The sequence below is a fragment of the Anabrus simplex genome, chromosome 14 (genome assembly GCF_040414725.1).
Source record: "Anabrus simplex isolate iqAnaSimp1 chromosome 14, ASM4041472v1, whole genome shotgun sequence".
Lineage (NCBI taxonomy): Eukaryota > Metazoa > Arthropoda > Insecta > Orthoptera > Tettigoniidae > Anabrus > Anabrus simplex.
In genome coordinates this window covers 21,272,564-21,416,742 of record NC_090278.1, presented here as the reverse complement: position 1 = coordinate 21,416,742, position 144,179 = coordinate 21,272,564, and the positions used below count along the sequence as shown (strand labels likewise).

The 144,179-nt window shown below is 38.1% G+C and overlaps 1 protein-coding gene across 1 annotated transcript; it reads left to right on the top strand.

Annotated features, from left to right (window-relative positions):
* The first annotated feature begins 25,115 nt into the window (after positions 1-25,115).
* LOC136885792 (zinc finger protein 567) lies at positions 25,116-129,104 on the top strand. Its single transcript, XM_067158525.2, has 8 exons — positions 25,116-25,363; positions 25,530-25,659; positions 33,107-33,202; positions 45,881-45,963; positions 92,308-92,437; positions 100,128-100,223; positions 114,400-114,482; positions 126,630-129,104. Exons 2-8 carry the CDS (start codon positions 25,594-25,596, stop codon positions 127,306-127,308), a joined length of 1,233 nt encoding a protein of 410 aa, XP_067014626.2. The 5' UTR covers positions 25,116-25,363; positions 25,530-25,593; the 3' UTR covers positions 127,309-129,104.
* The last annotated feature ends 15,075 nt before the right edge of the window (positions 129,105-144,179 follow it).

Below are 144,179 nucleotides of genomic sequence, written 5' to 3'. Positions count from 1 at the left end.
CTTCTAGAGGACACTACTGAAGATCAACAATAGTGCAACCTAGTGCGGAGTCAAAGAACTATTTGTTGGAGAAATTTTTATTTCAAATGTTTGTTCTTTGCTAAATTTCTTTCAGTCTTTGGTTAAGTTGGCTGTATACCCCTCTTTTTCCCCTTGTTTTAGATTTATCCAATCCCGAATTTCTTTGAGTAATTTCCGACCAATCCGATGTATCTTCCCCAACTTGGATATGTTTCTGTACCCTAGCCAATAAAGTGATTGTGGGCGGGTGTTCTCTTCCCTAAAACGCCTAGAACCTTCCGCGAGAGTATTTAAACAGCTGATTTTAGGGTCTCCGGGCCACTTCTGTTCCATCTTTCAGTGTATTAAGTACATAGCCGGAGGCGGGAAGCGCCTCTTTCTTCGGCTGCGGTCAACAACAAGGTAATGGCCGATTAATAACTTCTTTCTTTGCTTGCTCAGCAGTTTAACTCTCGGGGCGGGTGCGAAGCGTTCCACCATGTAACCTTTTCCTAAATGTAACTACTCTTTTCATATATTCTCTTTTAAAGCTACATACTGGGATAGAGAGTGCTAACCCTCTCGAGCTCCCACTCTTATTGTTTTGAAGTGAACTTATTTTTCTCAACCTATTCTTCGTTAACGTAAAACAAATTGTTTCTTTCTAAAGTCACCTCTGTAGTATGGGATTAGCCCTGGCATTAGCGGCCTAGAGCCAGATTAGGTTTTAAAAAACAAGTGTATTAGGAGTGCAAGATCGCCTCCTCCCAAATTGTTATTTTAGAGGTCATGTAATTGCCCCTTTTCATTTAATAGACCTCAGTAGGTTGGGTATTTTACCCCTGTGTCTATGTCCAGTGAGGACAACTTGAAGGTGGAGTTTGGTGTGGCCTGGGAGAGGCTTAAATTTTGAGAGCGAGTGGCTCTTTTGAAAATTGAGTGTTGTATGCCTCGTGGAGGCTTTTCTGTGTAATTTGGAGCAAGGGCTCCTAGGTATGAATGGGGTTTTCTGCCCCTCTGTTAAAACTCGTGTTTGGGGTAAAACTGAGCTGATTGCCCAAGCAGTGTAAAATCAGGGCGCGAAGCCCAATTCCTGTAAGTATTGTAACTACCCTTTTTGATTTGCTACTTTGTACCTGCCATGCTTGTTATTTCTTTGTTTTTGAAAAGAAAATATAACCTTGTTAAATTTTAAATTAATTTTGCTTTCGTAGCTGGAGACCTATTCACACCCGCACCTTCTTTCACCTCTACCTACCACGGAAAACTCCGTAACAATTATTATTATTATTATTATTATTATTATTATTATTATTATTATTATTATTATTATTATGATTATTATCATTAAAATGTGAATTATTTACAATCCTACCTAATAGTCTAAGCTACATTTGATCATCGATTAGTCACGGTCCTACGAATTTATTTACATTATTTTATTGATGCTCATACCTGGGTGATGGAGGCATGTTGGATCACCCTCCGGGCTCCGTCATGGTGAATTAGAATTCCATCTTCAAGCTGATGTGGTATTCCGAATTTTCACACACGCAAACTTGATACATTTTAATCATGGCGTTACACACGCTTACATTAACATAACACACGCATTTTCTCGCACTCCAGTGAAGATTAGACGATAGCACTGCATAGACTCCTGACGTGAAGTCGAAAGTTTCCTCTCCGCTACCTGCCTGAAGACACCTACTGTTCTCCACACCCTTCTCTCAGTTTGTTTACCTAGTGGCTTGCCGGTTGTTCACCTCTTCGGAACATAACAGTTTGCTCAAGGTCTTTAACACTGCGGCCTTTCATTAATGAAAAGACATTCTGCTCCCTGTCTGCTTTAACTAGTTTCTCCCCGAATACATCTCGCTTGCCAAAACAGTTTATTGTAAGTGGTAAAAGCAAGCTAAAGTACAGTTTCCAATGATGTGGAGAAATTTATGCTGATCGTCCTCCCAAAATGAAGAATAAAATATATTTCCAACAAAAGTCAAACTACGCGTGGATTAGAAAGGTTTTATGCAGCTACGATGAAACATGGACTTGTCCCTCTCGATTAGCAATGTGAGTTCATTTAACCAAGTGTTGAAAGTGTAGCTATTGTCTGTTATCTCTGCATGAATTCAAAGTAAAGTAAAAGTTTGTTAAAGTGTTCAATTCTGAAATGTTACTCTCCCAAGTAAAATACATGGCTCACTCGGATGCCATCAAGTGCCTCTGATCGCTTTCTTACCAGACAAAAGTAAAGTTCAAAGTTGACTAACTGAATTAGCTGACACATTCTAAACACACTGAAGATTCAACTAACCCATGAACACAGGATACACAGTGAAACACACAGTCACACCGTCACTGAAGATTCACCACCCCGCTCGCTGGTTTTGTAAAGAGTTCTCCCTCCACCTTGAAAATAGTTCTGTGGAAGGGATGTGGCGTAGTGATCCAGCACTTGGGAGCGCTTTATCATACATCCGTAGGTTAAAGTTTCAAAATTTATGTACAAAATCTTCCTAAATTCGGTCTGACTTACTTGTTATATTGCGCCGTGGGAAACGATCACAGGATAATCCACACGACGGCGCGCGTCACCGGCGTTATTTTCTTCCAGCGAATGGCTCCTTCCCGCCATGACAGTTCATTTCCTGGGCGATACTACTCTTCCGTGTGAAGTTAAAATTTTATTAATTAGCCAATTATTAACCACACCTTCGCACTGATAAATTTTCAAATATTATTAGGAAGTCAGGACACAGTTTTTCACCACTACTCCGGGCTTCAAATAGCGAAATACTGACTGTAGATTCCCGCTATGACAGGACGTTCAAATTTAGAATTTTGTGATTGGCTGAGACTTTCGCGCTCTTCGTAGCATGGATGCTTCCATTTTCTCCCAAGGGTTGGTGGGTGCTATCGTTGTCTCCCTTGTCCTGCTAAGTAGGTCAAGCCTCAACGCGTGATTTTCTCGTGAGAACCAAGAAGAAAGTTGCCACTCCTAGGCGGTACCATAAGATTTATTGGATGCAGTACCGAGGGCGGTTTACAAGTTGCTCGTGCTCTAAGAAGAGTTTCGAGGATTTTCCTTGCCGACTGACTGGCGCCAGAAAGTTCCTTTGTGACTGCTAGCTCTCACAGCCTACTGTAGTATTCGATATGCGAAATATTCAACTTTTAATTTGTAAATTAATTACGTAAATTCGCTTATGGGTGCAATATATAATAACGTCTGGGAGAAGCGAGAGGAGTCGACCACGGCATAACAGCCCGGAAGAATTTTATTATATTGACACCGGCCGTGAAAGCCTTCATACTTTAATAGTAATATATATATTAAACGAAACAAGAGGTAACGGTTAGTTTATGATTTGCTCTTGACTAGTAAAGTCGTGTCCAGCATGGTGAAACAACGATATCCAAACGACATGAAGAAGAAGAAGAAAGTAAAAACTGTTGGATGGAAAGGTGTTATAAAGGCTGCGCAAAAAGCTATTCGAGGGGAATACAATCCTCGTGTATCTATTACTAAGGCGTTACGCGCAGCAAGAGCGAGAATTTCTCCAAAGTGCAGAGCAATATTTAGTAAACGTGCACGAATTATTCCTGTACCAAAACGAGGAGGATTTCTTCCTGCGCTGTTTGCTGGCTTAGCAGCTTTAGGGTCATTGCTAGGTGGTGCTAGTGCTGTAGCGAGAACTGTCAAAGCTGTAGAAGAAGCGAAACAACAGTTGAAAGAGAGTGAACGTCATAACAAGACGATGGAGGCAATTGCGTTACGAGGCAAAGGTGTGAACATGAAGCTAGCGCCATACAAGAAAGGGCTTGGTATCTACATTTCTCCAAAAAACGTCTACTGAATGCACTGCCATATCGAGCTCTAACGCATAACGAAGTTTTTACGTTTGCTAAACAACTAGGAATTCATTATTTTCGAGGAGTGTATATGCGCGATCAACTACCAGCGCACCCACGTGAACGTGAAAGTGCCGTAATTAACTTGGACGACAGTCGTGGACCTGGAACTCAATACGTTGCTTATGTAAAACGTAAATCTAAAGTATGGTATTTTGATAGCTATGGAGACTTACCTCCTCCTTTTGAGCTCATACGTTATTTCGGAAGCAGTGCAGACATTGTTTACAATAAAAACCGTGTGCAAAACTTTAATACACGCATGTGCGGACGATTATGTCTTATGTTCTTATATCAAACCCAGACAGTAGAGAAAGTGCATTAGTGTCTACGTGATGATTAACAGTGAAAGAACGTTTGCTGTACGTTGAGAAGGACCTGAAACAACCGTCTATTTTAATCCACCAATCGAACTTAGTTATCAGCCGCATAGTCTTGGACTAGTATCGTTTGAAAGCTACAATAAAATCTATAATGTGCGTGATGGTGTAAACAAGTTCTATTACGATGAGTATGTGCTAACACTACCCTCAGGTAGTTATACAGTAGACGATATTCACGACTATATTGAAAGTACGTTAATTGATCAGTTTGGGGAAGATAGTTTTAGTAATCATAATTACAAGTTCTCAATCACTATAAGCAACATTACACATAAATGTGTTATTGAATCATCATTTAAGATTGACTTCAAATCACAACCTGATTCGATTGGACCACTGCTTGGATTTTCATCGAGGGAGCTCCTACCGAACGTACGTTACGAGTCTGATCAACCTATAAAACTCTTCGATGATTATAATGTGAACATTACTTGTAATATTATTACAGACTTGAATAGTAATCTACAACCTTCGCACGTCCTGCACGGCTTTATTATTACAGAGGAACGTGGATATACTATTTGTGAGAAACCAGCAGTAGTTCTTTATCATCCTGTGTCTGTAAAACACATTAGCAACATTACTCTTAGACTTGTAAATAAACATAATCAGCTTATTCATTTAGATCAGCACGCGTACGTAGCTTACAAACTACATCTTAAACCAGTATGAAAACCATCTATAAAACACGGTGTACATTCCGAAGACATACTACTTGTGTGCAGAGACTCATCGAGTTAACAGATACCCATAAGCAGATACTCCAAGATTTAGGATATACACTACTACAACAGAATGGAAGAAATGCTAGACATTACGAATACAGTAGAAAGTCGTGAAGGTGTAGTACGAAGTGAGCTTCATTCCTATCAAACTTTTACGTTTGGATTAAATAACAATGATGAAATTCATTTTATTATTAATCAGCAAGGTGTTTACACCTTACCACACGAAAGCTACCTCTATATTGAAGGACGACTAGAAAATTCTGATGGAAGTGGACCAAGCACTTCACAACTAAACAACCATGCTCTAGCTTTTCTCTTTTCAGAAGCGCGATATGAAGTAAATAATGTTGAAATAGATCGAACGAAGAATGTTGGTATTACAAGTGCAATGAAACTCTACCCTTCTTTCTGTGATGAAGAAAGTAATCTTTTGCGGATGGCTGGATGGTGTCCAAAAGCTACTAACAACTGGATGATTAATGAGGATGGAACTTTTACGGGTATGTTATCACTAAAACATATTTTTGGATTCGCAGAAGACTTTACACGTATTATAATCAACGCAAAACAAGAGCTTATTCTAATCCGTGATCGAAGTGATTACAATTCTCTTAAAGCAGTAGAAACACCAGTAGAATCGAAAATAACACTGTATCGTATACTGTAGCTGATTCCACATGTAACCTTATCTGATCGTGAAAAACTTCGATTGCTCAAGATTGTAGAAAATGATACACCATTACCTATACGTTTTAGAAGTTGGGAGCTGCATGAATATCCTGTGTTACCACCTACAAACAAGCATAGCTGGGCTGTTAAAACATCACGTTTTACTGAGAAGCCCTTGTACATTATTTTTGGATTTCAAACTAATCGTAAATTCAATCACGAAAAAGATAGCTCACAGTTTGATCACTGTAAATTAAGACACGTTAGACTGTATCTCAACGGAATTACCTATCCCTACGAAAACATAGACATTAACTTTGAGAAAAATAAGTTTGGGATGCTCTATGACATGTTTTGTAAATTTCAATCATCGTATTATCAGAAAGAAGATCGTCCGCCATTTACACCTCAAGAATTTAAAAATAAAGCACCGATTATAGTTATAGACTGCTCTTATCATGAAGAATCTATAAAAGAATCTCCAGTTGATATTCGTTTAGAATTTGAAACATCTGAAAACATTCCTGCAAACACAGCAGCCTATTGCCTTATTATTCATATGAGTGATGTTACTTATCATCCGCTAACGAATATTGTTACGAGACTATAAATAAGAATAGATCTTTATCATTTTCATTAGTGTGTGCTTCGACATCGTACGCTATGGAACAAAACTGTAAATGTGCATGCTGTTTGCATGCCCATACGCAACATCTTATTTATCTTACACGAGTGAGTAAGGCTATTAAGATGTTCTATAAACATAGATCGTCGATGCCGAAACATCTTATTCAATACTTACCACCAGGATTTTTATATACGTACGCTGCCTCTTACGTACATAATTTTTGGGACATCCTTCCTCTACACAGTAAGATGTCGATCGAAGTAGCTTTATGCAGAACTTGTGAACGACATTACAAGCATCGAGGAGAAAATGGTGATGATGATGGGGATGGACCAAATCCGAGGATTGAACACTGTACACAGTGTATGAATGAACTTTCTCTAGTACCTCATGATGATGATGATGATGATTCCGAAAAGGAATAACAACAAGGTAAGAAGTATATGATCTTCTCTGTAAAGCATAACATACTTAGTACAATATATTTCTAAATGTTTTGTTTAATTTGAATGTTGCAGGAGGCATTTCAGAAGCATACGTTGTTAAGAAGCACACCAACCTTGTTAGCAGCAAAAACGAACACTGTTGTAGTATATTTGTAAATAAATATTTGATCGTATTCAAAAATGTTGTACTTATTGCGTTGCTTTAAACCAACTTACTCTTAAGAAAACGGACAAGTCTAAATATGCATGATGACGTCATCACTGCAGCACGTGCTTACTCTAGCTCCCCCGATGTATGATTAAACTTGTTCGAATTTACCGCCACCACATTCCCTTACACCGATTTAATCTTAAGAAAACGGACAAGTCTAAACATGCATGATGACGTCATCACTGCAGCACGTCCTCACTCTACCTCCCCCCCGATGTATGATTAAACTTGTTCGAATTTACCGCCACCACATTTCAACTAAAGAGTGTAGCACCGAGGTAAGCGATGTAAGATGGCAGTAGCTAAAGATGGCAGCACTGTTCTCTCTGGATTAAAGATTTCTGCTTGTCAAAAAGATTTTTTCAAATTATCCGCCACCACATTTCAACTAAAGTGTGCAGCACTGAGGTTTGCGATGCAAGATGGCGGATGACAGCTGTTAGAAAAGCATCTAGATATTAAATTGCTCGCTACTACGATAAAGATAGCAGCACGGTGCTCAAAGATGGCTGCTTGTCAAAAAAGAATTTTTTCAAATTATCCGCTTCCACATTTCAACTAAAGAGTGCAGCACTGAGGTTTGCGATGCAAGATGGCGGGTGACAGCTTGTCAAATATATTTTTTCAAAGGTAAGTAGCTAAAGAGGGCAGCACTAAGGTTAGCAATGCAAGATGGTGGATGACAGCTGTGACGTAAAAGTTACCCGCAAGATAGCAGCACGATGCTCTTTTCATTAAAGATGGCAGCTTGTCAAATAGAATTTTTCAAATTAACCGCCTCAAAGGTAAGTAGCTAAAGAGGGCAGCACTGTTCTCTCTGGATTAAAGATGGCTGCTTGTCAAAAAAGAATTTTTCAAATTATCCGCCACCACAAAGAGGGCAGCACGGTGCTCTCTTGATTAACGATGGTGGCTGACAGCTGAAGAGCACGTAGAATTTGTTTCCAAACAAGAGCACGTGGAATTTGCCGCCACCACATAGAGTGCAGCACTGTTCTCTCTGGATTAAAGATGGCGGATGACAGCTGTCAGAAAAGCACATGAGTTTGTAGAGCCCGTAGAATTTGCCATCTCCACATTTCAACTAAAGAGTGCAGCACTGTTCTCTCTGGATTAAAGATGGCGGATGATAGCTGTCAAGAAAGCGCATAGGTTTGTTTCCCAACAAGAGAATGTAGAATTTGCCGCCACCACATTTCAACTAGAGAGTGCAGCACGGTGCTCTCTGGATTAAAGATGGCGGATTGTTGCTGCAGCACGGTGCTCTCTGGATTAAAGATGGCGGATGATAGCTGTCAAGGAAGCGCATAGGTTTGTTTCCAAACAAGAGAATATAGAATTTGCCGCCACCACATTTCAACTAGAGAGTGCAGCACGGTGCTCTCTGGATTAAAGATGGCGGATGGTAGCTGCAGCACGGTGCTCTCTGGATTAAAGATGGCGGATGATAGCTGTCAAAAAAGTGCATAGGTTTGTTTCCAAACAAGAGAATGTAGAATTTGCCGCCACCACATTTCAACTAGAGAGTGCAGCACGATGCTCTCTTGATTAAAGATGGCGGATGGTAGCTGTCAAAAAAGCACGTGGCTTTGTTTCCAAACAAGAGCATGTGAAATTTGCCGCCACCACATAGAGTGCAGCCCTGTGCTCTCTTGATTAAAGATGGCTGCTTTCATGTGGAATTGTCTGTCACCAGAGTGCAGCACGGTGCTCTGTCGATTGAAGATGGCTGCTATCAAAAAGCATTTTTCAAATTATCCGCCACCACATTTCAAAGGTAAGTAGCTAAAGAGGGCAGCACTGTGCTCTATAGATTAAGGATGGCGGATGACAGCTGTCAAAAAAGCACGTGGATTTGTTTATCTCACGCTAGTGAGGTTAAATTGGTAGCACTAAGGTTTAGGCCCGCCAAGATGGCAGCACTGCCGAAGACAGGTGACGAATTTGCAGCTACTGCGATAAAGAGGGCAGCACGGTGCTCTGAAGTTTAAAGATGGCGGATGACAGCTGTCAAAAAAGCACGTGGATTTGTTTATCTCACGCTAGTTAGGTTAAGTTGGTACTACTGAGGTTTAGGCCTGTCAAGATGGCAGTACTGAGGTTAGCGATGCGTTGTTGTCTGTCAAAAAGCACGTGGCTTTCAAAATAACGTGGATTTGTTTACCTCGCGCTAGTTAGGTTTAAGTTGGTACTACTGAGGTTTAGGCCCGTCAAGATGGCAGCAGTGAGGTTAGCGATGCGTTGTTGTCGAAGATAGCTGTCAAAAAGCACGTGGCTTTGTTTACAAATTCAAATTTCCCGCGGGTGATGGAGGTGATCTCTGGGAGGCCTCTGGCTGTGGTGGTGGTGGAGGAGGCCTCAGGGAGGCCTCTGACTGTGGTGGTGGTGGTGGTGGAGGAGGCCTCTGGGAGCCGGAGGAGGTGGTGGCGGCCGAACCATCCAATTATACTACTAACGACAAAGCAGATCTTGCTGCTAAAGAAGCTAGTAACTCAACCCTGTGAGCCGCTTACGGTAGCTACCCGTCTTCCAGATTATTATCCCATTATAAAGGAAGCCGCTTTACAATCTTGGCAAGAAATATGGCAACGTTCTGCACGTGCCAAGGGTCAATTCTATTACCAGCTACAACCATTTCTTCCGCAGAAACCTTGGTATATTAACGGCTCACATACACGGCGGCATATTATAAACATTATACGTTTACGGTTCAATCATGCCCTTACTCCTCAATATGCGGTAAATTTCGTTTTAATATGACTAACCTTCCTCACTGTATATGTGGAAATCTATAAGGCGATAGTGATCATCTGCTTTTTCAGTGTCCCGAGTATTCTTCCTCGCAACGTATATTATTCAAGCAATTGGTACAGTTGCACATCCCTTTACCAACAAGTGTTTCTTGTTTATTTTTCGAACCTTCTCCCAACATCCTTAAACTTATAAACCAGTTTCTCGATAACTCTAAATTACTTTTGTAAACAAATGATCTTCTATTGCTTCATAAAATTATCGCACTCCTACGTTCACTTGTCATACGAACTCAACATCTGTTCGATTCAGTACATAGCTTTCGGTCAATAACGTTTGTATAGCATAGTGTTTAATGTGAATAAGTGCTGTATTATTATTGTGTGGGTTTACCGTGGAGTCTTCTTATAAAAAAAAACAGTAAACTTGTACTCCTGATTTGTGACTGGGTGACATTAAAAATTCCACCCCCCCCCCCATCAACAGTAGCGTATACGAGTCCAACACTCGGCCACCTGGATTCCTCGCTGCACACTCTCTTTTCTGTACAACTTGTAAGCAAAGAGAATGCTTGTAAGGAGCGGTAAGGAGTCTCGATTTCAGTAATAGCCGTGTGAGCGCTAAAGGTGAGGTTTGTAGGTGCCATCTGTCGGCTCAGCATTCGACTAAAGTATTGAAATGGCTACAATAGCCGGTAAACGAATACCATATAGGTATTATGTTATCCAGTCCAACTGTAAGAATACGATTAATATAATGACCCTATTTATGTTATTTTCTCCTCTGCATTATTATTACCATATATATTTTACTGAACTCGTACGCTCATGTTCATCGATAGTATTAATTATATAGGCTACTTGCTGAACGTATTTCTATTTATTACGAAAGGTGTTGTCAATACAATGTGAGGTTAGGTATATACATAATTCCTAATGATGTTGACAGGAGGGAAATATCCATGTAAGATCCATCTGCGGTGTAAAAAGAATCTGTTGAATAAATTTAAAAAATAGTGTAAGCTACATATAGCATACGTGAATAATATTTAATATCGATTTAAAGGTGACGTCCGCGGTATGTTCGACCTCTAACCTAAGTTTCGCCTAGTGGGTACCGAAAGTTTTACCGATTGATATATAGATGAATTCACTTTGGAAGCTCTTAGTGTGTTCTGGCAGGTTATTGCGCAACGCTACGAAGTACGTGCCTCTAAAAATTCAAATCATCGACCCTTGCCGCCAAACGCTAGGAAGTAGAACGCAGTAAAAATCCAAATTCGATAGGAAGTAGTACGCGACACAAAATTCAAATCGCTGGCTATTACCGCCATTCTAATACCTTAGTTGAATGCTGACAGATGGCACATACAAAACACATCTTTAACGCTCACACGGCTATTACTGAAATCGGGTGCCCTTAACGCTGCTTACAAGCATTACCTTTGCTTACATTTTGTGCAGGAAAGAGGGCGAGCAGCGAGGAATCCAGGTGACCGACTGTTGGACTCGTACAAATACAGTAGAGACAATACACGACACTTACGGATTTAGCCTTGCTAAAATGGGAGACAATTCGACGGTGGCGCTCCTAGTGACTTGACCTGAAAAATCGCGCTAAATTCAAATATCAATGGAAATGTATATACGGAAATGGATAAATAAATTACGTCTGGAAAGAAAGTGTTATTGAGATATTAACTTCGAAGTTGCTAAAGCAACTCTGGATAAATGAATGAAGAATTATTTAAAAGGTTATTATTCAAAGACTGAAATTAGACATATAAAAACAAGATGTGGAATGGACTGCTGTGAATTGGCTGGATCTTTCGTTTATGCAGTACTTTTTTAGCTTTAACATTCCTGCCTGAACTCTTATGGTTGGATTTGTCTTTTTTCTCATTTAAAAACATTGTTTCATCACATTAAGACACTTGTCAATAAAAATATCGGCACATTCCTTACACATATGATGCAATGAATTAACACTTAATAGCTGGACAATTTTCCTCCTAACATGAAGCCTACTAACAGAAAGAAAATCTATAAAATCCCGGCTATAATCTGAGAAGAGGGGTAAAAGTAAGAAAAGTATGAAAATGTTGTCGATAGTGATGCTTTGAGGAATATTTACATACAATTAGAGTAAAAAGTGTAACCTACCGTTGGCTGTATAGTCGAGGATTTTTAAAGTCGCTGGCCTGGAAATGATTTGAACAGATCTTATAATTCGTACATAAGCGTAACGTTCCTTCTTTCTTGTACACCAGGGGCGATTTCTCCGAACATGCTACGCTTGCTGCGCAAGCGCAATATTTTTCTAAAGCAGGCGAGTTAAAAATATTACAATATGTACCGTATCTGTAATAGATCTGCATTATACAAATCGCATGTTGTATGTATCTTGGCGAGTCCAGCGAGGCTTGCTCGTGTCTTAAGAGCTTCAGCGGAGCTGTCGACACAGCGTGAAATGTATGCGCGCGCAGGTTTCTTCTCTCCAAGGCCGGTTGCTAGCTGTTACGTTTGTAATGTGTAGTTGGAAGCTCTGGTCTGAGAGCTACAGAGCTAGTGGGTTGTGTCAGTGAGTAGTGTACTGTAAGTTCCTGATCATCTATTCTGAATTATTTGACGTGCTGCAATGGGTTCCGAACCGTGCATTATTGACAGCTTGTTATCAAATCCATTTTCTCGGAGGACTAAAAATGAAAACCTACAACCTGTTTTCCAGTCATTGACCGGGTCAGGGATGGAATGAATGAAGCAGATATAGGCTGTTAGTACGATGGGGTCGCCACTCCCAAAGTGATTTATTAATGACTGATAGATGCTATGAAATGAGAATGGAGAGTGTTGCTGGAATGAAAGATGACAGGGAAAACCGGAGTACCCGGAGAAAAACCTGTCCCGCTTCCGCTTTGTCCAGCACAAATCTCACATGGAGTGACTGGGATTTGAACCACGGTATCCAGCGGTGAGAGGCCGACGCGCTGCCGCCTGAGCCATGGAGGCTTTTCTCGGAGGACTATCCAAGAGAAAACAGACATTATTAAGAATGGCAGGCCCTGTCCGGCGCTGCCAGATTTAAAGACACAGCACAGGGAGAAAAATAGAGAATATGTACGTTCGTTCTCTGTATCTTAATATAATAATACGCACTGGTTGACAGGGTCCAAGAAACTGAATAGACTGTTTTGCTGGCCGTGTTTACTATTTTCTGCTGATAACGGTGTATGGTGTAAAAGTGGCTTTGACAATTTGAACACACTGACACTGTCCATTACAAGACATGAGAAATCTGCAAACCATATGAAGTGTTTCTTGCAGTTAAATAGCTTTGGGCGTACAAGGATCGACCACCAGCTGGATGAACAGAAACGCATCAGTGATCAACTTCATAATGAAAAGGTAAAGAAAAATCGTGACATACTTAAACGACTGATCGATACAGTGTGTTTTTTAGCAAAACAGGAACTACCATTTCGCGGACATGACGAGTCTGCAACTTCCATAAACAGAGGGAATTACATCGAACTTCTACAAATTATAAGTGAATATGATCCTCTTCTGGCAGCTCATCTGAAAGACTCCACCATTTTTAGAGGGACGTCGTATTCAATCCAAAATGATTTAATAGCAGAAATAAGTTCAGTAATTGTGAGAAGAATAAAGGAGGAGCTCAAACAAGCAACTTTTGTGGCAATAATGTTGGACGAAACGTCCGATATCATTAATAAGTCACAACTCTCTACTTTACTCCGTTTTGTAGATGAATGTGGTAAAATTCAAGAGAGGTTTCTTGTTTTTGCTGACGTTAGTAAAGATCGCACTGCTGGAGCCCTCTTAAATCATGTTCGTGCTGTTTTAAAAGAGTTCAGTTGTGAGGAAAAGATTGTGGCTCAAACGTATGACGGTGCTGCTGTCTTAGCCGGTCATGTGAATGGGCTTAACAAACTGCTTCAAGACCAGTATCCATATGCGACATTTGTGCATTGTTATAGCCACCTATTGAATTTAACACTACAGAAGTCTGCTTCAAAAATCAAAGAATGTACAACTTTCTTCCAAACAATGTCAGGACTTGCTTTTTTTCTTCAAAGTCTACAAAGAGAACAGCTGCTCTTCGAGATTTTGTTCAGAAGAAGTTGCCAACAGTAGCACCAACGAGATGGAATTTTGCTTCACGTCTTATTAATACTGTGAAGGAATATTATGATACGCTGGTGAAATTCTTTCAACATGTACAGGATACTTCAGACGACTGGTATGAAGACACTACATTGAAAGCACAAGGATTTTTGTTCTTCTTACTTAAGTTCAACACTAGATTTCTGCTGGCAGTGTTCTCTAAGATTTTTTCATTCTCCGATACTGTGTTCAGTATTTTACAAACAAAAAGTCTGGATATTCAGTACTGTGGCAAGAAGGTTGAGGAGCTCTTTTTAAATATCCAGTCTATGAGAGATGAATATTTTGATAGTTTGTATGGACATGTTGATACTGAAATTGATGTTTATGGAGGGCAGCCGTGCTCTAAAATTCGAAGAATTAGTGATGAACCAGAAAAATCAAAATACAAACGTCTATTCAATGAAATTATTGACAATGTACTTGTCCAAATAGGAGAGCGTTTTAAATGCATAAAGAAATTTGTGTTCTTCTCGCTGTTGGATTGTGATTTGTTTGAGAAGCACAGAATTAGGTTTCCAGACAATGACGTTACTGCCCTAGAAAAGACCTATGGGTCATTTTTCGACATTGTTCGCTTAAATACCGAATTAAGTGTGATGTATTCATCTTCTGATTTTAAAGAGAAAAGTGTTTCAGACTTAATGCAGTTTATGCATACTAATAAATTGTACATGGGTATGCCAGAAATATTCAAGCTCATCAAACTTGTAGCAACAATTCCTGCTACTACATCCTCTGCAGAACGTTCTTTTTCAACATTGAGACGCATTAATACATATTGCAGATCGACTCAAGGTCAGGAGAGGCTATCATCATTAGCTACGTTGTCGATTGAAAAAGGATTGCTTGCAAAAATTAGATTACAGTCCTCTTTCTATGATGAAGTTATTGATGGGTTTGTAAGGAGAAGCCGCAGAGTAGAGTTTGTTTTCAAGTAGGAAGATCTAATAAATAGTTGCGATTTTTCTGTTTACATAGTCTGACGTTTACTTGTTTAAATGATATAATCACTGGCTTGTCATGATTTGTTAACAATTATAAAATGTGTCTGATTTTTAGTTTTTTGGCCATTCTTGAAGGTGTGACGTAACCAGTTTGAATGCATGTTCATATAACCGATGATTAAAATGTTCATGTGATTTAGCGATTATTGGGTTTATAAATTTTATTCTTTCAGAACTATGCATGTCCCACCCCACCAACTTTCACGAATAGAAGAGCAAGCCTGACTTTTATGACCAGCATTCGCCCCTGTTGTACACCTTATCCAAATCACTTCTGTGACATTTCAAAACCCACAGATCACATCTACAAAAGCACATCGGTATTGAAGGTTAACTGCTGCACTATACAATAAAATATGCGTATTACATTTTAAACCAGTTAAAATATGGATCGAGCAGGTCAGAAGATTATGAAGTACTATAAAAATCTCTGCCACTGGAAGAATATATATGCAAACAAAATATTACTTACATTTTCTTGTCACAAGGGAACCTGAGAAACGACCGCGCATTCTTCTCTACTTCATAGTTACTGCAGCCAAACACAGCACTTACCTTTCCCCTCATGTCGAGAGGAGATATCAAGGAATGACACACGCTACTATTTAATTATGTCAACTCACTGAAAACGCATAAATAACACCAAACACTTCACACAAAAATACACGTGCTCTTATGAGAGAATCAGTAGTTTTCAGGTCTACTCGCTAGAGAGAGCTGCAATAGCTGTCCCTCGATATCTCGCTCAGTGTCGCCTATTGTCTCTACTGTATTTGGCTCGTATACGCTACTCTTAGCCTACCAGGAATACAAAGCCTGCTCACTCGCACTGCCCTCTTCAGAAACAGTGTCCGCCTGGCAGTGCGCGTCTTGACCGCTGCAGCGCTAGTATACCACTTCACATCAGCTCTCGGTAGCATTGGTAACGGGAGTTAAAACCAGCACAAACTTATCTCTACACTATACTTCCTGTATATTATATACTTTACTGAGCAGAATGAAGTAGAAAATAATAAATGTTCACCTCTTATCCCTAGGAGTTCAATTCAGCTGTGGATTTTCATTTCATATAACACATATAACTGTCGAAATTTATGTCTGGCATTTAAAAGGATATAAGGTCTGCACTAGATATTTTTACTACTGCACAGTAGATTTTCAGTGAAAAGTAACGACTTTAAATAATTTCCTTGATATTTTCTTTTCATAAATTGTTTTTCTTCTCGAGAGGTATTCTCGGCGATACTCATCTGTCATGCCATTAGCGTAGTTAGTGACAGAGGGGTGCAGAAAATTCTGCAGTATTATTCTGCTTTGTTCCTGAGGATGACCACTTTCCTCACACTGTAGAATAGGATTTTTAGCAACACGTGGCAACAGTATTTCGATAAATGTTTGTGCTATTTTTGGACTGCCCAGTGTTACCGATAGCATTTTGTCCCTTATTTGCCCCAGTTTCATCAGCAGTGAAACAAAACTTGGCATTGGATACCTGAGTTGTGAGACCACCACCGTCTTTGATTTTTATTAATGACGTTAGTGGAGATGGACTCTGGACACTACTCATTTCATCAACACACTCTCCACATGGCATGCGATCTTCGACAACTTTTACCCAATGCCCTCCAATACATGCCATTGCAGCACTCGACGGAGCGTTCACTAGGGTTCCATAATTTATCCGTGGTACCACTTACACAACGGAATAAGGAAATTATTATCATCAGAACAGGAACAATAATAATAATTAACCTATTTTTTGCCGTCACATGGTCTGCGTATTTACTGCACCATACCTTGTCTGCTTATTGCTTTAATCCATAATTCCCTAGTTGGCTCTTAGCAAGGGAATTCATGGAAACTAGTTCCAGGAACTTTATTTCTAGAGCCTTGTTTACTAAAGTCAACGCAGCAGTACACCAGTGTAATATGATTGACGTATTTTAATAATACCCTTTTCCCATTTGGTCAGTGTGTGAATGAAGCCGAAAGTGTCAGGTTCCAATTCATCCTCAATTTACAAGAGTTTACCCGTTTCACATCGGATGGTAAAGTTATATTCTGTGACGTTTGCAGCAAGAGATGAGTGAAACTTGTTTTATATTTCCCCACAACGAATTATTATCAAATTAGCCAAATAACATGGTATTTTAAATAATGCATATTAACATACGTAGAACTGCAGCTGCCTAAAAATATTGTAGAGCCTATTTGAGAGTCTGTTTTAGGCAGCTAAAATAACAATTTAGCACCTAAAAATCCGAGGTCTAGTAATCACTATATCAACAAACACAAACACCAGTCCCCGAGCCAGAAGAATTAATTAGGCGTGATTATAATCACCCATTCGGCCGGCAATGGAATCCTGGACCTTCTGAACCGAAGGCCTCAACGCTCACCATTCAGCCAAGGATTCGGACAAAACAAAATCATTATTGAGTTTCATTATTTCAATCAGTATTAACATTTAATTTTCGTAGTAAACGTCACCAGTAAGCATACAACGTGTAGAAATACCGCCAAACAAGGTGTTTATGTGAGATTGAATTGCAGCGCCTCTAGCGGCAAGTATAGCATCTACAGGGCGGACAGCAATGAGTGGCTATTGGGCAGGCTTTGTATTACAATACCAATATAATGGTCCGTTATTGGACATTATACATTTTCTAGCTAACTCATTCTTGTTTGCCTGCGTTACGCCCTCGTGTGCTAAGTTAAGCTCGTCAGTTGGGACTTAGCACACCACTCAAGACGCAAGGGTAGTGCATACCGTGGAGGCCACTGCATAGTAGTGATGTGACGAGTCGAATATTTTAACTCGTTTAACTCGAGTGAAGCATGTATTCGAGTCAACTCGAGTGACTGCCTGTTGTAACTCGAGTAAAGAAATCGACGGATGTCCACTTGAACCATGGCCGACTGTGATAAGACCTCACTCGTTGACTCGCTCCCGAGTCGCCCGAGTCAGAGACATGAACTCGCCCGAATCAGCCCGAGTGAGATCGAGTGCTTTCTGTTCCTGACTGATCGATTTCTAATATATGCCGGGAAGAATCCTCGAATTCAATTTCGAGTAATCATTCAATTATAATCGTAATGATTGTTTACTTTAACTTGTTTATGTGTTGGTGTGTTTATAGTTGAATGTTTTTACGTCATGCCTCGAGAAAATAAGAAATCTGTTGTGTGGGATTTTTACAAAAAGACGGGGGATAATAGAGTGAAGTGTGACCTGTGTTCGTGTTCCTATAAGCATTTCGGAAATACAACTAACTTAATATCACATTTGAAAAGGAAGCATCCAGTCCATTTTTTAGAAAGTTCATATCCAGTAGTGTCTAATACTATCAGTACAAATACAGCAGTGCAGCCTAGACTAGACGAACAATCCAGAATCGCAGTAAGTAGGCCTACTAGTACTTGTCCTACGACTGGGATTCAGTTAAATGAAGACTTACTTTCCACATCGCAAGAGGAAAATACATCGCGGCTAGATAATGCAGAACCTCGTCCAAAACGTCAGAGACAAATGTGATTAATTCCTCCTTCAAAAGTGAATCAAAAGGTTATTGACGAAGCGTTGGTAGATATGATAGTTTTAGATTATCAGCCTCTACAAATTGTAGAAAATGTGGGTTTCAAAAGGTACACGCAGAAACTCAACCCTGACTATACGCTACCCACTCGAAAAGTATTATAAGATAAAATGCTCGATGACAGATACAATATATGCTCAGAAGCTCTCAGGCAAAAACTACAAATGGTGGAAAATGTAGCAGTAACAACTGATATTTGGACGTCTGATAGCAACAAATGCTATATATCCCTAACAGCTCATTTCATCCACGACTGTAAATTGAACTCGTCGGTTTTGTCCACTACGGAATTGCCTTCACAACACACGTCTCTAAACATAGCCGACACTATACGAACAATTGCAGGCGAGTGGCATATATACGGTAAAATTGTAGCTATTGTTACAGATAATGCCAGCGGCATGAAAAAGGCAGTAAATGACTACCGGTACTTGCGCAAACGTAGCCACTATTGTGTTGCCCATACGTTGAATCTTGCTGTTAAAGATTGCATAACAAAAGACAGTGACGAAAATAATCATTTTAAAAATGATCAGTTGATTGAACTTATCACCAAATGTCGGTCTATAATTTCACATTTCAAGCACAGCAGTAAATCATCTTATAAATTAAAAGAGATTCAAAAGCAAATGGGCCTTGAAGAACTTAAACTGAAACAGGACGTGCCCACAAGATGGAACGCAACTTTATATATGTTGGAAAGATTGTTAAAAGTAAAGGTTCCTTTGTCAGCAACATTACCACTCATACAGTCACCAGTGTCTAACTTAGATTCTTCCGAATGGCTTATACTCGAAGACATAACTGCTCTCTTAAGTCCTGTGGAAAAGATGACTGTAATCCTAGGTGGAGAATCTTATCCGACTTTATCTTGTGTGATCCCACTAATAAGGGGACAGCAAAACACAGTAAACAAAAATAAACCTCGAACAGATGCAGGAAGACACTTACAAAAATCGTTAGTTGGGGTGCTCGACAAACGGCTAAATGTGTACGAAAACAACAGAACGGCGTCGAAATCAACCTTCCTTGATCCTCGCTTCAAGAAAAAAGGCTTTGGCTTAGAGTCGAACGCAGATAACGCTCAGAAGTGGGTGATCGAAGAACTTGTGGCAGATAATCAACTCACAGTCACGCACACACAGCAGGTGCAATCTATATCAACAGAATCTACACCAACAGAAAACAACGAAGATGACCTTTGGGAAACATTGGACAAAAAGATTAAGGAAATGACAACTCAACAAACTCCGGCTTCTTCAGCTACAATAATAGTGAAACAATACTTGGAATTACCATATTTAGACAGGAAAGATAATCCTTTACAGTTTTGGGAGGACAGAAAAAACATCTTTCCTTCCCTTTACAAATTGGCCAATAAGTACTTGTGTATACCTGCGACATTGGTCCCATCCGAAAGGTTATTTTCCAAGGCTGGTATGCTCACAAATGAGCGACGAAACAGACTCTCACCAAAGAAGTTGGACAAAATGTTATTTCTCAATAGCTGGTGTGCTGCAGCCTACAAATCATAACTAGGAGAACATATTGTGATTACAAGAAAAATATTATGCTTGATTTTTTGGGAAATGTGCGTAATGATATCAAATTTCTCCATTTTTTGCATAATTATTTATCGTTTTCCTGTAGTTTTAATATTATTAGTGTTATCAATTAGTTTTTAAATCAGAGGGTTGAGACTATATTTTGTCTATATTTTAAGAATAATTCAGAGCTTTTCTCCTTGATTTCATCAAATTATTTTTATTCAGCTACTGACCAGTGTTAGTCTAACATGTATATGATCTCTGGTGTAAAATTCGTTATTACTATTTGAATACGTTATTACGGGTGGGATTTTTCGTACCGGTACCTCAATTGAGCATCCTATAGTCTATATTCAGAGTCATAACATGGACTCGAGTAAACTCTGTGAATACAAAAAGTATTCGTGTTCCCTTACACGTCTTGCCTAGTTGGAATATCTGTAGCACATCCCATCTCATTCCCAAGACATAGCGATTGTCGCGAACTCGAGTTAGCAGTGTTTTCGAATACGAGTTACTTCAGTTGACGAGTAGGTATTCAACTCGTCATTTGCTACACGAGGTCAAAGATACGACATGTTCCGAATAGCCCCGAGTTCGGCCGAGTGCTTTATGTTCTTTGATCGATTCCTAACCTAAGCATAAAACCAGATAGAGTATTAACGTTATTTTTACACATGATTAAGCCTTTTTCCTTTAGCGTTGGTATAATGTGTTATAGAATTAGTTTTCTTTACAAAGGGTTGAGACTATTATTTGGTTTACATTTGAGAAGAACTCAGTATTTCTGTTTCCATATTTATTAAACATTATTTTCTTTAGCTGCCAGATAGTGTTAATTTAACAAGTATGTGCTTTCTTGTAGGAAATGCATTACTCCCATATACAATTGTCTTCGTTTTCATGCCTGAAATGTGCAACCTGTATATTCACAGTCATAGCATAGACTCGAGTAAACTCAGCGCACACAAAAAGCCTCGGCGTCTTGACTCGCTCTCCCTGCCCGACTCGTCAACTCGAGTTCCCTTACTCGCTTCTTTCAGCAGACATTGCGATTGTCTCGCTCTCCCTGTCCTATCCAACTCTAGTTGGCAGTGTTTCCGAATACGAGTGACTCGAGTTGACGAAGTATTCGACTCGTCACATCGCTACTGCATAGGCTATTTGAAGCCACCAGCAGTGCCAATGCACTATGAGAGCTATGTCTCATTTCCAAAAATAGATGCCTGCCTGGCCATCAAATGAAGATGTTGATTCCCATAGGGAAGGAGCTTAGCACACGAGGGCGAAACGCTGGCAGCCAAGAATGAGTTAGCTAGAAAATTTATAATCTCCAATAACGGACCATTATATTGGTATTATAAATTTACTCATTCAGGAGAAATATTTCATGTTCCCTAAAGGAATCAACATCTACATCGTTTGAGACTTTGTATTCCTTGTAGGCTAAGCGCAACTCCTTCAACAAGAAGAAGAGGAAGTGTCGTATATTCTGTAGTCACTGGCAATACATCCTTTCCTAAATTCAGCTGTTCTGCTGACTGATACAAATCAAATTTGTTTTACAAGAATTTGTTTTAAGTGATAAAACTGCATTAAATCATGAGGTTTTGTTTCGAAGTGTTAGGTATGTGGTTATATACGGTAAGACTTGTATTGGCCAGACGTACAGCTTATTCCGTTAATTGTGCTACAGATTTTCTTCATTGAGAATTGATTTATATCATTTTACACTGTATCCACAACCTCGAACACATTGTTGGTAATGTTCAAGTTTCAATAATTTACATTGACTAAACTTATAGATCTCAATAGAAATCCGTAAGAAGTTAATACTAATATTTCTCAGTTTCAGCCTTCTGCATACATTCTACATATTTTTGATCTTTTAAATTTTCTTACATACATACATACATACATTATCATTATAGACTGTTATGCCTTTCAGCGTTCAGTCTGCAAGCCTCTGAGAATTTACTAAACGTCGCCACAATCCTCGATTTGCAACTAGTGTTGTGGCCTCATTTAGTTCTATACCTCTTATCTTTAAATCGTTAGAAACAGAGTCTAACCATCGTCGTCTTGGTCTCCCTCTACTTCTCTTACCCTCCATAACAGAGTCCATTATTCTCCTAGGTAACCTATCCTCCTCCATTCGCCTCACATTACCCCACCACCGAAGCCGGTTTATGCGTACAGCTTCATCCATCGAGTTCATTCCTAAATTAGCCTTTATCTCCTCATTCCGAGTTCCCTCCTGCCATTGTTCCCACCTGTTTGTACCAGGAATCATTCTTGCTACTTTCATGTCTGTTACTTCTAACTTATGAATAAGATATCCTGAGTCCACCCAGCTTTCGCTCCCATAAAGCAAAGTTGGTCTGAAAACAGACCGATGTAAAGATAGTTTCATCTGGGAGCTGACTTCCTTCTTACAGAATACTGCTGATCATCAAGCATTAAAAATATATATGTAGGCCTGTGTAACTAGCTTTTTTTTAGAAAACTCTTCGCCTTTGCGTTTGCAAGTGCCGGCAAGTCATGTGTTGTAACAATATAACTTAAAATATAAATTTAGTGGAATGAGGAATTTTTCTGAAGAACTAAGCCGGTGAAGAGATGTGGATGGTAGTATCAGAAAGCAAATATATGAAGTAGTGTATCATTTTAATTATTGTACTGATGTGTTATTTACCTCTGTGTGCGATTTAAAAGTGATGCTGTGAATGTTGAGTTTTTCGTTACAATGTAGGCTGCGAAATAAGGTAGCAGGGCTTGAAATATTGAGAGTTGCTCCGTTTAGTATATCTGTAATATTGTCATACTGTATGTACAATTCTTGTTATATCAGTGTTGTTATGGAGATTCTTCTGTATCTCATCATTACCCCACAACAGCTATTTCCTCCTGATGTTTTAGTTAACAGTGGACTCCCTTTCGTAAGATTTTTCCTGATTTATTGGTGTGTAAAAGATCTTCTTCAGAGGTGAGTTTGCATGGGTTTGATTCCCAGGATCGGCAGCCCTTAAAATCTTTTCCGTGGTTTCTCAAATTTCTCATTAACTAACTCCCCTTCCTTCCTACCACTACCTACCTACCTACCTACCCTTTTCGTTCGATTTGTTAGTGCAGCATTAAATTACAGATTTTTCTTCTTCATTTCCCATTTCCAGTCTTGTGGGTTGAGTTGTTTATCAAGGGCCTTCTCAGTTCTCTCTCTCCACCACTCCTTTTCTTCCTCCAATATTTCTTCTACTTTTACTCCTCTCTTCTCTGAACTCTCCTTCACCGTATCCATCCACCTCTTTCTGGGCATTACCTGGTGTCTTTCTCCTATTATTTTCTCTGTAAATACGCACTTTGGAACTCTAATAATAATAATAATAATAATAATAATAATAATAATAATAATAATAGTAATAATGTTATTTGTTTTACGTCCCACTAACTACTCTTTTACGGTTTTCGGAGACGCCGAGGTGCTGGTATTTAGTCCCGCAGGAGTTCTTGTATGTGCCAGTAAATCTACCGACACGAGGCTGACATATTTGAGCACCTTCAAATACCACCGGACTAAGCCAGGATCGAACCTGCCAAGTTGGGGTCAGAAGGCCAGCGCCTCAACCGTCTGAACCATTCAGCCCAGCTTGGAACTCTATCTTCTTCCATTCTCATCATGTGTCCATACTATTTCAGCTTACTGCTCTCTATCTTGCCATACAGTTCGGGGAATCTAAATCTCTCCCTGATTTCTATGTTTCTGATTTAATCCCTTCATGCCTTCCCTATTATTCCTCTAAGAAATTTCATCTTTGCCTCTTGGATTCTGTTTTTTATCATGTTTTTTTGTTGCTGTCCATGTGCCTGCTGTGTATGTCAAAATTGGTGTGTAATACATTGGGTGCAAAATTTTCTTTTCTTCTTTCATTCCTTTGAGACATCCCAGTTCCAAACTATACTTCTCACACATATGTATAACCCATTGTCTTGTTCAATTCCCTTTCCAATTTGTTAATGTATTTCCCATCTTCTGCAATTGTTCTCCCTGAATATTTAAAGCTTTCCACAACTTCTAATGGTCTACCATTTACTGCAGTATTCCCATACTGTCACATGCTTCCTCAATATCTATAAATATCATCACTAAATCCTGCCTAAACTCCCACCTTTTCTCCATCATGTTCTTTGATTCAACAGACTTAGAAACTTAAAAATTATCTTTACAACGAGTGTGATGTATGGCACCACATTTAGGAGATACATGGATAATAATTGATGCCAAGGAAAACGGCATTGAAGCCTTTGGAATGCCATGTTATCCGAAGTTGTTGAAGATCAATAGAACATGTCTCATATAAAGATGTGGTTAATCAGCTTAATGAGATGAGAATTCGATCCTAAGAAGGAAAATTTTGATGGGACGAATTTCAATCACTACTGATCTAAATGATTGCAAAGAAATTGGAAATTTATTGAACATCTCCCTTGGTAAGTTGTTCCAATCACTAACTCCCCTTCCTATAAATTAATATTTGCCCCAATTTGTCCTCTTAAATTCCAACTTTATCTTCATATTGTGATCTCTCCTACTTTTAAAGACACCATCCAAACTTATTCGGGGCAAATCTGAAGGCACTGAAGCAAAGTGCAAAGGATAAAAATGGGAGAATGATTCCAAGACCTGGTGATCAGGATGATATGCTAATGGAATAGTGACTAAGGTTCAAAACATTTTGTGCAGTTCAATCAGAGTCAATGTACACTGGATTTTAAAAAAGAAAAGTCATCTTGCTGTGGCTACAGTTCCATATAAAAACTGTATCTATATCTATGAATACAACATAAGTTTTCATGTAAAACTATGGGTCCTTTTTCTATGATCTCAATGATATACATGATATAGTTATATCTATATCATCTGTTGGCCAAGCAGGCATCAATTTTTGGTAATGATACAAAGTCTCTCATAGTGCATTGGCACTGCCGGTGGCTCCAGGTAGTCTATACAGTGGCCTCCATGGTATGCACTAGCCATGCGTCTTGGTGGGTGTGCTAAGTACGAACTGAAGAGCACAAATTAGCACACTGGGGAAAAACACTGGCAACCAGGAATGAGTTAGCTGGAAAATTTATAATGTCCAATAACGGACCATTCATATTGGTATTATGATCTCGATATCATCAGATATGTTCAATTAGATTTCCTATGGAAGTGGTCACTCTATTGGAAGTCATGTAAAATTGGAGGTCCTTAGCTCTGATTGTAGTATCAGTCATAGAAAACTTGAGGTCCTGGAGGTATGATCACGATATCAGCAGTCATGTAAAATTTTGGTCTCTTCTGTACGATCATATTATATTGATGGTTATATAAAATTACAAGCTTTTTGCTTAGTCTGCTGAAAAATAACCTCAGTAGCAATGACAGCAATAAAGTAATATACTTTTCTGGCCTGTGTTTCAGTGCAAGTTCATCAGAAGTAGTCAACAACCCCAGTACCATCCAACTACTTCATTTGCAGTGTGGAATGGATGTGGAAGTAAAGATCAAAGAGGAACCAACCTGGCTTGAAGGAACCTTAAGTGCATCACTTGTAAGTCTTATTCCAGGTAACTTTATAGAGATCAGAATTTAACCCTTAGTAGGTGAATAAGTTAGTTTGGGGCATAATTTACTATATGCTTCCCCATTATTAACACCAGCAGTCACCATTTGCTGCATTGGTATCTAGGTTATTGTCTCTGTTTTGTTTGTTGGTCTTGAAATATGACAGCACACTACACAATGCTGCCAACTTTTAGGAACTTTTATTTTGCTATTTGCTTTACGTCGCAATTCAATCAGAATCAATGTACACTGGATTTTAAAAAAGAAAAGTCATCTTGCTGTGGCTACAGTTCCATATAAAAACTGTATCTATATCTATGAATACGGCGACGATGGGATAGGAAAGGCCTAGGAAGTGGAAGGAAGCGACCGTGGCCTTAATTAAGGTACAGCCCCGGCATTTGCCTGGTGTGAAAATAGGAAACCATGGAAAACCATCTTCAGCAGTGTCGACAGTGGGGCTCGAACCCACGATCTCCTGATTACTGGATACTGGCCGCAATTAAGCGACTGCAGCTATCGTGCTCGGTACTTTTAGGAACTGCAAACAACATTATTGATGTACATCTACAGGTCTCGCTAGTGGCAAAATCATTGTTTACGGGACAAGGAAAGGGTTCTGGTGGCTTAAGCCCTCTTCATACAAATTACTCACCTTTTTGGGAGGTATCAGGTGAACATAGCGGTGATAAAAATGAAGGTGATATTGATCAACTTTCTAGAAAACAGCTTTTTGCTAATGCAGAGGCCATCACGACAGCTGTAAGGGATGGTGAATTAAGAGAAGAAAACCTGGTTTGCAGAAATGATATTCCTGGTCCGTAAGAAATACATAATACTGCTTCTGCATCTGGAGACACAGCAGGACCTCACGAAGAGAGGAAATGTGTTATTCCTGAAGAAGCCAACTGGTCGAATGTTGATTTTCCCATGTGCAGTGAAAGTGAATGGGTGTGAAACAGTGGCTACTGGAGAAAGAGATTAGTCTAGTCAAACTGTTCGAACCATTCTTTGATGACGATCTTTTGGAAGCGTTTCAAGAGAATACAAATCTGTATGCTTTCCAGAAGGACTTAGCAAATCAGAATGTTACAGTTGAAGAACTTAAGGTCTTTTTTGTAATACTATTAGTTTCTGGTTAATCTCAGGTCTCCAGGCTTAGAATGTAATGGGAACAGAGTCCAGACTGTCATAACAAAGTCATTGTTAGTGCTATGTTCAGAATCAGATTTCTACAAATTATGACACATTTGCATGTTTTTTTTTACAATAACCACTTAGATGCAGGTGATAAGTCTGTTTAGGTCACACCTTTGTGGAGCGCACTGAACAAAAGGTGGTTTCAGTTTTACCACGGGGACATAAATATTGCAGTAGATGAAGTGATGAATTGAAATAGAAAATATCTATTGGATATTATTATGATAAATGCTAATGTAATTAGTAAGTGTTGTCCAGATATTATTTAATTAGAGCATATAGGGGGGAATTTTAAAGTCTGTATTTCATTTAAGTAGGTTACATTAGCATTTTTTTGCAATGTAAATTCTGATTGCTTGCTTTATATTCAAATATTTACTTTTATTTTTGATGTGTAAAGTTTTTGATCTGTGTTGATGTCTGTGAAATGGTGTGAACTCTCATATATGTGCTTACCGAAGGCTGAATGCCGATTATATCTGATCATGTTTTTGTCTTGTTTGTATCTTTAGTGGAATTTATATTTCATTTGACCTATTTATGTGGTTTTGCAATTAGGGTCTTGGCACTTGAGTTCATAGACTCCTGGCTTTGAGAAAAGGGTCTCTTTTGCTTAGGTTGCACTTGCCGATGTGTAACTGCAGTGTGTTGTTCATTCTAAAGGTTACTTTAAGACCTTGTTTCTTGAAAATATTAATTACTTTGTATGTGTTCTTGTTAACGTTGTTGAGAACCACATATTTTTCCTTGTCATGTGTGGTAATTTCCCAGGGATTTTTCTTATGTTTATCTACTTTGCCTGGAGGGTGGTTGTTTTCTTTCATGATTTGTTTAATGATATTTATCTCTTCGTTGAAATCCTTTGTACTCATTGGTATGGAAATAGCTCTATGTATCATTGCATTCAGTCCTGCTGTTTTGAGTGTATTGGCGGCTCAACCCAATGACGGTAGCGTGCGACTTCTGAATGAGCTTTCTGTATACTTTGTAAGGCAGGTTGACATTATTCCTGCTGATTGTGATGTCTAAATAGTTCATTTTCTTGTTATTTTCTGGCTCCATTATGAACCTGATGGACTTGTGTAAAGCATTTAGTGTGTTTAATAACTGGTGTATTCTAGTGATGTCATCAAATATGCATATGACGTCCTCTACCTATCTGCTCCATTGTAAAAATCCTCTTGAATGCTGACCTGTTAAGAAGATGTTTTTGTTGTTATTCAGACAAGTGTTTGCTATTACAACTGATAATTGTGAGCCCATGGTTAACTCTTCTTTCTGGCAATAGATTTTGTTGTTGATTGCAAAGCAATTTTGATGTAGTGTTATCCTAAGAAGGCTTATAATTTGTTTGGTTTCTTGTAGTGAAGTGTTTTCTTTCAGAAGTTTTCGATAATTTTAATGGATTCATCTATTGGTATGTTGGTGTGCATGTTAGTGATGTCATAAGATATCATTCATCTGCTCTCTGTGATCTTGACCATTTGCAGTCCAAATTTCTGTCACATGTTATGACAGTCTGGTCCAAATTAATTTTCCACATTTTTACCTAGTCAGATTAAACTTAGATCTTTTATTAGTAACTATAATTATAATATTATTTTGATTATTATTACATAAACATGAGTCTAGTGAGTTACTTACATGTTTACACAAAAGTCATCAGTGCAGGAGCGAAAAAATAACACAAAAAGAACTGAAGTGGAGTAATGCAGCTAGGAGGAACCTGCGGTCCTCTAGTTTCCTGACCTGATGAATAACTTAGTCTAGGAGGCTCACTATCATGAAGTGTTACATTCCGGTAAACACTATTGTTGTTTGTATTCCCACTTGTATGTGTGAAAGTATTTTCAGCATCACTGTTACTCAAATGATCAACAATGATATGAGAAGCGCCATCATTGCCGTGTGCCGTATCCCCTCCTCCACCCCGGACCATTACCTTTGTGCGTCTTCTTGCTTTTGTAGCAGACACTGGAACTTCCTATTCTGAATCTTCAGAAACTGCATATGATTATTCCTTGCTTTTAAATGCACAGGTCCCGTCACTGAAATTTCACTTGTAATGCTGGAGTTCACTACACCTTCATCTTTACTTGACAGTTCTCTAAACTCTTCGTCTAATTCAAATAAATATGTTCATTGCTGTCTGAATAAACATGCATACGTATTTCTCTTTCATTCTATTTGCCACTTTTATATCACAAATTCAACTGAGACAATTCGCATTCACAGATATACATGCCTAGTACAACACGTGTGCACACTACTGAATGTAAACAAAACACAGCTGACAGGCCGCGGGTAACCATGACGATGCACGGCTACATATATCTCGTATTATTTCCATGTAGATGAAAGAAGGGCTTCCTTTGTGCACAAAAATTTGCTCTAGAAATATCAGGGATATCGATCGACCGCAATCAGGTCAATGAACTTCAATAAATAACTTCTTAAATAGAACAAAACATAATGTTGAGGTGACCTTGACTTTGGACCAGTTACAATAAACCATGATGTCGAGGTCACCTCAACGTTGGACCGGAAAATGTTAAGTTGATTTACTTCTTTAATTAGTTCTAGGCTGGTTTTAATTGATCAGTCTTCGTTAGGTAAGGTGTTCTATGTAAGAATATGGTCAAGTTGTTTGCTTAAATTGTAACGTGGTGCACCTTTATAATTTATTATTGGTCTAATGGGAATCAAGTTTTTGTGTGTTTTGTGGAGGTCTCTTAGTGTGGGGAGTTTGGGATTTTTGATGGCGAGGCTTTCTTTTTCTTGTTTTGTGAGAATATAGTTTTTTCCCTTTATAACTTATTCTGTTTTGCTTTGTAATTTATTTGTTGGGTCATGTTGTAGTTCTTGAATTCTGTTATTGTTTATGTATTCTATTCTTGGGTGCATAGAAAGAACAGAAGATTTCATCAGCAACAGTGGTTTTGCAGAACTACAACATGACCCTACAAATAAATTTCAAAATGAAAGAAACACACAGTCAAGGAAACTAACTTTATTCTCACAAAACATAAACAAAAAAATCTCATCATCAAAAATCCCAAACTCCACACACTAAGAACCCTCCCCAAAATACACAAAAACTCATGTCCTATTAGAACAATGGTTAATTTTAAATATGTGCCCAGTTATAATTTAAGCAAACAACTGAACCAAATTTTAAAAGAGAGAACTCACTTGAGGAAGACAGATAAATTAAAACCGGCCTAGAACAAATTAAAGAAATAAATAAACTTAAAATAAGAGAGAGCACACATCTCTAACCTGTACACCAACATGCCAATAGATGAATCCATTAAAATTATCAAAATTTGTCTTAAGGAAAACACTTCACTATAAGAAACCAAAGCCTTTTTGAACAATGCTACACCAAAATTGCTTTGCATTCAACAACAAAATGTGTTGCCCAAGGGAAGGGTTAGGCATGGACTCACCATTATAGGGTATAATAGAAAGCAACCTTCTGAATAACTTCAAAAACATCTTCTGAACCTCTCAGCGTTTAAAAGAAATCTTACACTGGAGCAGATATGTAGATGACATCATACGCATGTATGATAATATCATTACTACAGTAATGCCCAACAGTTATTAAACACACTAAATTCTGTGCACAAGTCCATCAGGTTCGCAATGGAGCCAGAATGTAACAAGATAATAAAATATTTAGACATAGCAATCATCAGGAATAATGACAACCTATCTTAAAAGTATACAGAAAGCCCCTTTCAGGCATCACACACTATTGACAACAAGTCGAACCACCCATACACACTCAAAATTGCAGCATTGAATACAGAGCTATTTCCATACCAATGAGTACAATGGACTTCAATGAAGAGATGCAAATCATTAAACAAATCACAAAAATCACCCTCCAGGCATTGTATAAACATAACAAAAATCTCAGGGAAGCTACCACACATGACAAGAAAAAATACATGGTTCTCATCTACATTAACAAGAACACATACAAAGTAGTTGATATTTTCAAGAAGCAAGGTTTTAAAGTAGCCTTTAGAATGAACATTACACTGCAGAGACACAACAGCAAGTGCAATCTAAACAAGAAGACCATCTCTCAAATTCAGGAGTCTTTGAACTCAAGTGCCGAGAACTTAACTGCCATGCCACGCATATAAGTTGAACGAAACATAACTTCCAGACAAGATACATAGAGCACAAAAATATGATCAGATATAATTGGCATTCAGCATTTGTAGAGCACATATAAGACAGTACAAACCATTTCACAGACATCAACAGGGATCTACAAATTTTATGTATCAAAAATAAAAATAAATATTTGAATGTAAAAGAAGCAATCAAAATCTACATCACAATAAATGCTAACTTAATCAACCTAAATGAACATACACACTTAAAAACTCCATGATATTCGGTCTACTCACATAATACGATGATTCGGGCAAAAGTCATGGCAACTATTTTTTTTCTTGTAGATATGTGAACGGAGCACAACCGTTAACACCTTTCCCTTTCGTCTGTATATGTCACATTTTCCGACCGGACTGGTATCTTCAAGAAAAAAATTAGTTGCCATGCCTTTTGCTCCAACCCTCATATCTGGACAGCGCTTACTCCTTAAATTAGCATTTATCATAATAATACCCAATAGATGTTCTCTATTTCAGTTCTATGCTTTATTTACCTAAAATTATTAACTTGCATTCATCCATATTACATAAAAGTACATTATAACATGAAGTAGGTTAATAACTCTTCCCCTCTGCAGGATTAAAAGAAGGTTTGACAATGTTTCACCCGCTCCACCCTATTTCCCCCTCTCCTCTTCATGGTACAGTATACTAGATTTTAATATCCAATAGGAGGGATCCACAATGCTCCCCACACCACTCCCATGCTTCACCTTCACTCTCTGTGAGCAGTGTGCTGTGCCCATATCTTTCCATTTGTCTCTCCATGACCAATGGTCTGAAATAGTGTTTGGTGACAATGGACTTAGCATTGGCAGTCTAGATAAGTATAGAAGTTTTTCTTTATATTAATACTTGCAAAAATACTATTTGTTAATACTGGTTCACATTATCACTAAATTCTCTACCTTTGACAAGTTTACACAACATGAACAATGCTGTACATACAAGGTCTACAATGGAAAATATGGCTTTATACTTAATAACCTCCCCGTTTTGTGCATTGTTTTTCTTCCTTTCCTTAGATTGGCTACTGTTCGCTTTCTTCTAATTGAATGGGTTTTTATATTTTAATTCTCTTTGATTAGTAAATTAACTTATATTAGAAAGTAAGCTCTTTATCACAGTCCTTCCTACACCCCTTTAGTGCCGACAAGGTTTTATGAATCCAACTAAGAAATTTAAAGGTCTCGATGTAGATCATGAAGGAGCTTCTGAAACTGCAGATGTACACTCCAATACTCTTGGCTCACCAGCAATGTTCTTCTCATCCTCACAGTTCTTTACAGAACACTGCATAACATCCTTGTATTAGTAAAACATTTAATTTGTAGTTGGTTTGTGTTTGACAAACATCACATCTTTCCCAGGTATGCGACTGTGATAAGCCTGCTTCTTTCATTTCTTTTTTTAAATTTTTACACTCGGAAGCACTGAAATGCTGTTTGAAACAAAACTATCTCAATGCATTATGTAGCCCCTGCGAGCTCTGCAAAACCAGAGTAGAAAATGTGATTAAAATATTTCAAGGGTTTTTAATCTGTCTGTAAACAAACTCTATGCTGAGAACATCGAATTAATTTTTCTCACTATATGGCAAAATATTTAGAACAGTTTTTACAGTAAGGAAGTGGTTCAAATAACCTCTGTGATTTGATTGACATAATTGGACATATGAGAACAGTTAATACGATTTAGTGTTTATATCTGTGGCAGCTTCCTTCCAAAATTATTTTGAGATCGCTTAATTCCATCTCTGGTGGGATATCTTCTGGTATGGCTAGAAAATGTTTCTCACTTTATATTTGGTTCTCAGGCCCGTCCTAACTCTGACTTAAGGTGTGAGCGAGGGTAGTAACACCATTCTCAGTACAGCGTTGGTTTAAAAAATCCTGTGCTGGTAGAAATCTTCCTTAAACATCAGTGAAAGTTTGAAAGTAACTATAATACTATGTATAACGAATTTTCATGCTCTTTTGTTGGTGGCAATATTTGTAGATGTGTGTTATGTGCATACCTAATATATCTTATTTCCCACAGGAAAATATTGAACATGTGTCAGAAATGATACCTCTGAAAAAAGAAGCCAAATCAGAATTAACAGAGCCAGGACCAACACAGGAAAACTCATTTGAGGTAATGCACATAATTTGATAAGCCATTGTCAGATAGTGAAAATAGTTAGAAAATAGCTCAACAGATATCAATGGTTGACCCTTCATTCCTATGCCTACTATTGATAGTCCTGTGGAAGATACACATTTTTATGAGATTGTCTGTTTACTTACCTAATTTTCACTTTTCCCTCAAGTTGTCCCTAGATCTTGTGTTATGTATCATGTAGCATTTGGGATAGCTCCAAAGACTTCTACTGTATATCATTTGGGAGCTGGTGTCATTGCTACTAATACTTTTGACTTTGTAAATATTTTCGAACATGGAGTTGCTATAAAATACATTTCTTTGTTACTGTTCCTGGGTATTTTACTAGTTGCGTCCAAATGAAACACTTTTGTAATGTTATTGGTTATATTAATTATTGATTTCTAGATATGTTTACAATTACTTGTAGATACAAGTAGCAGGTGATATTCTTGCTTGCTGTGAGCTTACACTTGTATACTACATGCATTTTAAAAATCTCATGGCAAGCAAAAAACATTCTTGTTCTTGCTAATGTGGTCTGTGGTGTTAATAGTCTATTGTGACTTATAATATTACTTAAATTTGCAATAAATTAATAAGCCCTTCCAGAGTGATCTTGCCTTTCCCTTTCAAATGTAGTAAAGGACAGTGTTTGTGAATAGGTCTTGCATGTTCACCGTTACGCACTGGAACATTTGTTGCATGAATTAATCTCTCACTACCAGGATACATATATGATTACTGCCATCATCCACTGCATAGCGTGTGTGTCATCTTCTATTGGTGTGACTATGTTGCTATGGGGTATTTAATTGCCGATTTATTGTGATGTAATGATGATCTCCTTCGGGAGTTGTGGTTTAGCTGCTGAATATGTAACCATTTGGGCAAGGTGGTGATGGGAGAGGAAGTACAGTCATGATCAGGGAGTGTACTAAATTGTTCACCTAGAAGGAAATGGCGTGTAGTAGGGTATGGAGTGTGAAAAGGGTCATCATTTAACTTTAGTGAGGGGACATGAGTATGTGTTGTAAGAGTGGTCTATTCTTTGTTGGTGAAGCGATAAGAATCCATCACTCTTCTGAGGTGACAACTGCTTCCCAAATTCAAACAAAGTGTGGTGCTGCAGGAGGGAAAAAATACATCAGTCCCATGCCTGCAGATGCAGTGAAGAGTTGTTTTACCTCAGGGTTGTTTTGCGGAAAGTACTCCGAAGTAGTTTGTGCCGTTATCGCTGTAAATGTTCAGGGGTTGACCTCTATGGTAACTATGTCAAGAAAGAGAGGCATGAAATGTAGTTGTGGTGAGATCTGGTATCATGTCTCTGTAGAGAGACTTGGTAGCTGCATAGACTGGTCTTGTTTGATCTCGTGCCAATTGTTATGCGAATTTGGCCAGCATAGTCTATTCTAGTTTTAAGGAATGGGTACATCAGGGATACATGCTCCCTTTGTGTTTTTTGCATTAATTGTTCAGATGTATCTGTATTCAATTTACAACACTTGGGACATGCATAAATGTGGCATTTTTACTGTCGTCCTTGGTTAAAATTCAAAACTTGTCTGCCAGAGTTGTGATGAAGAATTGAGTGCCCGGATGAAGTGCTCGAAGGTGTTCCGCCATCTTAATTGGATTTGTGAGATGATGATATTTATACAGAATGATGTAATGTTTGTACGCCTCTAGAATTAGGATATTGTGCAGTTGTGCACCGACAAGAAAATTGCCTTTTTGATGTATGATTGAACTTATAGTCTTAAGAGTTTATAATTTCCGACACAACATTAATGCAACATTTGGCAGCAGGATTCAACTCAAATATGAACATCGGACTTGAAATTCTGTCAAGATCCTAAGGATTCGGCAGGCTGGGAACTAGAGTTCAAGTTTTCAGGAGCTAAATCTTAAAATAATGAGATTACCTTTACACATTCACACTCTTGCCTTCTCCTGTATTGAATGAAAAGGCACACATTATATATTTACATATATACAATTAAGAATCATGAAACTCTTTGTACAGATACACTTTCTAGCTCTTGTTTAGATAGTCCTTCTCAAGTCGCTGACTGTCCTGTTCAATTGCAATCTATAATACAGTAAGTTTGTACCATACAAAAATGGTGGTTACTTAGCTTTTGATTGAAGATTTCTTCAATCTTCGGCATCGTCTTCTGTCTTGAATTCTTCTCTGTGCCCACGATTCCATATTCTCGTTTAGCTCTCACGGATGTGTAGCTCTGGGATTTGAACACAACACCGTCATTCTCTGTCCTTGAACAGAATAGTCATTTCCCATACAGTTCTGCCTACAAGGTTTGGTTTACTGATAGGACAGGCTCACTATGACACTTGGCCCTCCTGTCAAACAGTTCGATGTTCGTGTTGTTGCAGCTCAAGTCTTTGCACTAGCAGCCTGCTATTTATGCTGTACACAGTGCTTCCCTCACTGCCTTGCATAACTCGACACAGTTTCTAGACTGTTTGCTAAGCCACATTTAACTAGATCTGCGGCTCACTGCTACATACATAACCTACTATGGCTCATAGCCATACACACATTACTTGTACTGAAGCTAGGCAGTTTCTCTCCCTCGTGGCGCTCAGCCACAAACACAAGTAGTTATCACAGTAGTCAGTCTCCCTTTGTAATATACAGTCACATACATGTTGTTAGCACGGCAGTCTGTCAGATTCTCTCCGATCTGCCGAAGTGTCATTCCCTACATGTTACGTTCGACTTTTCTTGAAGCTTTTCTTTCTCTACTCCTGTAGAAGTAAGACTTTTTAAGTCTGATTCGTTCACGATTTCTGCCCACTAACTAAAGGGGTGTGTCATAGAATTCACTCGAACAATTTTGCTTCTTGCTGCGTCAACAATCAACACGATATATGCTTCGATTGACTTCTAGAAACACTTACAGAACTTCTTTTGCATTCTCTGATTTACACTGACGCCATGTAGCTGAACGTTGCCCAATGTTAACATAAACCCACTTCCTGTTGCACCAGCTTGCTTCAAGTAAAACTTGTGTGAAGTCTTATGCTTTGAATACCTATAACACTCTTCCACTTAATAAAATTATCACTCAATATTTTGAAACACTATAATTTCTTGCCACTGTTACATGTGATAAAAACTATATCAGTACTCAATATCCTTTGTCTCAGAGGTCATAGATTTGAGACTGGCTTGAGTCCGTTCACTCGGCATGGAGACATGAAAGGGGCGTGTTGCGACACATGTTCGTGACAATTCACTCCATAGGTTGTTTACAAAAATTTGAGATAAATGACGTACAATATGCAGCTATTCTCTGTACCCTGCTAACATGTTGCGTGCCAGACCGATATTCATGGGATTTCTGTCTAGTGCTGTGGGCTAATAACATCAAGTTACTCCCTGGTGCTGAAATGTTCACAGGCTTTACCAAGCAAGTAATTGCTGAAATGAGGATATATTTTTGATATATGAAGTTAAATTATTTTGGATATTAGATCAAATATTACATACACACGCTCCTATATGGAGTCGCACTTATACAGTAGTTATTGACCTAGCGTTATATGTCACTGATTATGAGAGACTTATTAGCTTTTTCATACTCGAGCCATACAAATGTAAGATCTCCGATTTTAGATTAGGAAATAATTGTAAATGACGACCTCACAATTTAAGGTTGGAAAATTTTGGTATAAAAGTTTGTTGTATAAAGTAGTGAAAATAACGTGAATTTTGTAAATTAGAATCTAAGAGTATGATATTATAAGAATAATGTGTAGTGAGGGAATATTGAATATGTATATAATTATGTTTGTACAACTTATAATTTGCGCAAGTGAACCAAGCAATTATGATGATGCAAAATGGGTATCCAGTTACTGTGTAATTGAAAATGGTTGAAGACAGTTGAAATCGGTCAAAAGTGCTGCTACAGGTGGCTTGGAAACCCAGAGCACAGTGGGGAAGTGTATGCTGAAGATTGCAATTAAGCAATGTGGATGGATGTGTGAGATCGCTGTTTGCTCTATACTGGGCTCAAAATCACTGCAACTATATATTTCATCTACATCATCATTGTGTAACGTGTTCAGTATATCGTCCAGACTATCTGCACTAAGTCTTCTACTGCTCGATTTGCTCATAATGACTTAAAGAGAAGGGAAACTCACAGCCCTGCACACCTACATAAACAATCCATGCACAAAATAGACAGGCACAATGTCACCTTAAAAAGCACTCTTCACGTACCCATATGGGGTTACACCAAAACAGGAATTGATGAATGTAAGGTGGACTATGTACTTGCATAAATAGGCGGCCAGCAGTTGGTAGGAAGATACTTTATACAACATCGAAACCACACTTACTACAGTTAATTATGTCTAGACCTTCCTTGTCAGTAAAATTCAAAAATGTATTGTATTCCTAAATGATCAACTACGTTTGTACACACAAGTACATGTTTAGAGAAATTTAAAATTCTCTTCTTCAGATTCTGGATAAAATCACATGCATTTGAAGACCTTATTTAACATTATTTTACGTTCTAACAGATTGCGGTAAAATGACAATAAGTTATAACAGCATTTATTAAAAGTTCACATATGAAAATCTTTAATGTTATGTCCAAATTTTATAAAACATTTGTGTGTGGTACATTAAAATTTAGCTGGTTGACTTCTGATCTGAAATATTTCTGTGTGGTATTACTTGTGATCTTTCATAGTCTCACCGCCGTGATTGGGTGTAAAGTTTTTGTGCTTAGTGTTGATACCGTCTGCTTATCCAGTACAACATCTTAACAGAAAATAATTCTATTAGCCAGGTAGTTTATTAGACCAGTTAAATAATATAGATACATGTGTCAAGTTTTCAATTTAAAAGGAGGAGAACAAAAGTTTGAATTACTTAGATGTAAAAATAACTAGAAATATTGAAAATCTTATATACCAAGCATACAGGTAACCCACACAAACAGATAACATAATTAACAACATTTCTAACCACTCAGGACAGCACATGAAGGTAGTATGCTATAGCATGATTATTAGAGCCATTAACATACCATTAGAGAAAACTTAATTCAATAACAAAATGAATATCATATATTGCATTGCCAAAAGAAATGGTTACTCCAAAAATTATGTAAATAGGATCATGGTGAAGATCGTGGTTAAAACTACAACTCTCCTCATAACAAGAGAGAAAAGATGAAATTTGTGGGTTACTTATATCAATAGGCACTCATATAGTCTTGCCAAACTGTTTCCAAAATATAATAATGTGTCTCTTAGGACTAATAACAAAAATGATAAAATCCTGTGCTATTCTGACAGCAAGAACACATGCAGTACTTATAGTAAATTGGGAGTGTATAGATTGATATGCCAAGAATGCCAGAAAATGTATGTGGAGCAGTCAGTTAGAAATGTAGCAGTGTGCTACGAAGAGCAAATCAGTGCAAGAAGTTATGCTAGATACTCTGCCATGTGTGAACATATGCATGGTAGTAATCACCAGTTCACGAACATCAAAAGAGCTATGGTTCTGCTACATCCTTTAAATAGGTTAAGCATAAACAGATGGTTGTTCCCGAGAAGTTGGAAATTTATAAATTGCAGAAGCTTGCCAGGGAAAATAGTCCAAACAAACACTTGGCAGGTGATAATCAGTTATTTTGACTAGCAAACCAATACTCTAGAAAGAAGCGGAAAGAGAAAGGGCAATAAGAAGGGGACAGTTAAGAAAAGCGCAAGTGGCCTGTAAAGGTCAACTCTCCTCCTATGCTGCACACTACACCCACTTGACCCCTCCATATGTTCAACCCACCAGCTAGACAGTCTGCCAGTTGAGCACATAGTGCCCACAAACTTGCAAGGCCTTTGCATCCAAAGTAAGTCATTTTTAATTTCGGTGTTGGCTTCTCATTTCAACATGTTGCCTTTAGAAACATTACATTTTATTTTTATTTTTCTTACAGACAAATGGAGAGTCCAATTTAACCTGTCAGGCTTGATCTACAAATAATATAATTATTTTCTCTTAAGATATTTTATTGGTTAAGCAGACGATGTCAACACTAAGCATAACAACTTGGGACCCAAGAAGGGTGGTGGGACTATGAAAGAACATAAATAATGCCACACCAAAATACTATAGATCAACAGCCAACCAGCTCAGTTTTAACATAACACATACAAATGTTTTAAAGAATTTGGGTATAACATGAAATATTTTCAGTTTTGAAGTTTTAATAAGTGTTGGTGTAACTGATTGTCATTTTATCCGCATTCTGCTAAGACATAAAATGATGTTAAATAACGTCTTTATATACTAGTTGCGTCTGAATACACTATACTACAATTCATTAGTTAGACTTCTAACCTTAGGGATGAGGTTAACTTCCGAAAGTAACCATTGGAATATGACCCCTACAGAGCGCATCTGCAGGTGTTGGATAGGGGCCCCTCTCCAGGGGTCAAATATATGGAGGGCCCTTGCCCTGGGTTAAGGTTGAAGTCCTCAGCAGCATCAAAGGCAGCAAAGATGAACTTCAGTATGGTGGAGATGGCAGAAGGGGCAAATCCATAGCACCTGTACTCCAGAGGAGCGGCTACGAAAGGCTCCTGCCTCCATGTTAGGGGTGGCCTAATTTTGAACCTGGCAGTGGGCATAAAATGCCTTTGGGTGTGGCGAGCCCATTGTAACAACAGCCTACATGGATAAAGCAGATATGGTGTCTCAGAAATTTTAGGCCATCCCCTGCTAAAACCAATGCACAGCTGTTTGGGTGCTGGGGGAACTGTGAGAAATGGGCAACCAGCACCAAACTACATTAAGATTGTGACAGTAAATGTCCTGAAACTGACGCGAAAGACAGACGAACTGGTTGACTACATGAAAGAAAAAGATATAGCCATATTCATTGTCATGTCTTCGAAAGGTGGTTTTTATTAATATAACAACTTTCTTATTCTGAAAACTTGCCGGGTGGTGCTAGCCTTGAAAATGTTAACTGTTCATGTCCCTCGCTCCTGACCAATAAGAGAAAAGGAATGGATCCCCACATGGCCATGCATTTATGAGCTAAAGGCGACTTGGTAATTTCAATTTTAACTCCATTTATGCTTAAATATATAGGTACAATATGCTGTAGATGAAAAATTTCTTTAACCCTCAAAGGGCTATCATCTTGCTACGAGACAATTCGTAAAATCGTTGTAACAATTCCTACAATCGGTATAACAGTCGATTTTACGAATATTCTCGCTGTAAAATTCAATTCTCTATCTGGTGGGCAGTGCAAGTAGGTCTTTAGTTGGGGAAGGAATGCAGTAAGCGGCGATCTTGTCAGATGTGAACTAGTCTTTGTTTACGTCTACTCAAACTGTCCAGTCGCTTCGAGCGTTTGAAGTTTATCATTTGATAGCCAATTTAATTGTGTGCCTGATTTACTCTATTTTAATTGGTTAATTTTAGTTTAGTTATTAATAAAACGTAAACATGAGTGAACTAATGGGTTCAAGTGCAATTACAGAAGCATTGGAGAACCTTGGGAGTGATGAAAGTGAAGACGACATTGCTAATGTAGAAGATTTTCGTGTTGATTTATCATTAGAAGACATTTCTTCTAGAAGTAGGGAAGAATATGGCTCTAATTTAGATACCTGGGACTATAGTAATGCGTCAAGTAGTGATGCGGACAATCCAAACATGCTAACCCTCTCAGGCAATGCCTGAAGTAGTGATGCAGACAATCCAAACATGCTAACCCTCTCAGGCACGTCTAGACCTAATGACCCACCCCAACAGACTCTCTGCGAGTCTTTTTACCCGTGACTTTTTAATTATTCATTGAAGATTTTAATGTTATATATCATTGTGTTTGTAATGGCATTAATGCTGGGGCTGTACCTTAATTAAGGCCACGGCTGCTTTCTTCCCACTCCTAGCCCTTCCCTGTCCCATCGTCGCCATAAGACCTATCTGTGTCGGAGCGACGTAAAGCAAGTAAAAAAAAAAAAAAAGTAATGGAATTTGGCACATTTTGAATATTTTTGAATTTAATTTCTGCTAATGTAGTGCTTGTGACCAACCATGAAATTTGGAATATCTGTTGATTAGTTTTTTAGAATATGACTAAACATCCATTATACTGGATACTTGTAAGTAAAAATTTGTACTCTTCTCTAATTCTTCTTGAACAAATTGATATAAAATATGCCATATGTAGTTACAAATTGGTATTTATCGTAATTTTTTAAAATGTATCTCCATGCTGCCTTAAGAATGCTCAGCACTTAAAAGTGAAATGATCAGCACTTAGAGGGTTAAGCACTATATACTACTGTATAAATGATACAGAAGTATTAAAAATGTATTATTTTGATATATTGATGTGTTGTTAAATTAGTAAAATTGGTTAGTAGAAATCCTATTTCTGGTGCGAAAATCTCATTTTCAATACAAATTGTTGTTTAGAACTGAAAAAAGTAAAGCTATCTGTAGATTATACAGTGCTTATGCATTATCTTTCTACATTATTAACAGTTAAGTTTTCTGAGTTGCCCAGCTATATTTCAGCTGTTAATTTTAATACTATAATTGGCTTTACAGTAAAATAATGACTATCAATAAATTTACTATTTGTTAATTGATCATTCACCGAAGTGCCATTTAAATGGGTTTGATCCAACCCAATCTCCTCCCTTTTGAGATAAATTGAGCCATGTGCGCTTCTCTATGCCCAGATATTTTTGATCCATTATTCCCTGTTACAACATCTTTCCTGCAATTTACTGGTGTTTTCTTACAATTCTCTGAGTATTAGCTTCAAAATATTTCATGAGACCAATCTGGACGACGGTTTAACTTAAAACAAGTGTATGCTTCATTTCTTAATACGGATAGATCAGTGTTGATATTGCACAGTCAAATTTCATAGAACTCTTGTGATAAAATTTGTTCTTGATTGTTGTCTCTTTTTCTCTGTCCCACAGTGGGAGGATTTGTTTGTTGTAGTGTGTTATACTGAATGTTCACAGTGTCAACAAATGTTAGTTGAAATGAATTTTGTTGAGTGTTTTACACCAACTGGTGTTCTGTAAGGATCAACTTGCGTTAGCTTGATCACCTCAGGAATCATGTCTTTGGTGGATTTTCTGAGTAGGGTCCTTGTGTGGGGAACTTCAGACAGAGCTGCAAGAATATAAGCATAAACTAGGAAGCATAGTGTATCATAATTTCAATGCCGATATGCTTGATTGTCCTTTTAAAGAGATACTGGGTGACCACATACAGGGAAGCCGTGAAGAAGTAATGGCTACCACAATCATAGAACCGAAGAGCATTGGTAGGCAGCCCAATTTGACTTCAAGGGAGGAAAGCAAGCTCTGCATGGAATTGCTGCCTTCCTTGATCTTGAAATGGCTTTCGACTTTGTTCCACACTGTGCGATCTGGTCTTCACTTGTGACAGTGTTATACCAGAAATGCTTCTAATTTGGATCAAGATGCTATACACAGACAACAGAGGTTGTGTACGTTGCACTCTCAGCGTAGAGAGCTTCTCAGTGCAACTTGGTGTACACCAAGGCTCTGCTCTGTCCCCATTGCCCTTTGTCCTCAGCATGGGCACAGTCACATGGGATCAGTAAAGGAGTGTTCCTAGGACTCTCTTATATGCAGATGATGTTGCACTTGTTGATAGATCCAGAACAGAACTGCTTCTTCAAGGTGAAGATTGGAATATCTGTCTCTCAAAACACGTCCTTATATTGAACGTAAAGAAGAGTGAATACCTGGACTCATCCAAACCATCTAATGGCTCCATCCAAGTCGATTCAGGTACCTAGGGTCTCGCCCACAGTCTGATGGTGATGTAGTTGTTGAAGTGCGAATTATGGTAATGTCAGCATGGATGACATGAAGAAGTCACAAGCATACTCTGTGGCAGAAGGATTCACTACTTCTGAAGTCCAGAGTATAGTGCATGGTAGAATGTCATGTTGCTCTGTGTACAGTGTTGAATGCCAACAGACTAAGAAAGGTATGGATTACCAATTATGCAACATGGGAATGTGTATACTCCATTAGTCGATGGGTATGGCAGTCCTGCATCATGTAAAAAAGATACCATTCGCCAACAAATATGCATTGCACCCATAACTTGTGAGGCGTAGGGCGTGTCTCCAATGGAATGGTCATGTCCTTTTGCAGTACCTCACGCAGCTGACAGTTTCACTTAATCCTTTGAAATTTATTTGCAATGTCCACATGCACCTACGATATAAAATGGACATTGAAAATAAGGTACAAAAATATAAAACTAGAAATGCTGCTGCAATTGGTAAAGTTTCTGGGGATGTACTAAAGTCAGTTAGTTAGGATATAGAACAAAATGTGTAGTTCTTAATTGATTGGTGTATGTATGAAGCAGCTATACCAAATGAATTAAGAGTTGGTGTAGTAGCATCCTGTGTATAAAATAAAATTGATAAATGTGATGCCAATAATTGCGCATTACTCATCTTGACTGGTGTTGCATACGAGCTCTTGGAATGCATTCTTTCTGATTATATTATACACATTCACAAATTTACTAACTGGTTCGATAGAAGGTAGTTCAGGTTGAGGAAACATTGTTCCACTGAAGCTCATCTTGTAGATTCCAGCAAGACATGGCAGGTATTTTAGATTCAGGAGGTCAAATGTGTTACGATAGACATATCTTAGGCTTTTGATAGGATAGACCTTGGGAGACTACTGACGAAAATTAAGTGCAATTGGGCTAGGTAGAATAGTGACTAAATGGGTGGCAATATTTCTATAGCATTAGATTATGTGAAGCATTATTTGATCCTGAAATGATTATGAGATTGAGTCCCACAGTGCAGTATAATGAGACCTTTATTTTCTTATATATATAATCGATATGAATAATGAATGGGAATCAGAGATAGATATCAGGCAATGGTAAACAGGGTGAAAAGTCAGGTTGTGTGTTTCACAAATAGAAAGTCCTCTCTGTTTTAATTATTGTGTTGATGGGGTGAAATTTTAACATGGGGATCTCTGTAAGTACCTTGCTATTCAGAGTAATGATAGAGTTTCATTGTGGTAATCATGTAAACCATATTAAAAATAAAATTTACAGATCTCTTAATATGATTAATGGATTATTTAGGGGTTTTAAAGGTAAGGGCATATAAATCTCAAACAATGCCACAATTAGAATATGAGACTGTCAACAGGATTACTTGATTAGAGAACAGGAAATAATGTACAGAAATGCTCCATTTCTTCTAGACGATTTCTGACAAAAGAGTTGTGTTACAGAGATATTGCAAATTTTGGACTGGAAAGACATGGAGGAAGAAGACAAGCTGTTTGGCTAGGTAATACATTCCGAGATGTCATTGGTGAGATGGCTTGGAATTCAGGGGGGCATTCATTGGCAAACGTTCGCTTATACCAAGAGGATTCAGTGTTTAAAATAATTTAGCAAGGAAGTTGTTTCATGCATTTCCACAATCTTTTTCTACATGAACAACTGACAAACAATCTGCCACCTGGGTGACAGCACAAAATGCTGATCAGTGGTGGTTGATGGATTTTATGGTTGATTGATTCATTGATTGAGACATTGTTTGATTTTGTGGTCTTAATATGATGTACAGAGAGGGATGATGGATATTTGTATGGTTATGAATTAAGCATTGTCCACTTGTTGGGAAAGTGATAGGAATAATGTGGGATTATTTGATATTACAGTGAGGTGTTTTGGGTAGGAGAGGTTTATAGGAGCATGGAAATGAACAAAGAGGTGACAAGTCAAGTCATGTATAGAAAGATAGGTACAGAGGAATGTGAATATAAGAGGATAAAGAAAATAACTGGTCAGTGTGGAAACAGGGATGAACAGAAAGCAAAAGAGAAGCAAGGAATGGTATTGGTAAGGATTTGGAGATAGTATTGGTCCTTTCATGTTCCTCCTTTGCTATTGTTACCTTTTCTACTGCTATCTTATTGTGTATACTTTGCATTTTCTTATCTATCTTATCACTTATCCAGAAAGCAGTGGCAAAAGTGGCTCTGGTTAGGAAGCAGCAGGTTGTTATGCTTGTTAGGTTCCAAAAAGGGTAATAGAAAGAAAGAAAATACATAAATAAATAAATGCAATGTAATTTAAATCTTGTAGCAGTTGTATAGTGTTATTTAAAGTCGTTCCACATGCTGTACATGAGTTGACTATATTTGTAAGTGCAGAAGATGTTATGAGTAGAATTTTGTAAATAATATAAATTTATTAAAGATGAGATGTGTGATTAATCAAAAATCGTTAGTGTGAATTGTACTGTATAACACTGTATTTTCTCTGTATTTTCTCTTGTCAGTTTAAGATATAGTGCCTGATAATAATGCATGTTAGTGTTCCATTTGCCTCCTAAGTAGACACCTCTTTTGCAAATAAAGTGACTTTGATTTGATTCAATTTGATTTGATTGTTAGTGTTCATACTTAAATGTTTACACTGGGAGATAAGTAATTATACTGTTATTTTGCCAATATGAAATTTGTTTTCTCAGCTGTTTCTAGTTTAGGCCTATATGCTCATATTTTTATTCTTTACTTCTGTATTCTACTTTTCTTGTTTCTTTCTTATAGCCTTCCAAGAACATTAAGAAGGAAATATTTATAGAACAAAATGCTGATGATCAGCTGCTGGCATACATCAAAGAAGAAACACAGTATGTATACTACAAACCCTATAAAATAAGGAATATGTTGTAGCTATTCACAGTTGTGTTCAGCAGTGGTTGTTTTATCTCTGGAACTTACCACTTGTATCAGTTTAATCCTTCCTTTACATGGTTAAATTAAAACAGTAATATCTTAAAATTCTGTTGGTAAAAATGGTTAAAGATGGTTTTCCGTGGTTTCTCATTTTCACACCAGGCAAATGCTGGGGCTGTACCTTAATTAAGGCCACGGCCGCTTCCTTCCAACTCCTAGGCCTTTCCTGTCCCATCGTCGCCATAAGACCTATCTGTGTCAGTGCGACGTAAAGCCCGTAGAAAAAAAAAAAAAAAAATTTAAAATTTTCAGGAAGTTTAAGATCAAATTTATTGTTCCTTCATGTAGTTTTATTGAATACCCCTATATCTACAAAAGATCTCTGACAGAACGAGATATTTCTGAAGTGTATTTGTTTACAATACCTTTAATGAACTGTCAAAAATGTATTTTTCTTTCACTGTCACTGCATCATTTGTTCATCACATTCTTATCATATGAAATGCCATCTGCAACTGTTGCTTCCAGATATTCACAGTAATTTTGTATGTTTGTACCAACAGTGACACACAGAAAAAGGCTTGTTTGTAGATTATAAACTAAATCTGTAAATTCAAAATTATTTTTTATGTACATTGCAAACAATGTATTAATTTCAAACTAATATAATTTAACAACATTAATCAGTGTATTGATTGCTTAGTTCGGTAGTGTTATAACTCAAATAATGTCATTTTTTAAATTATTGATTTGGTTAGATACCTTTTTTTATGATCTGGTTCTATTTTGTGTTAAGTCAAATTTCTCCATTTGTGAACACCAAAGCAGAAAAATAAGACATTCAGTTCAGAAGTGCTACATCTTAGATATCATAGCTTTCAAATAAAACTTTCACCTTCATGTAAGTGTATGAAGGTATTGTACCAGTAACTTGTTATTGAGCATGAGGGTTTTGCAGGCCTTGTGCGGTCTTATGTTAGGATATTGTACAAAGAGGGAATAAAAGATTGTACTGTAAATGCTGACCATATTAACTTTATTAAAATCAGTCAATGGCCTATCATTTCCTTGAATATTTGTCAAATTGGACTCCATCCACACTTAGAAGTCAATAAACTGAAAATATATTGTCATAGCTCAATTGGTAGAGCAACCTACGCGAAATCGGGAGGGTGTGGGTTCGGATCCCAGTGGTGTCCGGTTTGGCCATTTTTGTTCTGTACTTAACATCTCTCCAACACGTACTACATGTACGTAACACGACCTAATACATTGAAAGTCTGTTTCGATTACAATGCGGTCGTGAAAATTCAATATTCATTCACCAATGAAATTAATAAAATCACTTCTTGATATAATTAACTTGGATAAAAGAAGTTCATTTTTGAAGTCTATAAATGGCAATATTGATTAACCCTCTACTGGATACTGTTGCTGTTAGGCAACAAATAACTTTTCGCCTGTATACATACAAGTGTTAAACTATTAGCTCCAGTTAAGAATTGCTGTTACATCTAAAACACTGAACATATGTTGAGCATTAAAGCTTGAAATTTTCTTCAGCAAACGAAAACAAAAAATAATTCATGCCGTAGAGGGTTGAGTTCACAGAGACATAATTAGTTATGTTAAGTGAATAATGTTCATTCTTTAAGTTCATAAATAACGACAGTAATTAAGTTCACCTTGGAAAAGAAAGATCATTCCTGAAAATGGAACTAACGAAATTAATTAGGGTTTCTTTTCAAATGATTAATTGGTGCAAGCAAGTAAAGTTCAACCTTGATATGCCTATCAATGTTCAAGCTAAAGTTCATTCTTCAGTTTGCTAACTAAGTAACGTAACATGGTGACAAAGAAAGTTCTGATTTGTAGAAATATTAACGAAGTGGCTAACTTTCAAAGTGCCCACTCGTTAGCAATTTTTTTCTGTATGACTTACTATTACACTGACTTTTTATAGCAAGGCATTTATAAAATTGGAATGTATGAGTCTGAAATCATATTGAATGTGAATTAAAGTTCCTAGAAAGTTTAAAGTGACTTGCTCAATTGAAAGTTATTTGATAAGGCACAGTTCACAATATTCTTTAATGACACAGATGCACATCACCTTATTGAAGAAGTGGCTCCATTTGACTGAGTTTGCACAGACTCTAGTGCCATGTCTACCATCGATCAGGAACACCATCACCACATATCCCTGGAAGTTACTATGCCCATCATAAACTGGAACACCATCACCACGTACACCATAGATTAGGAACACCCTTACCACGTATCCCTCAAATTTACCACATCTCCATCGGCAGAAGTTCACATGATAATACAGGTGGTCGGAGTATGCATGGGGTGTTGATTTAAACACACCACTTCGTGTGCTATTACGCTGTTTGTTCCAAGTAGCATGTGTAATATGCGCAGTAATTTTGCACCAAATCCACTAATAAGATAAATGATTTATCATGAGACACTACTAAGTTCCACTTGCCAGTTTCATGCAATTCAGTGAGTTTTAAACAAAGTGTTTGCTATGATAATTGAAGATTTTCGGTACTCTGACTTCACTAAATTCTGACTGTCTGGTTAATGCACTTCAGGGAAATTGAAAAGAAGTCTATTCATTCAACTTTACAGGTAATCTTAATGTAGGATTCAGTCTATGTTCCCGATGCGTTGAGAAATATTCTACTATCACTCTATCACCACGAAATATTAAATAGTTAATGGCACTGTATCTACTTCTAACCATGAAGTATTAGGCAGGTAGTTTCCACAAACAAAGTCTAGGTGGGTAATTTACTCATAGAATTTAACACGTAAACTCGTATTAGTTTTATAAGTTAATCAACAGTTCTATCACACACGGTAATAACACGTCCGATGTCTAACACTTGTATATTATAAGTCACACAAAATGTTTAAGTACTTGGAATGACTTATTTTGCAGGTTTTATACCACTGTCGGCTGTACCTTGCGGGTACTTCGTTCGACGTTCGGACTTGATACTCGAGCACAAAGTTGAACTTTACTGCCGGCACAAACTTGGACAGCAGGTCTTTGCTGTGCTGTACTGTTCCTATACTGACCTCGTTGGATAAATTCAATCGTCTTACATATGCTGACTGGACACTGAGCATGCATGTCTTTGAAATTACGACATATCTTGACGTTGCGGTATCTCCTTAAATCAAATAATTATTAACATGAAATTTTGACATGAGCAATCTGTTACTGTAAGCTACACAGTCCCGTTGTCTCTTAATCAATATCTCATCTGGAAGCAGAGATGTAAAAAGAGGTTTCAGATAATTCCCTCTGACGTTTGCGCCCCACATTTCGTGACGTATTCGAGTCTTAGCAGGCTGCTTCAAGCTTGCCCGCCGGAAGCGTTGCATCATAGCTCACAATGTGTACAGTTTTAACGGATGAAGCGGACCGCGTGATCCACATTTCGGTCCCGGGCTGTTTTTGTTTCATGACCACTGGTCGAGTTGGCTGTGCAGTTAGGGGTGCACAGCTGTTAGCTTGCACCTGGGATATAGAGGATTTGAACCCCTCTCTCCGCAGCCCTGAAGATGGTTTTATGTGTTTTCTTATTGTTGTACCAGGCAAATGCTTGGGCTGTACCTTAATTAAGGCAATGGCTGCATCCTTCCCACTTGTAGGACTTTTCTATCCCATTGTCACCATGAGACCTATCTGCGTCGGTGCACCGTAAAGCAAATTGCAAAATTGTTTCATGACCCCCTTGTCGGGGTAAAGAAAATTCGGTGACGATTTTCTTTTATGTCACCTTCTTATGATGCACCTGTAAGTTGGCAACTTTGTATAAGCCTTAGGTGATTTTGCCTAAACTAGCAATCTTGTATGCTCCATTCCTAAGTATTTCCACTAGGAGTTGGAAAAACTAGGTGTAAATCCTTTCTTCGGGAAGAGACTCTGCAGGTTTACAGTTCCTGTAGTGGCAGGCAGAATATTTTGGTGTAAATCCTTTGTTCGGGAAGAGACTCTGCAGGTTTACGGTTCCTGTAGTGGCGGTCAGAATTTCTTGGCTCTTTGCCTTCGCTCCCTGAGTAGTGCTCTATGTCGCAGATGACTGAAGGCGTTTGTGAGTCTATCCTTGTGGGGTAGATCGATATCTGGCCGTGTTTTCTGTAATCGATCCCATGGTTGATTTGGAATTACTTCCCGATGCAATGTTAACGGGATGTCACAAGTTAATTCGTGAGTAGTCGAGTTCAGGATGTGTTGCATGTTCAGCAATACCTCCATCTATTTCCAAGGTTGGTTACCGCAGTATATACTGCAGAATTTTGCGATTTCTTGCATAACCCTTTCTGCAGGATTGGCTTCAGAATGCCTGATGCAGTTGATGATGTGATCAATGTCTAGTTCCTCAAGAACATTCTGAAATTCCATCGAGGTGAACTGTGTACCGTGATCCGTCAAGAGAAACTCTGGTTTTCCCATTCCGTTCTAACACTGCAAAGAATATTACCAGCATTGGCCTTCTATATGTGTAGAAGCATCATATAATTGGAAAACACATCTATGACTACAACAGTGTACCTCAGAATTGCCCAGTACCAGTACCAGCTTACACTCTCTCAACAGTAAGAGCAGAACCATGCACACAACTGAACAATGCCCAAATACGCCATCTCTTCGATGTTCAGATTCTTCTATTTCTTTGTAATTCTTGTTTGTAACATGACACAATAGGCTACGTTAGAGAACAATCTTGCAATATGACCACCAATAAAATGTTGCTTATTAAACTTTTCACACCAAGAGAATATTACTAGTTTTGGATGGAGTTATTTTAGCTTTCTTCTCCCTAAACGTATCTTGTGCAGAGACACTCTCGAACCAGCAATGTGACAAGCATTTTGCCTATTATATTATATCTCACCTTTGGCGCTGTGTTATCCTGACTTATTTCAGCAGTTTACAAATATCATGCAGCACTTAAATACTTTCTTTCCAAATGTCTAAGAGATTTGCCATGTCAATTTGGAACTGAATTACATATTACGTAAGAACAGGTTTTGGATTCATAAAATATCCTAATTGCTGACTTGTGGAAAGACACATATTCCTGAGCTTACCAATTAGCGATGATGTTACCTTCCATTTGTGGAGAGACACATCACCACTAGGTAAATAATTAGTGATGAGGTTAACTTCCGTTTGTGTGGGGACAAATGGACCTGAACTCACCACATAGTGCTATGCTTTCCCTTCACTTGTAGAGTGTCACATGGCCTTGAGATGACCACTTTATGCCACTTCTCCATGTTCTTCTTATCTATAAAGTTGATCAGGGTGAAAATAAATTCATTGATCTGATCATCTGGTATCAATGATGGATGTAAGCAGAAATATGAATTGCAAAATTCCATTCAGCTTAGAAAATACTGATGGATGCCCCTCTTGTTGGTCCATGAAATTTAGCTGGATTTACAAACTGTTCCTCCCGATTAATACAGTGAATTCTGAATTTTTTCTTTTGTTGAGTTATGTATTTTTATATAAAATACATGTAAAGCAGTTACGTAAACACAAAATCCAGAACTGTTCCATCATTTAAACACTATTTTGTGAAAATAAGTAATTTATAGGTAGTGATATTGAATGTATTATGTTGAATGCTAGGATATGTAAAATATACATTGTTTCCCATTTTTTACAGTAGAATATTCATCAATCTTGGCAGGGACCGGCTTTATGATACGTTGTCTCCAGTTTGATCAATCTCACAGATTTCGGGTTGCAGTGCTCTGTATCTTTCCTTTGCTGTTTTGTTCGTCTCTTGCACCTCTCTCCGCTGGCTTCCTCTCTATATATGCTGACTTTCACAATATGTCACCCTCTGCACGCAGCAATTGCCCAAACCAGCGCACACAGCTTTCCTCAGTTTTCCTCTGGTGCAGTGCAAAGCCAGGGCATTTTCTAATAACATCATTTGAAACGTGATCCACTCTAGATATGCCAGCCTTCCACCTAAGCATCTTCGTATCCATGGCGCTTAGTTGGCGTTCTACCTCCTTTGTAGTTAGCGAGAATTCGTTGCTGTGGGAAATGACAGGACAGATAACAAACAGTTCAGTAGATAGATATCAGACTGTAATTCATCTTACGGTTGCACGAGCACCCATTTTCATTCTCCACATCAGCGAGGCTTTGTGTATCCTTAAGTTGTCTTCACCAGTATGTTGACCATCATCGCAGACTGTGGAGCCAAGGTAATTAAATTTCACTACTCGTGTTATATCTTCACTGTCAACATGCATGGTTACAACTTCTTGACGATGTAATGTCATGTATTCTGTCTTCTTTTTGTTGAGGCATGGGACATATTGCGCTAGTTGATTGTTCCAATCTTCTGTTTGTTGCTGCATATCAAGCTCATTCTCTGCAGCCAAAATGATATCGTTTGCATAGAGAAGTGTCCATGGTATTGGCATGTGCAGGTCTGATGTAATGGTGTTCATCACAAGAATCAATAGCCGTGGTAATGCAGCAGTGTCTTTGTGGACTCCTACAGTTACGCGGAAGTTATCAGATGCTCCTGTGGCAGACTGAACATAAATCGCTGTTTCTACGTAGAGCAAGTTTACCCTGTCAACAAGGTGCTCTGGAGTGCCACGTTCTTGTAACGCTGACCAGATAACGTCACGAGGTACCCGATGGAAAACTATCTGAACGTCCAGAAATTCGAGATATAGCTTCATATTATTTTCACTGTGTCTATCAACTAACAGCCATGCAGTGTGAATTGCTATGATTGTGCCCAAATTTTACCCAAATCCAGCTTGGCTCATTGTAATTTTGGCTATTTCGCTAATGCTATTGTCGAGGATTTGTTCAAAAACTGTTGTGCATTGCTCAGATGTCTGATCGGGAGGTAATTATTTAATTCGCAGGGCTTACCTTATTTCTTTGCGGAGGTGGTTGGGAGTGGTAGATATGGAAATTCCAAAATTGAAATATTACCTACGTAGTTCTGCCAGCGTTTTCGCACTTCCCGCCAGTCGAGTAGCAGATCGTCATGCCTATTATTGATGCCATAAAAAAGTTGGATTTGTTCCGTTTCATGATGCCTTGATTTGACTAGCTGTTAAATATGCCGGTAGTATTCATGCATGTCTAGTTTCACATATAGACCTGGATACCTGTTTGGTTTTGTTATGGCAATGACCTCCTTCTCTTTTCTACTGACTGCTTTGTAGGCATCCCAGCAAGCAAGAAACTTGAGGAACAGCTGTTCCTTCAACGTTTCTGGATCCTTAACATTGCCATTCCGAAGCCACGTGTCATTGCTAATACTTCGTCGTCGTCGCCCTCATTTAGTTGTTCCAAGAATAGGACATGTGACGTCTAACACTTTAGTCTGGCTCACTTCAACTGTGGTGATTGGTGGCACTGTAATTTTTGCAACAACGTTGGCCTCCTTATGGTGACACCTTTGATCAATTTTGGTTGATTTCCTGTGAAGCTGTCTACAACATACTTGAGATTCTATCATTCACAAGGATGTAGTCATTGTGAGTCGGATGGGAGCCACTATAGTACCTGACTGGATGAGTATCATGCTTCTTGAACCGTGTGTTCGCGATGATAACTTTGTGCATAATCGGGAATTTATTGGCCGTCGTCATCGTTCTTCTGTCCATATCCATGATGGCAGTGAGTTGTGTGGTCTTCTTTCCTCCATCTGACGTCCATTCAGATCACCGACAACAATAAGATAGTCAACGGTCTTCTTGTCAAGCACTGCCCTGAAGGCATCTTTGGTTTCCGTGTTAAGGCCAGTTTGTGGACCATTGCACAGAAAACTTGGATTTTCCTTCTATCCTCAACTTACACATATGACATCAAGGGATTCTAATACATTTGCCCGTAGAAGACTAAACTGTCAAAAGTTTTGCTGATATAACAATGCCAACACAGTTAGTTGTTCTTCAGTTTCCATTGTACATCACTTAGTAACTGCACCTCATTTCACATAACTTTTCTCCACTCCATTTTTTCCTGCACCTTACAGATGCCTATGTGCCTTCTCTCAAGTGCTTTGGCTAATTTGCTACTTCGCCCAGACTTAGTTCATTGATGTGGTACCGGATGGGTGTTCTCGCTTGTTTAGCATTTACAGCCTGTGCGATGGCAAACCTTGCATAATATCCACGCTGATTGGGACCTGCTAACGTGCGTCCCTTCCATGGGACGCCTTAGGCTTGGTTCCATTTCCATGAGACATATTTCCATAAGGATGTGCCTGTGTTTTTTCACGGCTGGCTTGTTGTGAAGTATTTTAGAACTCATGACAGCAGATAGTTACGTCACTCCAGACATGGAAAACAGACGCCATCTTAGCTACCCTCTGAAAAAGGAACAGTATGCTCCTTTCTGCATTAACTTCCAGAAAGGTAGAGTACGTCGTCTGCGAACTACTCTGTACCAAATGTCTCCATCTTCGCCAAAAAAGCCATGAAGGACCTTGTGTGTGTTTGGTCTATGGGAGCAATTATATTTAGCTCAAGACTGCCGACAGCCCAGTGAGGAACCTGTATCCATCACCTGGGACGAACCACGTGTTATGGCAGTGTAAATGTTTCGTGGAGAATATTCATCAATGCAAAATGAAATACCATTTTACTGAAAAACTAATTGGCAGCCTGATAAATCACTTGACACAAAAATATTTTAATCATATGAAGATTAATTAGCGCAGAGTATTTCACCTTTTGCTTGGCGTGATGTGCCACAAAACATATGACATACAAACCACTTTTGACCATTAAATATTGCCTTAAGCAATCATTGTATCGACTAGGTGGAAAATAAATAAATACTTAATTGTGAATCTATACAAACCAGTGTCGTACTTTCTGTCCTGTGTCGTCTTGTGGTGGCAATATCAATATCTTGTGTGATGATCAAGTGGTCTATCCTGTCTTACCTGGAATCATTGTCCCCCCTTTATTTGTCCTCCTATTTTCTCCTAAGTGTGCAGTAAGAACATGTGGTCGAACCTCCCACTACTTTGCTTGTGAGGAGGCCATGCATTGCAACGGGACATATGAATTCAATGCATACAGCATGAATAGGGAAGTACCTCTTCATGTTACGATGTATTTTCTCCTGCGTGGTGGACAATTTCCATGTGCCTGTTGCTGGCGGATCTCACATTTAACCAAGAAATTTGTATATCTCATTCTTCTTTCCTAGAATATCTAGAACCACACTGTGGTGGGGACACTGGCATAGACTTGGATGCTATTGAACAATGTTATCATTCTACTCAAAATTATCACTTGTTCCATGAATGTTTTGAAAGAAAACCAATTTCAGTCTTTCGTTTGCATAGCAGCAGTGTCCACTATGGTTCACTTCAATGTCCTGTCATCTTGAAGTCTGGCTCAAGCCTTGATTTTCGTGCTCCTTTTAGCTGTAGTTTTAAAGGAACACCTTAAAGAATATTTAAGTAGATGATAGGTTGTACTTGGGTTCAGATATTTGAGGACATCGGAACATTGTAATTAGACACTACAACCAAAACCATATTCTTTGTCGCCATCATAATATCTATGACAGCAGTATCAGTAGGTGAAATGAAAGCATCAGGGTTAGGGAAAGTGCCATCATCTGCATGTTATATTTCAGCTTTTCTAGGATTTCATAAGGAATAGTTGTTTCTATTTTGCATACGGCCTCTGTTATAGACAGCAATTAAAGCGTAGACTGATGTAATACATAATACTTGTGCGAAATTCCTTGTATAAACCTCCCGTCGTATACTTACGTCGGCTCTGTTGCACATCAACGCTACGTAATTAGAAATAACCACAGTGTGATATAATAAAATGTTGCCCTGGTGTGATAACAATGTACAAATACAATAGGTATGTTTGCGTGACAGTAAATAATATTTATAGAGTAAATGATTTGCCATGGTTCAGCAGATCTTGCTGACTGTCCTCAAACAATGTTCTCAACTTTATTTACGTCGAAACGACTGAGATTCCTTCAAACAACCTCAGAAATAAGGGCTTTTACAAAAGTTATTACTCGCCTGCCACAAACTGCAGAGTGGTTGAACAACATCAAAACTCCAAAGCATATGCCTTCCTTTATCTTGGAGAACTTCTCCTCGTGCATTTGTTAAATGAGGTCTGTGTGTTCGTACATTCCTAAATTGTCAGAAACTTCTTGCGCGTGATAACATGATGACACAACACACCCTCGTAACAAGTGAGATCTTTCAAATTTACGACTAGACTTTGAATTTGACCTCAGATGATGTTTACCCTCAGGAATATGATTTTCATGAGTAATGACCTCTTTGCCTGTGATATCAGTGTGTGCAATGTTCAGTAGCATTTCCTTTGCGTGACAGTTGTAGCGGAGTTGTCTGTTAAGTATTTGTTAACATCGTTTTAATTTTTTCACTGTAGATCGAGACCCGAGGTGACCTGCGCAGATCATCAATCTCAGGATGGCAGAGGACCTTGTTTCAGATGCAATGTCTGTTTCAAATCTTTCAGTCGAAAGGCCTCTCTAACGAATCACATTGTTATTCACACCGGCGAAAGGCCACACTGTTGTAATATTTGTGGTAAATCCTTCAGTTTCAAAACCGCTCTGTTGAATCACATTCCGATTCACACGGGTGAAAAGGCCTACTGTTGTAAGGTTTGTGGTAAATCCTTTATTCACAAAAGTACTCTAACAAATCACATTGTTACTCACACCGGCCAAAGGCCACATTGTTGTCACATATGTGGTAAATCCTTCAGCCTCAAAAATACATTAAAGAATCACATTCGGATTCACACAGGCGATAAGCCATACTGTTGTAACGTCTGTTTCAAATCCTTCATTCTTAAGAGCAGTCTAACACGTCACATGCGGTCTCATACGCATGAGAGTCCATTCTGTTGCGCTCTCTGTGGTAAATCCTTCAGCTGCAAAGTCACTCTAACAGATCACATTCTTACTCACACAGCAGAGAAGCCTCATTCGTGCTTTGTCTGTGGTAAATTCTACAGACGTACAGTCACACTTAAAGTTCACATGCGGACTCACATTCCTGCATTGTCTGTGGCAAATTCTTCACCCAGAACGTCAATCTAAAGGTTCGTTTGTGGCGAGAAACCACACTGCTTCAATGTCTGTGGTGAATCCTTAAGCCACAAATTCGGTCTAACAGATCAAATTTTTCCGATCTATGTTGAAGTCCTTCACCAACGTTGTCGTAACAGTACGCTTGCGGACTGACACGGGTGAGAAGCCGACTGCTGCAATGACTGTTGTAAATCCTTCAGCAACAATGTCAGCCTAACGGTTCACATGCGGACTTGCACGGGCGAGAACCCACACCGTTGCAATGGCTGTAGCAAATCCTTCAGACAGAAAGTCCACCTAGCACGCCACACGTGGACTCTAACAGGCGTGAGACAACACCAATGCAGTATCTGCAGTATGCTCTAAACCCATAGCAGTGCACTTTCGAAACACATGGAATCGCATACAGACGAGAAGCTAAAACATTTCAATATCTGTGGCGAATCCTTCATCAAGGATGTCCACCTAGTAGCTCACATGCGGATTCATACCGGCGAGACGCCACACTGCACTATCTGTAACATGCTCTTCACGTGGGGAAGTACACCCCTGAAACATATGTGGACGTGAAGCCGTACTGCTGAAATGTCTGTGGAAAATCCTTCAGCCGGAAGGATAGGCTAATAGTTCGCATGTGAAGGAACATGGGTGTGAACATAAGCGCGTGCTCTGTAATGCTCTAAAATGTTCAGGGAATCGTGTAATTTTACTCCTTAAGCGGGAGGCTAGGTACACACTGGCTCACTCCCAGGTAGGGTGTGATTTCCCTGATTGAAAGAAATATTAACCACGTGCTAAAAAGGAATCTTAGGCTAAAATGATCAATTGAAGGGCCACTAGAGACATATTTACTTGATTATCGTGTATCTAATTGTTGAAGAATCGTACTGTTTTAATTTTTGAATTCTGTGTGGAAAAACTTAGTACGTGCTTTCAGACTGTGATACCAAATTTGTTTCTTCCCAGTAACAAAGATTTGGTTTTCGTTTATACAGTAACGTATACCTAAATATTTTAGGCAGTTAAGTATAAAATTTTGCCTGGAAATAGGCTTTTCTCTGCAGCTAAATTATAGATTTACAAGGTTTCCATGTACTTAAAAGATTTAAAATGAAATAAATGATACTCACTAAAGGATCTGTTATGTTCGTTAGATCTTGTGATGTATTCAGTTTATTTAGTAGGATGTAAAGCTAATATTATTAACCTTCTCGGTGGAGGGCATCTTTTCGCTGTGAAAGTCAAGTCGTAACAGGAAATGCGTTTTCGAAGTACTTGTTAGGAGTATTTTCTGAGACATGAAATACTAAGTTCATTGTTTTCTTCACATATTAGCAAAAAATAACTGCATGTGCAAGTTGAAAGTATTTGCTGACCAGGGAAAAAAAGGTTCATTGTTTCTGCAAGTTTGCAACTTAGGTACAATCACGCAGGAAGACCTAACCTATCTTCTTACTGAATACCCTATATAATTCTTAAAAATAATCTGGTACCGATATTTAATACCGTAGGATCTTTCACTTGGATTTGAGCAACCACGCAAGGTACCAACCAAAGAAGGACAAAGGCTTTGAAAGGCATGAAAATTTAAATTCGTTAGCCCTCGTAAGCTTATTGGCAGTGGAGTCGGAAAAGAACAAGAATTGACCAATAAAGTTCGGATAAGATAGATAAAAGTGAGTAGCTTAACACACGTAAGCAGAAGCAATTCGAGGAATCATTTAAGGTCTCCCATGGTCACCATATACACAGGTAGTGGTGGTGAATAGTGCTAGCTTAACCTAAGTGCCAACCTGATTATGGGTATGTGTGCCAGCATTATCTAACAGGGATAGTTTTGATGCCAGCCTTATCTTTTAAACCTCTGCATGGTGTAATATTTACCTCTAGTACAGTTAAAATAATTATTTCATAGCTGTACATATGTTCGTTGATGAAAGTAGAAAGTATATTGAGGCAATAGCAGTGGTGGCTAAAGGGATAGGGTTATAGGAACATGGAAATAAATCAATAATATTTTAGTTTATCATATATTATAACAAGAGCTATAAAATGCATTTACTACAAAGTATGTTAGCACTAGCTTACTATCTTCACGGATCTTTTACACAGTGTGTACAGTATATTCACAAAATTATGTTAAAATACTAAGACTGATGCTTGTTGTTTAAAGGGGCCTAACATCGAAGTCATCGACCCCTAATAGTACGAAATGAGACGAAATGAAATGACAAATAAAAAGTTCAAAATCCTCCACTGACGAGAATTCAAAGCATGAGGGCGAAGATTTTATGGATGGATATGAATTTAAAATGATGAGTTGAACCGACCCCCAGTGACTCGCATGCACATAACAATAGTATTACGGATTAAGAATCTGCTTCTATAGCACGATGGTGAATCGATTACGCTTGTAGTCGAAATGGGTCCAAAATCCAGGTCATGAGCCCCTCATAATGGTACTTAACGCTAGGAAAATAGAACCATGCCATTTGCCATGTTGTGGTACTGATCAAAAGTAGCGTAGACTCTCGGTATTCCACACATTATGGTACTATGCACTGGTAGTGTAATGTACACATGTAAAACAGACCTACAGTGTTTCGCACATTGCGGCGCTATTTATTGGCAACGCAAACCTATGGCGTTCCTCACGTAAGTGGACTAACAAGAGGGGACTCGAAGTATCCCGTGGTATTCCTCACATAGTGGGAACTAAGCATAGGCAAGGAAGAACCATGGTGTCGCTCATATAGGGGTATGAATCACAGGTACTGTAAGACTCTCATCCTGATTCACACACTGTCGCTACTAATCACAGACCTATTGCGTACCGAAAATAGTGGTACTATCCGCAAGAACATGCGACTCATGGTTATACCAGGCGTACTGGCATTCTCCGGTATAAGTAAACACATAAACGAAGTTGCAAGTACCCTTTGTAAATATTTAAAACTTAATAGCAAAAATTCACCAAATTAGTAAATTAACTGGTCACAAACTAAAGGCAACTCGGATCGAACCAAAAGGTTTTTACAATGGTAGGAAATAAGCAGAAATCTTGAAAGAAAAATACACGCAGGATTTAGGAAAATCAAAATATCTTAATTACTGACTTGAGAGAAAATACATAATGTTGAAACTAACTCCTTGAAAATAATAGGTGCACCTTCGTCAGTATATCAGATTAAGTAATTAAAATTATAAATTGGCTAATTAAACAAATACTAGACTAAGAACATATTGATTACCTGGTAATGAGGGACTTCTCCTTCATTTAAGTGAATTGATAGTTTTGAGGAATTAAATTACAAGATAATTAGTTTTCAAAGAAAATGTCAACGGACTAACTTAACTATACTCCTTTTTCATTCAGATATTTACTTTTGAACTAAAAATTAAATCTACCTTCCCCAGGAATTATTTTTTACATTAAGTGGAAAAGGTAATGTGAGGCCGCGAGTTTCTCTTAAGGATCAGATCACAACACACAACACAAAAATTAATAAATGTCACCTGAACGAACGTCTAATCAGAAAGCGCTCGGAAAGGTAGGCAGTCATTAAATAGGCGTCCAAACGACCCAAGAAATGCTACACGCACCGAATAGAAAGAATCAGACAGCAGTAAAGATTGGGAACAGACCCACAGAAAAAATACTCAATCATTAAAAATCAAAGCAAGAGGCACATGTCATAAAAGGGCGCGCATACAAAAAATCAGTTCAAACCGCAGGGAAATGCCGCCCAAATCACAAGAATCACTCCAACATTAAATCATTAAATTACTTAAGGTGAAGAAGTAAGAGATAAAAAACTCCCAACTTGGCACTGCCACCACAATAAAACTTCAAGGTTCAATCATCATCATTTTTATCAATAATACCAACAGCAGTTCCCATGGGCGATAGCTGCCAAGGAGATGACACAAAATAAGCGTTACAGGAGCATAACAAAATTTACATCAAGGAAAAAACAAAAGAAAATATTAAGGGAAAACCTCATTCCGTTTGCCATAGAAAATCTCGCGGTCTCAGTCCTTTTAACGGAGGATTTCACATAAATTATTGTTCGTCTTCGAATAGTAATTCGGAATCGTCAATGTGCCAGTAATTGATAACAGCAGTACAATAGTTTGAAATCTCGTCCTCATCGTGTTCTGTAGTCAATCTCCCTATTGTGAGATCGGCGTTTTTTTAATAGCGCCTGTTGATTCAGGATCAGGTGATCTTTGTTCTTTTGGTCCGAATTGACGTTGGTATTCCAGGGACGTGGCTCCAAGTTCATCAGGATTACGATTTCTCTCCCTGACGTATTCCCGTGTATCCTTCCATCTACTTTCGAGTTCTCGTCGTCTGGACTCACGATTTCCTTCAGGAGTGCTTTCACGCTGTCTCCATGAATTCGTAGGTTGGTAAGGGTGTCTATCCTGATTCCATTGACGTCTAAAATTCCGGAATCTGGTTGGGTTGGTAGGGCTTAATCTGCCTTCTTCACGTGTCCTGGGTTCCTCTCTCTCCGGCGGTTTTATTTCCGCAGAGTTCGTATTTATTTCTCGACTCCTGTTGGTTTTCGGACTAGATTGGATATTAGCCGTATCTAACCTGCGCAAAGTAGCGTCGAAATGTTGCAATGTTTTAATTTTGGCAGCGACTAGTATCTCTTGAACATGAGGCGGATATTAAAGTGTCAGGATCTGAACGAGTTCGATATCTGGCAAAGGTGGATCTAAAAATTGTAATTTTTTTAATTGCATTAAACAATAATCTGAATATCGGGAAGTATTGACTGAAGTATTGTATTTACTAGAGTAGAGTTGCATCTTGACGAGGTGTTGTCTTTCAGAATCCCAAAAGCGTTTAAGAAGTGCCTTTTTAATGTCGTCATAGTTTTTAAATTTGCTCTGAAAAGCTATGAACCATGACAAGGCTCGTCCTTCTAGAAGCTTGGATACTACTCTAAGTTTTCTATCGTCATCTACACTCTTCTCTTCCAGGTAATCGTCGACATTTAACAAAAATTCTCCAGCAGTATACTCGTCACGTCCTGAAAATTTGACTGGTTTGTCATCTGGTACTTTAATGAGGGTTGTTGTACTGTGTACTTCCCTCGATGAACCAGGAATTGTGACGTCAGTTGTATTTTCTTTGAGTTTAATTTGATTCACTTCTTCAGACAAATTCTCAATTTTGAAATTAATTGAGGCGTCTAAATCTTTTATTTCATTTCTCAAGTCAGTTTTAATGACTTGTACGTCTTTACAGAAAGCAGCTATCTGGCTATGCGTGCTGTCTAGCTGTCCTGTAATACGCTTGTCGAGTTCTCCTTGCGTGCTCTTAATTAATCCTATCTCGCTTCGTAATTTGCCCACGTCGTTCTTTAATGCATCTCGCAGGTTTTCCTGCACCTGAGCTTGCGAGATGTTACCATGGGATTCTTGAAATTCAGTTCGTAAATCTTTGAGTTCGGTGGAAAATGCTTGAACAGAAGGAAGAATATTTCTAAGATCTTTGTCTAAAGACTTGACGACCTCTGTCTTTATTTCTTCCTTGATAGACTAAGTTTTCAACAAACTGATCCCTCATGTTTTTTTAAAGTGGCTTCAAATTGTGCACTAGAGTCTGTTTCTTTTCGAGGCGAGTTCCAGCTTCACGGAATCGTTGCTCGATAACGGCACTGGATTCAGTGAGCCTTTTGTTAATGACTTTATCGGCCTCTGCAAACTTAGTGTCCAAGGTCCTGTCAATTTTAGAAGTTAATTCTTCGACCTTGCTGCTTGCCTCATTGAACTGCGCTTGCAGTTGAGTATTTTGAGCCTGCAATTGAGAATTAGAGTCAACTATCTGTGACTGTAATGCGGTTATTTGTGTGTTTATTTGATTATTAGACCTATCAATCTTAGCATTCTGATCGTTAATGCTAAGCCTGAGAGCTTCGATTGCTGCAAGTCAGTTATCCATGTTTCCGGAATATTCGAATAAGTCAAATACAACAAGTTCTTCGTGTTCGTAATAGTTGCAGTCGAATCCTGTATTCAAATTGCAATTTATTATGACGCAAATCGAACCCTGAATGTTGCGGTTATATCTGTTATTACTGGCGCATAATCTATTATTATTGCACGGCTCCAAATCGAGCCCCTGAAGTTGCGGCGCCATCTATTGTATATTCTATCCTCTCTGTACCAGGAAAAGTTCTTGGGTAAAGGGCATGAGTAGGACCTCAGGGAGTGCAACTTGGTTTTGGAGCCGATACAGAGTAGGATAGACCATGTTGACGTCCCCCGATGAGGTGATAATAGCTGGAACTGGATCGTGTAGAATTGCAGCTCGTTAAGGTCATTTTTCGCACACGGAAAATTCACTTGGTGCGAGTAGTTATCACTGACACTGGCATTTACTGTTGAACACAGTTTATGGCGTAATTGAACTTTTGAATAATCATAGTCCTTTCTGTATGATATACTATTTAAAGTCGTTACTGAAAACGACCATAATTACACAGTTCACACTTGAAAAAGGCAAATCATAGTCTATAATCACAGTTTTTGAACACGGTCATTAATGTTAAAAATTAAATATTTGAAAAGGAGGTTCAACCTATTCAATACTTAAAAGAAAGAAATGCAGTAATCACATTCCTATTTAAATGGGACCGGTTTCGACATTAGTCAAGGTCATCATCAGCCGTAAAAACATGTACAATGTTTATGAATATTGGAGGTCAGTTTCACACTCTGATAGGCACAAAGACACGACACCACATTCTGTCATGCACAAAGTCACAACACTATCAACTAATATACGAAGATCAAAAATAACTTGAAGTCGCAGACGAATAGATTTGTAGTAGAAAGCCGCCAGCTCCTGGTGATCAGCGCGGCACATTCAAGGTCATGCGCTGCGGTCGGACGCCAAAGTAGAGTGGAGAATGTTTTGAAGGTCCAGAATTTGTCACAGTTGCGGGAAGTTAAGTACGTATATAAAAATATACGACGCAAATCAGAGTAATTGAATGAGTACTTGTACTCCTGCTAAGTTCTTGGAAAACAGTTGATTTGAAAAAACAATTGTAGAGAGAAGAAAAATGTAGTAAAAGACACAATTAAACCAACTGCTTTTTCCACCTTCACTTTCACTCAGGATGCTTATAAAATAACTAATATGTTTAAAAAACATAATATGAAAATTTCTTTTAGAACTAACAATAGAGGTCTTGACATCTTACACAACTCTAAATCTCTAAATAAGTCTAATGCTTTTTCTAAATCTGGTGTATACAGATTTAAATGCAACAACTGCAATTCCTCCTACGTCAGACAAACTGGCCGCAACTTCAATATCAGGTACTCTGAATATGTCAACGCCATTAAATACAACAGATTCTCTGCCATAGGACAGCACATACAAGACTCCAAGCATAGTTTCACCAGTATTGACAATGACATAAATATACTTAAAATCATTAACAAAGGCCCCCTCTTAAACATTACTGACCGGGCGAGTTGGCCGTGCGCGTAGAGGCGCGCGGCTGTGAGCTTGCATCCGGGAGATAGTAGGTTCGAATCCCACTATCGGCAGCCCTGAAGATGGTTTTCCGTGGTTTCCCATTTTCACACCAGGCAAATGCTGGGGCTGTACCTTAATTAAGGCCACGGCCGCTTCCTTCCAACTCCTAGGCCTTTCCTATCCCATCGTCGCCATAAGACCTATCTGTGTCGGTGCGACGTACAGCCCCTAGCAAAAAAAAACATTACTGAAAATTGCTTTATCCACCTTGACCAGTACTTCAACCCTAATTTCAATTTAAACGACATTTCTGAAAAACCCAATATCCTTTTTGACTTCCTAATTCTTCTTCTCAAAAATTCCAAATTCCAAAACCCCAATTCTATTTTCCATGCCTTACATAGTTCCCACCCACATTTTCTACCTCCAATAACCCACCCTCCTAACCCACCCTAAACTACCCCTCCTTCATTTCCCTATCTTATCCTTCCTCATTACCATCTAACTTCAATTTCTTTTATTCTTTCTCTTATTTCACTATCACTCTTCCTCGTTTAATTCATTCTTCCTTCTAAAAAAACCCACGACCTTCATTTCGGTTCTCCTCTTTCAAATTTTAACTCTTGTCTTGCGCCAACTTCGACTACTTCAATCATAACCTAAAATTTTCATTTAAAAAAAATAGCGCACTGTGCATATGAGTTTTCATTTGTTTTCCGATATTGCGCTTTTTACTACATTTTTTTCTTCTCTCTACAATTGTTTTTTCAAGTCAACTGTTTTCCAAGAACTTAGCAGGAGTACAAGTACTCATTCAATTACTCTGATTTGCGTCGTATATTTTTATATACGTACTTAACTTCCCGCAACTGTGACAAATTCTGGACCTTCAAAACATTCTCCACTCTACTTTGGCGTCCGACCGCAGCGCATGACCTTGAATGTGCCGCGCTGATCACCAGGAGCTGGCGGCTTTCTACTACAAATCTATTCGTCTGCGACTTCAAGTTATTTTTGATCTTCGTATATTAGTTGATAGTGTTGTGACTTTGTGCATGACAGAATGTGGTGTCGTGTCTTTGTGCCTATCAGAGTGTGAAACTGACCTCCAATATTCATAAACATTGTACATGTTTTTACGGCTGATGATGACCTTGACTAAGGTCGAAACCGGTCCCATTTAAATAGGAATGTGATTACTGCATTTCTTTCTTTTAAGTATTGAATAGGTTGAACCTCCTTTTCAAATATTTAATTTTTAACATCAATAATTTCAATACGGAACAATGAAATTTTTATCTTTAAATAAACACGGTCATTAAGTCATTAAGGATTATTTTCTGATTATCTTGTTATTATAACGTCATATTACCTCAGAAAAAGTTCTTAGTATTCACCCAGATTACTACTGTAAGTCGTATACTAATATGGCATGAACACTACGTGAATAAAGAAACACAGTTCAATACTCGAAAAGAAATGAGTTCTGGTAATTCTACACATCAGTTTCTGTTCATTGTCGAAGTTCAATATCATGTGAAGTAAACTAAGTCTACACGTAATGATATATTCTGTGAACGTTAAATATTTGGTATTTGCACTTCAATAAGTTCACTCGTATTATATTCGCAAATGTCTTTAGAATTAGACTGTAGTCGCGACGCGATGTACTAAATACAGTGCGACATCTTTTATAATTTTGTCGGCGATATGACTTCGTATTCCGGAAACGGGACCGCAAGTACTTTCACCGTGACTGCGCGGAATTACTGTACGAGGGTCGGTCTCTCCTCTGTCTCACTCACACACATCTGTGTACTCGTCCTTGTACTGCGCTGCTCTGCTTGTTAGCCTTGACATATATATACCGGCGCTGGGAGGGGTGGCTCTCTTGGCCATGTGACCGTGAGTGCACAATTTTCTTAGACTTTAAACTATTATAACTCAACAACCATGGGATGGATTAATTCGAAATTCACAGCGATTAAGTTTTATGACGTCTGCTACAATTCAGCGTTTGTCCCGTTGAAATTGGTTAAGGCGTTGAAAAGCTTGCGAAAAGGTGAATTATTTTCGAGAAATATCTCTAGGGGAGGTGAGCTTCGAGCGACAAGTGACGTCACTTGACTTTGCCTAGTGCACTCGTGAAGTCTGGCATATGCTGGAACATTCCTTTACTTAGATGTTCGTACGTCGGACGGATATTTTATGCTGGAATAACGTTTCTTTCGATTGATATGGGCCAGGACTTAGGCTTTCCTGGTACAATACGTTTGTCCGATAACCTAAAACAGAAGAGTTAAATTTAACACAATAATAATTAAAACTCGAATACGAAAGGATACGATTCTTTTTTTTTCGATTTAGTATGAATAATTTCAGATTGAGTTGCTCAGAAAATCGATGCAGTGTTTTTGTAGTCCTCGTTAATAATTATGGAATTATTTCAGGTTGTTACACAGAAATCCAAGTTTAGATTTACGTAACCGATAGTTTTGCATAAGGTATTCGACATTTCAAGCTATGTTAGCAGAAAAAAACGAGGTTAGGGGTGTTTCTTATTCATGATAATATAATTGATAAATTATGAAGCGTTCTATGAAATCCATCATCATTGATCTGCTTTTGGGACTGTCTATACTTCGAGGAATCGTTTCGGTGCTTTCATTACTCATATTTACAACTGCATAACCTGTATTTTTGTACAATTTATTAGACCTTTCAAGCTTGGTTAGCAGAAATTTTACGTGTTATAATTACATTGATGAATTATCGAGGATTCTATTAAGCCCATGGTCATTGATCTGCATTTAGAGCTGTAGCCCAATTGGATGATTCCCTATCATTTTACCTAGTATTTTCTTCAATGATTTCAAAGAACTCGGAAATCTATCAAACATTTCCAATGATAAATTGATCCAATCCTTAACTCGTCTTCTTATAAATAAATATTTGCCCTAATTTGTCCTCTTTAATTCCAACATTATCCTCAAATTGTGATCTATCCTACCTGTAAAAGCTCCTCTCCAAGCTTATTTGTCTACTAATGCCATTACACGCCAGTAGCATATCAACTTATGGGAGGGGGCTTAAAGTTGCAAAATTGTGATAGAACATAATTAAGGTGCTTGTGCATGCTTGAATGTCATCATAAAGACATTAATACAGATGAATTACGTTGATATTCAGATTGCAGTACACTACAGAATCTTACATTAAAATACAGAAAAAACAATACGATCAAGCTCAGCAGTTTTACAGCGAATGGTATGTTCATTTTACAATCTAAAATCCAACTTTCGAGGCTTCTTAGAAGACATATTCAAGATATCTGTTGGTTTTACAATTATGTCTCTATGAATGTTAAAAGGAGCCACCCCATTGAGTCGACTTTAACGTGTTTATAGTCAGTTTCCGTTTATTTTCTTTTATAAAATTTCCATGAGGTTTCTAACCACCAGTAAACCCGCCCCTTATGGCTACGCCCGTCACGCGCCATCTCTCCACTGACAGCTCAGAGCATCCCGCTTAGTCGAGCATCTCGTCTCCTTACTCAAAGGTCTTTTCTTTCCAAAATATTCAAAAACTAGTCCTTTGTCGGAAATCACCAGAATAAATTATGCTGCTTTCCTTTGGATCTTCTCCAGTTTTTGTATCAAGTAATCCTGGTGGGAGTCTCACACAGTGAAACCATCCTCTGATTGGGGGTCTTACCAGAGACTTACTGTATATGCCCTGTGGTTTACCTCCTTACTACAACCCTCGAATACCCTCATGTGTAATCTTTATGTACTATCTCATTCATGAATGAAGATCTTTCCTTATATTAAGACCTAGACCGTGATCCCCATGAGGTACTGTCACCTGATCAATAGAGTAATTAAATCCGAGAGGACTTTTCCTCTTTGTGAAAATTACAACCAGACTTTTCATCGTATTTACCATCATACCCTTGTCTCCTGTCTATCTCACAACATTGTTGATCTCTTTTGTAGTCGCTTACAAACCTGCAGCTTATTTAATACATACAGTGTAACATCATTAGCAATAAAAGCCTTATCTTTGATTCCAGATAACCATTTCAGGATCAGGTAATGCTTCAACTACTCTAATTCTGTGAGTTCTTTCTAGAAATTTAGCCACCCATTCAACCACTCTTTTGTCCATTAGCCATCTTTTTCGTCAGTAATCTCTAATGATCTACCCTGTCAAAATCCTTGAATCAATACCTCCTGTGGGTGGGGGCAATAGAATACACCCGTGGCATCCCCTGCCTGCCATAAGTGGCAACTAAAAAGAGCCCAGGAAGTCTAAACTTGCAAGCACGGGTTGACGACCGTGGAGAATTTGGCTGAGTCTTGGTATTGCTTCCCTTTACTTACACACCAAGTTCTTCACTTTCATTTATCCTATCCAATCTCCCTTGGTCATTTTTTGTTCTTTTCTGACCCCAGTGGTATTAGGTTTTTGAGGTCTAGAGAGACTTTCACTTTACCAGTCTTCATAGCCCTCACTTTCCTTTGGCCGCTACCTTCTTTTTTCGAAGTGTTGAATCTCTTCCCTCTAATTCGTGTTAATAAACACCACCACCAGCATGACCATGGATGGATACATATAGTCCATTCTACCTGAATCTAAATTATCTGCTATATCATGTTGGAATCCTACAAAGTGAGCCTCACTGGAATAACTTTTCCTAAACGTGTACAGCCTTCTATCAAACCAGAGCTTATATGCAACACATGTTAAGCAGACTGGCCTGTAATTATCTGCCTTATGTTCATCATCCCTTTCTTTATACAATGGGGCTAGAGCTCCTTTTACAAACAGTAAACAAATATTTCCGATATGGCAGCATATTTCTAGTAATTACCCTGAATTCTTAATAAAGCCAGCTGCTTTTCTTTTTAGCTTTCAGCTTTTTTGAAAATGTCTTTATTATAATAGGTAAATTCCACTACTTTGCCTGTATTAGTCACCTCCTCAACCTGGAAATTAATCTTACATCCAACTATCTTTGCATATTGCTAACTGAATTCTTATGCTTTCTTGAAGTCCTCACATATACACTCTCCTAGTTCGTTAATTTTCCCTGGAATGTCCATGCTGGAATTTGTGTCAGCCTTAAAGCAATGGTTCATGTTTGTGGGTTACTGTAGTCACGTCCTAGTTCGTGAACCATGGGCAACGGCTGAGTGGCCTAGTAAGTGGTCCTGAGAGTCGGGATACCAGTTGCTATGGAATGGGAGTGGGCATCTCGGACATATACTGAGTCGTGGCCCTCCTTGTGCTCAGGCGGCTAGGACTACACAATTCACCGGTGGTCCATAACCCGTTAGAGGAGAGATCCTCACTTGGACTATGTGCAAGTAGGGCAGCATCCTGCTTCATGAATTTACCGAGCTCAGAACACTTTAAGCAAGCCTCGGACCTATGGGAGTAATGGAGTCCCACTCCCATTTGACAGGCGAGGGACTCCTTGGAAACAACTTGGCGAACGAAATGGAATTCGATGGGGAGCTATCAATATTAATGGGGCTTATGGAAGAAAGAAGGTAGAACTTGCTGAGTCAGCAAAGAGGATGCATCTGGATGTGCTAGGAGTAAGTGATATTCGGGTAAGGGGAGATAAGGAGGAAGAGATAGGAGATTATAAAGTGTACTTGACGGGTGTTAGAAAGGGAAGGGCAGAGTCTGGGGTAGGGCTCTTTATCAGGAATACCATTGCACGCAACATAGTTTCTGTTAGGCACGTAAGTGAGCGAATGATATGGGTAGATTTGTCAGTGGGAGGAATTAGGACAAGAATTGTGTCTGTGTATTCACCATGTGAGGGTACAGATGAGGATGAAGTTGACAAGTTTTATGAAGCATTGAGCGACATCGTGGTCAGGGTCAACAGCAAGGATAGAATAGTGCTAATGGGCGATTTCAATGCGAGAGTTGGGAATAGAACCGAAGGATACGAAAGGGTGATTGGTAAATGTGGGGAAGATATGGAAGCTAATGGGAATGGGAAGCGTTTGCTTGACTTCTGTGCTAGTATGGGTTTAGCTGTTACGAATACATTCTTCAAGCATAAGGCTATTCACCGCTACACATGGGAGGCTAGGGGTACCAGATCCATAATAGACTATATCTTAACAGACTTTGAATTCAGGAAATCTGTTAGGAATGTACGAGTTTTTCGGGGATTTTTCGATGATACAGACCATTATCTGATCTGTAGTGAACTAAGTATCTCTACGCCTAGGGTAGAGAAAGTGAAATCTGTCTGCAAACGAATAAGGGTAGAAAATCTCCAGGACGAGGAAATTAGACAGAAGTACATGGATATGATTAGTGAGAAGTTTCGAACAGTAGACAGTAAGCAGGTTCAGGATATAGAAAGTGAATGGGTGGCATACAGGGATGCCGTAGTAGAAACAGCAAGGGAATGCCTAGGAACAACTGTGTGTAAAGATGGGAAAAGGCGAACATCTTGGTGGAATGATGAAGTGAGAGCAGCCTGTAAACGTAAAAAGAAGGCTTATCAGAAATGGCTCCAAACAAGGGCCGAGGCAGACAGGGATTTGTACGTAGATGAAAGAAACAGAGCGAAACAAATAGTTGTTGAATCCAAAAAGAAGTCATGGGAAGATTTTGGTAATAACCTGGAAAGGCTAGGTCAAGCAGCAGGGAAACCTTTCTGGACAGTAATAAAGAATCTTAGGAAGGGAGGGAAAAAGGAAATGAACAGTGTTTTGAGTAATTCAGGTGAACTCATAACAGATCCCAGGGAATCACTGGAGAGGTGGAGGGAATATTTTGAACATCTTCTCAATGTAAAAGGAAATCATCATGGTGGTGTTGCAAACAGTCAAGCTCATGGGGAGGAGGAAAATGATGTTGGTGAAATTATGCTTGAGGAAGTGGAAAGGATAGTAAATAAACTGCATTGTCATAAGGCAGCAGGAATAGATGAAATTAGACCTGAAATGGTGAAGTATAGTGGGAAGGCAGGGATGAAATGGCTTCATAGATTAGTCAAATTAGCGTGGAGTGTTGGTAAGGTACCTTCAGATTGGACAAAAGCAGTAATTGCACCTATCTATAAGCAAGGGAACAGGAAGGATTGCAACAACTATCGAGGTATCTCATTGGTTAGTATACCAGGCAAAGTATTCACAGGCATCTTGGAAGGGAGGGTGCGATCAGTCGTTGAGAGGAAGTTGGATGAAAACCAGTGTGGTTTCAGACCACAGAGAGGCTGTCAGGATCAGATTTTCAGTTTGCGCCAGGTAATTGAAAAATGCTACGAGAGGAATAGGCGGTTGTGTTTATGTTTCGTAGATCTAGAGAAAGCATATGACAGGGTACCGAGGGAAAAGATGTTCGCTATACTGGGGGACTATGGAATTAAAGGTAGATTATTAAAATCAATCAAAGGCATTTATGTTGACAATTGGGCTTCAGTGAGAATTGATGGTAGAATGAGTTCTTGGTTCAGGGTACTTACAGGAGTTAGACAAGGCTGTAATCTTTCACCTTTGCTGTTTGTAGTTTACATGGATCATATGCTGAAAGGTATAAAATGGCAGGGAGGGATTCAGTTAGGTGGAAATGTAGTAAGCAGCCTGGCCTATGCTGACGACTTGGTCTTAATGGCAGACTGTGCCGAAAGCCTGCAGTCTAACATCTTGGAACTTGAAAATAGGTGCAATGAGTATGGTATGAAAATTAGCCTCTCGAAGACTAAATTGATGTCAGTAGGTAAGAAATCCAACAGAATTGAATGTCAGATTGGTGATACAAAGCTAGAACAGGTCGATAATTTCAAGTATTTAGGTTGTGTGTTTTCCCAGGATGGTAATATAGTAAGTGAGATTGAATCAAGGTGTAGTAAAGCTAATGCAGTGAGCTCGCAGTTGCGATCAACAGTATTCTGTAAGAAGGAAGTCAGCTCCCAGACGAAACTATCTTTACATCGGTCTGTTTTCAGACCAACTTTGCTTTATGGGAGCGAAAGCTGGGTGGACTCAGGATATCTTATTCATAAGTTAGAAGTAACAGACATGAAAGTAGCAAGAATGATTGCTGGTACAAACAGGTGGGAACAATGGCAGGAGGGAACTCGGAATGAGGAGATAAAGGCTAATTTAGGAATGAACTCGATGGATGAAGCTGTACGCATAAACCGGCTTCGGTGGTGGGGTCATGTGAGGCGAATGGAGGAGGATAGGTTACCTAGGAGAATAATGGACTCTGTTATGGAGGGTAAGAGAAGTAGAGGGAGACCAAGACGACGATGGTTAGACTCTGTTTCTAACGATTTAAAGATAAGAGGTATAGAACTAAATGAAGCCACAACATTAGTTGCAAATCGAGGATTGTGGCGACGTTTAGTAAATTCTCAGAGGCTTGCAGACTGAACGCTGAAAGGCATAACAGTCTATAATGATAATGAATGAATGAATGAATGAATTAAAGTACCTGTACATGCCCATCCATTACGGTATGGTACTCACTAAAATAAAATTCATATGGCTATTAATTATACTTCTCATCATGTTAACCTTAGCTGACATTTCTTGCTAAATTAAATTTCCTAGTAAGTTCTTTCAGTCTCTTATTTCCTCATATATTCCTATTTCTTTCTAAACCTGCACCTCTGTTATAATACAGTGGGTCAATAACAGGGGTTTCCAAATGGCGGCCCGCGAAGCCATTTTTGCGGCCCGCGAGAGCACTGTAAGAAATAATGTGAAGAAAAGTCACAAAAATATTCATTATCTCGTTCAAAAACGAATTAATTTTTATACACCTTATAGACCCAATTCAAAACTAATTATTCTTTAATACTAATAATATTATTTTTGCGTCCCACTGACTACTTTTGATGGTTTTCAGAGACGCCGAGGTGTCGAAACTTTGTCCCACAGGAGTTCTTTGACGTGCCAGTAAATCTACCAACACGAGGCTGACGTATTTGAGCACCTTCAAATACCACCGCACTGAGCCAGAAACGAACCTGCCAAGTTGAGTTCAGAAGGCCAGCGCCTTGACCTTCTCAACCTGGCAGCCCGGCTCCAAATTTCACTCTTTTATGCAATTTTAAAATAATGTTTTAAGCAATTAAAATGATCAAACCCTCATTTCAATTAAACTATGCATACTATTTCATAATGATGCTTCTGTACTATTTGCAGAATTTTACGAAAATTGGCCTAATGAAGTGCGGCCCGCAAACATGAGTAAGGTTTCCAAAATGTCCCTCGATCCCTTACAAATTGGAAATCCCTGGTCTATACCATTTCTTACCACTTTAGAAAAATACCATACCTGTTTTCAAACTCCCCAACAATAAGTTAAACCCATCCCATAGTCAGTTTATATTTTCATTCACCATTTTTAACTAATCATAATTAATTTTAAAAAACTCCCCTCTGTTTCTCTTATCACCCCTTATGATATTGCCTAATAGTCTTGCAGCATTCTATTCTCTCACATTTATTTTTAACTACAACAGAAATGATCTTCATGATCACTTCACTTTTTCTATAGTGCTCATCTGGTTTTATTAGCACTATGTCTAGAATATTTTTCCCTTTATATTGTTTGTTACATCACCTTCTGATTCAGTTGTCCTTCCTAGATTAACTTATTCACCATTTGTCGGTCATGTTTTCTGTCATTTGCATCAGTCACCACTGATCTGCATTTAGGGCAGTTGCCCAAGTGGCAGATACTTTGTCTGTTGTTTAGTCATCTTCTCTTCAAGAATTACAAAGAATTTTTAAAATTATTAAACATCTCCCATGGTAAATTATTCCAATCACTAACTCCTCTTCTTATAAAAGAATATTTGTCCCAGTTTGTCCTCTTGAATTTCAACTTTATCTTCGTATTTTGATCTCAAACTTATTCGATTAACAATGTCATTCCACACTATCTCTCCGCTGACAGCTCAGAAAGTACCACTTCATCTCCTTACACCCAAGTCTTCCAATCCCAAATTCTGCTACATTTTTGTAACACATCTCTTCTGTCAGAAATCACCCAGAAGAAATCGAGCTGCTTTTCTTTGGATTTCTTCCATTTCTCGAGTCGAGTAATCATGGTGAAGGTCCCATACACTGGAAACTTACTCTTAAGTGGGGTAATACCAGAGACGTATATGCCCTCTCCTTTACATTCTTACTGCAACCCCTAAATACCTCACAACCATGAGCAGAAATCGTTACCCTTTATTTACAATCACATTTATGTGATTACCCCAATGATGATCTTCACTTATATCAACACATACATACCTACAATGATCCCCATGAGGAACTTTCACCCCATCAATGCAGTAATAAAACTGAGTGGACTTTTCCTATTAGTGAAACTCACAACCTGACTTAACACCGTTTATCATCATTATCTCACAACATTTTCAAAGTCTTTTTGCAGTAGCTTACAATCTCTTAACTTATTTATTACTCTATAGAGTATGACATCATCTGCAAAAAGCCGTATCTCAGATTCCAGTTATTTACTCATATTATTTAAAGTCCAATAATATTGCCTTGAGGAATTTCCCTCTTAATGATTGCAGGATCATTATCAGCATTGAAACACCGACTGCATTTTACAGTAATATGTAGGAATGATATTTTCAATAAATGTGAACTCATTATTTTTATGTACATTTATTCATTAAAATATTAATAGAGAGAATGAGAAAACATGTCAAAATGATACACTCCTCATCTTGCAGCCATTAAGAACTCATTGGTACTGTTTTACATTAAAGCTAAGCAGGGTATTTCGGAAGGCAAAGAAAGGTACAATGCTATTAAATAATTATGTAGAAGGCACATTGAAAAATGAAAAAAATTGCCAATGACAAATTCATTAGTTCCAAAAATAAATATGCATGGCAGCTTGTGCTGAAATAATGAAACTGCTAAGAAGGTAACAAAGGAGCCTGTAGCCATTGTGCCAAATATACTGAATGATTCATTTTAAAATGCTGTAAACAACATGACTAAACTGGAAAATAATCTTGACTCATTCAAGGAGAATGAAGATACATTTACAGATATGTTGAGTCAACTATAAATTACCATGAACAAGTGAAATAAATAAACATACATGGCATGAAGTTGCTGCTAGGGAAAATTTTCAAAATAATTAAAGAACTCAGGAATTCCAGGACAGATGAGTACAATAGGCTCTCCTCAAGACCAAATGAATATGTTTGCATATTGTAGATGTAAAGAATAGTCACAGCATGTATATGGATACTGATGAATACATATTTTATATTCAGAGCAAATCAATGGACAGCAGAATGAATGACCTGTTACACATTCATTCCTGACACTATAAAACTCTTCTGTCCTTCTGTTTTCAACCTTACATGAAGTGGAACTTTCCACTGTCACATCATCAATACACATTTGTGGACTGTTTTTGTGTCTCTGCCTTATATGTTGCACAGCTTTGCTAAGTTTTCCTTTATTTACTTTTAGCAACCTATCAAACACTTTGTGTTTTACCACTGATATCACAGCATTTATGCTCATATCCATCCTACTGACTCGAAGACCTTTCATTACCACTTGTTTTAGGACTTGGTGGAAGACTTCTACTAGCACCTTCCTACTAGCATATTCCTGTTCGAAGTACACAGCAAACGCTCTACATGAATCATTATTTTCACAAGCATCTAGGAAGTTGTTGAGCTCACTGTGGAATTCAACTACGTTTTCACACTGCAACAACGTCCTTTCCTTAGGTGTTTGTTACACAATTGCTTTGAATGCCTGTGTACCATGAATTTTAGAGGAAATGTTGTTTCTCCAAGCCCTATCCATATGCCACATGCATAGAAGTTTCTTCAAAGGGGCACCCATTACTTCAACCCATGCATTAGAGAATCAAGCCTAATTATCAGTTATCAGTATCTGCACAGGAAAATCAATTGCAGATATTGATTATTTGACAACATACAAAAAATCAATTTCAGCACAGTGCAGTCTGTTCGATTAGAGTAACAGAATGCAACAGAGGATCTCTCATTGTATTCATCTAACATCAATAATGTTGTAAGTGAGAAGTCACAAGCATTTGTCCCATGAGTACTGTCCATACAAATGATTTTTTTTCCCAAACTACACAAGCATTACTTTCTGCACATCAGTCATAATTATTAAGACAAAATCATTCTCTGTCAATCCGTATTCTGGTTTGGAAATCCCTTGTAATTTACCAAACTGGACATACTCATTACCTTGTTTTTTTAACCTATCCATCCCAGTGCACACACTTTCTACATCTTTCCGACTCTGTTTATCACTATCTAATCTAATATCACAAACAATATTACTCAGGTCATGTCTTTGTAGAAGGTGTAGCCTGGTAATCTGCTTAGTATCTAAATTGTCTGTGATATTTTTCAGAACAGTGTCAAAGGGAATATTCTGAGCCAACTGGCCAGCAATCTGCTCTCTCTTTCTCTTCTTTTGACAGCAGGATATGCCCAACTCCTCTGCGATGTCCAAAATGTACATTATTGTAAATAACATGCACACTCGATTTATTTATTTTACATGAACACTGAAATTTCATATGCCGTATTCCCTTTTCTCTTCTTTTGACCAATCCACTGCAATGACAGAAATAAGTAGATCTTTCAAGGACTGTAGTGTCGTGGGGTTTGGTTTGGTAGTTGTCGATGTCCTCTTATATCTTGGTGGACTAGTTAGAAAATATCTGGATTGAGTGTCTTTTTTCCTTTGATTTCCATACCTTAAATTCTTGAAAAGAATAGAAAAATTGAATTACTAGTTATTAACATTAAGATAATAATAAACTTATTGCACAGCTCAACTTGTGTTATGTTAAGGGTCATTCCATTTAATTTTTTTTTTTACCAAACTTGTTTGTAGAGTACTCGTTCCCACCTGGTGGCCATAATTGTTAAGGCGTTGAAGTCTGCATGGTCTAACACCATTGCTAGCCGGTTCTAGTCCCCTTGATCGAAAACATTTTGGCCATCAGAATCTTTGGCCACCAGGGTAGAGGAGGTGGTGATATACAATTTCTAATCACAAAATTGCGTGCCAAAAGCCTGGAATAAATTCCAAACCTCTCTGCAGTGCTCATATAGAGTGAGAGCATATGATGCTGTTGATCGTGATTCGTCCGTCGGTTGGAGATGTTAAGCCTTGAGCAGACCCCTTGGTGCTATTCGACAGGGGTAGGCTATATGTTGGCACAGGTTTCACGCTCTCCGTTCCTACTATCATATATCACGTCATTCATTTCATCTCATCAACTCCTCTGATGAGGCTGACGCCAGGAAGGGCATCCGATCATAAAAACCCACCACGGCTGATTCATCTCACCGTATTCCCGACCCCGTAGATTATGGACAAAATTAAGGAAAGTAGGTATTCATTCTTACTATGCAAACATTCCCATCTCTACGTTATTCCTGAAAATTAAAATAATTACTTTATCTAAGAATGAAAATAATGATGAAATATTACATAGATCAATCAGTGTGACATCAACACAATGACTTCGTATGCTAATTCTAAAATGGAAATCAGAATTCACTATGGCCAATTCAGCCTTGCAACAATTATATTTCACAGCAGGGAAGTAATCATCCTGTATTCAAAACAGACATATAATTTAAAATGTAGGGTTGCATCATGGATTAATATGTTCGGAATTTTGCGCACATTCTTTCCATGGATATAATGCTGTAACTGCTAGAACTAGATAAGTCTTTACAAAATTTCTTAAAATAATACTTTAACGAATTCAGCAAGAACCATAGGTACCCTTCTTGAGATTTCAAAGAATGATAAAATGTAGTCAGTGCCAGTATAACAATTTTAATGAAATCTGAGATTTCACCCTAAGTGAATATTCTCCTCATGCAAATAATTTATTTCAAATAAATACTGAAAATATTAAGGAAAATCTTTCTGAAAGCATGAATTTTGGTTGCGAGTACATTTCGAGCATCATTAGGCCTAATGGAGCTATTAATAGGAACAAAAAATTATACTAATTTAAAGAATATTGGTACCGGTACTGGTATTTAATGAACATGTGAGGAAAATGTCATTACATTTTGTGAAGAGCTTGTACCAGATTTTGATATTTCATGGAATAGGCCTACCCTTAAAAAACTTTTACGAACATTTATGCATTCAACTATCTCCATATGGATTGCCAAACTAGATACAGTGAACAAAAATATGAATATGAAGATCTGTTGCATAACTATTATGATACAGTGGTTGAACATTCATCCCACCTTTCATGTTACTGAAGACATTTCTGTGATAGAACAAGACTCTTGGTGATTCGCAGTGATATATGGACAATTCACTACTGTAATGAAAAAAACAGGCTTTTGAGTAAGAACATACCAATTCATTACCTCTAACCTATTCAACTACTAATATGGAAATGGTCAGCACTTACCAAGACAATCTATATGAATTTTGAATCTTCTCACTGAATGCACGACGCTTATATGTTCCCGTAACTCTCGTTCCCTGGATGTGTCCCAGCTGCAAAGTTTACAAGTAAATCCAGTTCCATTAACCCGCCCACAGTTTAGTGATTCAGATGACAACTTGTGTACTTGTAATTTATGTCTCTTTAATTATGCATCGTGCAGATAGCAGAAATTATCCAAATGAAGATATTGACCACACTAGAAATGATCCAAATGAACTTATTGACCATACGTTGACGCAATTCAGACAAATATTAAAAATTATTCACCCGAACGTATTGTCCACATGTTTAAAACAATTCAAACAACAACTTTTCCCTCCACTTACGCGAAAACAATTGCTAATCAGTTGTCATATTTACTACAAATCATACCAGATGGCATTACTTTCGTAAAAGGCTGAGGTCATCAGCGGCCACACTTTTCAAGAATGCATTCTGATTGGCCAGGTCGTATTATCGCAGTGTTATACCGAGACGCTTGTAACCCGTGCACTATCATTTGTGGCAGGGGCTGAGGGGCGATGCTACAACCGCCTACTCATTCATGAGGCAGTACTTCAATATCTGGTTCGCGGCGACCATCACCACGGCTACCCCTCTCAGTGCAGCGGGAGACATGTATCTGTGGGTATTTGAGGGATACGGGGGCCCCCACCCTGGTTTCGCATGGCGGGCACTTTAGCCGTCAAACTTGGACTGTATCTTCCGAACGTCTACAACTTCATAAACACTTCAAGACTGATTTTCTGCCAAATAACATACAAATTAACTTTTCACCAAGAAATTTTCTCGTTTCAGTGTTCAAATTCAAAGTTTTTCAAAAAAGCAAAATTTCAAAACTATGTCCTCTGTGGAAGAACTTTAAGGGATGGAGGTCTGTACCGGCGGTACACCCGTGAATTTAAAAGAAGCGCCTTGTAGATTGGCATCTAGCGTAAAGACGCTGAAACGCATTTTGGAAATTGTTTGAAAATTCACCGACAAATTTGTCCACAATAACCTTGGGCGAGGACGAGCAATTATATTTTGAAGTAATTTTGTGTGTTAAGGTGTCCTAAACTGAAATGTTTATTGATTTTTTCCGACGTTCCAAAGTTTTCAACACCTCTGTCTCTTCCCGTCGACTTCAAACTGTAACCAGTAAGAATATTTTACGTTTATTTATCCACCAATCAACATTTTCTGTTATTTATTAATTAACCAATAGGAATAGTGGGTGTGTCGTGGCCTTAGCCCAGAGTTTTCTGGAACCTTCCTCTCCGCTTAAAAGCCTAGGGTTGGTGAGTCATGTTGTCTTTGTGGTCGCTCCATTCTAGAGTGTGTTAGTAACGGTGGCAGGGGGAAAGGCCGCCTCGTCCACCTTTGGGAAGTCCACCAGCTCAAGGTAATGACAGACGCACTTTAGACATGTGTGAGTCTCAGAAATATAGTCCGAGGAGAAGGTTCCGAATCTTAGTAATTCAACATTTATTTCATCAATATTAATTTCAAAGTTCAAATGTAAAGTTCAAGTAAGTCTGAGGACTCTGGCCTAAACAGGGAATAACGAATGAGACCCACTTGTATTCCCCATCAACTTGTTGTCGAGGTGACTACAACTTCGTAACCGTCAAATCTATCTTGGGAATTCTGTAACTTAAATATTTTGTTACTCGCTCTAGTCACCTCCGTAGAATGGGATTAGCCTCTGTAACTTAGGGCCTTAATCCCACATAAGATTTTAATGATATTCTGGTGAATTCCAAACGAGTGTAAGTGTTCGCCACCTGATATTTTGCTTTTTCGGCCAGACATAGCGTGTCGTATACTCTGTAGTTGTCTCTGGTAATACATCCTTTCCTAAATTCGGCCTGTTCTACTGACTGATACTAACCAAATTTGTGTTTCAAGTGTTTGTTTTAAGTGATTAAACTACATTAAAATATGAGGTTTTGTTTCGAAGTGTCAGATATGTTGTTATAGAAGACGCGTGTAATCCACTTGTACAGCTTATCCCGTTACTTGTGCTACAGATTCTCTTCATTGAAGAATAGTGATTTCTATCATTTTACACTGTGTAAACATCCTGGAACATATTGTCGGTAATGTTCAAGTTTCAATAATTTACATTTGCTAAACTTATAAGACCTCACTCGATATCCGAAAGAAGTTATTAATAATTTTTTACAGTTTCAGCATTACTGCATATATTCGGCATGTTTTTAATATTTTTAATTTTCTTACATTCTATTTATACTCAAGCATTAAAATGTATATGTAGGCCTCTGTAACTAGCTTTTTTTTTTTTTAGAAAACTCCTAGCCTTTCTGTATTCAGGAGGCCAAATGGACTGTATTGCGATTGACCAATCTAAGGCATTTGATAGGGTAGATCATCGAAGACTACTGGCAAAAATGAGTGCTATTGGACTAGAAAAAAGAGTGACTGAATGGGGGGCTATATTTCTATAAAATAGAACACAGAGAATTAGAGTAGGCAAAGCTTTACCTTACCCTGTAATAATTAAGAGGGGAATTCCTCAAGGCAGTATTATTGGACCTTTATGTTTTCCTGTATATATCAATGATATGCGTAAAGAAGTGTAATCAGATGTTGTTATTTTGTACAGAGTAATACATAAGTTACAAAATTGTGAGCGGCTGCAGGGTGACATCGATAGTGTTGTGAGATGGACGGTGAGCAATGGTATGATGATAAACGGGATTAAAAGTCAGGTTGTGAGCTTCACAAATAGGAAGAGTCCTATCAGTTTTAATTACTGTGTTGATGGGGTGAAAGTTCCCTTTGGGGATCATTGTAAATACCTAGGTATTAATATAAGGAAAGATCTTCATTGGGGTAATCACATAAATATGATGGTAAATAAAGGGTACAGATCTCTGCACATGGTTATGAGAGAATTTAGGGGTTGTAGTAAGGATGTAAAGGAGGGAGCTTATTTGTCTCTGGTGAGACCCCAACTAGAGTATGGTTCCAGTGTATGGGACCCTTACCAGGATTACTTGATTCAGGAACTGGAAAAAATCCAAAGAAAAGCAGCTCGATTTGTTCTGGGCGATTTCCGACAAAAGAGTGACGTTACAAAAATGTTGCAAAGTTTGGGCTGGAAAGACTTGGGAGAAAGGAGACGAGCTGCTCGACTAAGTGGTGTGTGATTGGAATAATAACAGTAATAACAATAATAACAGTCTTTGTATTGATTAGGTGGTCTATTTAATAAATAACTTACTGTTATTATTCCAATCAAATATCAATATGGACCAAAAATGATATTTATTACATGTAAGTGGTATGTTCCGAGCTGTCAGTGGAGAGATGACGTGGGAGAACGTCAGGAGACAAATAAGTTTGTATGGTGTCTTTAAAAGTAGGAAAGATCACAATATGAAGATAAAGTAGGTATTCAAGAGGACAAATTGGGGCAAATATTCTTTTATAGGAAGGGGAGTTAGGAATTGGAATAACTTACCAAGGGAGATGTTCAATAAATATCCAGTTTCTTTGCAATCATTTAAGAAAAGGCTAGGAAAACAACAGTAGGTATTCGGCCACCTGGGCGACTGCCCTAAATGCAGATCAGTAGTGATTGATTGTATGGTTCCAGTGTGTGAGACCCTTACCAGGATTACTTGATTCGAGAACTGGAAAAAATCCAAGGAAAAGCAGCTCGATTTGTTCTGGGTGATTTCCGACAAAAGAGTAGCATTACAAAATTGTTGCAACGTTTGGGCTGGGAAGACTAGGGAGAAAGAAGATGAGCTGCTCGATTAAGTGGTATGTTCCGAGCTGTCAGTGGAGAGATGGCGTGGGAGGACATCAGTAGATGAGTAAGTTTGAGTGGTGTCTTTAAAAGTAGGAAAGATCATCATATTAAAGATATTGTTGGAATTCAAGAGGACAAATTGGGGCAAATATTCATTATTAGGAAGGGGAGTTAGGGATTCGAATAACTTACCAAGGGAAATGTTCAATTATTTTCCAATTTCTTTGTGATCATTTGAGAAAAGGCTAGGAAAACAACAGATAGGGAATCTGCCACCTACGTGACTGCCCAAAATGCAGATCAGTAGTGATTGATTGATTAATTGTGTTGTAAGAATGTAACGTATATCTAAATTTAGTGGAATGAGGAATTGTTCTGAAGAACTACGCCAGTGAAGGGATGGTAGTTTCAGAAATATGCTACACGATTTAGTGTATAATTTTAATTATTATGTTGATGCATTATTTACCTCTGTGTGCAATTTAAAAGTGACGCTGAGAATGTTGAGTTTTTCTATACACTGTAGGCTGTGAAGGATGTTAGCAGGGTTTGAAATCTTTACAGTTGTTCCGTTTAGTTTATCTGTAATATGATCATACAGTATGTAGAATTCGTGTTATATCCGTGTTGTTATAGAGATCTTTCTGTATCACATCATAACCCCACAACAGCTATATCTGGTATTTACGCCTGATGTTTTAGTTAACAGTAGGCTGCCTCCTTTTCGTAAGATATTTCTTGATTTATTGGTGGGTAGAATATCTTCTGCAGGGGTGAGTGGCGGTGAGTTTGCATGGTTTGAATCCCAGGATCGGCAGCCCTTAAAATCGTTCCTATCGTTTTTTGAATGTTGTTGTTTATTAACTCCCCTACCTTCCTAATCCTAGCCCTTTTTGTTTGATTTGTTAGTGCAACATTAAATCACAGATGCTTCTTCATTTTCCATTACCAGTCTTCTGGGTTGAGTTGTTGATCAAGCACCTTATCATTTCTCTCTCCACCACTCTTTTTCTTCCTGCAATATTTCTTCTACTTTTACTCCTCCCTTCTCTGAACTCTCCTTCACCATATCCATCCACATCTTTCTGGGCATCCACGAACCTGCTACGCTGACGTAGCAGGGGGAGAGGAGATACTCCCACGTGACGCGTCCCAGGTGGCAGATAGGGGGGTCCTAACCGGCTTGCCGACGGACTTGAGGGAAATAAAATACCTCTCGCGGACCAAACACACTACCCCCTGCGGGTGGGGGATGCACATGTAGAATACACCCGCGGTATCCCATGCCTGTCGTAAGAGGCGACTACAAGGGACGACCAAGGGATGCTGGTATTAGAACCATGAATCTACTGTTGATTAGTACCATCACGCGGGGAATACCATGGGTCACCTTTACTTACGAGTAGTACCACTATATTTGGTTCACAATAGGTTTGTGATTAGCAAAAGCAGAGAGTGGTTCCCCTGTGGGTTTCCAATACCCGTGCATCGTACCCATGTGAGCAACACCACGGGTCTGGGCATAGCCTGTGAGTTGTACCACTATATGAGCGACACCGTGGGTCTGCGTTGCTTGTGATTAGTACTCACTATGTGAGGTACACCACAGGGCCCGTGGGACCGGCACCCGTGACTAGTACACCTAGGCGAGGAAACTCATCGGTTTGTGTTGGCTATGAGTGGCGCCATTGTGTGAGAAACACCATAGGACTGCGTTACCTGTACGAAGTACAATACTTGTGATTAGTACCATTCTGTGTGGAACACTGTGAGTCTTCGCTACTTTTGATTAGTACCCCAACATGACAAATACCATGGTTCTACTTTACTCGCAACATGTACCATTCTGTGGGGCCTTAGACGTGGGATTTGCACCCCTTTCAACATCAAGCATCCTCGATTCAGGATTCCGCTCTATGAGTGTTCCCTTGGTCAGTAATAAATTATATATGATCATTTTTTTAAAGTTGAATCCACTAATTCTTTTGTTTGCTCGTTTTTGTTGTTTTTTTGCTACATGTCCATCCATTCATTCTTCATGACGATTTTGTTATCTTTTAGTCAGTTTATAATTTTTAATTTTTTGTTGTAATTTCATTTTGTACCATTAGGGGCCGATGACCTCGATGTTAGGCTCCTTTAAACAACAAGCATCATCATCTTTCTGGGCATTACCTGATTCCTTTCTCCTATTAATTTCTCTGTAAATACTCACTTTGGAACTCTTCCTCCTTCCATTCTCATCATATGTCCATACACTTTCAGCTTGCTGTTCTCTATCTTGCTGTATAGTTCAGGGAATATAATTCTCTCCCTGATTTCTATATTTCTCATTTAATCCCTTCATGTCTTCCCTATTATTCCTCTAAGAAATTTCATCTTTGCCTCTTGGATTCTGTTTTTATCATGTTTTGTTTCTGTCCATATGCCCGCTGCTTATATCAAAATTGGTGTGTAATACATTGGGTAGAAAATTTTCTTTTATTTCTTCTTTCATTCTTTTGAGATGTCCCAATTCCAGACTATACTTCTCACATGTTGGTAAAACCCATTGCCTGGTTCAATTCCCTTTCCAATTTGTTAATTTGTTTCCCATCTTCTTCAATTGTTCTCCCTGAATATTTAAAGCTTTCCACAACTTCTAATGGTCTACCATTTACTTCAATATTCCCACTTCCTTCTCTATTAAGTCTCGACACTACTACTATCATGCACTTCTCCACACTTATTTTCATTCCATATTTTTCTGTCTCTTGATTCCTTACAGGATCTTGTTCTTGTACTTCTATTTCATCTTCTCCCTGTATCTATCTATCTAGCTATCTATCTATCTAGTGAGTTATCTGCCTCCTTGGTTCCCATATTTTGGTGTATACTCTTGTGGATTTCATCCATGACTAATGAAGAGTGGAGGGGATAATACAGATCCTTGTTGACGTCTTGTTTCTACTTTGAACCAGTTTGTTTTCCTTTGGTAGTCTTCATACAACTTACTTTTTATGGCTTTTATAATTGCTTCTTCTCCTCTCCCTGGCTTCTCTTTTATCACTGCATCCAAGAACACTTGCCGTGGCACACTGTCACTTGCCCTCTTAATATCTATAAATATCACCACTAAATCCTGCCTAAACTCCCATTTTTCTCAACCGTCTGAGCCATTCAGCCCGGCTTGGAACTCTATCTTCTTCCATTCTCATCATGTGTCCATACTATTTCAGCTTACTGCTCTCTATCTTGCCATACAGTTTGGGGAATCTAAATCTCTCCCTGATTTCTATGTTTCTGATTTAATACCTTCATGCCTTCCCTATTATTCCTCTAAGAAATTTCATCTTTGCCTCTTGGATTCTGCTTTTTTCATGTTTTTTTTTTTTTTTTTTTTTTTTGTGCCTGCTGTGTATGTCAAAATTGGTGTATAATACATTGGGTGCAAAATTTCCTTTTCTTCTTTCATTCCTTTGAGACGTCCCAGTTCCAGACTATACTTCTCACACATATGTAAAACCCATTGTCTTGTTCAATTCCCTTTCCAATTTCTTAATTTATTTCCCATCTTCTGCAATCGTTCTCCCTGAATATTTAAAGCTTTCAACAACTTCTAATGGTCTACCATTTACTTCAGTATTCCCACTTCTTTCTGTATTAAATCTCGTCACCACTACCATCATGCACTTCTCCTCACTTATTTTCATTGCATATTCTTCTATCTCTTGATTCCTTACAGTGTCTTATTCTTGTACTTCCATTTCCTCTTCTCCCCATATTTGTGTGTTATCTGCCTCTATGTTTCCCATATTTCGTTGTATACTCTTGTGGATTTCATCCATGACCGTAATGAAGATTGGAGGGGATAAGATATGTCCTTGACTACGTCTTGTTTTTTACTTTGAATCAGTTTGTTTGTCGTATGGTAGTCTTCATACAAATTACTCACTTTTTGTTTATGGCTTTTATAATTTGTTCTTCTCCTCTCCCTGGCTTCTCTTTTATCAATGCATCTAAGACCACTTGATGTGGTATACTGTCACATGCTTTCTCAATATCTATAAATATCATCACTAAATCCTGCCTAAACTCCCATCTTTTCTCCATCATGTTCTTTGATTCAACAGACTTAGAAACTTAAAAATTATTTTTACACCTAGTGTGGTGTATGGCACCACACGGAAGAGATACATGGATAATAATTGATGCCAAGGAAAACAGCATTGAAGCCTTTGGAATGCCATGTTATCCAAAGTTGTTGCAGATCAATAGAACATGTCTCAATTAAAGAGATAGTTAATCAGCTTGATGAGATGAGAATTCGATCCTAAGAAGGAGAATTTTGATGGGACAAATCTCAAGGCACTGAAACAAAGTGCAAAGGATAAAAACAGTAGAATGATTCCAAGACCTGGTGATCAGGGTGATATGCGAATGGAATAGTGACTAAGGTTCAAAAAGGTTTGTGCAGTTCAATCAGAATCAATGTACATTGGATTTTTAAAACGAAAAGTCATCTTGCTCTGGCTACAGTTCCATATAAAACTGTATCTTATATAGCTATGAATATAACATAAGTTTTCATGTAAAACTATGGGTCCTTTTTCTATGATCTCATGATATACATGATATAGTTATATCTATATCATCTTTGGCCAAGCAGGCTCAATTTTTGGTTATGATACAAAGTCTCTCAAAGGGCATTGGCACTGCCTGTGGCTCCAGGTAGCCTATGCAGTGGCCTCCATGGTATGCACTAGCCATGCGTCTTGGTGGGTGTGCTAAGCCCCTACTGATGAGCCCAACTTAGCACACAGGGCAAAATGCAGGCAACCAAGAATGAGTTAGCTGGAAAGTTTATAATGTCCAACAAGAGAGCCAGGATGGAACCTCCCAAGTTGGGGTCAGAAGGCCAGCGCCTCAACCGTCTGAGCCATTCAGCCCGGCTTGGAACTCTATCTTCTTCCATTCTTATCATGTGTCCATACTATTTCAGCTTACTGCTCTCTATCTTGCCATACAGTTTGGGGAATCTAAAACTCTCCCCGATTTCTATGTTTCTGATTTAATACCTTCATGCCTTCCCTATTATTCCTCTAAGAAATTTCATCTTTGCCTCTTGGATTCTGCTTTTTTAATTTTTTTTTTTTGTGTGTCTATGTGCCTGCTGTGTATGTCAAAATTGGTGTGTAATACATTGGGTGCAAAATTTCCTTTTCTTCTTTCATTCCTTTGAGACGTCCCAGTTCCAGACTATACTTCTCACACATATGTAAAACCCATTGTCTTATTCAATTCCCTTTCCAATTTCTTAATTTATTTCCCATCTTCTGCAATTGTTCTCTCTGAATATTTAAAGCTTTCCACAACTTCTAATGGTCTACCATTTACTTCAGTATTCCCACTTCTTTCTGTATTAAATCTCGTCACCACTATCATCATGCACTTCTCCTCACTTATTTTCATTCCATATTCTTCTATCTCTTGATTCCTTACAGTGTCTTATTCTTGTACTTCCATTTCCTCTTCTCCCCATATTTGTGTGTTATCTGCCTCTATGTTTCCCATATTTTGTTGTATTCTCTTGTGGATTTCATCCATGACCGTAATGAAGATTGGAGGGGATAAGATATGTCCTTGACTACGTCTTGTTTTTTACTTTGAATCAGTTTGTTTGTCGTATGGTAGTCTTCATACAAATTACTCACTTTTTGTTTATGGCTTTTATAATTTGTTCTTCTCCTCTCCCTGGCTTCTCTTTTATCAATGCATCTAAGACCACTTGCTGTGGTATACTGTCACATGCTTTCTCAATATCTATAAATATCATCACTAAATCCTGCCTAAACTCCCATCTTTTCTCCATCATATTCTTTGATTCAACAGACTTAGAAACTTAAAAATTATTTTTACAACTAGTGTGGTGTATGGCACCACATGGAAGAGATATATGGATAATAATTGATGCCAAGGAAAACAGCATTGAAGCCTTTGGAATGCCATGTTATCCAAAGTTGTTGAAGATCAGTAGAACATGTCTCAAATAAAGATATGGTTAATCAGCTTGATGAGATGAGAATTCATTCCTAAGAAGGAAAATTTTGATGGGATGAATTTTAATTTCAACGAATTTCACTCACTACTGATCTGCATTTGGGGCAGTCGCCTAGGTGGCAGATTCCCTATCTGTTGTTTTCCTAACCTTTTCTTAAATGATTGCAAAGAAATTGGAAATTTATTGAACATCTCCCTTGGTAAGTTATTCCAATCCCTAACTCCCCTTCCTGTAAACGAATATTTGCCCCAAATTGTCCCCTTGAATTCCAACTTTATTTTCATATTGTGATCATTCCTACTCTTAACCCTCAAGCACACGCGCCAAATTTTAGGACGCAGACACACACGTGGGGGTGCTTTCCACCACGCATATCATTGTATTGTAAAATATGAATTACTGTGTTATTTGCAGATTTTGAGATAGATTATATAAGAATAACTCTTTCTGCGGGGATCCAGCCAGAAAGATATAAGAGCGGGCAGAGCACAGGAGAGTTATTTGTACATTTCACTAGGAAATAAAATGACCTGGGGTGGATTCCACCCTATACGCATGTGTTTGAGGGTTAAAGACACCATCCAAACTTATTCGGGGCAAATCTGAAGGCACTGACGAAAAGTGCAAAGGATAAAATTGGTAGAATGATTCCAAGACCTGGTGATTAGGGTGATATGCTAATGGAATAGTGACTAAGGTTCAAAAAGTTTTGTGCAGTTCAATCAGAATCAATGTACATTGGATTTTTAAAAAGAAAAGTCATCTTGCTGTGTCTACAGTTTCATATAAACCGGAATCTTATATAGCTATGAATATAACATTTTTCATGTAAAACTATGGGTCCTTTTTCTATGATCTCAATGATATACATGACAGGACGAATAGAAATGAATAGTGTGACGACTCCCTCTGAATCACATGTTAACAGACACGGTGTACATGTTCTCCGCCATCTGAAGCGCTGCTGTCGATAAAAGGGCCAAGTACGTGCGCTTTTCGTTGGCTTACTGTGGAAGTGTGCAAACAGTTTGTGGTCTTTTTCAGTAGTTTTATACATTCTCCGGTTGTATAAATGAAAAATAGCTGGCATTAACTTTTCAAGGAATGAAAAGTGAAAAAGATTATGTATTTTGAGAAGTAGGACGTATACTTTGACATATGCTTCAATTTACTACCGCATATGCATATGCCTACAACTTGCAATGTCCCAGGTTGTAATTCGCGTTACAATAAACATTCGAATGATAAGCGTCATTTTTGTTTCACCCCCAAAAGATCCCACTCTATTCTCAAAGTGGTCGAAGGCTATCCCACGTCAGCATCTGCCTTAACAGCACGCTTACCTTTTGATCAGCCACAATTTTCTTTTTTTGCTAGTTGCTTTACGTCGCACTGACACAGATAGGTCTTATAGCAACGATAGGATAGGAAAGGCCTAGGAGTTGGAAGGAAGCAGCCGTGGCCTTAATTAAGGTACAGCCTCAGAATTTGCCTGGTGTGAAAATGGGAAACCACGGAAAACCATCTTCAGGGCTGCCGACAGTGGGATTCGAACCCACTATCTCCCGGATACAAGCTCACAGCCGCGTGCCCCTAACCGCACTGCCAACTAGCTCGGTCCACCTTTATCAAGTTGAGAAGATGAACATATAGCTCCTTTCACCAGTTCAAAAATTAATGTCATTCATCTGTTCTATGGGTATATTGTTAAACATGTAAGCAAAGTGATAGGCTGTACAGCATGTATTGGTTCTATGCAAAGCAATACAGAGGAGGACCTAACAAGTCTAGAAGAATATTTTAACTCATCCAACTATCTTATTTATCCATCGAGTGAATTGTTATTGATGTTTTCTCATGTAGAGGAAGTTGTTGTGAGAAATATTAGTGTACAAGAAGTATATGGGGTGGAATATTTCAAGAACACCTGGATAGTTTACCTTCAATTACTGTTTCTTATAGACTTGGGTGCTGTACTGATTATGCTCAGGACTTGGTACCAAAATTAATTTTCATTGCATACGATGCCGATTTTATTTCCGAACTAAAGAAGTATTGGAAGAAATGCAAGCTTGTACGACCACAAAACATATCTGGTAAATGTCCAAAGTGTCCTGTTAACTGACTGATGGGGTGAAGTGCTGATAAGATTCATTTAATTTGAGCATGTTAATATATAATTTAATTTAAGTACCGGTAGTTATGTAGGAATTATATATGTATGACATACCAGTACGTAACATCATCTGGGTGCCTGCAGAGTTTTAATGTGTTTATATTACGCAGCATGTACACTAACAGTCAAACATGTGTTTTTTTAAGGTTATAGCTGATAATTGCAACTGAGTTTGATTTTGTGGTGAATTAATGAAATAGCTCTATACACACATACCTGTTTGACATATTTGTTAAGACACTGATGAACCAATTTCAGAAGTAATGTCACTAAATCATTACTAATCATTCCTATGAATTTGTCACATATTACTTTCAAAACAAGGAACACTATAATCTTAATTTGCACGAAACACAGATCGCACATAAACTAGTCATCAGTCAGTAAAGAGAATTCGCAGTCCTGAAACATAACAATAATAAACACACAGTTTTAAATAATTTATTTAAACGATAAATTCTGAATTAAGTCACATCAGATCTCATTTAAAATCACATGTTCAGGGACAGCTGATCCCTGTTTACCTACACCAGCGCCGCGTAGTGTAGGAACATATCAAACAGCAGAAGTCTTCACACTATGTACTTCTATTCATCCTGTACATGATATAGTTATATCTATATCATCTGTTGGCCAAGCACGCATCAGTTTTTGGTAATGATACAAAGTCTCTCATAGTGCATTGGCACTGCCGGTGACTCCAGGTAGTCTACACAGTGGCCTCCATGGTATGCACTAGCCATGCGTCTTGGTGGGTGTGCTAAGTACTAACTGATGAGCCCAACTTAGCACACTGGGGCAAAACAGTGGCAACCAGGAATGAGTCAGCTCAAAAATTTATAAAGTCCAATAATGGACCATTCATATTGGTATTAGGATCTCGATATCATCAGATATGTTCAATTAGATTTCCTATGGAAATGGTCACTGTATTGGAAGTCATGTAAAATTGGAGGTACTTAGCTATGACTGTAGTATCAGTCATAGAAAACTTGAGGTCCTGGAGGTATGATCATGATATCAGCAGTCATGTAAAATTTTGGTCTCTTCTGTATGATCATTATATTGATGGTCATGTAAAATTACAAGCTTTTTTCTTAGTCTGCTGAAAAATAACCTCAGTAGCAATGACAGCAATAAAGTAATATAATTTTCTGGCCTGTGTTTCAGTGCAAGTTCATTAGAAGTAATCAACAACCCCAGTACCTTCCAACCGCTTCAGTTGCAGTGTGAAATGGATGTGGAAGTAAAGATCAAAGAGGAACCAACCTGGCTTGAAGGAACCTTAAGTGCATCACTTGTAAGTCTTATCCCAGCAGAATTTAACCCTTAGTAGGTGAATAAGTTAGTTAGGGGCATAATTTACTATATGCTTCCCCATTATTAATACCAGCAGTCACCATTTGCTGCATTGGCATCTAGGTTATTGTCTCTGTTTTGTTTGTTGGTCTTGAAATATGACACAGCTCACTACACAATGCTGCCAACTTTTAGGAACTGCAAACAACATTATTGATGTACATCTACAGGTCTTGCTAGTGGCAAAATCATTGTTTACGGGACAAGAAAAGGGGTTCTGGTGGCTTAAGCCCTCTTCATACAAACTACTCACTTTTTGGGAGGTATCAGATGAAGATAGCGGTGAGAAAAATGAAGGTGATATTGATCGGCTTTCTAGAAACCAGCCTTTTGCTAATGCAGAGGCCATCGCGACAGCTGTAAGGGATGGTGAATTAAGAGAAGAAAACCTGGTTTGCAGAAATGATATTCCTGGTTCTTAAGAAATACATGATACTGCTTCTGCATCTGGTGACACAGCAGGACCTCACGAAGTGAAGAAATGTGTTATTCCTGAAGAAGCCAACTGGTCGAATGTTGATTTTCCCATGTGCAGTGAAAGTGAATGGGTGTGAAACAGTGGCTACTGGAGAAAGAGGTTAGTCTAGTCAAACTGTTTGAACCATTCTTTGATGATGACGTTTTGGAAACGTTTCAAAAGAATACAAATCTGTATGCTTTCCAGAAGGACTTAGCAAATCAGAATGTTACAGTTGAAGAACTTAGGGTCTTTTTTGTAATACTATTAATTGCTGGTTAATCTCAGGTCTCTAGGCTTAGAATGTAATGGGAACAGAGTCCAGACTATCCTAACAAAGTCATTGTTAGTGCTATGTTCAGAATCAGATTTCTACAGATTTTGACACATTTGCATGTTTATTACAATAACCACTTAGATGCAGGTGATAAGTCTGTTTAGGTCACACCTTTGTGGAATGCACTGAACAAAAGGTGGCTTCAGTTTTACCACGGAGACATAAATATTGCAGTAGATGAGGTGATGAATAGAAATAGAGAATATCTATTGGATATTATTATGATAAATGCTAATGTAATTAGTAAGTGTTGTCCAGATATTATTTAATTAGAGCATATAGGGGGGAATTTTAAAGTCTGTATTTCATTTAAGTAGGTTACATTAGCATTTTTTTGCAATGTAAATTCTGATTGCTTGCTTTATATTCAAATATTTACTTTTATTTTTGATGTGTAAAGTTTTTGATCTGTGTTGATGTCTGTGAAATGGTGTGAACTGTCGTATATGTGCTTACCGAAGGCTGAATGCCAATTATATCTGATCATGTTTTTGTCTTGTTTTGTATCTTGAGTGGAATTTATATTTCATTTGACCTTTTAATGTGGCTTTGCAATTAGGGTCTTGGCACTTGAGTTCATAGACTCCTGGCTTTGAGAAAAGGGTCTCTTTTGCTTAGGTTGCACTTGCCGATGTGTAACTGCAGTGTGTTTTTCATTCTAAAGGTTACTTTAACCCTCTACTGCATACTGTTGCCATTAGGCAACAAATAACTTTTCACCTGTATACATGAATAAATATTGTAGGCAGAGGTAGTTTTACGTCACACCTTCAACTGTACAATCAATTAAACATATATTCCAGTGGTGCTTTGTTTTTTTTTATTGTTATTATATATTATTATGTGCATAACTTAAGACAAAACAGCCCTACAACCAAAGGTACTCCTTCCACCCCGTCAACATCCACGCGTTCCAACCACCGTTTATTTTACGTGGGCCCTCCCCATCATATTACCACAGGCTTTGGAAGTACCTCTGGCTCAACCTCAAAGACATTACCGACCTACGGTCGTGCAAGTATACTTGCGCCCTGCAATACGTACCCATGGCCAGTAGACAGTAATGTTCGGTCTTTGAATTTTAAAAGCTTAGCGTAAAATCGTGAAAAATCGTATATATATTCCAATATGGCAATCCACATCACATACGAGTGTTAAGCTATTAGGCCCAGTCATGAATTGCTGGTACATCTAAAACACTGAGCGTTTGTTGAACATTAAAGCTTGAAATTTTCTTCACCAAACGGAAACGAAAAATAATTCATGCAGTACAGTGTTAAGACCTTGTTTCTTGAAAATATTAATTACTTTGTATGTGTTCTTGTTAACGTAGTTGAGAACCACATATTTTTCCTTGTCATGTGTGGTGATTTCCCAGGGATTTTTCTTATGTTTATCTATTTTGCCTGGAGGGTGGTTGTTTTCTTTCATGATTTGTTTAATGATATTGATCTGTTTGTTGAAATCATTTGTACTCATAGCTCTATGTATCATTGCATTCAGTCCTGCTATTTTGAGTGTGTATTGGCGGCTCTACCCAATGACAGTAGTGTGCGACTTCTGAATGAGGTTTCTCTATACTTTGTAAGGCAGGTTGTCATTATTCCTGCTGATTGTGATGTCTAAATAGTTCATTTTCTTGTTATTTCCTGGCTCCATTATGAACCTCATGGACTTGTAAAAATCCTTTTGAATGCTGACCTGTTAAGATGATGTTTTTGATGTTATTCAGACAAGTGTTTGCTATTATAACTGATAATTTTGAGCCCATGGTTAACTCTTCCTTTTGGCAATAGATTTTGTTGTTGTTTGCAAAGCAATTTTGATGTAGTGTTATTCTAAGAAGGCTTATAATTTGTTTGGTTTCTTGTAGTGAAGTGTTTTCTTTCAGAAATTTTCGATAATTTTAATGGATTCATCTATTGGTATGTTGGTGTACATGTTAGTGATGTCATAGGATATCATACATCTGCTCTCTGTTATCTTGACCATTTGCAGTCCAAATTTCTGTCACATGTTATGACAGTCTGATTCAAATTAATTTTGCACATTTTTTACCTAGTCAGATTAAACTCAGATCTTTTATTAGTAACTATAATTATAATATTATTTTGATTATTATATCACATAAACATGAGTCTAGTGAGTTACTTACATGTTTACACAAAAGTCATCAGTGCAGGAGTGAAAAACAACACAAAAAGAACTGAAGTGGAGTAATGCAGCTAGGAGGAACCTGCGGTCCTCTAGTTTCCTGACCTGATGAATAACTTAGTCTAGGAGGCTCACTATCATGAAGTGTTACATTCCGGTGAACACTATTGTTGTTTGTATTCCCACTTGTATGTGCGAAAGTATTTTCAGCATCACTGTTATTCAAATGATCAACAATGATCTGAGAAGCGTCATCATTGCCGTGTGCCATATTCCCTCCTCCACCCCGGACCATTACCTTTGTGCGTCTTCTTGCTTTTTTAGCAGACACTGGAACTTCCTATTCTGAATCTTCAGAAACTGCATATGATTATTCCTTGCTTTTAAATGCACAGGTCCTGTCGCTGAAATTTCACTTGTAATGCTGGAGTTCACTACACCTTCATCCTTACTTGACAGTTCTCTAAACTCTTCGTCTAATTCAAATAAATATGTTCATTGCTGTCTCAATAATCATGCATACGTATTTCTCTTTCATTCTATTTGCCACTTTTATATCACAAATTCAACTGAGACAATTCGTATTCACAGATATACACGCCTAGTACAACACGTGTGCACACTACTGAATGTAAACAAAACTCAGCTGACAGGCCGCAGGTAACCATGACGATACACGGCTACATATATCTCGTATTATTTCCATGGAGATGAAAGAACGGCTTCCTTTGTGCACAAAAATTTGCTCTAGAAATATCAGGGATATCGATCGACTGCAATCAGGTCAAAGAAAGTCAATAAATAACTTCTTAAATAGAACAAAACATAATGTCGAGGTGACCTCGACGTTGGACTGGAAAAGGTTAAGTTGATTCAGTTCTTTAATTAGTTCTAGGCTGGTTTTAATTGATCAGTCTTCATTAGGTGAGGTGTTCTATGTTAGAATATGGTCAAGTTTTTTGCTTAAATTGTAACTTGGTGCACCTTTATAATTTATTATTGGTCTAATGGGAATCAAGTTTTTGTGTGTTTTGTGGAGGTCTCTTAGTGTGGTGAGTTTGGGATTTTTGATGGCAAGGCTTTCTTTTTCTTGTTTTGTGAGAATATAGTTTGTTCCCTTCATAACTTATTCTATTTTGCTTTGAAATTTATTTGTTGGGTCATGTTGTAGTTCTTGAATTCTGTTATTGTTTATGTATTCTATTCTTGGGTGCATAGAAAAAACAGAAGATTTCATCAGCAACAATGGATTTCAAGAACTACAACATGACCCTACAAATAAATTTCAAAATGGAAGAAACAAGCTGTCAAGGAAACTGACTTTATTCTCACAAAACATGAACAAGAAAATCTCATCACCAAAAATCCCAAACTCTGCACACTAAGAACCCTCCCCAAAATACACAAAAACTCATGTCCTATTAGCCCAATGGTTAATTTTAAATATGTGCCAAGTTATAATTTAAGCAAATAACTGAACCAAATTGTAAAAGAGAAAACTCACTTAAGGAAGGCAGATAAATTAAAACCGGCCTAGAACAAATTAAAGAAATAAATAAACTTAAAATAAGAGAGAGCACACATCTCTAACATGTACACCAATATGCCAATGGATGAATCCATTAAAATTATCAAAAATTGTCTTAAGGAAAACACTTCACTATAAGAAACCCAAGCCTTTTTGAACAATGCTACACCAAAATTGCTTTGCATTCAACAACAAAATGTGTTGCCCAAGGGAAGGGTTAGCCATGGACTCACCACTATAGGATATAATAGAAAGCAACCTTCTGAATAACTTCAAAAACATTTTCTGAACCTCTCAGCGTTTAAAAGAAATCTTACACTGGAGCAGATATGTAGATGACATCATATGCATGTATGATAATGTCATTACTACAGTAATGCACAACAGTTATTAAACACACTAAATTCTGTACACAAGTCCATCAGGTTCACAATAGAGCCAGAAAGTAACAAGAAAATAAAATATTTAGACATAGCAATCAGCAGGAATAATGACAACCTATCTTAAAAGTATACAGAAAGCCCATTGAGGCATCACACGCTATTGACAACAAGTCAAACCAGCCATACACACTCAAAATAGCAGCATTGAATACAGAGCTATTTCCATACCAATGAGTACAATGGACTTCAATGAAGAGATGCAAATCATTAAACAAATCACGAAAAACCACCCTCCAGGCATGGTAGATAAACCATTATATAAACATAACAAAAATCTCAGGGAAGCTACCACACATGACAAGAAAAAATACATGGTTCTCATCTACATTAACAAGAACACATAAAAAGTAGTTGATATTTTCAAGAAGCAAGGTTTTAAAGTAGCCTTTAGAATGAACATTACACTGCAGAGACACAACAGCAAGTACAATCTAAACAAGAAGACCGTTTTTCATAGTCAGGAGTCTTTGAACTCAAGTGCTGAGAACTTAACTGCAATGCCGTGCATATAAGTTGAACGAAACATAACTTCCAGACAAGATACATAGAGCACAAAAACATGATCAGATATAATTGGCATTCAGAATTTGTAGAGCACATATAAGACAGTACAAACCATTTCACAGACATCAACACAGATCTAAAAATTTTATGTATCAAAAATAAAAATAAAAATTTGAATGTAAAAGAAGCAATCAAAATCTACATCACAATAAATGCTAACGTAATCAACCTAAATGAACATACACACTTAAAAAATTCCATGATATTCGCCCTACTCACATAATACGATGATTCGGGCAAAAGTCATGGCAACTTTTTTTTTTTCTTGTAGATATGTGAACGGAGCACAACCGTTAACACCTTTCCCTTTCGTCTGCATATGTCACATTTTCCGACCGGACTGGTATCTTCAAGAAAAAAATTAGTTGCCATGACTTTTGCTCCAACCCTCATATCTGGACAGCGCTTACTCCTTAAATTAGCATTTATCATAATAATACCCAATAGATGTTCTCTATTTCAGTTCTATGCTTTATTTACCTAAAATGATTAACTTGCATTCATCCATATTACATAAAAGTACATTATAACATGAAGTAGGTTAATAACCCTTTCCCTCTGCAGGATTAAAAGAAGGTTTGACAGTGTTTCACCCGCTCCACCCTATTTCTCCCTCTCCTCTCCATGGTGCAGTATACTAGATTTTAATATCCAATAGGAGGGATCCGCAATGCTCCCCACACCACTCCCATGCTTCACCTTCACTCTCTGTGAGCAGTGTGCTGTGCCCATATTTTTCCATTTGCCTCTCCATGACCACTGTCCTGAAATAGTGTTTGGTGACAATGGACTTGGCATTGGCAGTCTAGATAAGTATAGAAGTTTTTCTTTATATTAATACTTGCAAAAATACTATTTGTTAATACTTGTTCACATTATCACTAAACTCTCTACCTTTGACAAGTTTACACAACATGAACAATGCTGTACATATATATGCATGGTTTAAGTGATGTGACAGAATCTGAGGATGTTCTTGTAGAACGAAACATGTCATTCTTTGTATAATAATGTGTATTTTTTACAGCTATGTTTATAGTGTTATAATATATGATACACTTTTGTGTTTTCGATAGATTGGAACATTTAACTTGGTCTACAATGGAAAATATGGCTTTTTTCTTAATAGCCTCCCCGTTTTGTGCATTGTTTTTCTTCCTTTCCTTAGTTTGGCTACTGTTCGCTTTCTTCTAATTGAATGGGTTTTTATATTTTAATTCTCTTTGATTAGTAAATTAACTTTTATTAGAAAGTAAGCTCTTTGTCGCAGTCCTTCCTGCACCCCTTTAGTGCCGACAAGGTTTTATGAATCCAACGGAGAAATTTAAAGGTCTTGATGTAGATCATGAAGTAGCTTCTGAAACTGCAGATGTACACTCCAATACTGCTGGTTCACGAGCGATGTTCTTCTCATCCCCACAGTTCTTTACAGAACACTGCATAACATCCTTGTATTAGTAAAACATTTCATTTGTAGTTGGTTTGTGTTTGACAAACATCACATCTTTCCCAGGTATGCGACTGTGATAAGCCTGCTTCTTTCATTTTTTTTTTTAATTTTTACACTCGGAAGCACTGAAATGCTGTTTGAAACAAAACTGTCTCAATGCATTATGTAGCCCCTGCGAGCTCTGCAAAACCAGAGTAGAAAATGTGATTAAAATATTTCAAGGGTTTTTAATCTGTCTGTAAACAAACTCTATGCTGAGAACATGGAATTAATATTTCTCACTATATGGCAAAATATTTAGAACAGTTTTAACAGTAAGGAAGTGGTTCAAACAACCTCTGTGTTTTGATTGGCATAATTGGACATATGAGAACATTTAACACGATTTAGTGTTTATATCTGTGGCAGCTTCATTCCAAAATTATTTGCGAGATCGCTTAATTCCATTTCCGGTGGGATATCTTCTGGTATGGCTAGAAAATGTTTCTCACTTTATATTAGGTTCTCAGGCCCGTCCTAACTCTGACTTAAGGTGTGAGCGAGGGTAGTATCACCATTCTCAGTACAGCGTTGGTTTTAAAAATCCTCTGCTGGTAGAAATCTTCCTTAAACATCAGTGAAAGTTTGAAAGTAACTATAATACTACTATTTTGTAGATGTGTGTTATGTGCGTACCTAATATATCTTATTTCCCACAGGAAAATATTGAACATGTGTCAGAAATGATACCTCTGAAAAAAGAAGCCAAATCAGAATTAACAGAGCCAGGACCAACACAGGAAATCTCATTTGAGGTAATGCACATAATTTGATAATTTGATAGTGAAAATAGTTAGAAAATAGATCAACAGATATCAATGGTTGAACTTCATTCCTATGCATACTATTGATAGTTCTGTGGAAAATACACATTTTTATGAGATTGTCTGTTTACTTACCTAATTTTCACTTTTCCCTCAAGTTGTCCCAAGATCTTGTGTAATGTATCATGTAGCATTTGGGATAGCTCCAAAGACTTCTACTGTATATCATTTGGGAGCTGGTAACATTGCTACTAATACTTTTGACTTTGTAAATATTTTTGAACATGGAGTTGCTATAAAATACATTCCTTTGTTACTGTTCCTGGGTATTTTACTAGTTGCATCCAAATGAAACACTTTTGTAATCTTATTGGTTATATTAATTATTGATTTCTAGATATCTTTACAATTACTTGTAGATACAAGTAGCAGGTGATATTCTTGCCTACTGTGAGCTTACACCTGTATACTACATGCATTTTAAAAATCTCGTGGCAAGTGAAAAACTTTCTTGTTCTTGCTAATGTGGTCTGTGGTGTTACTAGTCTATTGTGACTTATAATATTACTTAAATTTGCAATAAATTAATAAGCCCTTCCGGAGTGATCTTGCCTTTCCGTTTCAAATGTGGTAAAGGACAGTGTTTGTGAATAGGCCTTGCATGTTCACCGTTACACACTGGAACATTTGTTACATGAATTAATATCTTACTACCACGATACATATATGATTACTGCCATCATCCACTGCATAGCATGTATGTTGTCTTCTATTGGTGTGACTATGTTGCTATGGGGTATTTAATTGCCCATTTATTGTGATATTGTAATGATGATCTCCTTCGGGAGTTGTGGTTTAGCTGCTGAATATGTAACCATTTGGGCAAGCTGGTGATGGGAGAGGAAGTACAGTCATGATCAGGGAGTGTACTAAATTGTTCTCCTAGAAGGAAATGGGGTGTAGTAGGGTATTGAGTGTCAAAAGGGTCATAATTTAACTTTAGTGACGGGACATGAGTATGTGTTGTAAGAGTGGTCTATTCTTTGTTGGTGAAGCGATAAGAATCCATCACTCTTCTGAGGTGACAACTGCTTCCCAAATTCAAACAAAGTGTGGTGCTGCAGGAGGGAAAAAAATACATCAGTCCCATGCCTGCAGATGCAGTGAAGAGTTGTTTTACCTCAGGGTTGTTTTGCGGAAAGTACTCCGAAGTAGTTTGTGCCGTTATCGCTGTAAATGTTCAGGGGTTGACCTCTATGGTAACTATGTCAAGAAAGAGAGGCAAGAAATGTAGTTGTGGTGAGATCAGGTATCATGTCTATGTAGAGAGACTTGGTAGCTACATAGAGTGGTCTTGTTTGATCTCATGCCAATTTTTATGCGAATTTGGCCAGCATAGTCTATTCTAGTTTTAAGGAATGGGTACATCAGGGATACATGCTCCCTTTGTGTTTTTTGCATTAATTGTTCAGATGTATCTGTATTCAATTTACAACACTTGGGACATGCATGAATGTGGCATTTTTACTGTCGTCCTTGGTTAAAATCCAAAACTTGTCTGCCAGAGTTGTGATGAAGAATTGAGTCCCCGGATGAAGTGGTCGAAGGTGTTCCGCCATCTTAATTAGATTTGTGAGATGATGATATTTATACAGAATGATGTAATGTTTGTATGCCTCTAGAATTAGGATATTGTGCAGTTGTGCACCGACAAGAAAATTGCCTTTTTGATGTATGATTGAACTTATAGTCTTAATATGAGTTTATAATTTCCGACACAACATTAATGCAACATTTGACAGCAGGATTCAACTCAAATATGAACATCGGACTTGAAGTTCTGTCAAGATCCTAAGGATTCGGCAGGCTGGGAAATTGAATTGAAGTTTTCAGGAGCTAAATCTTAAAATAATAAGAGTACCTTTACACATTCACACTCTTGCCTTCTCCTGTATTGAATGAAAAGGCACACATTACATATTTACATATATACAATTAAGAATCATGAAACTCATTGTACAGATACACTTTCTAGCTCTTGTTTAGATAGTCCTTCTCAAGTCGCTGACTGTCCTGTTCAATTGCAATCTATAATACAGTAAGTTTGTACCATACAAAAATGGTGGTTACTTAGCTTTTGATTGAAGATTTCTTCAATCTTCGGCGTCGTCTTCTGTCTTGAATTCTTCTCTGTGCCCACGATACCATAGTCTCGTTTAGCTGTTTAGCTCTCCGGGATGTGTAGCTCTGGGATTTGAACACAACACCTTCATTCTCTGTCCTTGAACAGAATAGTCATTTCCTGTACAGTTCTGCCTACAAGGTTTGGTTTACTGATACGACAGGCTCACTATGACACTTGGCCCTCCTGTCAAACAGTTGTTGCAGGTCAAGTCTCTGCACTAGCAGCCTGCTATTTATGCTGTACAGAGTGCTTCCCTCACTGCCTTGCATAACTCGACACAGTTTCTAGACTGTTTGCTAAGCAACATTTAACTAGATCTGCGGCTCACTGCTACATACATAACCTACTATGGCTCATAGCCATACACACATTACTTGTACTGAAGCTAGGCAGTTTCTCTCCCTTTGGTGCTCAGCCACAAACACAAGTAGTTATCACAGTAGTCAGAGTCTCCCTTTGTAATGTACAGCCACATACATGTTGTTAGCACGGCAGTCGGTCAGATTCTCTCCGATCTGCCGAAGTATCATTCCCTACATGTTACGTTCGACTTTTCTTGAAGCTTTTCTTTCTCTACTCCTGTAGAAGTAAGCCTTCTTAAGTCTGATTCCTTCACGAGTTCTGCCCACTAACTAAAGGGGTGTGTCATAGAATTAACTGGAACAATTTTGCTTCTTGCTGCGTCAACAATCTACACGATATTTGCTTCGATTGACTTCTAGAAACACTTACAGAACTTCTTTTGCATTCTCTGATTTACACTGACGCCGTGTAGCTGAACATTGCCCAATTGTAACATAAACCCACTTCCTGTTGCACCAGCTTGCTTCAAGTAAAACTTGTATGAAGTCTTATGCTTTGAATACCTATAACTCTCTTCCACTTAATAAAATTATCACTCAATATTTTGAAACACTATAATTTCTTGCCACTCTTACATGCCATAAAAACTGTATCAATACTCAATATCCTTTGTCTCGGAGTTCGTGGATTCGAGACTGGCTCGAGTCTGTTCACTCGGCACGGAGACATGAAAGGGGCGTGTTGCGACACATGCTCGTGACAATTCACTCCATAGGTTGTTTACAAAATTTGAGATAAATGACGAACGATATGCAGCTATTATAATATTATAAGAATAATGTGTAGTGAGGGAGTATTGAATATGTATATAATTATGTTTGTACAACTTATAATTTGGGCAAGCGATCCAAGCAATTATGATGATGCAAAATGGGGAACCAGTTACTGTGTCATTGAAAATGGTTGAAGACGGTTGAAATCGGTCAAAAGTGCTGCTACAGGTGGCTTGGAAACCCAGGGTACAGTGGGGAATTATATGCTGAAGATTGTAACTAAGCAATGTGGATGAATGTGTGAGATTGCTGTTTGCTCTATACTGGGCTCAAAATCACTGCAACTATATATTTCGTCTGCATCATCATTGTCTACGGTGTTCAGTATATCGTCCAGACTATCTGCACTAAGTCTTCTACTGCTCGATTTGCTCATAATGACTTAAAGAGAAGGGAAACTCACAGCCCTGCACACCTACATAAACAATCCATGCGCGAAATAGACAGGCACAATGTCACCTTAAAAAGCACTCTTCACGTACCCATATGGGGTTACACCAAAACAGGAATTGATGAACGTAAGGTGGACTATATGCTTGCATAAATAGGCGGCCAGCAGATGGTAGGAAGATACTTTATACAACATCGAAACCACACTTACTACAGTTAATTATGTCTAGATCTTCCTTGTCAGTACAATTCAATAATGTATTGTATATCTAAATGATCAACTACGTATATACAACACAAGTACATGTTTAGAGAAATTTAAAATTCTCTTCTTCACATTCTAGATAAAATCACATGCATTTGAAGACCTTATTTAACATTATTTTATGTTCTAACAGATTGCGGATAAAATGACAATAAGTTACAACAGCATTTATTAAAAGTTCACTCATGAAAATCTTTCATGTTATGGCCAAATTTTATAAAACATTTGTGTGTGGTACATTAAAATTTAGCTGGTTGACTTCTGATCTGAAATATTTTTCAGTGGTATTACTTATGGTCTTTCATAGTCTCACCGCCCTGATTGGGTGTAAAGTTTTTATGCTTAGTGTTGACACGGTCTGCTTATCCAGTACAACATCTTTACAGAAAATAATTCTATTAGGCCAGATAGTTTATTAGACCTGTTAAGTAATATAGATACATGTGTCCAGTTTTCAATTTAAAAGGAGGAGAACAAAAGTTTGAACTACTTAGATGTAAAAATAACTAGAAATAATGAAAATCTTATATACCAAGTATATAGGAAACCCACACACACAGATATCATAATTAACATTTCTAACCACCCAGGACAACACAAGAAGGCAGTATGCTATAACATGATTAATAGAGGCATTATCATACCATTAGAGAAAACTTCATTCAATAACGAAATGAATGTCGTATATTGCATTGCCAAAAGAAATGGTTACTCCAAAAATTATGTAAATAGGATCATGGTGAAGATCGTGGTTAAAACTGCAACTCTCCTCATAACAAGAGAAAAAAGAAGAAATTTGTGGGTTACTTATATCTAGAGGTGGGAATTATAGGCACTAAAAACAGTTAAAATAGGCAGGCATATAGGCTTCTAAATTAGTCAAAATAGGCAGGTAATTAGTCACTAACATGTAAAATAGGCAACAAAATAGGCATGAAAAATACTTGTATAATTTAATAACACGTTTTATTACTGTAAAAGGTTTTTACAACAAGCAATGTTTCAATGTTTTCCGGTAACAGTCTTGTTCTCCTTTCAGGCAGAAATCTCTCAGTCTGCCTCTGTGGTGTAGTGGTTAGTGTGATCAGCTGCCACCCCAGGAGGCCTGGGTTCGATTCACGGCTCTGCCACAAAATTTGAAAAGGGATACGAGGGCTGGAATGGGGTCCACTCAGCCTCGGGAGGTCAACTGAGTAGAGGTGGGTTCGATTACCACCTCAGCCATCCTCAAAGTGGTTTTCTGTGGTTTCCCACTTCTACAGGAAAATTCCGGGATGGTACCTAACTTAAAAACGCGGCTACTTCCTTCCCTCTTATTTGTCTGTCCCTTCCAATATTCCCATGCCTTCACAAGGACAAGGTACTAGTCCTCTTCCCCATTTGTATTCCATGGCACAAAGTCTCACACTCCAGGACACTGCCCTTGAGACGGTAGAGGTGGGATCCTTCGCTGAGTGCGAGGGAAAACCTACCCTGGAGGGTAAACAGATTAAGAAAGAAAGAAAATATTTCAGTTGTAAATCTCTGTTTCACGGGAATTGATTCAGAGTTCAAAATACCAATTTTTAATTTTCATCCACTCTGTCACAAGAGACCACCGACGTTCTAACTCCTCGTTCAGTAATTAAATGATTATTTACATTTTATCAATATAAATTAGTGAAAGTTCACGACTACTGCATTGCAACATAATAACCTTCCACACTATGTAAATTAATAGGTTTATAAATACTACAATGAAATGCGATCGTAGTTCAGTCACAAAAGAGATAAAAGGAACAAACGAACTTCCTTACAGCATGCTTGGCAGAAGACTACCTTTCCATCCATAGTGAAAATGGGATCCCCTGTGATCCACCAATTCAGCCAATAGGACTTTGACGATTTTTCTTTCCAATTGCAATTTTTTCCCGTCACGCCGACGCAGATAGGTCTTATTGGGACGACGGGATGGAAAAGGCCTAGGAGTGGGAAGGATGCGACCGCGGCCGTAATTAAGGTACAGCCCCAGCATTTGCCTGGTGTAAAATGGGAAACCATCTTCAGAGCTGCCGACAGAGGGGCTCGAACCCACTATCTCCCGGATGCAAGCTCACAGCTGCGCGCTCCTAAGCCCACAGCCAACTCGTACAGTGATTTTTCTTTGGGCATTGCCACAGACACACTTCTTCTTCACAATAAATCACAACACGTTCTGAAGATAAAGGGTACGCGTACAACAGTTCATATTGAGGAGGTATAAGGGTTCAACATTGATTGGTTCTCGCATATGTCTTAGCAGGGTGGAGTGGTTGAAGGCTTCGAGGTCAAATTATTCGTGGTTTCTCCTAACCAAAATTTCCCAAGAACTATTTCTGGTGACTTCCAAGAATTCCCGTTCTTGTTTGTGGGGTAAACAGATCTTGAGAAATGAGAAAATAATACTGTCGAGCACATCAAATACAATATAATGCACCGGAAGAAAATCAGCTTCTTTAAAATAGATTAAAAAGGCATCAAATAGGCAATTATACACCAAATAGGCACAAACCCCTGAAATAGGCATTTATAGTCACAATAAAACCAACAAAATCTGGCTTAAAGAACCCTAAAATGGGTTTATATCTCAAAAGCCTATGTTTCTGAACACAGGAATAAAATAGGCAAATAGGCAAATTCCCGTCTGTACTTATATCAATAGGCACCCATATAGTCATGCTAAACTGTTTCCAAAATATAATAATGTGTCTCTTAGGACTAATAACAAAAATGATAAAATCCTGTTCTATTCTGACAGCAAGAACACATGCAGTACTTATAGTAAATTGGGAATGTATAGATTGATATGCCAAGAATGCCAGAAAATGTATGTGGAGCAGCCAGTTAGAAATGTAGCAGTATGCTATGAAGAGCAAATCAGTGCAAGAAATTATGCTAGATACTCTGCCATGTGTGAACATATCCATGGGAGTAATCACCAGTTCACCAACATCAAAAGAGCAATGGTTCTGCTACATCCTTTAAATAGGCTAAGCATAAACAGATGGTTGTTCCCGAGAAGTTGGAAATTTATAAATTGCAGAAGCTTGCCAGAAAAAATAGTCCAAACAAACACTTGGCAGGTGATAATCAGTTATTTAAACTAGCAATCCAATATTCTAGAAAGAAGCAGAAAGAGAAAGGGCAATAAGATGGGGACAGTTAAGAAAAGCGCAAGTGGTCTGTAAAGGTCAACTCCCCTCCTATGCTGCACACTTCTCCCACTTGACCCCTCCATATTTTCAACCTACCAGCTAGGCAGTCTGCCAATTGAGCACATAGTGCCCACAAACTTGCAAGGCCTTTGCATCCAAAGTAAGTCATTTTTAATTTCGGTGTTGGCTTCTCATTTCAACATGTTGCCTTTAGAAACATTACATTTTATTTTTATTTTTCTTACAAACAAATGGAAAGTCCAATTTAACCTGGCAGGCTTGATCTACAAATAATAGAATAATTTTCTGTTAAGATATTTTATTGGTTAAGCAGACGTGTCAACACTAAGCATAACAACTTGGGACCCAAGAAGGGTGGTGGGACTATGAAAGACCATAAATAATGCCTCACCAAAATATTTCAGATCAACAGGCAACCAGCTCAATTTTAACATAACACATACAAATGTTTTGAAGAATTTGGACATAACATGAAATATTTTCATGTTTGAAGTTTTAATAAATGTTGATGTAACTTATTGTCATTTTATCCGCATTCTGCTAAGACATAAAATGATGTTAAATAAGGTCTTTATATACTAGTTGCGTCTGTATACACTATACTACAATTCATTAGTTAGACTTTTAACCTTAGGGATGAGGTAAACTTCCGAAAGTAACCATTGGAATATGACCCCTACAGAGCGCATCTGCAGGTGTTGGATAGGTGGCCCCTACAATATGTAGGGCTGGTTGAAATACCCAATACAACCTGTGGACCAACAGGTAGCCCAATTCCTGGGGGCTTTAAAATACTGGGACACCCTCTCTCCAGGGGTCAAATATATGGAGGGCCCTTGCCCTGGGTTATGGTTGAAGTCCTCAGCAGCATCTACGGCAGCGAAGATGAACTTCAGTATGGTGGAGATGGCAGAAGGGGCAAATCCATAGTACCTGTACTCCAGAGGAGCGGCTACGAAAGGCGTCTGCCTCTATGTTAGGGGTGGCCTAATTTTGAACCTGGCGGTGGGCATAAAATGCCTTTGAGTGTGGCGAGCCCATTGTAACAACAGCCAACATGGATAAAGCAGATATGGTGTCTCAGAAAATATTAGGCCATCCCCTGCTAAAACCAGTGCACAGCTGTTTGGTTGCTGGGGGAACTGTGAGAAATGGGCAACCAGCACCAAACTACATTAAGATTGCTACAGTAAATGTCCTGAAACTGACGTGAAAGACAGAATAACTGGTTGACTACATGAAAGAAAAAGATAAAGCCATAGTCATTGTCATGTCTTCGAAAGGTAGTTTTTATTAATATAACAACTTTCTTATTCTGAAAACTTGCCAGGTGGTGCTAGCCTTAAAAATGTTAACTGTTCATGTCTCTCGCTCCTGACCAATAAGAGAAAAGGAATGGATCCCTACATGGCCATGCATTTATGAGCTAAATGCGACTTGGTAATTTCAATTTTAACTCCATTTATGCTGAAATATATAGGTACAATATGCTGTAGATGAAAAATTTATTTAACCTACAAAGGGCTATCGTCTTGCTACAAGACGATTCGTAAAACGTTATAACAACTCCTAAAATCGGTATAACGGTCGATTTTATGAATATTCTCGCTGTAAAATTAAATTCTCTATCTGCTGGGCAGTGCAAGTAGGTCTTTAGTTTGGGAAGGAATGCAGTAAGCGGCGATCTTGTCAGATGTGAACTAGTCTTTGTTTACGTCTACTCAAACTGTCCAGTCACTTCGAGCGTTTGAAGATTATTGTTTGATAGCCAATTTAATTGTGTGTCTGATTTACTCTATTTTAATTGGTTTATTTTAGTTTAGTTATTAATATAACGTAAACATGAGTGAACTAATTGGTTCAAGTGCAATTAGAAAAGCATTGGAGAACCTTGGGAGTGATGAAAGTGAGGACGACATTGCTAATGTAGAAGATTTTCGTGTTGATTTATCATTTACCGGGCGAGTTGGCCGTGCGCGTAGAGGCGCGCGGCTGTGAGCTTGCATCTGGGACATAGTAGGTTCGAATCCCACTATCGGCAGCCCTGAAAATGGTTTTCCGTGGTTTCCCATTTTCACACCAAGCAAATGCTGGGGCTGTACCTTAATTAAGGCCACGGCCGCTTCCTTCCAACTCCTAGGCCTTTCCTATCCCATCGTCGCCATAAGACATATCTGTGTCGGCGCGACGTAAAGCCCCTAGCAAAAGAAAAAAAAAAGATTTATCATTAGAAGACATTTCTTCTAGAAGTAGGGAAGAATATGACTCTAATTTAGATACCTGGGACTATAGTAATGCATCAAGTAGTGATGCAGACAATCCAAACATGCTAACCCTCTCAGACACGTCTAGACCTAATGACCCGCCACAACAGACTCTCTCCGAGTATTTTTACCCATGACTTTTTAATTATTCATTGAATATTTTAATGTTATATATCATTGTGCTTGTAATGGAATTTGGCACATTTTGAATATTTTTGAATTTAAATTCAGATAATGTAGTGCTTGTGACCAACCACGAAATTTGGAATATGTGTTGATTAGTTTTTTAAAATATGACTAAACATCCATTATACTTTTACTGGATACTTGTAAGTAAAACTTTGTACTCTTCTCTAATTCTTCTTGAACAAATTGATATAAAATATGCCATATGTAGTTACAAATCGGTATTTATGATAATGTTTTAAAAATGTATCTGTACGCTGCCTTAAAAATGCTCAGCACATAAGAGTGAAACGATCGGCACTTAGAGGGTTAAGCACTATATACTACTGTATAAATGATACAGAAGTATTAAAAATGTATTATTTTGATATATTGATGTGTTGTTAAATTATTAAAATTGGTTTGTAGAAATCCTATTTCTGGCGTGAAATCTCATTTTCAATATAAATTGTTGTTTAGAACTGAAAAAAGTAAAGCTGTCTGTAGATTATACAGTGCTTATGCAGTATCTTTCTACATTATTAACAGTTAAGTTTTCTGAGTTGCTCAGCTATATTTCAGCTGTTAATTTTAATACTATAATTGGTTTTACATTAAAGTAATGATTATCAATAAATTTACTATTTGTTAATTGATCATTCACCGAAGTGCCATTTAAATGAGTTTGATCCAACCCAATCTCCTCCCTTTTGAGATAAATTGAGCCATGTGCACTTCTCTATTCCCAGATATATTTGATCCATTATTCCCTGTTACAACATCTTTCCTGCAATTTACTGGTGTTTTCTTACAATTCTCTGAGTATTAGCTTCAAAATATTTCATGAGACCAATCTGGACGACGGTTTAACTTAAAACAAGTGTATGCTTCATTTCTTAATATGGATAGATCAGTGTTGATATTGCACAGTCAAATTTCATAGAACATTCGTGATATAATTTGTTCTTGATTCTGTCCCACAGTGGGAGGATTTGTTTGTTGTAGCGTGTTATACTGAACGTTCACAATGTTAGTTGAAATGAATTTAGTTGAGTGTTTTACACCAACTGGTGTTCTGTAAGGATCAACTTGCGGTAGCTTGATCACCTCAGGAATCATGTCTTCGGTGGTTTTTCTGAGTAGGGTCCTTGTGTGGGGAACTTTGGACAGAGCTGCAAGAATATAAGCATAAACTTGGAAGCATAGTGTATCATAATTTCAATGCCGATATGCTTGATTGACCTCTTAAAGAGATACTGGGTGACCACATACAGGAAAGCCGTGATGAGGTAATGGCTACCCTCAATCCTAGAACCGAAGAGCATCGGTAGGCAGCCCAACTTGACTTGAAGGGAGGAAAGCATGCTCTGCATGGAATTGCTGCCTTCCTTGATCTTGAAATGGCTTTCGACTTTGTTCCACACTGTGCGATCTGGTCTTCACTTGTGACTTTGTTATGCCAGAAATGCTTCTAATTTGGATCAAGATGCTATACACAGACAACAGCGGTTGTGTACATTGCACTCTCAGCATAGAGCGCTTCTCAGTGAAACTTGGTGACCCTATTGCCCTGTGTCCTCAGCATGGGCACAGTCACATGGGACCAGTAAAGGAGTGTTCCTAGGACTCTCTTATATGCAGATGATGTTGCACTTGTTGATAGATCCAGAACAGAACTGCTTCTCCAAGGTGAAGATTGGAATATCTGTCTCTCAAAACACGTCCTTATAATGAACATAAAGAAGAGTGTATACTTGGACTCATCCAAACCATCTAATGGCTCCATCCAAGTCAATTCAGGTATCTAGGGTGTCGCCCACAGACTGATGGTGATGTAGTTGTTGAAGTGCAAATTATGGTAATGTCAGCATGGATGACATGAAGAAGTCACAAGCATACTCTGTGGCAGAAGGATTCACTACTTCTGAAGTCCAGAGTATAGTGCATGGTAGTATGTCCTGTTGCTCTGTGTACAGTGTTGAATGCCAACAGACTAAGAAAGGTATGGATTACCAATTATGCAACATGGGAATGTGTATACTCCATTAGTCGATGGGTATCGCAGTCCTGCATCATGTAAAAAAGATACCATTCGCCAACAAATATGCATTGCACCCATCACTCGTGAGGCGTTGGACGTGTCTCCAATGGAATGGTCATGTCCTTTTGCAGTACCTGATGCAGCTGACAGTTTCACTTAATCCTTTGAAATTTATTTGCAATGTCCACATGCACCTACGATATAAAAAGGACATTGAAAATAAGGTACAAAAATATAAAACTAGAAATGCTGCTGTGATTGGTAAAGTTTCTTTGGATGTACAAAAGTCAGTTAGTTACGATATATAACAAAATGTGTAGTGCTTAATTGATACGTATATGTATGAAGCAGCTATACCAAATGATTTAAGAGTTGGTGTAGTAGCACCCTGTATATAAAAAAATTGATAAACGTGATGCCAATAATTGCGCATTACTCATCTTGACTGGTGTTGCGTGCAAGCTCTTGGAATGCATTCTTTCTGATAATATTATACACTTTCACAAATTTACTAACTGGTTCGGGAGAAGGTAGTTCAGGTTGAGGAAACATTGTTCCACTGAAGCTCATCTTGTAGATTCCAGCAAGATATGGCAGGTATTTTAGATTCAGGAAGTCAAATGTGTTACGATAGACACATCTTAGGCTTTTGATAGGATAGACCTTGGAAGACTACTGACGAAAATTAAGTGCAATTGGGCTAGGTAGAATAGTGACTAAATGGGTGACAATATTTCTATAGCATTAGATTATGTGAAACATTATTTGATCCTGAAATGATTATGAAATTGAGTCCCACAGTGCAGTATAATGAGACCTTTATTTTCTTATATATATAATCAATATCAATAATGAACTGGAATCAGAGATAGATATCAGGCAATGGTAAACAGGGTGTAAAGTCAGGTTGTGTGTTTTGCAATTAGAAAGAGTCCTCTCTGTTTTAATTATTGTGTTGATGGGGTGAAATTTCAACATGGGGATGATAATGGTAATGATAGTGTTTCATTGTGGTAATCATGTAAACCATATTAAAAATAAAATTTACAGATCTCTTAATATGATTAATGGGTTATTTAGGGGATTTAAAGGTTAGGACATATACATCTCGAACAATGCCACAATTAGAATATGAGACTGTCAACAGAATTTCTTGATTAGAGAACAGGAAATAATGTACAGAAACGCTCCATTTCTTCTAGGTGATTTCTGACAAAAGGGTTGTGTTACAGAGATGTTGCAAATTTTGGACTGGAAAGACATGGAGGAAGAAGACAAGCTGTTCGGCTAGGTAATATATTCTGAGATGTCATTGGTGGGATGGCTTGGAATTCAGGGGGACATATATTGGCAAATGTTCGCTTATACCAAGAGGATTCAGTGTTTAAAATAATTTAGCAAGGGAGTTGTTTCATGCATTTCCACAATCTTTTTCTACATATATAACTGACAAACAATCTGCCAACCGGGTGGCAGCACTAAATGGTTGATGGATTTTATGGTTGATTGATTCATTGATTGAGACATTGATTGATTTTTTGGTCTTAATATGATGTACGGAGAGGGGTGATGGATATTTGTATTGTTATGAATTAAGCATTGTCCACTTGTTGGGAAAGTGATAGGAATAATGGCAGATTATTTGATATTGACTGAGGTGTTTTGGGAAAGAAAGTGTATAGGAGCATGGAAATGAACAAAGAGGTGACAAGTCAAGTCATGTATAGAAAGATAGGTACAGGGGAATGTGAATATAAGAGGATCAAGAAAATAACTGGTCAGTGTGGAAACAGGGATGAACAGAAAGCAAATGAGAAGCAAGGAATGGTATTGGTAAGGATTTGGAGATTGGTCCTTTCATGTTCCTCCTTTGCAATTGTTACCTTTTCTACTGCTATCTTATTGTGTATACTTTGCATTTTCTTATCTATCTTATCACTTATCCAGAAAGCAGTGGCAAAAGTGGCTCTGGTTAGGAGGCAGCAGGTTGTTATGCTAATTAGGTTCCAAAAAGGGTAATAGAAAGAAAGAAAATACATAAATAAATAAATGCAACATAATTTTAATCTTGTAGCAGTTGTACAGTGTTACATGCTGTACATGAGTTGACTATATTTGTAAGTGCAGAAGATGTTATGAGTAGAATTTTGTAAATAATATAAATTTATTACAGATGAGCTGTGCGATTAATCAAAAATTGTTAGTGTGAATTGTACTGTATAACACTGTATTTTCTCTGTATTTTCTCTTGTCAGTTTAAGATATAGTGCCTGATAATAATGCATGTTTGTGTTCCATTTGCCACCGAAGTAGACACCTCTTTTGCAAATAAAGTGACTTTGATTTGATTCAATTTGATTTGATTGTTACTTTTCATTCTTAAATATTTACATTGGGAGATAATTAATTATACTGTTATTGTGCCAATATGAAATTTGTTTTCTCAGCTGTTTCTAGTTTAGGCCTATATGCTCATATTTTTATTCCTTTACTTCTGTATTCTACTTTTCTTGTTTCTTTCTTATAGCCTTCCAAGGACATTAAGAAGGAAATAGTTATAGAACCAAATACTGATAATCAGCTGCTGGCGTACATCAAAGAAGAAACACAGTATGTACATTACAAACCCTATAAAATATGGAATATGTTGTAGCTATTCACAGTTGTGTTCAGCAGTGGTTGTTTTATCTCTTTAACTTACCACTTGTATCAGTGTAATCCTTCCTTCACATGGTTACATTAAAACAGTAACATCTTAAAATTCTGTTGGTAAAAATTATGTAAAATTTTCAGGAAGTTTAAGATCATATTTATTGTTCCTTCATGTAGTTTTCTTAAATACCCCTATATCTACAAAAGATCTCTGATAGAAAGAGATATTTCTGAAGTGTATTTGTTTACAATACCTTTAAGGAACTGTCAAAAATGTATTCTTTCTTTCACTGTCACTGCATGATTTGTTCAACACATTCTTATCATCTGAAATGCCATCTGCAACTGTTGCTACCAGATATTCTCAGTAATTTTGTATGTTTGTACCAACAGTGACACACAGAAAAAGGCTTGTTTGTAGATTATAACCTAAATCTGTAAATTCAAAATTATTTTTATGTACATTGGAAACAATGTAATAATTTCAAACTAATATAATTTAGCAACATTAATCAGTGTATTGATTGCTTAGTTCGGTAGTGTTATAACTGAAATAATGTCATTTTTTTAAATTATTGATTTTGTTAGATACCTTTTTTTATGATCCGGTTCTATTTTGTGTTAAGTCAAATTTCTCCATTTGTGAACACCATAGCAGAAAAATAAGACATTCAGTTCAGAAGTGCTACATCTTAGATATCATAGCTTTCAAATAAAACTTTCACATTCTTGTAAGTGTATAAAGATATTGTACCAGTAACTTGTATTGAGCATGAGGGTTTTGCAGGCCGTGTGCGGTCTTATGTTAGGAGATTGTACAAAGAGGGAAAAAAAATTGTTCTGTAAATGCTGACCACATTTTTATTAAAATCAGTAAATGGCCTATCATTTCCTTGAATATTTTTCAAATTGGACTCCATCCACACTTAGAAGTCAATAAACTGATAATGGATTGTCATAGCTCAATTGGTAGAGCAACCTACGCGAAATCCGGAGGGTGTGGGTTCGGATCCCACTGGTGTCCGGTTTGGCCTTTTTTGTTCTGTACTTAACATCTCTCCAACACGTACTACATGTACGTAACACGACCTATTACGTTGAAAGTCTGTTTCGATTACAATGCGGTCGTGAAAATTCAATATTCATTCACCAATGTAATTAATAAAATCACTTCTTGATATAATTAACTTGGATAAAAGAAGTTCATTTTTGAAGTCTATAAATGGCAATATTGATTAACCCTCTACTGGATACTGTTGCTGTTAGGCAACAAATAACTTTTTGCCTGTATACATACAAGTGTTAAACTATTAGCTCCAGTTAAGAATTGCTGTTACATCTAAAACACTGAACATATGTTGAACATTAAAGCTTGAAATTTTCTTCAGCAAATGAAAACGAAAAATAATTCATGCAGTAGAGTGTTGAGATCACAGGGACATAATTAGTTATGTTAAGTGAATAATGTTCATTGTTTAAGTTCATAAATAACGACATTAATTGAGTTCACCTTGGAAAAGAAAGATGATTCTTGAAAATGGAACTAACAAAAAAAATTTCAAATGATTAATTGGTGCAAGCAAGTAAAGTTCAACCTTGATATGCCTATCAATGTTCAAGCTAAAGTTCATTCTTCAATTTGCTAACTAAGTAACTTAACATGGTGACAAAGTTTTGATTTGTAAAATATTAACGAAGTGGCTAACTTTGAAAGTGCCCACTCGTTAGCAATTTCTTCTGAATGACTTACTATCACACTGGCTTTAAGAAATAGCAAGGCATTTAAAAAATTTGAATGTATGAGTCTGAAATAATGTTGAATGTGAATTAAAGCTCCTAGAAAGTTTAAAGTGACTTGCTCACTTGAAAGTTATTTGATAAGGCACAGTTGACAGTATTGTTTAATGACACAGATGCATATCACCTTATTGAAGAACTGGCTCAATTTGACTGAGTTCGCACAGACTGTAGTACCATGTCTACCATGGATCAGGAACACCATCACCACATATCCCTGGAAGTTACTACGCCCATCATAAACTGGAACACCATCACCTCGTCCCTCGAAGTTACCACGTACACCATAGATCAGGACCACCCTTACCATGTATCCCTCAAATTTACCACATCTCCATTGGCAGAAGTTCACATGAAAATACAGGTGGTCGGAGTATGCATGGGGTATTGGTTTAAGCACACCACTTCGAGTGCTATTACACTGTTCGTTCCAAGTAGCACATGTAATATTTGCAGTAATTTTGCACGAAATTCACTAATAAGGTGAATGATTTATCATGAGACACTGAAATTACCAAGTTCCACTTGCCAGTTTCATGCAATTCAATGAGTTTTAAACAAAGTCTATGCTATGATAATTGAAGATTTTCGCTACTCTGACTTCATTAAATTCTGACTGTCTGGTTAATGCACTTCAAGGAAATTGAAAGGAAGTCTATTCATTCAACTTTACAGGTGATCTTAATGTAGGATTCAGTCTATGTTCCCGATGTGTTGAGAAACATTCTACTATCACTCTGTCACCACGAAATATTAAATAGTTAATGGCACTGTATCTACTTCTAACCATGAAGTATTAGGCATGTAGTTTCCACAAACAAAGTCTAGGTGGGTAATTTACTCATAGAATTTAACACGTAGACTCGTATTAGTTTTATTAATCAACAGTTCTATCACACACAGTATTAACACGTCCGATATCTAACACTTGTATATTATAAGTCACACAAAATCTTTAAGTACTTGGAATGACTTATTTTGCAGGTTTTATACCACTGTCGGCTGTACCTTGCGGGTACTTCGTTCAACGTTCGGACTTAATACTCGAGCACAAAGTTGAACATTACTGCCGGCACAAACTTGGACAGCAGGTCTTTGCTGTGCTGTACTGTTCCTATACTGACCTCGTTGGATAAATTCGCTCGTCTTACATACGCTGACTGGACACTGAGCGTGCATGTCTTTGAAATTACGATATATCTTGACGTATCGTAATCTATAATCTTCATTTCCGTATTGACGAATTACACAAATAAAAATAGGAAAGAATTTCCACCAATCAATACTTGTTTTTTTATTGCTTATATTAAGCTACAGGACCGGTTTCGACCCCATATACAAGGTCATCTTCAGCTGAACCATGAATATATATTTATATGATGAAGCTTTGATTAAATTGCATTGTCAAAGGAATGTTATATGATGATGTGCATTTAGTCACATACAAATGGGGCATGTCTTATCGTAAATTGGCATATATGTCAGTATGTACAATATTGCAACTGTATGTCTAAAATATTATGTTGACGTCCTAAAATTAGTGTATAAAACATATCTTCACTTAAACTAACTTATATATATGTACAGGATAAAATACAATATATAAAAAACATTTCGTGTACATGAATATTCATATCTTGCTTGTTGGTCAGTTCATCAACTCTCGTATTTAAGTCCCATTTACATTTGTACACTCAGCTGCTGTTCTTGGAGTTTAAAAGATATGGGTGTAAAATTGCATGAGTAAAAGATTAGTCCTCATGTGGGATAAAACACTTTCCAATTTAAAAAAGAAGAAAGGTTTGCCAGATGTATGGATAAAATTCGGCTAAAATATGTTCAGCCCTGCTATGTATGTTGCCTTATGTTAGAATCAAATCTTGTTGTCCTGTGGCGTCCGTAAAATTGGGTTCAAAGTAATGGCTCCTTTCCCATTTGTAGCTGTGCAATGGTGTTATGTTTATCTGTGGAAGATAAGATTGAGCTATGAGAGATATTATGTTGGAGGAATGTCTAAAGGTTATGTGTGTAAATGTGTGTAAATTTGAATATGTACTTACTATTGTTGGTGTAGCCGAGTTGCGTTTGACGTGCGAGCTTGTAGTGTACTACTTCGTGTTCTTCTTGGGTCCATACTAGCTGCTGTGAGGGGAAGGGAAGGAGAGGGGGTAGGGAGAGTTGTTGTTGTTTCATTTTGAAATCACAGAAAAAACTAACATCATCTTCAATACAGTTATCCCCGCTCTAAAAAACTCTTACCTTAAGTTAATTGACAAACAGAACGCGACACGTAACAGAAAAACATCAAGCAACTCACCCAGCTCCACCCCTACCCCCACAACAACAACTCTCCCTACCCCCCTCCTTCCCTTCCCCTCACAGCAGCTAGTATGAGCCCAAGAAGAACACGAAGTAGTACACTACAAGCTCGCACGTCAAACGCAACTCGGCTACACCAACAATAGTAAGTACATATTCAAATGTACACACATTTACACACATAACCTTTAGACATTCCTCCAACATAATATCTCTCATAGCTCAATCTTATCTTCCACAGATAAACATAACACCATTGCACAGCTACAAATGGGAAAGGAGCCATTACTTTGAACCCAAATTTACGGACGCCACAGGACAACAAGATTTGATTCTAACATAAGGCAACATACATAGCAGGGCTGAACATATTTTAGCTGAATTTTATCCATACATCTGGCAACCTTTTCTTCTTTTTTAAATTGGAAAGTGTTTTATCCCACATGAGGACTAATCTTTTACTCATGCAATTTTACAACCATATCTTTTAAACTCCAAGAACAGCAGCTGAGTGTACAAATGTAAATGGGACTTAAATACGAGAGTTGATGAATTGACCAACAAGGAAGATATGAATATTCGTGTACACGAAATGTTTTTTATATATTGTATTTTATCCTGTACATATATATATAAGTTAGTTTAAGTGAAGATATGTTTTATACACTAAATTTAGGACGTCAACATAATATTTTAGACATACTGTTGCAATATTGTACATACTGACATATATGCCAATTTACGATAAGACATGTGACTAAATGCACATCATCATATAACATTCCTTTGACAATGCAATTTAATCAAAGCTTCATCATATAAATATATATTCATGGTTCAGCTGAAGATGACCTTGTATATGGGGTCGAAACCGGTCCTGTAGCTTAATATGAGCAATAAAAAAAACAAGTATTGATTGGTGGAAATTCTTTCCTATTTTTAATTGTTTAATATCTTGACGTTGCGATATCTCCTTAAGTCAAATAATTAATAACATGAAATTTTGACATGAGCAATCTGTTACTGTAAGCTACACAGTCCCGTTGTCTCTTAATCAATATCTCATCTGGAAGCAGAGATGTAAAAAGAGGTTTCAGATAATTCCCTCTGACGTTTGGTCCCCGCATTTCGTGACGTATTCGTGTCTTAGCAGGCTGCTTCAAGCTTGCCCACCGGAAGCGTTGCATCATAGCTCACAATGTGTACAGTTTTAACGGATGAAGCGGACCGCGTGATCCACATTTCGGTCCCGGGCTGTTCCTGTTTCATGACCACTGGTCGAGTTGGCTGTGCAGTTAGGGGTGCGCAGCTGTTAGCTTGCACCTGGGATATAGAGGATTTGAACCCCACTCTCCGCAGCCCTGAAGATGGTTTTGTGTGTTTTTTATTTTCGTACCAGGCAAATGCTTGGGCTGTACCTTAATTAAGGCAACGGCTGCATCCTTCCCACTTGTAGGACTTTCCTATCCCATTGTCGCCATGAGAGCTATCTGCATCGGTGCACCGTAAAGCAAATTGAAAAATTGTTTCATGACCCCCTTGTTGGGGTAAAGAAAATTCGGTGACGATTTTCTTTTATGTCACCTTCTTATGATGCACCTGTAAGTTGGCAACTTTGTATAAGCCTTAGGTGATTTTGCCTAAACTAGCAATCTTGTATGCTCCATTCCTAGGGATTTCCACATTGAGGTACGGTTCAACAAGGAGTGGGAAAAACTAGGCATAAATCCTTTCTTCGTGAAGAGACTCTGCAGGTTTACGGTTCCTGTAGTGGCAGTCAGAATTTCTTGGGGTAAATCCTTTGTTCGAGAATAGACTCTGCAGGTTTACGGTTCCTGTAGTGGCAGTCAGAATTTCTTGGCTCTTTGCCTTCGCTCCCTGAGTAGTGCTCTATGTCTCAGATGAGTTTGTGAGTTTATCCTCGTGGGGTAGATCGATATCTGGCGGTGTTTTCTGTAATCGATCCCATGGTTGATTTGGAATTACTTCCCGATGCAATGTTAACGGGATGTCACAAATTAATTCATGAGTAGTCGAGTTCAGGATGTGTTGCATGTTCGGCAATACCTCCATCTATTTCCAAGGTTGGTTACCGCAGTAGATTCTGCAGAATTTTGCGAAATCTTGCATAACCCTTTCTGCAGGATTGGCTTCAGAATGCCTGATGCAGTTGATGATGTGATCAATGTCTAGTTCCTCAAGAACATTCTGAAATTCCATCGAGGTGAACTGTGTACCGTGATCCGTCAAGAGAAACTGTGGTTTTCCGATTCCGTCCTAACACTGCAAAGAATATTACCAGCATTGGCCTTCTATATGCGTAGAAGCATTGTATAATTGGAAAACACATCTACAACTACAACAGTGTACCTCAGAATTGCCCAGTACCAGTACCAGCTTACACTCTCAATAGTAAGAGCAGAACCATGCACACAACTGAAGAATGCCCAAATACGCCATCTCTTCGATGTTCAGATTCTTCTATTTCTTTGTAATTCTTGTTTGTAACATGACACAATAGGCTACGTTAGAGAACAATCTTGTAATATGACCACCAATAAAATGTTGCTTATTAAACATTTCACACACAAGAGAACATTACTATTTTTGGATGGAGTTATTTTAGCTTTCTTCTCCCTAAACGTATCTCCTGCAGAGACACTCTCGAACCAGCAATGTGACAAGCCTTTTGCCTATTATATTATATCTCACCTTTGGCGCTGTGTTATCCTGACTTATTTCAGCAGTTTACAAATATCATGCAGCACTTAAATGCTTTCTTTCCAAATGTCTAAGAGATTTGCCATGTCAGTTTGGAACTGAATTACATATTACATAAGAACAGGTTTTGGATTCATAAAATTTCCTAATTGCTGACTTGTGGAAAGACACATATTCCTGAGCTTACCAATTAGCGATGAGGTTACCTTCCATTTGTGGAGAGACACATCACCACGAGGTAAATAATTAGTGATGACGTTAACTTCCGTTTGTGTGGGGACACATGGTCCTGAACTCATCACATAGTGCTATGCTTTCCCTTCACTTGTAGAGTGTCACATGGCCCTGAGGTGACCACTTTATGCCACTTCTCCATGTTCTTCTTATCTATAAAGTTGATCAGGGTGAAAATAAATTCATTGATCTGATCATCTGGTATCTATGATGGATGTAAGCAGAAATATGAATTGCAAAATTCCATTCAGCTTAGAATACACTGATGTACGCCCCTCTTGTTGGTCCATAAAATTTCGCTGGATTTACAAACCGTTCCTCCCGATTAACACAGTGAAATCTGAATTTTTTATTTTGTTGAGTTATATATTTTATATAAAATACATGTAATGCACTTACTTAAACATGAAATCAAGAACTGTTCCGTCATTTAAACACTATTTTGTGAAAGTAAGTAATTTATAGGTAGAAATTTTGAACGTATTATGTTGAATGCTAGGATATGTAAAATATACATTTTATCCCATTTTTTACAGTAGAATATTCATTAATCTTGGCAGGGATCGGCTTTGTGATACGTTGTCTCCAGTTTGATCAATCTCTCAGATTTCGGGTTGCAGTGCTCTGTATCTTTCCTTTGCAGTTTTGTTCGTCCCTTGCACCTCTCTCCGCTGGCTTCCTGTGTATATGCTGACTTTCACAATATGTCACCCTCTGCATGCAGCAATTGCCCAAACCAGCGCACACAGTTTTCCTCTGCTGCAGTGAAAAGCCAGGGAATTTCCCAATAACATCATTTGAAACGTGATCCACTCTAGATATGCCAGATATGCCAGCCTTCCACCTAAGGATCTTCATATCCATGGCACTTAGTTGGCGTTCTACCTCCTTTGTAGCTAGCGAGAATTCGTTGATGTGGGAAATGACAGGACAGATAACAAACAGTTCAGTAGATAGATATCAGACTGTAATTCATCCTAGGGTTGCACGAGCACCCATTTTCATTCTCCACATCAGCGAGGCTTTGTGTATACTTAAGTAGTCTTCACCAGTATGTTGACCATCATCGCAGACTGTGGAGCCAAGATAATTAAATTTCACTACTCGTGTTATATCTTCAGCGTCAACATGCATGGTTACAACTTCTTGACGATGTACTGTCATGTATTCTGTCTTCTTTCTGTTGAGGCGCGGGACATATTGCGCTAGTTGATTGTTCCAATCTTCTGTTTGTCGCTGCATATCAAGCTCATTCTCTGCAGCCCAAATGATATCGTTTGCATAGTGAAGTGTCCATGGTATTGGCTTGTGCAGGTCTGATGTAATGGTGTCCGTCACAAGAATCAATAGCCGTGGTAATACGGCAGTGTCCTTGTGGACTCCTACAGTTATGCGGAAGTTATCAGATGCTCCTGTGGCAGATTGAACATAAATCGCTGTTTCTAAGTAGAGCAAGTTTACCCTCTCAACAAGGTGCTCTGCAGTGCCACGTTCTTGTAACGCTGACCAGATAACGTCACGAGGTACCCGATGGAAAACTATCTGAACATCCAGAAATTCGAGATATAGCTTCATATTATTTTCACAGTGTCTATCAACTAACAGCCATGCAGTGTGAATTGCTATGATTCTGGCCAAATTTTACACAAATCCAGCTTGGCTCGTTGTAATTTTGGCTATTTCGCTAATGCTATTGTCGAGGATTTGTTTGAAAACTGTTGTGCATTGCTCAGAAGTCTGATCGGGAGGTAATTATAAAATGCGCAGGGCTTACCTTATTTTTTAGCGGAGGTGGTTGGGACTGGCAGATATGGAAATTCCAAGATTGAAATATTACCAACGTAGTTCTGCTAGCATTCTCACGCTTCCCGCCAGTCGAGTAGCAGATCGTCATGCCTATTATTGATGCCATAAAAAAGTTGGATTTGTTCCGTATCATGATGCCTTGATTTGACTAGCTGTTAAATATGCCGGTAGTATTCGCGCATGTCTAGTTTCACATATAGACCTGGATACCTGTTTGGTTTTGTTATGGCAATGACCTCCGTCTGTTTTCTACTGACTGCTTTGTAGGCATTCCAGCAAGCAAGAAACTTGAGGGACAGTTGTTCCTTCAATGTTTCTGGATCCTTATCATTGCCATTCCGAAGCCACGTGTCATTGCTAATCCTTCTTCCTCGTTGTCGCCCTCAGTTAGTTGTTCCAAGAATAGGGCATGTGACGTCTAACACTTTAGTCCGGCTCACTTCAACTGTGGTGATTGGTGGCACTGTAATTTTCGCAACATCATTGGCTTCCTTATGGTGACACCTTTGATCAATTTTGGTTGATTTCCTGTGAAGCTGTCTACAACATACTTGAGATTCTATCATTCACAAGGATGTAGTCATTGTGAGTCAGATGGGAGCCACTATAGTACCTGACTGGATGAGTACCATGCTTCATGAACCGTGTGTTCGCGATGATAACTTTGTGCATAATCGGGAATTCGTTGGCCGTCGTCATCGTTCTTCTGTCCATATCCATGATGGCAGTGAGTTGTGTGGTCTTCTTTCCTCCGTCTGACGTCCATTCAGATCACCGGCAACAATAAGATAGTCAACGGTCTTCTTGTCAAGCACTGCCCAGAAGGCATATTTGGTTTCCGTGCTAAGGCCAGTGTGTGGACCATTGCACTGAAAACTTGGATTTTCCTTCTATCCCCAACTTAGACATGTGACATCAAGGGATTCTAATACATTTGCCCGTAGGAGACTAAACTGTCAAACGTTTTGCTGATATAACAATGCCAACACAGTTAGTTGTTCTTCAGTTTCCGTTGTACATCATTTAGTAACTGCACCCCATTTCGCATGACTTTTCTCCACTCCATCTTTTTTCCTGCACCTTACAGATGCCTATGTGCCTTCTCTCAAGTGCTTTGGCTAATTTGCTACTTCGCCCAGACTTAGTTCATTTATGTGGTACAGGATGGGGGTTCTCGCTTGCATAGCCTTCACAGCCCGTGCGATGGCAAACCTAGCATAATATCCACGCTGATTGGGACCTGCTAACGTGCGTCCCTTCCATGGGACGCCTTAGGCTTGTTTCCGTTTCCATAAGACGTATTTCCATAAGGATGTGACTGTGTTTTTTTCATGGCCGGCTTGTTGTGAAGAATTTTAGAACTTATGACAGCAGGTACTTACGTCGCTCCAGATATGGAAAACAGACGCCACAGCCCAGTGAGGAACCTGAATCCATCACCTGGGACGAACCACGTGTTATGGCAGTGTAAATGTTTCATGGAGAATATTCATCAATACAAAATGAAATACCATTTTACTGAAAAATTAATTGAGAACCTGATAAACTATTGACACAAAAATATTTTAATCACGTGAATATTAATTGGCGCAGAGTATTTCACCTTTTGCTTGGCGTGATATGCCACAAATCATATGACATACAAACCAGTGTCGTACTTTCTGTCCTGTGTCGTCTTGTGGTGGCAATATCGATATCTTGTGTGATGATCAAGTGGTCTAGCCTGTCTTATCTGGAATCATTGTCCCCCCTTTATTTGTCCTCCTATTTTCTCCTAAGTGTGCAGTAAGAACATGTGGTCGAACCTCCCACTACTTTGCTTGTGAGGAGACCATGCATTGCAACAGTACATATGAATTCAGTGCATACAGCATGAATAGGGAAGTACCTCTTCATGTTACGATGTATTTTCTCCTGCGTGATCGACTCTTTCCACGTGCCTGTTGCTGGCGGATCTCACATTTAACCAAGAAACTTGTATATCTCATTCTTCTTTCCTAGAATATCTAGAACCATACTGTGGTGGGGACACTGGCATAGACTTGGATGCTTTTGAACAATGTTATCATTCTACTCACAATTATCACTTGTTCCATGAATGTTTTGAAAGAAAACCAATTTCAGTCTTTCGTTTACATAGCAGCAGTGTCCACTATGGTTCACTTCAGTGTCCTGTCATCTGGAAGTCTGGCTCGAGCCTTGATTTTCGTGCTCCTTTTAGCTGTAGTTTTAAAGGAACACCCGTAAGAGTATTTAAGTAGGTGATAGGTTGTACTTGGGTTCAGATATTTGACGACATCGGAACATTGTAATTAGACACTACAACCAAAACCACATTCTTTGTTGCCATCATAATATCTATGACAGCAGTAACAGTAGGTGAAATGAAAGCATCAGGGTTAGGGAATGAGCCATCATCTGCATGTTATATTTCAGCTTTCCGAGAATTTCATAAGGAATAGTTGTTTCTATTTTGCATACGGCCTCTGTTATAGACAGCAATTAAAGTGTAGACTGATGTAATACATAATACTTGTGCAAAATTCCTTGTATAAACCTCCCGTCGTATACTTACGTCGGCTCTGTTTGCACATCAACGCTACGTAATTAGAAATAACCACAGTGTGATATAATATAATGTTGCCCTGGTGTGATAACAATGTACAAATACAATAGGTATGTTTGCGTGACAGTAAATAATAATTATAGAGTAAATGATTTGCCATGGTTCAGCAGATCATGCTGACGCTCCTCAAACAATAATCTCAACTTTATTTACGTCCAAACGACTGAGATTCCTTCAAACAGCCTCAGAAATAAGGGCTTTTACAAAAGTTATTACTCGCCTGCCACAAACTGCAGAGTGGTTGAACAACATCAAAACTCCAATGCATATGCCTTCCTTTATCTTGGAGAACTTCTCCTCGTGCATTTGTTAAATGATGTCTGTGTGTTTGTAAATTCCTAAATCGTCAGAAGTTTCTTGCGCGTGATAACATGATGACACAACACACCCTCGTAACAAGTGAGATCTTTCAAATTTACGACTAGACTTTGAATTTGACCTCAGATGATGTTTACCCTCAGGAATGTGATTTTCATGAGTAATGACCTCTTTGCCTGTGTTATCAGTGTGTGGAATGTTCAGTAGCATTTCCTTTGTGTGTCAGTTGTAGCGGAGTTGTCTGTTAAGTATTTGTTAACATCGTTTTAATATTTTCATTGTAGATCGAGACCCGAGGTGACCTGCGCAGATCATGAATCTCAGGATGGCAGAGGACCTTGTTTCAGATGCAAAATCTGTTTCAAATCTTTCACTCGAAAGGCCTCTCTAACGAATCACATTGTTATTCACACCGGCGAAAGGCCACACTGTTGTAATGTCTGTGATAAATCCTTCAGCCTCAAAACTACTCTAAGGAATCACAGTCGAATTCACACGGGCGACAAGCCATATTGGTGTAATGTCTGTGGTAAATCCTTCATTCACAGAAACAAACTAAGAAATCACATTGTTATTCACACCGGCGAAAGGCCACACTGTTGTAATGTCTGTGATAAATCCTTCAGCCTCAAATCCACTTTAACGAATCACCTTCGAATTCACACGGTCAAAAGGCGACACTGGTGTAACGTCTGTTTCAAATCCTTCATTCGTAAGGCCAGTCTAACACGTCACATGCAGACCCATACGGGCGAGAGGCCATTCTGTTGCGTTCACTGTGGTAAATCCTTCAACTGCAAAGGCACTCTAACAGATCACATGCTTACTCACACAGGAGAGAAACCTCATTCCTGCATTGTCTGTGGTAAATTCTACAGACATAAGGTCGCACTTAAAGTTCACATGCGGACTCACATTCCTGCATTGTCAGTGGCAAATTCTTCACCCAGAACGTCAATCTAAAAGTTCGTCTGCGGACTCACGCGGCGAGAAACCTCACTGCTGCAATGTCTGTGGTGAATCCGTAAGCCACATATTCGGTCTAACAGATCACTTGCGGACTCACACGGACAAGAAGCCACATTTTTCCGATGTATGTTGAAGTCCTTCACCAACAATGTTGTAACAGTACGCTTGCGGACTGACACGGGTGAGAAGCCGACTGCTGCAATGACTGTGGGAAATCCTTCAGCAACAATGTAAGCCTAACGGTTCACATGCGGACTTGCACCTGCGAGAACCCACACTGGTGGAATGGCTGTAGCAAATCCTTCAGACAGAAAGTCCACGTAGCATGCTACACGTGGACTCTAACAGGCGTGAGACAACACCAATGCAGTATCTGCAGTATGCTCTAAACCCATAGCAGTGCACTCTTGAAACACATGGAATCGCATACAGACGAGAAGCTAAAACATTTCAATATCTGTGGCGAATCCTTCATCAAGGATGTCCACCTGGCAGCTCACATGCGGATTCATACCGGCGAGACGCCACAGCGCACTATCTGTAACATGCTCTTCACGGGGGGGAAGTACACCCCTGAAACATATGTGGACGTGAAGCCGTACTGCTGAAATGTCTGTGGGAAATCCTTCAGCCGGAAGGATAGTCTAATAGTTCGCATGTGAAGGAACATGGGTGTGAACATAAGTGTGTGCTCTGTAATGCTCTAAAATGTTCAGAGAATCGTGTAATTTTACTCCTTAAGTGGGAAGCTAGGTACACACTGGCTCACTCTCAGGTAAGGTGTGATTTCCCTGATTGAAAGAAATATTAACCACCTGCTAAAAAGGAATCTTAGGCTAAAATGATCAATTGAAGGGCCGCTAGAGACATATTTACTTGATTATCGTGTATCTAATTGTTGAAAAATTGTACTGTTTTAATTTTTGAATTCTTTGTGGAAAAATGTAGTACGTGCTTTCAGACTGTGATACCGAGTTTGTTTCTTCCCAGTAACAAAGCTTTGGTTTTCGTTTATACAGTAACATATACCTAAATATTTTAGGCAGTTAAGTATAAAATTTTGTCTGGAAATACACTTTTCTCTGCACCTAAATTATAGATTTACAAGGTTTCCATGTACTTAAAAGATTTAAAATGGAATAAATGGTACTTACGAAAGGATCTGTTATGTTCGTTAGATCTTGTGATGTATCCAGTTTATTTCGTAGGATGTAAAGCTAATATTATTAACCTTCTTGGTGGAGGGCATCTTTTCGCTGCGAAAGTCAAGTCGTAACAGGAAATGCGTTTTCGAAGTACTTGTTAGGAATATTTTCTGAGACATGAAATACTAAGTTCATTGTTTTCTTCACATTTTAGCCTAGCACGCACATATTAGCAAAAAATAACTGCACGTGCAAGTTGAAAGTATTTGCTGACCAGGGAATAAAAAGTTCATTTTTTCTGCAAGTTTGCAACTTAGGTACAATCCCGCAGGAAGACCTAACCTATCTTCTTACTGAATACCCTATATAATTCGTAAAAATAATCTGGTACCGATATTTAATACCGTAGGATCTTTCTCTTGGATTTGAGCAACCACGCAAGGTACCAACCAAAGAAAGACAAAGGCTATGAAAGGCATGAAAATTTAAAATTTGTTAGCTTTCGTAAGCATAATAGTAATGGAGTCGGAAAAGAACAAGAATTGACCAATAAAGTTCGGATAAGATAGATAAAAGTGAGTAGCCTAACACACATAAGCAGAAGCAATTCCGGGAGTCATTTAAGGTCTCCCATAGTCACCATATACACAGGTAGTGGTGAATAGTGCTAGCTTAACCTAACTGCTAACCTGATTATGGGTATGTGTGCCAGCATTATCTAACAGGGATAGTTTTGATGCCAGCCGTATCTTTTAAACTTCTGCATGGTGTATATTTACCTGTAGTACAGTTAAAAATAATTATTTCATAGCTGTACATATGTTCGTTGATGAAAGTAGAAAGTATATTGAGGTAACAGGACTGGTGGCTAAAGGATAGGGTTATAGTAACATGGAAATAAATCAATATTTTAGTTTATCATATATTATAACAACAGCTATAAAATGCATTTACTACAATGTGTTAGCACTAGCATACTATCTTCATGGATCTTTTACACAGTGTGTACAGTATATTCACAAAATTATGTTAAAATACTAAGGGGGCTGTCACACTCGATCGATCAAACGACTGCGATCAACCGACCAAAGAAACAAACCTGTTGTGTCTAATGGCAGCAGTCACATAGCATCAGTCGTCAGCGATCAACAAGGAGCGACAGCGATCGACTGGTTTTGTGAAAACAGACGTGTTCGTTTTCAAGCGATAGTCGATGATCTGTGATTGGTGTTCTGCATCTGATACAAGCATGCAACATTCTAAAATGGCAGACAAAAGTACTTGGTCTGTTGACGAAATTGATCAATTAATTTGCTTAGTTAGAGAGAATGAAGTGCTGTACAATCCGAAGCTTCCTGGATATAGCAACAGGGATACGTTAGGTTTATATGGAATTCTATAGCGTCAAGAATCCAGACCAAAAATGGTAAGCACTGTAATCATACCTCAGTGTTTAAGTGAAAAAAAGTTTTGTTTTCCTTAATTGATATAATATACTACTCGCAATACATTCAATGTAGTCCTAAAAAGTTAGAAACAAAATTAACACTAAACCTCTGTCATAGTTAAGAAATCTAATGGACATCCGTATTTCCTTTAAACACAAAAAGTAGCCTAACAAGATGAATTTCAGTACTTTAATAACAACATTGTTTGTTTCAGCAAAACTTTGTGCCAAAAAGTGGCAAATTTTGAGAGCTGGCTACAGAAGTAGAAGAAGCAGCATGCACCCATCAGGCTCTGGTGCAAAAAAAAGTCAGAAATGGGCTTACTTCGATACCCTGAGTTTTCTCGAACCATTTTTTGCTGGAAGAAGGTAAGATTCATTTCTTTAAAATCCCATAAGAAATTTAGGAAAATATCCAGGAGAACCCAATTTATTTTTACTACAGTACATGTTCAGTTACCAATAACTAAAATAATTGGGATAGGTTAGAGGGGATTATGATCTGCTACATATTGTGATTTGCTATGCCACCAAAGTGTTTCACTTCTATGAATGCAGTACAGAAGGGTCTCATACCACAGACAAATATTTTTGTATTCTATGTAACACATCTTGTGTTTATCGTTTATCATGTGCATTGCAAAGAAGAGGGACAGAGGACCTCGGCAATGTTTGTGGCTGACCATTTGTAAATGTTTGTAGGCCCGCTTAGTGTGCTTTGCTGTTTATTTGATATCTTTTGTTAGGTTCATTTTAATGTATTTATTATTCACGTAGATCAGGGTAGCCTATATGTTTATTTCAGTTAATGTGAATACTTCTAACCTGTCAGGTTTTCCTGGATATTTACCGGAATTCTGAAGGATGTTCTTTTATTAGCAGAAAAGTATAATATTTACATTTGAAGATATTATATGAGTTGTCATTACCTTTTTAGTGCTATAACAAACATCCGAATGGAATCGAAGGCCCCCTAGGAGGAAGTAGACCTATCATCAGAAGATGCAGATGAGGACCAGGACAATGACGGAACAGAACTTCTGATACAAGATACTTCTGCTACCTCATCAAATTGTGTGTCTAGTGGAGATATGCGACATACTGGTAACAGAAAGTGTAGTGGAAAAAGGAAGAAAGGTGATGGTGATGTGCTAAACGAGTACTTAAAGAAAAAACTGAATAGCAATAATAAAAAATCATCTACATTATTATTTTTTGAAAGTTTAGTTGGGGACGTGGAGAAACTTAGTGTGAGAGGTCAAAGAAACATCCAGCTGGAGGTACATGAACTATTAAACAATGCATTAGATGCTGAAGGTGTATTGTGATTTTGAAATAAAAGTCTTGTCTTTAACTAATTACTAAATGTATTATTTTTTATGAATCTAGTGTCTTACATTTTCAGACGGAATCAAAGGTAACTATTTTTTGCAATGAGCAGGGCAAGAAGTTTAGACACCTTGTAGGCTAGATGGTCCCATATTAATGATAACTTTTTCAGTTTCACTAGAGTAGAACCAGTAGCTTCACTAGTGCTGGATAAGATGGCTACATGTTCAGTACTTCCAAATACATAAAACTTAACCTAGCGTACACTATTCTTCACTTCTGGAGATCATTAGGTGGCATAGGCTTCTCAATTTACACTTTGTTTATCTTATGGTTATATTTAAAAGCTTTTGCAGTAGGCCAAGTTGAAGAAAAAATTTATTTTACCATGAAACATCATGCCAAATTGTGTGTAACAGTGAGAACAATTTATTTTATTTACACAGAAAAGCGCACAATATGTAGGGGTATAAACTTTGTATAAACTAAGTTTTGTCAGAAAACACGGTCTCTTTGTGGTAACGACCACAGAACTTCTCACACCATCGACATACACAGTCATGGTTCGGATCGTGAAATCTAGGCACAACACATGCCTTGTGATGGAAGCTATGGACAGCTGCACAGGTCAGTGTATGTCTGAGGTCGAAGCAACTCTGACACCAATTGACTGTTGTCATTGCATCCGTTATGTAGAAATCACTCCAAATTTTTATCTTCTTTAATTTTAATTCATGTAAGAGCTCTTAATATGTCTTTGTTGATTGTAGAGTCATTGTATGTCACAAGTCCTCAATGAAGAAAGGTTCTCGGGTCATTTCATACACAAGTCTAGAGGGTGTGTATTTAGAAACACATAGGGCTCTTTTAAGGAACAATCAAATGTATATTTGATATTACAAAATCATACAGAACATGTATAACTCTTGTTCTTAAAGTCATTAAAGAATAATTAAATGGAACGTGAGTGAATTTGTCAGCAAGATACTGCTACCATACATTATGAGAAAAGTAGAGGGTTAATCATAATGATTCTCATTCACAGCATAGGAAAAGCATTGTTCACTGAATTAACCTGAGATATGTGCTAAGAGCTAGTTATGAGGTGAAACTTACATTTTATTGAACATCTTTAAAATAAATACAATTTACAGTCTGTGTACAGAGTGATAAACAACAATACCTACACGACAAATAATGAAATATATTATCAATAATATGACAAATTTTAGTCACGTTAGTCTAGATGTTTTTGCTGAGGGTGAAGTATCAGTCTATTTTTAATGAACAAAATGTCACTTTTAATTTACTTCTTGAAATTTGATAGCAATTATTAGATTTTAGGACTTGATATGGAGTACATTGCATGGGAAAATTTAAGTGATAACGATAACTTTTTTCATTTGCACCACAGCAGAACCAGTAGCTTCACTAGTGCTGGATGAGGTTGGTACCTATTAAGTAGTTCCAAATACATCAATCTTAACCTACAATATTCTTCACTGATGGCGATGTTCTTACTCCTTAAAGTACCACTTTTGAGCAAATGTAAAGATGTATTTTCTTCCACGAGGTCAAGGGTTATTAGCAATAAAAATTTTAAGAATTAATTATGTCGTAAAGTAACTCAAATTACAAGTCATATAAAATTTTAAAGTCACTGACTAACACTACTTGGGAAACGATGACTCTTTAAGTTCCAAGGCATCATTCTTGGTCTCACTTAGCAATGGTAGCCACTTAATGTCCCATCGTTGAGTGTAGTAGGAAAAAATATATATATTTTTCTCACATTTTAAGTCAAATTTTCCTGATTTTGCTACATTAACTCTTAAGGGATATGTACATTAAACAATGTAGAAATTACATCAAGTTTACCTATATTCATGCAGTAAAATGTTCAATTTTGATGTCCAAATTCTGGGACATCTTCGTTAACTTGATGCAGGCATGTATGAGGCTCCTCTATATATGTCTGCACATTATTTTGTTTCAGTCTTCATATCATGTTAGCTCTTATATACTGATACAGCTTGTTGACACTGTGACCAACATAAGAGATCAATACTGTCCAACAAAAATTATATACAACTTTAAAATAACTGATGAACTTTGTTGCATAAACAGAAGGGGGATGGAACCTGTGTGCCATTTATTAAAGTGCTCAAAATTAGGTTCTGGGGGGCTATAAAGGTGCATGAACTATATATAATTTACTGTTGAAGAGTGTGAAAACAGGTATGTACAGTACAGGTGGTAAGTAATGGGTAAGACTCACTATATTGTAACAGAAATATTTTCAGTAGGAGAGAACAAGTATGAAATCCAGGTTTAAAAGGAATTGTGTTGGGAATTGAGTGATAAGGAGAGATCGAAGGAACTTACTAGAAAATTGAATTTATAAAAAAAATTTGGCTAAGAATACCATGACAGCAAACATAATTGGCAGTCTTATGAAGTTTAGTGAAAAAATGGAAGGGTGATATGTGGTGTGGGTTACCGTAGTCGCCTCCTAATTCGTGAACTATGAGCAACATGGGCCTGGCCTAGTGAGTAGCCCTGAGAGTTGGGACACCAGTTACTATGAAACAGGAGTTGATATATTCCGAGCCTTGTAAACCATCCACTTTGCAACCGTGATAACTTCATGGTCCATATCGATAAAACAAGTAGAGAAATTTTCCACCAACCATAAAAGCTGAGGCTAGGAGTGCAGGGCCACTCCCAAGGCAGTAAGAACGTGGGGTAACGCTTCTATATTCGGGGTCGTATCGCAAACCAACTAACCATTCAATGCTCAAACTTTTGAATTCTGGGAGCAGTATTAAATTCCACCACAAATATCATTATTCTCAACATATAAGACACAACTAGGAATTTCCAGTTCAAACACAGTGCTATAAGAATACAGGTCACATTCTACGTTCCAAGGTATGGAAACACAAAAAGAGCGAAGAATTTTTTAGTAATCAGTTATAACATGTATTTAGAAATATTTACTAGTCATAAGGTTAAACCAAAACATATATAGCTGAGTTCTTAACCTTCCTCCCACCCCCAACCCCTCTCCCCTTCCAATGTTTTTAAAGATCTAACCTTTAAAAGTCTTAATATGTTAGAGATTTTTTTAAGATTCATCTAAAATTACATGTCTCTACTTTTATGAATTTCTACCTATACCAAAAAGTGTAGTTGATGATATTTAGTCAATCTAAACAAAATAAGTACTATTTGTAAATAAAATTTGCCAAAGGCAAAATAACAAGTATCAGTTTGGTGGAACAATTTCCCTGCTTGATTTATTGATATTCTGAGTCATTGCCCTCCTGGCGCTCAAGCAGCTAGGACTATACAATCCAGTGATGGTCCCTAACCTGTCGGGAGAGATTGTCACTGTGACTAGAAGTGACTTAAGCATGCTCAGAACATTTTAAGTAAGTTATGAACCTATGGGAGTAACAAGAGTCCCATTTCCATTTGACAGGTGAGGGACTCCTTGGGAACAACTTGGTGAACGAAATGGAATTTGAAGGGGAGCTATCAATATCAATGGGGCTAATGGAAAAAATAAAGTAGAACTGGCTGAGTGAGCAAACAGGAAATTGTTATAATTATTCAAGAGTTATATTTTTGGGCTTATGCCATGTAATTAATTATAAAATCACACTCAACGCGTTTCGAAAGGAACCTTGCCTTTCTTGAGTGTTTTTTTATAATTAATTACATGGCATAAGCCCAAAAATATACCTCATGAATAGTTACACGGGCTGTGAAAGTCTAAATGATAAAGTTGTTATAGTGTTTGCTTATCTCTCTGCATAATATAGTCTGTTGAAATATTCCTTGAAATTGTCTCTAATTTCTCTTGAATGACGACTTGATGCATTCACATTCATTTCTTTGTTGCTGTGTACTGGTGTGTCATTGGTGAGGTTTGCAAATGCTTCTGAAGCTGGCAGAAGTTCATCACACAATTCCCCATCTCTATCCAATATCATATCATGCAGAACACAGGCAGCTTTTATTATTTTATCAACATTGACAGGTTTTACTGATATAGGTGAATGGAAAATCCTGAACTTAGAAGCCAGTACCCCAAAGGCACACTCAATTGTGCTTCTTGCATGTGACAATCTGAAGTTGAACTGTCGCTTATCATCAGTGAGCCCTCGCCTTGGATAAGGTTTCATAAGATTGGGTAACAATCTAAATGCCTCATCAGCCACTAGCACGTGAGGCATTGGCTGTCCTCCATCAAACAGTGGCTTATCATCTGGGAAGTCTATCTGTTTGTTTATTATTTTCTTCCCAAATGCTAAATTAGCAAACACCCCACCATCACTGTTTCTCCCATATGACCCAACGTCAATTACGATGAAACGAAGATATGCAGATACAAGTGCCATAAGGATAATGGGCGTGTACATTTTATAATTAAAATATTGCAAACCACTATTGTCTGGCTTTTGTATTCTTACATGCTTCCCATCTAAAGCACCCACACAATTGGGAAATTGTTTTTTCACTGCAAACGTCTGTGCGATGGTTGCCCAGTCTTCTTTCTTAGGGCATCCCAAGAATTCTGGCTGCAATGATGAATAAATGGCATCACAAATTTCAGGGATGAGTCCACTGATGGTATTGTGTGCCATTCTGAATCTATAGGATGCAGACATGTAGGAGTCACCGGTTGCCAGGAACCTATAAATAAATATGACGGTTATTAATTATTGTGCTGTAGGGACTAAAAGTTAGAAATAGTAAAATGATACTTCACATATCTACGACCATTTCAGTTGGCTAAATAGGTCCTTTCCATATTGATATAACATGAATCTAACCTACAATTTCTGCCCATACTAACACAGCATTATCCAGGTAAGGTCAAAGCAGTGGTAAAGTACAATTTCGCCAATAACCATTACCGTTATTATTTAGTTCACAGCAAATATTAGAAAAAATAGTATATTTCTGTACTGTTTTATTTCTAATTGTATTCCTACAAATCAAATTGATTATCTTAAATTTCTACACCACAAATCGCAGAATGGTTTGAAAATGCTTACCCACCTTAAAGTTACAGTCAGCCTTTCTTCCAAACTGATGCTTTTCCTGAAATTTGAATGTCCAATATCTACTAGTGGTCTCACTTTCTCAACTAATTCCTTGTATGCATTACTGGACATTCGGTAATAATTTTTAAACTTTTCCTCGTCGTCCGACAAGGAAGGTACAAGCTGGTGGAACTCCTCCAAGCTTTCGCGTTTAAGAAATGTCTGTCTTGTCCACTGTGCTCTTCTACTTCTTTTCTTTCTCTTAAGATATCCGGTAATCAAAATAATTTCTTCACCAGAACTATCACTCTCAGTACTCATGACTCCGTTCGCGTAAGTTCCCGCACAGGGCACGCGTACAGCTGTTTCAACGCGGATGATCGCCAACGATCGCTATGCTATGTGACAGGCGGAAAAAAGTTAGTCGATCCCGCTCGATGGTAGTCGGTCGCTCTTAATCGATCGATGCTCAGTGTGACAGCCTACTAAGACTGATGCTTGTTGTTTAAAGGGGCCTAACATCAAAGTCATCGACCCCTAATGGTACGAAATGAGACGAAATGAAATGACGAGAATTCAAAGCGTGAGGGCGAAGATTTTATGGATGGATATGAATTTAAAATGATCAGTTGAACCGACCCCCAATGCCTCACATGCACAGAAGCTGGCACAGAACAATAGTATTACGGTTTAAGAGACTTCTTCTATGGCACGATGGTGAATCGATTACGCTTGTAGTCGAAATGGGTCCAAAATCCAGGTCATGAGCCCCTCATAATGGTACTTAACGCTTGGAAAATAGAACCATGCCATTTGCCATGTTGCGGTACTGATCAAAAGTAGCGTAGACTCTCGGTATTCCACACATTATGGTACTATGCACAGGTAGTGTAATGTGCACATGTAAAACAGACCTACAGTGTTTCGCACATTGCGGCGCTATTAATTGGCAACGCAAACCTATGGCGTTCCTCACGTAAGTGGACTAACATGAGGGGACTCGAAGTATCCCGTGGTATTCCTCACATAGTGGGAACTAAGCATAGGCAAGGAAGAACCATGGTGTCGCTCATATAGGGGTACGAATCACAGGTACTGTAAGACTCTCATCCTGATTCACACACACTCGCTACTAATCACAGACCTATTGCGTACCGAACATAGTGGTACTACCCGCAAGAACATGCGTCTCATGGTTATACCAGGCGTACTGGCATTCTCCGGTATAAGTAAACACATAAACAAAGTTGCAAGTACCCTTTGTAAATATTTAAAACTTAATAGCAAAAATTCACCAAATTAGTAAATTAACTGGTCACAAACTAAAGGCAACTCGGATCGAACCAAAAGGTTTTTACAACAGTAGGAAATAAGCAGAAATCTTGAAAGAAAGATACACACAGGATTTAGGAAAATCAAAATATCTTAATTACTGGCTTGAGAGAAAATACATAATGTTGAAACAAACTCCTTGTAAATAATAGGTGCACCTTCGTAAGTATTTCAGATAAAGTAATAAAAATTATAAATTGGCTAATTAAACAAATACTTGACTAAGAACAAATTGATTACCTGGTAATGAGGGACTTCCCCTTCATTTAAGTGCAAGATAAAATTAATGAATTGATAGTTTTTTAAGAATCAAATTACAAGATAATTAGTTTTCAAAGGAAATGTCAACGGACTAACTTAACTATACTCCTTTTTCATTCAGATATTTACTTTTTAACTAAAAATTAAATCTGCCTTCCCCAGGAATTATTTTTTACATTAAGTGAAAAAGGTGAGGTGAGGCCGCGAGTTTCTCCTAAGGATCAGATCACAAGACACAACACAAAAATTAATAAATGTCACCTGAACGAACGTCTAATCAGAAAGCGCTCGGAAAGGTAGGCAGTCATTAAATAGGAGTCCAAACGACCCAAAAAATGCCACACGCACCAAATAGGAAGAATCAGACAGCAGTAAAGATTGGGAACAGACCAGCAGAAAAAAATACTCAATCATTAAAAATCAAAGCAAGAGGCACAAATCATAAAGGGGCGCGCATACAAAAAATCAGTTCAAACTGCAGGGAAATGTCGCTCAAATCACAAGAATCACTCCAAAATTAAATCATTAAATTACTTAAGGTGAAGAAGTAAGAGATAAAAAACTCCCAACTTGGCACGGCCACCACAATAAAAATTAAGGTTCAATCATAATTTTTTTCAATAATACCAACAGTAGTTCCCATGGGCGACGGCTGCCAAGGAGATGACACACCAAATAAGCGTTACAGGAGCATAACAAATTTTACATCAAGGAAAAAACAAAAGAAAATATTAAGGGAAAACCTCATTCTGTTTGCCATAGAAAATCTCGCGGTCTCAGTCCTTTTAACACATAAATTATTTCATTCCTAATAACATCTCATTTCGCTAACACAATTTTCTCAATATTTCACTCCCCTTTAATCCGAAACAAAAATAACTTTGGTTCCAAAACATCTCGCCGGAAAAGATTTAAACAGTGCAGTCAGTAAGCCGAATACCAAACATGTAACGAAATTTTAAAGTTCATCAGAACAGAAGAACCATCAAATGGGTATTTCTCCGCCAGCATGCAACCGCTAATTTAAATAAGGTTCCAAGTCGAGGCTATCCAGCTCCAAGAGGGAAGGAAAATAGCAAAATCTTGAAGATAACCTACATATAGTCGTGGGTCAGGAGCTAACGCTGGGCGTCAGTTGGGATGTTGATTACTTACAAATCCATAGAGATAAAATTAAGCAGAATAAGCAGCGGACGTCCACTCCAGGTAAGAATATAGGATTTAAAACACTTCAGGGCGTGAGCCCGGAATCCTTTACATGCTATCCAGGCATGTTGCGGTAGATAGAGGCTCTTAAAAGGAGCCACCCCATGAAGCTTCCAACATTCATGGCGCGCCCAAAATGGCCTCTATTCACGCCACCAAGGCGATATGCAGCAGAAGATAGTTGGGCAGTGAGCGGGCCTATCATGAGACTCGCTCTACGGCAGGTCCGAAGGCACACCAGGAGATAACAGAGATGGGAGCAGAAAGCATCGTATATGAACGATGGAGTATAACCCCGCGGATGGAGAAGATGTAATTAAATTTAGCGACACAAGTCGCACAGGGAAGAAAGAAGCGAGAAGGAATGAAATGCCAAAGCGATGCAGATTTCAATGGCAAGTGGTGGGGAGAGGGTTGAAAACATGTCCCCACTGGGTCATGGTGTTCTTTTCGTGATGATACATGGTTTTCCCTGCATGACGATAATAATAACAAGTAGTCTCATGGTTCAAATTTGATTATCTCTTGGTCGCCCCTTTTCGTCGCCTTTTAGGACAGGCAGGGGATACAGTGCGTGTATTCTTCGTCTGTGTTTGGTCCACGGGAGGTTTTTCATTTCTCTCAAGTCCACCGGCAAGCCGGTTAGAAACCCCCTATCCGCCACCTGGGACGCGCCACGTGGGAGTATTACTCTCCTCCTGCTACAACAACGTAGTAGGTTCGTGGTAAATAATAGGATGAACAGCTACCGAGAGCTTTCGAACAACTATGAGTAAAGATGGTGGAAATATACTAGACTATGCAGTCAAAGAAGTATACAATAATTAAGAGAAGGCATCACAATGGTTTCAAACACAGAATGTAGAATACAGGACATGTTATTTGTTCTTCTTCTCCTCCTGACCTTTTTCTCAATATATTTGTGTCAAAACGACGAAAATGCTTAGTTTCCAAGCCAGAAAACGTAATTATGTGCAGATAAATTCGTGATCTAGCCGAAAATTGAACCCAAGCCGTTGTTTATGCAGATGAAGAGGAGTTTATTACGACGAAAAAACACTTAGTTCCCAAGCCAGAAAACTTAAAATTATAAACAGTTAAAATCACCACCCTCCGGGAATCGAACACAAGGCATTGTAAGCCTTTGGTCAGTATGCTAATCATACATCCAAAGAGCCTTGTATCCAATAAAATCCCTGACACAGCCTGGAATTACATCAGCCCCACAATTCAGCTATTAAGTGAACTACCGAGGGGTATCAACAGCGGATCTGCCATTACTCCCAGGAAATTTACATTTATTCCCTCTTAACGGCGAGCGGGTTCTTCGTCATTTGCCTAGCAAAAGGCTCCTCCTTATCCGCCTGGTTAAAGGGCAAAAGGGCTGTCCCAATCAATAAAGCACATATATTAAGCTTTATACCACTCTCCCTAGTCCTATCAGTACAATCTGTAGCCGCTATGCATAAGTATTAAATATTTTACTACTTTTCCTAGCCCCGTGTCACTATTTTGTTCTAAGTTCAATTCTAAGCCCTTTTGCCAGGTGGATAAGGTTAATTAGCCCTTTTTGACAAGCCAATTAGGAAGAGCCTTTTGTACTTAAAGATAAGACGTGAGCCCTGGGTTCCATTCACTATCATGTGTGTAGCACGATTTTTTTGGTCCTGAACACATATATTTAACTCATGATCATTAGCACGGTGAACTTTTCGTTTTTAGGATAAGACCTTTATGAGTTTCCCGTGTCCCTGTAGTAGGAATAATACAAATGTTAAGTAGCTTAGGTTGTAACTGCTCATAGTCTTGTAGATCATTCAGTGCAGTTGTTTATTGAAGAATAGCCACAGATATACACAACTCGAATAGATGACATTACTGTAAGCAACATTGTGAACAACCGAGTTTGATAGCTGTAGTCGCTTAAGTGCGGCCAGTACCCGGTAATAGGGAGATAGTGGCTTCGAGCTCCACACTCGGCAGCCCTAAAGATGGTTTTCCGTGGTTTCCCATTTTCACACCAGACAAATGCTGGGGTTGTATCCTAATTAACGTACGGGAGGCTTCCTTTCCACTCCTAGCCCCTTCCTCTCCCATTGTCGTCATAAAACCTGTCTGTGTCGGTGCGACGTAAAGCAACTTGTAAAAAATAACCATTGTGAACAGTCAATGATCATGAATAATATAAGTTACAAGAGATAATCCATTTATCAATAGAGATTAATATTCTATACCTAAGAAAGTAGAAGCTCTTTTGCCGATAACAATCGATAATTGGGTTTACATAGAGTTGCAAAGTGAAAATCGGAAAAAGCCAACTTTTGAACAATAGAGATTACACTTCGACGCGAGTTTGAAGTTAGAAGATATAAACCATTTACCAATAGAGATTAATTTGCTATATCTAGCAAAGTATAAGCGTTCTTGCAGATAACAATCGATGAGGGTGTTACTGCTGTCAAATGTGTAGCAACTTCATCTATCTCGTTAACTCACGCTCTTCAGTTATATCTCCTCCTGTCGAGACGCAAGGTTAAAAACTAGAAAAAACGAAAATTCGATTAATAAAGAAATGATACCGCCACCAGGTTAAAGTTAGAAGAGGAGGACAATTTATCAATAGCGATTAGTTGTAAAAGTAACAGGTTGTGCATACAGTTTAAAAATTAAGCTCGGAAGAAACCAAGTGTTAACCAATGGAGGTCACACATCGTCACGACATTAAAGAGAGAAGAGACTCACATTTTATCAGTAGAGATTAAATGTAAATTTTCTTGAGTAATGACAGGCACGCTGTTGATAACATCCGATAGTTCACTTAATAATTGAATTGTCGCAATGGTGCAATTCCAGGCTGGATCAGGGATTTTACTGGATACAATGCTCCTTGGATGTAGTATTAGCATACTGACCTTAGGTTTAAAACGCCTTGGGTTCGATACCCGGCGGGTCGTGATTTTAACTGTGTTCTACTAAGTTTCTGGCTTTGGAACTGAGTGTTTTTCGCCGTAATAAAGTTCTCTTCATCTACATAAACAATGGCTTGCTTTCAATTTTCGGCTCAGTCATGAATTTATCTGCGCATAATTACGTTTTCTGTCTTGGGGACTAAGTGTTTTCGTCGTGTTTATCCAAATATATTGAGGAAATAGTCAAGAAGAAGAAGAAGAAAAAGAAATAAGATGATCTGTATTCTACATTCCGTGATTGAAACCATTGTGATGCCTTCTCTTAATTATTTTGTACTTCTTTGACTGCATCGTCTACTATATTTGCACCATTTTTACACACAGTTGTTCGCAAGCTCTCGGTAGCTATTTATCTTAGTATTTAAACACAGTTTTGTGAATATACTGTTCATGTTGTGTAAAAGATCTGTGAAGATAGAAAGCTAGTGCTAATATACTTTGTACCTAGTAAACGCACTTTATAGCTTTATCTCAGTTCTTATAATATACAGTATGATAAACTAAAATATTATGGATTTATTTCTTTATTCCAATAGCCTATCCCCTTAACCACCACTCATATTACCTCAATTTAGTTTCTACTTTCATCAACGAACATATGTTCAGCTATGAAATATTTATTTTTTCACTGTGCTACAGGTATTATTCCATGCAGAAATATTAAAAGACTAGCCTGGCATCAAATCCACTCCTGTTAGGTTACGCTAGCACTCTTACCCATAATCAGGTTGGCAGTTAGGTCAAGCCAGCACTAATCACCACCACCAAAGATCATCAATCCTTCCCACGTGAATGATTCTAATATTGTGGCAACAGTTTTATCCACTCCGCCATGGCCTGTGATTCTATGTATGTGTCAAGTAAGAGGTCCCTGCAGTTAGGTGGAATTACGGCTCTTAGTTTCGTCTTAGCTGAGTCAACAATCTTATATAGAATTCCATTAACTTATTGGAAATTCTTAGCTTGCCTCCTGAATTTTCTGAACTCTGGCTCGTTTGGAGTGAGCTTCTCCTCGAGACAGTCAGTGATGGGTCATAATTTAGGGTCTCGTTTCTGTGCCTGTCAAAGATAACCAAGCATGCGTAGAAATTCTTGGTCTTCCTGTACTAAGTCTATCTGATGCACATCCACGGTGTCTGAATTAGGATTTCTACTTAAGCAATCGGCCAGTAAGTTATTTTTCCCAGAGCTATGTTCCAGCTGAATATTAAATTGTTGTACAGAGTGTCCATCTGAAGACTCGTTCAGAAGCCATAGTTGTTTTCAGCATGAAGGTTAAAGCACGGTGGTCAGTTCTAACAAAAATGGGAAATCCATAAATCAATTTTTGCCAATATTTAAGAGCGTAAACTATTGATAGCATCTCTAGCTCAGTTACGGAATAATGTTTCTCGTGTTTCCTGATTTTTCTACTGACGAAAGCCAAGTATGTCCTGTTTTCAGGGTTGTCAGTTTCTTCCTAAAAAATAACTGCTCCTATCCCGATGTTTGAGGCATCTGTTTGCAGAATAAAAGGTCTGGTAAGATCAGAGTATCCCGCCAGCGCGCCCGGCGGAGGGTTAAGAAATCAGCACTCAGGATAATGTTGAATTTAATGTTGGACATGTCTGCCATAGATTTAGCTATGTTTTCGTTTACTTCCTTTTTCATACTCGCGAAATCGCTCTTGACTCACGAGTTCGCTTTGCAATGAAGCTAACTTGCCATTGAAGAGCTTAATGTCTGTCCATATTTTTGCAGGGTAGCCTGATTGTTGCTAAGATCATAGAGTCCTTTCTCTAATCTAGCTTGGCTAGCATCCAAGTTGGCCTGATTGTCATTTTTACATAATTGAAACAAATTACAAATAATTATCCCAACTTCCTCACATGATGCATCTTCACATTCTGTCTTCATGTGAGTGTCCATGAAGTCAAACAATTCGTCACAGATATTTTCACCACTAACTGATCCACCATGACTGAATATGTGTGTTGAGTCATCAGTCCATAGACTGGTTTGATGCAGCTCTCCATGCCACCCTATCCTGTGCTAACCTTTTCATTTCTACGTAACTATTGCATCCTACATCTGCTCTAATCTGTTTGTCATATTCATACCTTGGTCTACCCCTACCGTTCTT

Bases quoted from the DNA above. Each gene is read 5' to 3' on its own strand.
- LOC136885792 (XM_067158525.2), top strand. From the start codon at position 25,594: ATGGATGTGGAAGTAAAGATCAAAGAGGAACCAACCTGGCTTGAAGGA. The intron at 92,438-100,127 runs GTAAGTCTTATC...TATTTCCCACAG, and splicing joins GAACCTTAAGTGCATCACTT to GAAAATATTGAACATGTGTC. The intron at 114,483-126,629 runs GTATGTACATTA...TTTTCATTGTAG, and splicing joins TACATCAAAGAAGAAACACA to ATCGAGACCCGAGGTGACCT.